The sequence below is a fragment of the Oncorhynchus clarkii genome, chromosome 26 (assembly GCF_045791955.1).
Source record: "Oncorhynchus clarkii lewisi isolate Uvic-CL-2024 chromosome 26, UVic_Ocla_1.0, whole genome shotgun sequence".
NCBI classification, from domain to species: Eukaryota; Metazoa; Chordata; class Actinopteri; order Salmoniformes; family Salmonidae; genus Oncorhynchus; species Oncorhynchus clarkii.
The window spans coordinates 31,693,116-31,837,294 of record NC_092172.1 but is presented as its reverse complement, the minus strand read 5'-3'; the positions used below and the strand labels follow the sequence as shown (position 1 = coordinate 31,837,294).

The window sequence follows — 144,179 nt, the reverse complement described above, 5'->3', positions numbered from 1 at the left end:
ACATCCATGTAAACTCCATCAGCCTGACAGTAGGTCCACCTACTACAGGTACATCCATGTAAACTCCATCAGCCTGACAGTAGGTCCACTTACTACAGGTACATCCATGTAAACTCCATCAGTCTGACAGTAGGTCCACTTACTACAGGTACATCTATGTAAACTCCATCAGCCTGACAGTAGGTCCACTTACTACAGGTACATCCATGTAAACTCCATCAGCCTGACAGTAGGTCCACTTACTACAGGTACATCCATGTAAACTCCATCAGCCTGACAGTAGGTCCACCTACTACAGGTACATCCATGTAAACTCCATCAGCCTGACAGTAGGTCCACTTACTACAGGTACATCCATGTAAACTCCATCAGTCTGACAGTAGGTCCACTTACTACAGGTACATCCATGTAAACTCCATCAGTCTGACAGTAGGTCCACTTACTACAGGTACATCCATGTAAACTACATCAGCCTGACAGTAGGTCCACTTACTACAGGTACATCCATGTAAACTCCATCGGCCTGACAGTAGGTCCACTTACTACAGGTACATCCATGTAAACTCCATCAGTCTGACAGTAGGTCCACCTACTACAGGTACATCCATGTAAACTCCATCAGTCTGACAGTAGGTCCACCTACTACAGGTACATCCATATAAACTCCATCAGTCTGACAGTAGGTCCACCTACTACAGGTACATCCATGTAAACTACAACAGCCTGACAGTAGGTCCACTTACTACAGGTACATCCATGTAAACTCCATCGGCCTGACAGTAGGTCCACTTACTACAGGTACATCCATGTAAACTCCATCAGTCTGACAGTAGGTCCACCTACTACAGGTACATCCATGTAAACTCCATCAGCCTGACAGTAGGTCCACTTACTACAGGTACATCCATGTAAACTCCATCAGTCTGACAGTAGGTCCACTTACTACAGGTACATCCATGTAAACTCCATCAGTCCGCGCTGTAGTTCTACCAATCTGTTTTACGGCCTCTGCATATGATCCATCACGACTGATCCTAGATCAAATCAAATTTTATTTGTCATATGCGCAGAATACAACAGGTGTAGGTAGACCTTACAGTGAAATGCTTACTTACAAGCCCTTAACCAACGACGCAGTTTTTTAGAAAATACCTAAAAATTAAAAATATTTTTTAAAAAGAGGTAAGAATAACAAGTAATTAAAGAGCAGCAGTAAATAACAATAGCGGGGCTATATACAGGGGTACAGGTACCGAGTCAATGTGTCAATGTGCGGGGGCACCGATGTCGAGGTAATTGAGATAATTATGTACATGCAGGTAGGGTTGTTAAAGTGGCTATGCATAGATAATAACAGAATAGTAGCAGCATGTGGGGGGGTGCAAATAGTCTGGGTAGCCATTTGATTAGCTGTTCAGGAGTTTTATAGCTTGGGGGTAGAAGCTGTTTAGAAGCCTCTGGCTGGAGTCTTTGACAATGTTTAGGGCCTTCCTCTGACATCGCCTGGTATAGAAGTCCTGGATGGCAGCAAGCTTGGCCCCAGTGATGTACTGGGCCGTACGCACTACCCTCTGTAGTGCCTTGCGGTCGGAGGCAGAGCAGTTGCCATACCAGGCAGTGATGCAACCCGTCAGGATGCTCTCGATGGTGCAGCTGTAAAATCTTTTTGAGGATCTGAGGATCCACGCCAAAGGGGGAATAGGTTTTGTCGTGCCCTCTTCACGACTGTCTTGATGTGCTTGGACCATGTTAGTTTGTTGTTGATGTGGACGCCAAGAAACTTGAAGCTCTCAACCTGCTCCACTACAGCCCCATCGATGAGAATGGGGGTGTGCTTGGTTCCCTTTTTCATGTAGTCCACAAGCATCTCCTTTGTCTTGATCACACTGAGGGAGAGGTTGTCCTTGCACCACATGGTGAGGTCTCTGACCTCCTCCCTATAATCTGTACCATCGTTGTCGGTGATCAGGCCTACCACTGTTGTGTCATCAGAAAACTTAATGATGGTGTCGTGCCTGGCCGTGCAGTCATGAGTGAACAGGGAGCACAGGAGGGGACTGAGCACGCACCCGTGAGGGGCCCCCGTGTTGATGATCAATGTGTCGGATTTGTTGTTACCTACCCTTACCACTACCCTTACCACTTGCAAATAAATGCATTCAAAATCCTACAATGTGATTTTCTGTATTTTTTTTTTTCATTTTGTCTGTCATAGTTGAAGTGTACCTATGATGAAAATTACAGGCCTCTCTCATCTTTTTTAAGTGGAGAACTTGCACAATTGGTGGCTGACTAAATACTTTTTTGCCCAAATTGTACATCAATGATGTCGCTCTTGCTGCTGGTTATTCTTTGATCCTCCTCTACGCAGACGACACCATTCTGTATACCTCTGGCCCTTCGTTGGACACTGTGTTAACTAACCTCCAGATGAGCTTCAATACCATACACCTCCTTCCGTGGCCACCAACTGCTTTTAAATGCAAGTAAAACTAAATGCATGCTCTTCAACCGATCGCTGCCCGCACCCGCCCGCCCGTCCAGCATCACTACTCTGGACAGTTCTGATTTAGAATATGTGGACAACTACAAATACCTAGGTGTCTGGTTAGACTGTAAACGTTCCTTCCAGACTCACATTAAACATCTCCAATCCAAAATTAAATCTAGAATCGGCTTCCTATTTCGCAACAAAGCATCCTTCACTCATGCTACCAAACATACCCTCGTAAAACTGACCGTCCTACCGATCCTCAATGATGTCATTTACAAAATAGCCTCCAACACTCTACTCAACAAACTTGATGCAGTCTATCACAGTGCCATCCGTTTCGTTACCAAAACCCCATATACTACCCACCACTGCGACCTGTATGCTCTCGTTGGCTGGCCCTCGCTTCATACTTGTCGCCAAACCCACTGGCTCCAGGTCATCTACAAGTCTCTGCTAGGTAAAGCCCCGCCTTATCTCAGCCCACTGGTCACCATAGCAGCACCCACCCATAGCACGCGCTCCAGCAGGTATATCTCACCGATCACCCCCAAAGCCAATTCTTCCTTTGACGGCCTCTCCTTCCAGTTCTCTGCTGCCAATGACTGGAACGAATTGCAAACATCTCTTAAGCTGGAGACTCTTACCTCCCTCACTAGCTTTAAGCACCAGCTGTCAGAGCAGCTCATAGATCACTGCACCATCCAATCTACCTCATCCCCATACTGTATTTATTTATTTATTTGTCTTGCTCCTTTGCACCCCAGTATCTCAACGTGCACATTCACACTCTGCACATCCTACCATTCCAGTGTTTAATTGCTATATTGTAATTACTTCGGCACAATGGCCTATTTTTTGCCTTACCTCTCTTATCCTACCTCATTTCCACATGCTGTATATAGATTTTTCTTCTGTATTATTGATTGTATGTATGTTTATTCCATGTGTAATTCTGTGTTGTTTTAGTTGTCGAACTGCTTTGCTTTATCTTGGCCAGGTCACAGTTGCAAATGAGAACTTGTTTTCAACTAGCCTACCTGGTTAAATAAAGGTGAAATAAAAAAAATGAAAAAATGCAATGTAATTCTCGACGATTCGGCGCTTCCAACTTTTTGAGGAAGGCACTTTACTGTTTCAGAATGATAATGCCCCCATGCACAAAGCGAGGTCCATACATAAATGGTTTGTCGAGATCGCTGTGGAAGAACATGACTGGCCTGCACAGCTCCCTGACCTCAACCCCATTGAGCACCTTTGGGATGAATTGGAACACCGACTGCAATCCAGGCCTAATCGCCCAACATCAGTGCCCGACTTCACTAATGCTCTTGTGGCTAAATGGAAACAAATCCCTGTAGCAATGTTCCAACATCTAGAGTAGAGGCTGTTATAGCAGCAAAGGGGGGACCAACTCCATATTAAAGCCCATGATTTTGGAATGAGATGTTCGATGAGCAGGTGTCCGCATACTTTTGGTCACGTAGTGTATACAAACAAAGTAAATGGCTCAGTAGAATAGAATAAACATGTTAGCATCAGTATAACACAGGAAGGCACAATTTTTGGGAAGGGGGTGGGGTGTTGGGGGTCAAGTGTTTAAATTGTGCAGCAGCCTAGGCTACTTAGCAATCATAATAAGAGTCTGGTAGCAGCAGCTGTGATGTGTGTGTAGCATTAAGCTAAGGACCCTGGGACTAAACACCTCCCTCTGCAACTGGACCCTGGACTTACTGACAGGCTGCCCCCAGGTGGTGAGAGTAGGTAGCAACACATCTGCCATGCTGATCCTCAACACCGGAGCCCCTCAGGGGTGCGTGCTCAGTCCCCTCCTGTACTCCCTGTTCACCCACGACTGGGTGGCCAGACGACAGGCCTGATCACGACAACGACGAGACAGCCTATAGGGAGGAGGTCAGAAACCTAGCCTGGTGGTGCCAGAATAACAACCTGTCCCTCACTGTAACCAAGACTAAGGAGTTGATTGTGGACTACAGGAAAAGGAGGACCGAGCACGCTCCCAATCTCATCGACGGGCTGTAGTGGTGCAGGTTGTGAGCTTCAAGTTCCTTGGTGTCCACATCACCAACAAACTAGAATGGTCCAAACACACCAAGACAGTCGTGAGGAGGGCACGACAAAGCATATTCCCCCTTAGGAAACTGAAAGATTTTCAATGGGTCTTCAGATCCTCAAAAGGTTCTACAGCTGCAACATTGAGAGCATTCTGCCTGGTTGCATCACTGCCTGGTACGACAACTGCTCAGCCTTCTATCGCAAGGCACTACAGAGGGTAGTGCGTATGGCCCAGTACATCACCGGGGCTAAGCTGCCTGCCATCCAGGACCTCTACAGGCGGTGTCAGTCAAAGGCCCTAAAAATGGTCAAAGGCTTCTCAACAGTTTTTACCCCCAAGCCATAAGACTCCTGAACAGGTAACTCTACTGTTATTTTTCACTGTTGTTGTTATTTCTTTCCTTATCTATTGTTCACCTAATACCTTTAAAAAAAAACTTAAATTGCACTGTTGGTTAGGGCCTGTAAGTTAGCATTTCACTGTAAGGTGAAACACCTGTTATATTCGGCGCACGTGACAAATAAACTTTCATTTGATTTAATGTGTGTGTTTGTGGATGTCTGTGTGGGTGTGTGTTAAGGTGTAGAGAATCAGAGCAGATCCAGTTCAAGTGTTCAGCAGTCTGACGGCTTGTAGACAGAAACGGTCTAAACCTGTTGGTATCGGATCCCTTGTTCCGATATAGTCTGCCAGACAGGAGTAGCCTAACACAGAACCCAAACTGGCTGCGCGCGTGCGCCATTGTGCATAAATGTATCGACCTGTCCCCAAAAGAGATGACTAGAAACGATTAGGTTGACCATTTAATGTGTGGATTAATTGTCGGAGTAGAGGACCTTGTGCATTTCAGGTAAAATAACAACTCAATGTTTAAATCCCAGGACAAACTAGCTAGCAACAGCAAGCTAGCTAAATAGGACAAATTAGTTAGCGAGTGCTAGCTAAATTGCCATACATGTTTAATGCTTTTTGACCTGTCCCCAAATTAATCTAATTGGTTCAGAGTTTGTTTTTATATTTTAACCTGCAAGTCGGGATCGCGTTTGGTTTTGGGGGACAAAATAAATGTATGCATGATGGCGCACTCGCAGCCTTTGGGTTCCGTGGTCTTGGCAACGCAGACGCTCGTTGACGCACGAGTAGTGTGGGTGCAATAATTGAATAACATAGATTTCTACATTTATTTTGCAACACTGACCACACTGCAAAATACATTTAGAAATCCATGTTATTCAACCCACACTGCTCACGAGCGCCAACGAGGAAGTCCTGCCTCTCCCATCTCTTCCTTGGTTTATAGAAGCAGGTATTCACATGCCATCTCCTCATTGGTTAACACCCACGTGGGTGACTGAAGACGAACTAGGTCAGTGGCGGTAATGCACCTAATTTATGGAAGTTGCCAATCGCAATATTAAGGATGGGGTGAGGAAAAAGGATGCACTGATTTATGAACCGGGGCACAAAATGAACGCTCCCTCTGACTCCGCCTACCACTAGCATGCTTTTGCGGCACAGTCGATAGCTGTTTCATTACAATATTCCAGCATACCTCTAGTGCTGTTCGAGTTAGGTTATAGATTTCCAGGACTAAAATTCGTTTTCAGCTGTAACTAATTAATCAAGATGAATTTCCGCAGGTGAGTCTTCTGCTTGTTCGGCGATGTATGTGGCATCAATTCTGATCGATATCTACTGTTTAGTCAAGGTTAAGTATACATTTTCTGAGAGTTTGCTCTCTCAGGCAAGCTAGCTAGCAAAGTCAACGCTAGCTACCTTCTCGGCCTGTAGCTAGTTAACTTGGCTACGTCGCGTTTTTTTTTTATTGACCGGCGTCTGTGGTAACCTACATTAACGTTAAAGCTGACTACAGGTCACTAGTTATAATATCTATGTAACGTCAGCTAATTTGACCATGATGAAGTAACGTTAACGTCAGATAAGTTCAATACGAAGCCAGAGACCAAATGAGCTTGAAACGATCAGAGCCATCTATTAACAGTTAACTTTAGTTATATGGCTCTGGTTATGAAGTTTCAAACAGGTCTGATGACCGTTTATATTAATAACATCTCTTAACAGTCTCTTGGTTATGAAAGTTTGTCGATAACAAGTTGTCAATTTCTTTTTAGTTGTCTGAGTGTTGCAGTCATCTGGTTCCTGTCTTCCAGCCAGTCGAACTCCGGTTGGTTTTTAATTAAATAAATCAAATTGTCACATGCGCCGAATACAACAGGTGTGCAGACCTTACAGTGAAATGCTTATTTACAATGCAGTTGTTAGAAACGTAAGTGTGAAGTAAAAAATGTATAAGAAATAAAAAAAACAAATCATTAAAGAGCAACAGTAAAATAACAGTGGTGAGGCTATATACAGGGGGTACCATAGGGACGGTACGAGGTTTCCTCCAGGTGTGACGCTTTGCTTTCAGACTAGAGATCAATCTTGGTTTCATCAGACCAGAGATTTTTGTTTCTCATGGTCAGAGTCCTTTAGGTGCCTTTTTGCCAAACCAAGTGGGCTGTCATGTGCCTTTTACTGAGGAGTAGCTTCCCTCTGGTCACTCTACCATAAAGGCCTGATTGGTGGAGTGCTGCAGAGATGGTTGTCCTTTTAGAAAGTTCTCCCATATCCACAGAGGAACTCTGGAGCTCGGTCAGGGTGACCATCAGGTGCTTGGTCACCTCCCTGACCAAGGCCCTTCTCCCTCGATTGCTAAGTTTGGCCAGGCAGCCAGCTCTAGGAAGAGTCTGGGTGGCCAGCTCAAACTTTGTCAAAGAATGGAGGCCACTGTGTTCTTCTGGGCCCCCGAGTGGCGCAGGTGTCACTACAGTCCCTGTTTCAAATCCAGGCTGAATCACATCCGGTTGTGATTGGGAGTCCCATAGGGCGGCACACAATTGGCCCAGTGTCATCCAAGTTTGGCCGGGGTAGGCCTTTATTGTAAATGATTCACGTTTATTTACAATGATGGCCAAACCCTTCTCTAACCCGGACGACGCTGGGCCAATTGTGCGCCGCCCTATGGGACTCCCGGTCACGGTTGGTTGTGATACAGCCTGGAATTGACTCCTCTAGCACTGCGATGCAGTGTCTTAAACACTGTGCCACTCGGTCTCGAATTAGCCTACACTATAATTCATTAAACTGGACTGGATTATTTTATCACACCTGCATTGCAATCCAATGCATGCACGATTTCTGCAATACACTGATATATATATTGCAGCGCTGTCATTTTTGGGGGGCTGTGCTAGAGAAGGCTATATCTGTCTGCTAATACAGGACTAGTGAGTCCAGTGAACTAATTTAGTGAAATTCTGATATTAATATTCAGATTTTTCAGGGGGTGCTGCAGCACCCTCAGCACTCCTACTTCCTGTGGCCATGGTCTTAGAGAAAAACAAGCCACATGTACATGTTTGTGAGTCTCACCTTTCCACAGAGGGGTATCCCAAACTGTTTGGACGCTACAGACAGAAGTTGGCAGAGTCCCCCAAGATGCTTGTCGGGGTCGTAGAGCAGAATAGAGAACACCACCGCTACAGACAATTTTGTGTGTCTAACTTTCTCATCATTATTCATGATTCATTCAAGACTATCCATAATCATGGTAGCATCCACATTCATTTAGAAGTGATTAGAAACATTCTATTTTTATTTACAATAAAAATTACACAATACATTATTTACTGTTCATTTCTGTTGGCCACAAAATAATTTGAAACACAAACCGCAAATGCATCCAAAAGGTTTGTAAAGTAACAAGTTTGATGTCATCATTACGTGCCAGGTTTATGACACCAAATACTACACGTTTGACTAATTGAATACACATTTCAGTGAATTTGTCCCAATACTTTTGGTCCCCTCAAATGGGGGGGCACTATGTACAAAAAGTGCTGTAATTCAGTTCACCCGATATGAGGGAAAAACGCTGAGTCTGTACCTTTAACCTCCCAATACTTTTGGAGATCACTGTACAATGCGGAGTAGGCACAGGCCTAGTGTTCTTTTTTTTTATTTTTATGTATTCATACACCGGTCCCCGACCGGTTCGGTATGAGTACTGTACCGTTACACTCCTATTGTAAGTTGGAGACATCGAAGCATGTTTGTTTTCTGCTGGTGGCTGGTAAAGTTTGCCTTTCTGACCAACTTCATTATAATTAGCTGAGTGGAATTGAAGGTGTGAAACGCTCTATCCTTAATTGCAATACTGGTTTGGAAACCAGTAATAAACATAATTATCATCCTAAATGACTTTACAAATAGAAGATATACACTTTTACTGTTGTGTTTTACCATATATTTCAGTATTTGTTTTTGGTGGGACATAGTTTGAGTGGACGTTTATTTTCTGTTCCTTCCCATGTTTCCATTTGCTCAGAAAGTGATGAAGTTTGGGGAAAATGTGCAGTGCAAAACATCTCTGTTGGAATCTGTGTTAAAATGGTGCACAGTACTACATATATCTTCTGTACAATTGATATAAGGGTATTTTGAGCTTTCCAAAACCATATTATATATGATTAACGGTTAGACAGTGTCGGGATTGTTGTACACAATCCCAGCATCTTTTATGAATTATAAAAAAATAATCCTGTCAGACACCTTTTAATACAATTCATAACAATACTGCTTTACATGACTTCTGTTTATGTAATTACTTGCCTTGTTGGCTGAGAGAAAGTGTATGTAAATAGCACTAGCATCTTGAAAGAGAGCCTCGGAAGCAACATTATAATGTTAAATAACTTTTGCTGTGGCGGTAAAAATGACAAGGGTGTTTTTCTCTCATTTTTACAGTGCTACACTCAGGTATACGTTATCTTAGTGTAACCAGAGGAGGGTCCGTAACTATACCAATAACTGATGGCCAATGTCCTGAGTCGGACTTCGGATTATGCACAGAGAGGAAAGGCCCAGTGGTCACTTATGAGAACAACGTGATCACCGAGGGGCCAAATTATCTGGGCAGGATCCAGCTGATGAACGACTCCAGTGGCTGTACTGTTGTAATTCACAATGTAACCAAAGAAGATACAGAGACAGTTTATTATACAGACGGAGGTCTTCCAGGTCAACTGAGAATTGTACTTGAAATGACAAGTAAGAAGCCTCCTCTTTTTTGCATTAAAAAGCTTCAGTGAAAAGTGTGACGGAGCGGTTTCTGAAGTTCCACTGTTGCTTAGCTGTACTGAAGGGATTAAACATCAGTTATAATTTGTTATTGCTATTGTAAACATTGCAGCACTATTTATCACAAATTCATGAAGCTTTTTCTTATGGTATATTTTCAGACATGACTGAGAGTTCAACCACTACAGCAGCCCCACAACCATCTACAACCACACGAGGAGGTATTATTGTCACCTGATCTTTAACCTGGAAGAAGATAATGCAGGGTTTCCCAAACTTCAACCGGGGGACCCCAGGGGATACACATGTTGGTGTTATTTTTTCCCGAGCACTACATAGTCAAAAACCAAAACGTACATTATTTTTTCCCGAGCACTACATAGTCAAAAACCAAAACGTACACCCCTTGGGGTCCCCATGACCAAGTTTGTGAAACGCTGAGATTAAGAACCATCTTCGTACTGCAGAAATAATTGTTATTCAAGCATGACAACAGTGTATTTTGCTTATGATATATTTTCAGGTAGCACTGAGAGTCTGACCACCACAGCAGCCCCACAACAATCTTCAACCACACCAGGTATAATCATCGTCTGATCTTTAAGTTTAAGTAGATTGTGAGTTGTGCAGTAATAGCAGAACTCTGTTCAAATAGTATAACAAATCTACCAAGCACTTAATGAGCTTGTGTGTTGCAGTAGAACCAACAGAACTGTACCAAAAGTGAAAACCCTACCGATCTGTCTTTTTGAAAAGCCAAATTTTCACCTCGCATAGACAGCTGTGTTGTAAAATGACACACAGCAACATTCTAAATGAGGGAAAGGGGATATCTAGTCAGTTGTACAACTGAATGCCTTCAACTGAAATGTGTCTTCCTCATTTAACCCAACCCCTCTGAATCAGAGAGATAACAGGATCCCTGTTTGTATTTGAAATCAAATGCATTCCAAGTTATTTTGGGATCTGTCATGTAGAACTAGAAAGTAAAGTTGTCTAACTCGATGTCATGATCACCTCTGATCAGGAGCTAGAAGTGAGTCAGATCTGGTTTATGTGCCAATATGTTTTGGAATGTGTATGGTTGTGTATTTACCCCCATCTGGCTCCTCTGGCCATATATATATTTAGTTTGACAGTCAAGATACTTTTCAACTTTTTTGGCTTCTCTGCCTTTTGGCTAAGATCAAGTGTAGTATCTCTTAAAAATCTGTTCCTGACAGTTTAATATCTGCTACGTCCCTTATCTGGGGACCATATATGAAATTGTATTTTGGAACGGGGAGATGGAATAGGGGCTTGCACGCATCAACCTAGTAATGCAGGCTCTCCAGGAAGGGTGCACCTCTCTGGCTGCAGGTAGCCTAGTGGTTAGAGAGGTGAGCCAACAACAAGAAGGTTGCCAGTTTGAATCCCGAGTCGTGAGGAAAGTGAACCCCCCCCCCCCCCCCACACACACACACACACACACAACTGCTCCAGGTTAGACAGGTTAGACCTGTCCAACCTGTATATGTATGCGTGTCTTTCGAAGGGGTTGGGTTAAAATGGTCAAATTTCAACTGCAGGGTAGGGTTGCATGTATATTGCTTTTCCCGTCGGTAATAGTGCGTAATATAATAATAATAATAATAATAATAATAATAATAATAATAAAATCCAATATGAAGATTTTCCTGTACTCGTTCGATCAAACGTCTCTCAACGCTTGACATTTTTTATACAAATCAGTGGGAAATATCCTTTCAGGAAGTTTTGTTTGTGTCTCTTTGGTGTAGGCCAACGTTTGTATCATGTGCGTTTCTGTTCAAATGCGTCTGACCGGAGCGGGAGAGTAAAGCGTAATCATAATCCAGACGCTGAGACGTCGTCCTGCGTCCCATTGTGACATACAGTGCCTTGCGAAAGTATTCGGCCCCCTTGAACTTTGCGACCTTTTGCCACATTTCATGCTTCAAACATAAAGATATAAAACTGTATTTTTTTGTGAAGAATCAACAACAAGTGGGACACAATCATGAAGTGGAACGACATTTATTGGATATTTCAAACTTTTTTAACAAATCAAAAACTGAAAAATTGGGCGTGCAAAATTATTCAGCCCCTTTACTTTCAGTGCAGCAAACACTCTCCAGAAGTTCAGTGAGGATCTCTGAATGATCCAATGTTGACCTAAATGACTAATGATGATAAATACAATCCACCTGTGTGTAATCAAGTCTCCGTATAAATGCACCTGCACTGTGATAGTCTCAGAGGTCCGTTAAAAGCGCAGAGAGCATCATGAAGAACAAGGAACACACCAGGCGGGTCCGAGATACTGTTGTGAAGAAGTTTAAAGCCGGATTTGGATACAAAAAGATTTCCCAAGCTTTAAACATCCCAAGGAGCACTGTGCAAGCGATAATATTGAAATGGAAGGAGTATCAGACCACTGCAAATCTACCAAGACCTGGCCGTCCCTCTAAACTTTCAGCTCATACAAGGAGAAGACTGATCAGAGATGCAGCCAAGAGGCCCATGATCACTCTGGATGAACTGCAGAGATCTACAGCTGAGGTGGGAGACTCTGTCCATAGGACAACAATCCTTATATTGCACAAATCTGGCCTTTATGGAAGAGTGGCAAGAAGAAAGCCATTTCTTAAAGATATCCATAAAAAGTGTCGTTTAAAGTTTGCCACAAGCCACCTGGGAGACACACCAAACATGTGGAAGAAGGTGCTCTGGTCAGATTAAACCAAAATTTAACTTTTTGGCAACAATGCAAAACGTTATGTTTGGCGTAAAAGCAACACAGCTGAACACACCATCCCCACTGTCAAACATGGTGGTGGCAGCATCATGGTTTGGGCCTGCTTTTCTTCAGCAGGGACAGGGAAGATGGTTAAAATTGATGGGAAGATGGATGGAGCCAAATACAGGACCATTCTGGAAGAGAACCTGATGGAGTCTGCAAAAGACCTGAGACTGGGACGGAGATTTGTCTTCCAACAAGACAATGATCCAAAACATAAAGCAACATCTACAATGGAATGGGAAAAATAAACATATCCAGGTGTTAGAATGGCCAAGTCAAAGTCCAGACCTGAATCCAATCGAGAATCTGTGGAAAGAACTGAAAACTGCTGTTCACAAATGCTCTCCATCCAACCTCACTGAGCTCGAGCTGTTTTGCAAGGAGAAATGGGAAAAAATGTCAGTCTCTCGATGTGCAAAACTGATAGAGACATACCCCAAGCGACTTACAGCTGTAATCGCAGCAAAAGGTGGCGCTACAAAGTATTAACTTAAGGGGGCTGAATAATTTTGCACGCCCAATTTTTCAGTTTTTGATTTGTTAAAAAAGTTTGAAATATCCAATAAATGTCCCACTTGTTGTTGATTCTTCACAAAAAATACAGTTTTATATCTTTATGTTTGAAGCCTGAAATGTGGCAAAAGGTCGCAAAGTTCAAGGGGGCCGAATACTTTCGCAAGGCACTGTAGCTACGCAATTCTGAGACTCATCTCCCAGTATGCGTCCTCTATTAATTTAAATGTTTAGACAGTTATAGAAATTGCTTGAATTCGATCCCAATGCTCCAATATTTTAGAACACTGCTGTGCGTACATGTTTGATACTCTGATAGACCCTTAAGTGCTGAAGCAGGGTCAGTGCAGCAGCATGGTATTAAATGTTGAGACTATACATTAGCGGTTGGATGTCAAATTGTAAACATTAGGCCTAGCTAGATAGATCAAAAGTTAGCTCGCTAGTTAACTATGTATTAATTAATAATAATTTATTACATTTCTTTAACACTTTCCATAGAATTTCAAAGTGCTTAAAGAGCAACAAAACAAACAAGCAAAGGTCAAGTCTTTCAAAGCTGCATCCTCCAAAGATGGAGGGTCAGTTCATGGCTTGAGCGACGGGAGCGAGACAGAGGATGGTAGATAACGATAAGGGAGTCTGCTGTCTGCTGAAGATCTTGTAGATGGCAAGTCTGGGAACCAGCCTGAGTCGTATAGCCACTGGACTTCTCCTCTTCCACTCTGTAGCACCCACTTGGGTGATGCCTCAGCAGCTCTGCGCGCCAGACATCTCACCACACTAAGTTCAGAATAGTAGCCAGTCGTCCACTCTACGAGCCCTCTGCCTTAGCTCTGCTGGATTCCACTGTCTCATTCCTCTCACACTTCAGCCACCAACTAAAATGATGTTCTCAAAAGAAACAAAAAAGATTGTACTGTGTCCAGATGCATTTTTCTAACAAAAACACTAGTCAGCTAGCTAGCCAGCCTAAGTGTTAACCTGTCAGTTAATTTGCAAATCCGTGGCTCAAACCCCCAGATATATGCAAAAAAAAACAATGTTATCAAAAATGAATAATTCAAAACAACTATGTACAAATTTACGGGAGCTCTGTTCTTAGGCCGCTACTGGGAGACGACATGGCAACTATAGAACATGTCCTAAACACCTTTCCAGCGCTGCAGGTGCACTACGTTTGTAGAAGTGTCATTTTGGTGTCATTTGTGCAAGTTTTGGACCACATGAAAGCTGCTGAGATTGCATTCTTTCCTACAATAATTCAGAGAACGTTAGCAATATAGAACGCCTGGAAATGTATAAATTAATGTCAATATATCTCCCCTGAAACCTGAATGCATACGCTACTCTAAGATATTAATCCCATTACCTTGCTTCAATTTTACCTTGCTTCAATTTTAACTGTGGGAATTAGGCCTTTTTAAAAATGTTTTTTGTAATTGTTTCAACATTTTATATTAATACTTTAGCACACCAGATTCTACTGCTCAATAGGACTTTGAAAAGCAGAATTGGGTGTTTGAGCAGGGCTGTAACAAAAGCCTGTACCCATTAGATGGAATGTTAGCCACATGTTTTCTACAGTACATTGACTTTTTTCACCATATTGCATATCTAATACTACAAGTATTATATCAAAGTCAATGTTAGTTTTGTAGTAGTGCTATCAAGTAATTTCCTGTCGTGAGAAATCATTACATAACATGGGTTTACTTGTATGGCAGTTTGCGTTCATTAATATGTTAGTACTAGAACCAGGAAATAATCTAGTACTAGAACGTTTTTTTTTTCCTGTCTCTCCAGGTCTACTTGTGGAACATCTTGCTGGGCTGGTACCTTTAGGGGGGCTGGTGGTGGTGGTGGTGGTATGCATCAGGATATGTAAAAACAAAAAGTTGAAGGAAGAACCTCCCTTGGCCGAGCTCCAAGTTCTAAATCAAAACACATCAATGGCCACAGCAGAACAATGAAAATGATATCTCGTTAGACAATCTGGACCCTCTCTTTCTAAAACTATCCTCCGCCATTGTTGCAACCCCTATTACCAGCCTGTTCAACCTCTCTTTTGTATCGTCCAAGATCCCTAAAGATTAGAAAGCTGCCGCGGTCATCCCCCTCTTCAAAGGGGGTGACACCCTAGACCCAAACTGTTACAGACCTATATCCATCCTGCCCTTCCTATCTAAAGTCTTCGAAAGCCAAGTTAATAAACAGATCACTGACCATTTCGAATCCCACTGAAACTTCTCCGCTGTGCAATCTGGCTTCCGAGCCAGTCAATGGTGCACTTCAGCCACGCTCAAGGTACTAAACAATATCATAACCGTCATCGTTTAAAGACCGTACTGTGCAGCCGTCTTCATCGACCTGGCCAAGGCTTTCGACTCTGTCAATCGCCGTATTCTTATCGGCAGACTCAATAGCCTTGGTTTTTCTAATGACTGCCTCGCCTGGTTCACCGACTACTTTGCAGACGGAGTTCAGTGTGTCAAATCGGGGGGCATGTTGTCCGGACCTCTGGCATTCTCTATGGGGGTACCACAGGGTTCAATTCTCTGGCCGACTCTTTTCCCTGTATATATCAATGATGTCGATCTTGCTGCAGGCGATTCCTTGATCCACCTCTACGCAGGCGACACCATTCTGTATACTTCTGGCCTTTCCTTGGACACTGTGCTAACTAACCTCCAAACGAGCTTCAATGCCATACAACACTCCTTCCTGCTCTTAAACACTAGTAAAACCAAATGCATGCTTTTCAATCGTTCGCTGCCCGCACCCGCCCGCACGACTAGCATCACCACCCTGGACGGTTCCGACCTAGAATATGTGGACAACTATAAATACCTAGGTGTCTGGCTAGACTGTAAACTCTCCTTCCAGACTCATATTAAACATCTCCAATCCAAAATCAAACCTAGAATCGGCTTTCTATTTCGCAACAAAGCCTCCTTCACTCACGCCGCCAAACTTACCCTAGTAAAACTGACTATCCTACCGATCCTCGACTTCGGCGATGTCATCTACAAATTTAGCTTCCAACACTACTCAGCAAACTGGATGCAGTCTATCACAGTGCCATCCGTTTTGTTACCAAATCACCTTATACCACCCACCACTGTGACCTGTATGCTCTAGTCGGCTGGCCCTCGCTACATATTCGTCGCCAGACCCACTGGCTCCAGGTCATCTATAAGTCTATGCTAGGTAAAGCTCCGCCTTATCTCAGTTCACTGGTCACGATAACAACACCCACCCGTCACGATAACAACACCCACCCGTAGCACACATTCCAGCAGGTATATCTCACTGATCATCCCCAAAGCCAACACCTCATTTGGCCGCCTTTCCTTCCAGGTCTCTGCTGACAGTGACTGGAACGAATTGCAAAAATCGCTGAAGTTGGAGACTTATTTCACTTTAAACATCAGCTATCTGAGCAGCTAACCGATCACTGCAGCTGTACTTAGTCCATCTGTAAATAGCCCACCCAATCTACCTACCTCATCCCATACTGTTTTTATTGTATTTACTTTTCTGCTCTTTTGCACACCAGTATCTCTACTTGCACATCATCATCTGCTCATTTATCACTTGTGTTAATCTACTAAATTGTAATTATTTGCTCCTATGGCCTATTTATTGCCTACCACCTCATGCCTTTTGCACACACTGTATATACTTTTTTCTACTGTGTCATTGACTTGTTTATTGTTTACTCCATGTGTAACTCTGTTGTCTGTGTCACACTGCTTTGCTTTATCTTGGCCAGGTCGCAGTTGCAAATGAGAACTTGTTCTCAACTAGCCTACCTGGTTAAATAAAGGTGAAATTAAAAATATTGCCCTGTCTGTGGGCTTGCCATGAACATGTCAGGGGCATGTTGATTGCTGCTTTGCGCCGGTGGAATCTTTTTGAAAGTGCCTTCTAAATGCAATGTCCCATTCACTTCTATTGGGCGTCAGCTAGTGGTGGCTTAAGTTATGTGACGTTTTGAAGTGGCTGTTTAAAGGGAACTGAACCATGCATTACTGTATACAACACTGACCTGTTTCAGGACAGTGTTTTAAGCTGTGTTTTGTATAACCTCCCAAATGAGTTTTTAAACAACTAGACAATCCTCACCTTTCTCAGTATCTCAAGGTCAGTAGCCTACTTTGTAGAAAGTGAGTTAAGAGGTGTTCAACTATGAAACTGTTTCAAATGTGTATGGATGTATGATAACTGATAGCAATAATATTTAGATGATTTAATATATTTGAGGGCGCCAAAGGAAATACTGTGCAATGTTTTACTATTACTGTCTCAACTCTGCACCACAATGTGTTTTTAAATCCTATTCTGTATTTTCAACCAGTTGTGGAGTGACTTTTATACATTTTACATCTAACCTTTGAATAAAATGTTGCTATTTTCTGATTTGGTTGAAGTGTGTTGTATACATAGCAGGTTGTTCAGCTTGCTGGTAAAGCCACGGCTGTTTTGAAAATTGGTCCTTGGATGGAATGGTAAATGTGACACATGGTTTTAAGATGTCTAAGAAATGTATTGAATAAAACAATATTATTTATCTCTTAACGCCCTGACATTTTGCTCATGCAATCAACACGAGTCAGACACACAAGGTGTGCAACAAATGTGTGAACATCTGTAGTCCCCATCGACCACCTACTTAGATGTAAGGCGTGACAGAAGTTTGGCCCAGTGGATCACGGGACACCAGAAATGTTATTTTTGTCATCTTTCAATTTTATTATGTTTGGTCCTCTACCCTAATTTATGTGCTTTTCTGGATATTGGTCCACTAGATGGCAGGCTTCAACCAAGTTGTTCCAGAATCCACATTTGTCAGGATCTATAACAGAAGACATGTATTTTTTTTATCCATCATAAATGTGAAAATAAAGAACAGCTGGATGACAGTGTGAGGTGCACCATGTAAATACTAAGACATTTCAGAAAGCTGATTATGTGAACGTTTTAGAATTATTGGGTGTAAATGATTTCTTACCAGGTCGTCAACAGGCAGACACCGAGAACGGACCCCAGCACAAAGAACATGGGGGCTATGATCAAGGTGATAAACCATGACAACTTCATTCCAACAACAGTAGTAGAGAGCTGATCTGAAATGACAGAATGTTCATAACAGTTCAACTGTTATTTACAGCTTTCTTTGTGTGTGAATATAAAGATTTAATCACATTTAACACAATCTTAAACGTACTGTATTAAAAACGTAGAAATATATCTAGTGCATATAGCAGCTTGTGACATAAATATATTACATTTGTTTCATCCAACTGTTATGGTATATATTTATAATTGAAATCCATATCCTGAATTGACTTGAGATTAAACTTTATTGAACCAGGTGTATATTTTTTAGAATGCTCCCAATGCAAAACCACAGTTATGCAGTCATAATGCAGTTTACTCACCACCACTGATAAGGGAGAGCTTGGTCCCACTTCCGATCTCAAATATGTTAGCCCTCTGCTCAACACAGTAGTACAGACCCACGTCACTCTCTGAGATGTTCAGTATGCTCAGATTGCTTCGGAACAGGCCTGTGTAATACACTGCCTCGAAAACCACATGATCTCGTCCTCCAGGGTAATGTCACAGCCGATGTGTCCCCTGGTTTCACTAGAATCTCATTTTGACCTGCTCCCAAAGCCTCAGAGCATGGACATTTAAAGGTTTTAACCCTTATTAATTAACAGAATACTGAAACTTAATCAAATATAAACAATGTATCTCCCAAGTGGATAAAATGCATTTCTACTCACAACATAGAATTGTTAGAGCTGTTCTCTTTTTCATTGTTTCCTGTCAGTTCCTGAAAGAACTGTGCATAGGATGTGAAGGCATCAACACATTTCTTTTTTTCTGTGGGTAACAAGTCCACCTACCACCGGTACAGGAAACAGGGCCACCAAGAGCCCATCAAGCCATGGTTTGAACTGTATCAGAATGTTTAAAAAAAAACTGCTCTCATGTTTTCAAGATTCCTCCATTTAACGTTTTGTATTTGCTCATAGAACAGCCAATAGCACAGTTCTATTGAATAGATACTGGAAATGAACAGCTCCATGCAGTGCAGAGGTCATGGAACAAATACATTTCTGTTAACAAACACTGTGGAATAAAACACAATGTTCTTCATCAAATTCATGAGATTTTTGCAAGTACACTGTGACAGTGAAAGTTGAACATTTACATTTTAGTCAAAACATGCGAAGGATCAGTAAATCTAGTCGCTGTTCTGAGAAATACATTCTTAATGTGCTTTTCTGACTGATATGTCTGGGGGTAAACATTTTAGGAAATGGTTATTGTGCTCCACCACACCCCCAACACTTTAATTTCATGTTTTCAGTTTTCTGTGAGGACTGGGAGGCTGTTCCTGTTACAATGCATGATGAGGACTGTGATGATTCTCATCATCAAAAGTGAGTATTGTCTATGAAAATCAAATAATGAATATATGAGACAAATAGTTTGACAATTTAGAATAAAAGCACTTTATGTATTTAGTTCCACCATTTTGAAAAATCTGTAACACTTTACATTACAGTGCCCTTATTACTGTGTAATTATACCTGTACGTGCAGATGAACAAGTATTGTAATTACTCATTGTTACATTGTACTTACACTAACTTACAGCAGTAACCTACCCTAGGTACAATGTAATGATTGTAATGAGTAATTGCAATACTTAAATTGTACTTACAGGACTAATTACACAGTAATAAGAGCACTGTAATGTAAAGTGTTATCAAAAAATCACACCGTAAATATTTGTTAACAAAGACCTACATACACTACAGAGAGGAAGCTAGCCTAACATGGGGGAATACGATGGAAAACTCTGCTCTCTCTCTCGCTCTCTATACAGTGCATTCGGAAAGTATTCAGACCCCTTTACCTTTTCAAAAGTTTGTTACGTTACAGGCTTATTCTAAAATGGATAACAAAATAAACAATCCTCAGCAATCTACACACAATGCCACATAATAACAAAGCGAAAAACAGGTTTTTAGAAATGTTTGCAAACGTATTACAAATCAATAACAGAAATACCTTATTTACATAAGTATTCAGACCCTTTGCTATGAGACTCGAAATTGAGCTCATGTGCATCCTGTTTCCATTGATCATCCTTGAGATGTTTCTACAACTTGATTGGAGTCCACCTGGGGTAAATTCAATTGATTGGACATGATTTGGAAAGGAACACACCTGTCTATATAAGGTCCCACGGTTGACAGTGTATGTCAGAGCAAAAACCAAGCCATGAGGTTGAAGGAATTGTCCGTAGAGCTCCGAGACGGGATTGTGTCGAGGCACAGCTCTGGGGAAGGGTACCAAAAACATCTGCAGCATTGAAGGTCCCCAAGAACACAGTGGCCTCCATCATTCAAAAATGGAAGAAGTTTGGAACCACCCAAGACTCTTCCTAGAGTTGTCCCCCCGGCCAAAAAGAGCAATCGGGGGAGATGGGCCTTGGTCAGGGAGGTGACCAAGAAAGGGAAAGATCTAGTCAATTGTACAACTGAATGCATTCCTCTGAAATGTGTCTTCTGCATTCAACCCAACCCCTCTGAATCAGAGAGGTACAGAGGTCTGCCTTAATCGACATCCATGTATTCAGTACCTGGGAACAGTGGGTTAACTGCCTTGCCCAGGGGCAGAACGACAGATTTTTTGCCTTGTGTCATGTGGCCTTTTCTGGGTATAGATTGTGGCATCCCCCTCTATCCCTCTCTCTCCTACACCCAGGTTCTGTTATCTCAGGTCGTAAATTCCTGGCGGAGACTCTCCCCTGTGGTCCGTGGACACTTAAGGGACGGGTATGATGAGTGTGTTTCATTTGGTGACCTCAGAGAGGACAGGAAACACATAACTATATCTCTGAATATGTACATTTCTCAATTATGGGGTTTGCATCTAATTATTGTATAAAATGAATGAGTAAAGATTAAACTATTTGTGAAATGATGTAATATGATGTTAAATCTGTAATGTGAAAGAATTGTATTCCCTAAAGTTTAACTAGCATTGGCTACACGGCAGGAAATAGTTAGACTCTGAGACTATCGATCCCGACAGAATAAGAGCAAATCTTAGATACTAATTACTAGTCTGCAGCTAGAAATGATGTCAACCTGGGATGCGAAGCCCGACAACTGCCGAAACATCTATCCTAGGAGAACAGTTCTGAATGGTACTCTGAAGTATCCATTCTAACCACAAAATACTTTTCCAGGGAAGCAGTGAGACGCTCGGATGAACTCTCCAACAGGCAGACGGACGACACACTGAGCGTAAATATACAGTATATCACAAAAGTGAGTACACCCCTCACATTTTTGTAAATATTTGAGTATATCTTTTCATGTGACAACACTGAAGAAATTACACTTTGCTACAATATAAAGTAGTGATTGTACAGCTTGTATAACAGTGTAAATTTGCTGTCCCTTCAAAATAACTCAACACACAGACATTAATGTCTAAACTGCTGGCAACAAAAGTGAGTGAGCAAATTTACACTGTTATACAAGCTGTACACTCACTACTTTACATTGTAGCAAAGTGTCATTTCTTCAGTGTTGTCACATGAAAAGATATACTCAAATATTTACAAAAATGTGAGGGGTGTACTCACTTTTGTGATACACTGTATATTGATTCCAGTTATTCCCGAATGAGTGAGCGTTCATGTGCAAAGGATTAGCATTTAAATTAATATAATGATCAACTGTGTAGTGAATCCTTTTTGTCTTTCCCTCCCTTTTTGTCTTTCCCTTCCTGTTCTCAGTCCACACCAACTTCCCTTTGTCCACCAAGCCGTCATATCGGCTTAGCCCACTAGGGAACCTTCCCTATCATTTCCTTGTAAGGTAACCATATCTACTGTGTTGTTTGTTTATGCATTTCTGTGATTATTTAGTTAGTAGATAAATGATTAAGCCAATTGGTGTATGGATGATTCATAGTAAAGGCTGGGTTCGTGCAGATAAACTCAAATGGTTGGCTATCTTTTTGTGGTTATGTTAACGTTATAAATTCCCCTTTTATCTGCAAAAACCTGCCAGGAGCCTGCACTGGGTTTTTAGCTGCATTGGCTAGAAAGGAGAGCAGATGTACAGTCGTGGCCAAAAGTTTTGAGAATGACACATATTAATTTTCACAAAGTTTGCTGCTTCAGTGTCTTTAGATATTTTTGTCAGATGTTACTATGGAATACTGAAGTATAATTACAAGCATTTCATAAGTGTCAAAGGCTTTTATTGACAATTACATGAAGTTGATGCAAAGAGGCAATATTTGCAGTGTTGATCTTTTTCAAGACCTCTACAATCCGCCCTGGCATGCTGTCAATTAACTTCTGGGCCACATCCTGACTGATGGCAGCCCATTCTTGCATAATCAATGCTTGGAGTTTGTCAGAATTTGTGGGTTTTTGTTTGTCCACCTGCCTCTTGAGGATTGACCACAAGTTCTCAATTGGATTAAGGTCTGGGGAGTTTCCTGGCCATGGACCCAAAATATCGATGTTTTGATCCCCAAGCCACTTTTGACCAATGGCAAGGTGCTCCATCATGCTGGAAAAGGCATTGTTCGTCACCAAACTGTTCCTGTATGGTTGGGAGAAGTTGCTCTTGGAGGATGTGTTGGTACCATTCTTTATTCATGGCTGAGTTCTTAGGCAAAATTGTGAGTGAGCCCACTCCCTTGGCTGAGAAGCAACATGTTTAATGCTTTTCGACCTGTCCCCAAATTAATGTCATTGGTTCAGAGTTTGTTTTGATATTTTAACCTGCGTGTCGTGATCGCGTTTGGTGTAGGGGGACAAAATACATTTATGCACGATAGCGCACGAGCACAGCTGTTTTGGGTTCCGTGTAAGACGTAGAGTCGCAAGCTAGCGCGAGGATGCGCTCTTTGAAAGGAGGGAGTAGTGTAACGACCCTGGGATATCGACCTTGCCGTTCGGAGCATGCTTTTGTGGCACAGTGGATAGCGTGCTGGACTTTGGGCTGGAAGGTCGAGGGTTTGAGACCTGCTCCATTACAGTATATATACAGTGTGTGCAAATGAGGTAAGATACCGGCTTGCAGACTCCAATCTCAAACTACCACTCTCCATCAGAAACATAATCACTAGCTTTCTCCACAACCGTACAATTAAAGTGAAGGTCTCCACAGCAATATCCTCACCTTTCACCCCTGAAGCAGGTGTCCCACAGGGGGCAGTTCTAAGCCTGCTACTTTTTCTACTCTACATATCAGATATTTACTACCCTCCACCCACCATAGGTCAAGTCTCACAGTTTGCCGATGACCTCTGCTACTGGTCCAGCTCCAAATGTCCTCAACTTGCTGCAAAAAAACTCCAGAAGTCTATTTAAATGATCGAGACATGGTCTAACATGTGGCGAGTAAAATTGAACCCACAAAAGACCCAATGTGTCCTCTTCACAAGAAGCACCAGCAAAAAAAAACAGGAAACCCATAGATCTCAAACTCTACGGTGAAACAATAAAAGTAGAAAAAGAAGCTAAATTCCTTGGAGTCACCTTCTAGAAGAAGGTGCACTGAAAATGCACATGCACTGAAAAATCCATATAGCGAACATAGAGAGAGAGGGACGAAAAAGACTAAACCACCTAAAAACGCTGTGCGGAAGAAAATATGGAGCCTCACCTCAGAGAGTGCTGAAAGTCTACATCAGCTACATCCGATCCCTCTTTGAATACGCCCTACCAGCCTGGATAACAGCTTCACCGCAGCAGATGAATCGGCTACAGATAGTCCAAAACATGGCAATAAAAATGGCTTACAGACTACCAAGATACATCAACAATCACTACGTTAACAGCATATCTGGACTGACATCAATCGACAATAGACAGTCAATCATTGGCCAGAAGTTCATCAACAGAGCCACTCACAACCCATCACTGAAGGAAGCCGTGGGACAGGCCAAATGGACCACAGATACACCCATGTCCATAATGCTGAAACTGACCTAGAAGAGAGGAAAGGGGAGAAAGGAGAAGAAGAAGAAAAAAAATACAATCAAGTGTGTGTGTAGATATATGTGAATGCACTCCTCTCCCCCTCCCCCTACACAGTTGTGAGCTATAATTGTAATTACGTTTTTTACTTTTATTTTTTAAAGTAAACACCACAAACTCATGAAAAGAGAAAGGTGAAACTAATCTACGCCCGTTCTGATAAAAACCTTAGGGCATCTAGCCTCAGGGGATGCCTTGCTTGATCACACCCTCCTTCCTTGCTCCTGGCCTGCCCTGCCTCTTCCACCAATCCATTTGTTTCTTATGGACAGAAAGGAGCAGAAGCTCTGAGCTGTCCGATCAGGTCCATTGTTTACTGAGGTAAGATAATCAAAAGCAATAATTAATTCTACTCGATGTATGTCAGAACGGGGCACCTGTCTCACTCCCGGGAGGCATATGTTATGAAACTCCCGCGAATGGAGAACGGGATTACTCCCGGGAGTGAGAGACAGGTGCCCCATTCTGGCATACACCGGGTAGAAATAATTATTGCTTTTGATGAGAACGGTTTATCTAGTTTGAAAATTCAAACATGTATTTGATGGAAAAGAGATGTTGTATATGTTTCTGGACGATGTACCTAGATTCCTTGTTGACAACGTGATCGAGCGGAGCAGATTACTGTTTGATTTGAGTAGGGCGCTCTTCCCTCCCCGCTTTCGATGACCGTTCGATTGAGACCGGGACAGCGTAATAGAACTCCCTCAATGGCCACTTTAGCGCGAGAATTAAAAACAAGAAAGTGATATTAGGCGACACGTGAATGGAATGGTCGTGACGTCATTCACTACAGAACAGTCCTTTACCTAGCTTGTTACACCTTCAAAGCTTGGTCTTATAACAACCCAGTGTAGCTAGCTAGTTAATCAAGATGGATTTTCGCTGGTGAGTCTTCTGCTAGTTCGTAGATGTGTTAGCTACAGTAGCTATCTCAGGCAAGCTAGCTAAGAAGACAAGTCAATGTTAACTAACGTTAGCTACCTTGGCCTTTCGAATTGTAAAGTTAGCTAAATTTAGCAGGCTTACGAAGTTGCATTTACATTTTTTTTCATTGACCGGTGTCTAGTTTAAAAGCTATAGCTAGCTAGCTGAAGACAAAAGTATCTGTGTAATGTATGGCTTGAAGTTAGGATAGAGGTTAACTAACGGTAACTGTAGCTAGCTTTCCATGACCTATCCTTCGTCGAAATGAACTCCGGGAGCAAGTGGGTTAGCGTTAGCTAATTTACCTATGTTTCAAACGTAAATTATTGCCTTGTACTTATATCTGAGTCATTCGTTAATTCACTTTACTGAGCAACGCTATATTGATTCGAACTACAATGGAACATGATCTGTTTGCTAAAATTGATGTCAACATCATTGGAGTTCAATTCTTAGCTAAGGATATCATTAACGTTAACTAATACATAAATAATGGTATATCCTAACAGTCACTTGGTTATAAAGTTACTATGAATGTGATTATTGAAAATGGGTTTGTCAATTTCTCTTTAGGTGTCTGAGTGTTGGCCCAGTTATAATCTTGTTCTTGTCCATCCTGCCTTCCAGCCAGTTGAAAACAGGTTTGTTTTAATTAATTATACCATTGGAATTTAGTATTTTTACAACATACTTGAAAATGTACACCAGAAAATTAGTCGAACAGACTGAGTGCAAAACAGTAGATCAATGTTACCTTCCCTAAAATTCTCATTCCTCAACTAAAATACCTTTAATCCAAGTTGTATCTCTTCTTGACTAGTAATGAACAATTAACCAACTTTTTTTGGGGGGGGGGGTTTATTAAACAACTAATTGACCGATGTCTGTTCAGATTACTTGAATTCTGTTTAGTCCGTTTTTGTGCACCTAACGCGCCGTTTATCTGGAGATAAATCGAATCATTTTGTAGGCAAATAAAATTCGTGAAATGATGCCTTATCTAATTTGAAGAGCTAGTAAAATAATTTTTGTCACAGGTCTGCAGCTAGCGTAGCTACACTGAAGAAAAATACTAACGCAACAATTTGTTACAAAGATGTTACAGTTCATATCAGGAAATAATTCATTAGGTCCTATTCTATGGATTTCACATGACTGGGAAAACGGATACCTTAAAAAAACAAACATTTAAGGTAGTGGCGTGGATCAGGAAACCAGTCAGTATCAGGTGTAATCTCCTTTGCATAGGTGATTGTGGCCTGTGGAATGTTGTCCCACTCCTCTTCAAAGGCTGTGCAAAGTTGCTGGATATGTGTGATCTGGAACACGCTGTCCTACACGTATATCCAGAGCATCCCAAACAGGCTCAATGGGTGCTGGCATGGAAGAACTTGGACATTTTCAGTTTCCAGGAATTGTGTACAGATCCTTACGACATGGGGCCATGTGTTATCATGCTGAAACATGAGGTTATGGTGGCGAATGAATGGCACAATGGGCCTCAGGATCTCGTCATGGTATCTCTGTCCATTCAAATTTCCATCCATAAAATGCAATAGTCTTCATTGTCCATAGCATATGCCTGCACATACCATAACCCCACCACCATGGGGCACTCTGTTCACAACGTTGACATCAGTAAACCATTCGTCCACAACGCCGTACACGCTACGCTGTCTGCCATCTGCCCTGTATATTTGAAACCGGGATTCATCCGTGAAGAGCACACTTCTCCAGAGTGACAGTGGCCATTGAAGGTGAGCATTGCCCACTGAAGTCGGTTAAGACGCCAAACTACAGTCAGGTCAAGATCCTGGCAAGGATGACGAGCACAAAGATGAGCTTCCCTGAGACAGTTTCTGACCGTTTGTGCAAAAATTATTTGGTTGTAATAACTGTTTCATCGGCTGTCCGGGTGACTGGTCTCAGACGATCCCACAGGCAAAGACGCCGGATGTGGAGGTCCTGGGCTGGTGTAGTTACACGTACGTGGTCTGCAGTTGTGAGCAAAATTAATATTAAATTCTCTGGCAACGGCTCTGGTGGACATTCCTGCAGTCAGCATGTCAATTGCACACTCCCTCAAAGCATGAGACATCTGTGGCATTTTGTTGTGGCAAAACTGCACATTTTATTGGCCTTTTTATTTTCCACAGCACAAGTTGCTGTGTAATGATCATGCTGTTTAATCAGCTTCTTGATATTACATGCCTGTCAGGTGGATGGATTGTCTTGGCAAAGAAGAAATGCTCACTAAAAGGGATGTAAACAAATGTGTGCACAATTTAAGATTTTTTTTTTTTGTCTGTATGGAACATTTCTGGGATCTTTTATTTCAGCTCATGAAACATGGGACCAACACTTTACATTTTGTGTTGAAATTCTTGTTCAGTATAAATAGGATAACTAAACACAGAACAGTATGGGGAGTACATAGTTAATGTTTGGCTGTAACTGCCTGAGCAGAGATGAGATGATGACTAAGGAATGGAAAAAATAGTCATCAAATGCAAACTAAGTATATTTTCAATGTTTTGGCAATTTAATGTTCACAATTTGGGCTTTTGAATTTCTATTTAAAAAGCAAAAACATTATTTGAATGTAATTTCTTATTGCATTTAATGAAAATCTAGGATTTTGCAAGTCTTAAACACTCAATTATTATCCAAAATAACTTTTTAGAGATACAAAATGTTTTTTTCCCACTGATTTTTATTGAACACTGACCAGAGTTTTAATTAGCTCAGGATTCCCCTCTGTAGGAATCTGTGTTTTTAAAATGGGGTGATATGAAAGTAGTGTGAGATTTCAAAGGCATATTGTATGTAATGATTATTAACGGTTAGACAGAGCGTCCAGGGTGTTGTACACATTTTCTGTTATCAATGGTTTGAATGAGAACCCAATGGCTGTATGGCCCCTTGGGTTCTTGAGAGCTAGTTAATAGTCTGAGTGGCTGGTGACTATTTTTTGCCCACCAGACACTGACACTGGTTCACCGAAAGATTGTCATGCCCAGGTTACAATGGTCAGCTATTGCATGGTCAGCTATTATATCAATAGCTCATTTACATGGCTGCACTACAGCAGAGGTTCCACCAGCATAAATTTGAGTCAGTCAACATGACTGACGGGATTGAAGAAAATCTGCCATTGTCCATTTATCGGTCGCTTAGGGTACATTTTTAATCATCGTTATAGCCTTTAAAAAATGTTTTTATTGAAAATAATCTTGACACCTTTATTAGTCAATATTTAAAAATACTGCTTAGATTTTTTTTCTGTAGCGTTGGCTGAGGGAAGGTGTATGTAGATAGCACCAGCATCTTGAAAATAAGCCTGGAGAGTAACATTATTTAATGTTAATGTTTAATTTTCGTTGTGGCTGTAAAAATTGTGCAGTGAATATGGTTTTTCTCATTTTTTTACAGTTTTCTTGGATATACTTTGTTGTCGTGTGGGGGAATCCCTATCCATAGAAATACCTGATGATGACCAGTGTCCTGTGTCAAACTTCAGTGTATGTACAGAGAAAATTGGCCAAGTGTTCGAGTATAGCAAGAAGCTGTCAGAGTTGACTGTGGATCCACGTTATCAGGACAGGATCCAGTTGAAGAATGACGCCAACGGCCTTGCTGTTGTAATTTGGAATGTAACCAAAGAAGATGTAAAGCAACACTATTATGTGGACTGCGCTTCTACAATTCTAAAGAGATTTGTAATTCAAATTTCAAGTAAGAAGCCTCCTGTCAATTTTTTAATGCAAAAAAAGTTTGAGTGGAAGTACATGTGACAGTAGAGCAGTTTCTGAAGTTCCACTGTTGCTTAGCTGTACTGAAGGGATTAAACATCAGTTATAATCTGTTATTGCTATTGTAAACATTGCAGCACTATTTAACACAAACTAATGAAGCTTATTTTGCTTATGAAGTATTTTTTCAGTACAACCTCCACACCAGGAGGTATTGTTGTCCCCTGACTAGGAAGTAGATGATGATGATAATAATAATAATAATAATTGTTTTTGTAGTACAGAGATATTTGTTATTCAAGCATGACAAGTGTATTTTGCTTATCTATTTTCAGGAAGTATTGAGAGTTCAACCACCACAGCATTCCCCCAACCATCTACAACCACACCAGGGGGTATTATTGTCACCTGATCTTTAACCTGGAAGTACATAGACCAGGGTTTACCAAACTCAAACCGGGGGACCCCAGGTGGTACACATTTGTGATTCCCCCCTCCCCCCTTAGCACTACACAGCTGATTAAATTAATGAGCTCATCAAGCTTTGATTATTTGAATCAGCTGCATAGTGATAAGGCAAAAAAAACAAAACGTGTACCCATTGGGGTCCCCAGGACCATTTTTGGGAAATGCTGAGATAACCGTTTTTGTAGTGCAGAAGTATTTGTTATTCAAGCATGACAATTGTATTTAGCTTACAATATATTTTCAGGTAGCACTGAGAGTTCAACCACCACAGCAGCCCCCCAACCATTTTCAACCACACCAGGTATAGTCATCATTTGATCTTTAAATTGAACTAGATTACTGAGCAGATTATGAGCTGTGTAGTGCTGTAATAGCAGAACTGGGTTCAAATAGTATAACAAAAATCTACCAAGCACTTAATGAGTTTGTGTTGCAGTAGAACCAACAGAATTGTATCAAGTGAAAACCCTGTCAATCTGTCATTGAAAGGCCACATTTTAACATCGCAGAGACAGCGATGGTGTGAACTAATGCACAGCAACATTCTAAATAATGGGAGATCTGTTTATATTTGAAATCAAATGCATTCCAAGTTATTGTTTGGGATCTGTCATGTAGAACTAGAAAGTAAAGTTGTCTAACTCGATGTCATGATCACCTCTGATTAGGAGTTAGAAGTTGGTCGGATCTGGTTTATGTGCCAATATGTTTTGGAATGTGTGTGATTGTATGTATGCACACATCTGGCTCCTCTGGCCATATTTAGTTTGACAGTTAAGATACTTGACTGCCTTTTGGCTAAGATAAAGTGTAGTATCTGTTCCTGTCAGTTTAATATCTGATGCGTCCACTATCTGGGGACCATTAATGAAACGCTGAGACGCGGTAGTCCTGTGTCCTGTTGTGACATAGCTACGTGGCTCTGAGTCCACCAACTGCGGGGAACGCACAGCCCGACCGCCGAACCTCCCCACAATTCCTAACAATGCATCTCCCAGTACGCGTCCTCTATTCATTTGAATGTGTAGACAGTTGGAGAAATGGCTTGAATTCAGAAAGTAAACAATCCCAACACTACTCTGCGTACACATTTGGTACTCTGCTAGACCACTGGACTTTTCCTCTTCCACTCTGTGTACCACCACTTTGGTGATGCCTCAGCAGCTCTGAGTCCCCGCTAGCTCACCACACTAAGTTCAGAGTAGTAGCCAGTCGTCCACTCTACAAGCTCTCAGCACTGCAGGATTCCACTATCTCCCATTCCTCTCACACTTCAGGCGACTCCTGAACAACTTTCCAGTGCTGCAGGTGCATTACCTTTGTAAAAGTATAATTTGTATAAGTCAATTTGTCATTCGCTCAAGTTTTGGACCACATGAAAGCTGCTGAGATTGCATTCTTCCCTACAATGATTCAGCGAACGTTAGCAATATAGAACACATGGAAATTGATAATTCAATTTTGTCTATATCTGCCCTGATACCTGAATGCATACGCTACTTTGTAAAATATTAATCACATTAGCTTGCTTCAAAGTTTGTCAACATTTTAACTGGGAGTTAGGCCTTTCTTTTTTTAATTTCAGGTTTTTCAAAAAGTATTGTAATTGTTTCAATGTTTTATTAATACTTTAGCACACCAGATTCTACTGCTCAATAGGACCTTGAAAAGCAGAATTGGGTGTTTGAGCAGGGCTGTAACTAAAGCCTACATACCCATTAGCTCTTCAGATGGAATGTTAACCACATGTTTTATACAGTACGTTGACTTTGTGGCATTTTTTTCACCATATTGCTTATCTAATACCACAAATATATCAAAGTCAATGTTAGTATTGTGGCAACAATGACTTCCCCGCAGTAGTGCTATCAAGTCATTTTCTGTCATGACAAATCATGACATGACATTGGTTCAATTGTATGGCAATTTGTGTTCATTTATGTTAATGCTAGAACCAGGAAGTAATCGAGTACTATAAGTAATTTTTTTTCTGCCTTTGAAGGTCTACCTGTCGAACATCTTGCTTGGCTGGTACTGGTACCAGTATGCCTAGGCGGCGTAGTACTACACATCAGGAATCGTAAAAAGTTGAATGAAGAACCTCTCTCGGCCGTGCTGTAGATCCCATCATCCACCTGTGTTCTAAATCAAAACACGTCAACGGGCCTCCTGGGTGGCGCAGTGGTTAAGGGCGCTGTACTGCAGCGCCAGCTGTGCCATCGGAGACTCTGGGTTCGCGCCCAGGCTCTTTCGTAACCGGCCGCGCCTGGGAGGTCCGTGGGGCGACGCACAATTGGCCTCTAGCGTCGTCCGGGTTAGGGAGGGCTTGGCCGGTAGGGGTGTCCTTGTCTCATCGCGCACCAGCGACTCCTGTGGCGGGCCGGGCACAGTGTGCGCTAACCAAGGTTGCCAGGTGCACGGTGTTTCCTCCGACACATTGGTGCGGCTGGCTTCCGGGTTGGATGCGCGCTGTGTTAAGAAGCAGTGCGGCTTGGTTGGATTGTGTATCGGAGGACGCATGACTTTCAACCTTCGTCTCTCCCGAGCCCGTACGGGAGTTGTAGCGATGAGACAAGATAGTAGCTACTAAAACAATTGGATACCACGAAAAAGGGGTGAAATTTATCTTAAAAAAAAAAAAAACATGTCAACGGACAGCAGAACAACGAAAATGATGGCTTTGTTATTACTAAGGTTGGCTAGGCACTATGATTTTGCCCTGTCTGTGGTCTTGCCATGAACATTTCTAATCAATCAAATCAAACTCGGGGGCATGTTGATTGCTGCTTTGCGCCGGTGGAATCTTTTTGAAAGTGCTTTCTAAATGCAATGTCCCATTCACTTCTATTGGGCGTCAGCTAGTGGTGGCTTAAGTTATGTGACGTTTTGAAGTGGCTGTTTTAAAGGGAACTGAACCATGCATTACGGTTTCTCCTGGCCCAAAGACTTGACAGAGTGAGGAGCCTAACAATAAGTTGTGTAAAATCCTAAACTATCACTTTAAACCCTCAGCCTTACTGTACAACTACTGTACTTATGATTTTCTTCAACCTTTATAACGCTTGATCATTGTCAGCATTACATTCTGTGTTCCCTATTCGGGGAGACGTTTATACAGATGTGCACAATTTACTGTACTGTCATTATACTGATATTAAAACCATTATGTTCTATTGTATGATTACACCTCTTATGATGATGGGATCGTTCAAATACGTATTTATGATCCAAGATTTTCTTTAAGGTCAACATAGTTGGATTTTATTTGTATTTTTTACTGAAAGTAATTTGAAAGTAACAAATTGTGCACACTGCTGTTTTTAAATGCACTTTTGTGACAGCCTGATGTATGTACAGTTATCTAATGAATATTTTTGCTAATGTAGATGTGAATTGGCCCCTCGCGATATTAAGACTGGTCGATACACAAACATTCCCTTCAGATAAACGTGACTGTTCTTTTTGTAATGATGGTTCCCAAGAAAAATTAGGGATCTTTTTTGACAACTGTCCAGCCATAATGAAATGCTACATTTGATCAGGTAACAATGTGAATGTCTTTTCAAAGCTTGCTGTCTCATCCTCTATCACAGACCTTTTAGAAGTTCCTGAATGTCCTCTTATTTACTGTACTTTGTTTATGTATAGATAGCAATAATGTTTAGATTTAATCTATTTTAGAGGACTCCAAGGAAAATTATGTGCAATGTTTGACTGACTGCTTTTAGTGTCTCAACTGTGTGGTCCACAATGTGTTTTAAAAATATATATTTTGTATTGTCAACCAGTTGTGGAGTGACACAAATGTTTCTAACCTTTTGAATAAAATCTTGCTCTTTTCTGATTTGTATCCAAGGTCTTTGTTATTCACTGCATTCCACTTTTTGTTACATTACAGCCTTATTCTAAAATGGAATATATTTGTTGTTTTCCTCAATCTACACACAATAGCCCATAATAACAAGGAGAACATGTTTTTAGAAATTTTATCTAATTAATAAAACATTTAAAACATACCTTATTTACATAAGTATTCAGACTCGAAATTAAGCTCCGATGCGTCCTGTTTCCATTGATCCTCCTTGATTGTTTCTAAATCTTGATTGGAGTCCACCTGTGGTAAATTCAATTGATTGGACATTATTTGGAAAGCTAAACAAGGTCCCACAGTTGACAGTGCATGTCAGAGGTAAAAAACCAAGCCATGAGATCGAAGGAATTGTCTGTAGAGCTCCGAGACAGGATTGTGTCGAGGCACAGATCTGGGGAAAGGTATTGAAATATTTCTGCAGCATTGAAGTTCCCCAAGAATACAGTGGCCTCCATCATGCTTAAATGGAAGAAGTTTGGAACGACCAAGACTCTTCCTAGAGCTGGCCATCCGGCCAAACTGAGCAATCGGGAGAATGACCTTGGTCAGGGAGATGACCAAGATCCTGTTGGTCACTGATGGATCTCTAGAGTTCCTCTGTGGAGATGAGAGAACCTTCTAGAAGGACAACAATCTATGCAGCACTCCACCAATCAGGTCTTTATGGTGGAGTGGCCAGACGGAAGCCACTCTTCAGTAAAAGGCACATGACAGCCCACTTGGAGTTTGCCAAAAGGCAGCTAAAGGACTGACCTTTTAAACTCTGGCCTGAATGCCAATTGTCACGTCTGGAGGAAAACTGGCACCATTCATATGGTGAAGCATGGTCTGAATAATTATGTAAATGTGATATTTACTACTTCTTTTTTTTATATATATATGTGTGCACACGTGCCAAAATGTAAAAAAATAAATAATTGCTTTGTAATTAAATAGTATTGTGTGTAAACTGATGAAGAAAAATATAATTTAATCAATTTTAGAATAAGCTGTAACGTAACAATGCGGGGAAAAGTCAAGCGGTCTGAATACATTCCGAATACACTATATACAGTATAACAGCAGATTAAAAAATATATTTATAGTTGCAGATTTATGGTTAAACCAGTACTGTTTTGTTAATTGGTCCTTGGATGGAATGGTAGATATGACGTAAATGATTTAAGATCAGATGCCTAAAATGATCTTGTTCAATACTTTTCTATCTCTAACACCCTGAACATACTGGTCATGCAATCAACACTGGAATAACACAATAAATAAAAAGATGTGAAACCAATCTGGACACATGTAGATCCCATCGTCCACCTACTTAGATGTATGGAGTGGCAGAAGTTTAACCCCGTGTGTCACAGGAGACTTCATAAAACATCAGAAATGTTACTTTTACTCTCAGCATCTTTACATTTTATTCCTGTTTGTCCTCCTATATTCACTCTTGGTCCTCTAGATGACAGGCTTCAACCAAATTGTTCCAGAATCCTCATTTTGTCAGGATCTACAGTGTAAGAGGACAGCTATTTTTTTTTATCTTCATGAAATGCGCAATAAACACCAATACCCGATTTACAGACAGTGAGTTGCACCACATAAGTATAAAAAAAATACATTTCAGAAAGCTGATTCCATGTGAAAATTAGAATTATTGGGTGCAAATCATTTCTTAGCAGGTCGTCAACAGCAGAAGACACAGAGAGCAGACCCCAGCACAGAGAACATGGGGGCTATGATCAAGGTGATAAACCATGACAACTTCATCCCAACAACAGTAGTAGAGAGCTGATCTGAAATGACAGAATGACAGAATGCCTTCTTGGTGTGGGAATATAAAGATTTAATCAGACTTCATTATATTTATCACAATTGAAAAACAATTCTAAACATACTGTATTGAAAACAATCAAGAAATGTATCAAGTGCATGTGAGTACATAACTATTATATTTGTTTCTTCCTACTATGTTATGGTATATATTTATAATTGAAATCCATATCCTGAATTGACTTGAGATTAAACTTTATTGAACCAGGTGTATATTTTTTAGAATGCTCCCAATGCAAAACCACAGTTATGCAGTTATAATGCAGTTTACTCACCACCACTGATAAGGGAGAGCTTGGTCCCACTTCCGATCTCAAATATGTTAGCCCTCTGCTCAACACAGTAGTACAGACCCACGTCACTCTCTGAGATGTTCAGTATGCTCAGATTGCTTCGGAACAGGCCTGTGTCATACACTGACTCGGAACGACCATCAAACCTTTTGAGTCTCAGGGGTGTATTTGTCTTTATAGTGATGGCTACTGAAAGAGTGGCATCAGGACGAAGAACAAACCACATGACCTCATACTCCAGGGTAATGTCACAGCCAAGGGTGACTGTGTCCCCTGGTTCCACTAGAATCTCATTTTGAACTGCTCCAAAAGCCTCACAGAACATGGAACCTTTCATAAAAACAAAGACCATATTATTGACTGAGGCTATTTAAATAAAATGTTCATAACACATTTACATGTTTTAAACCAAATTAACAGAGTACTTAAAACTAATGAAATATAAACAATGTATCTCCCAAGTGGATAAAATGCATTTCTACTTACAGCATAGAATTGTTAGAGCTGTTCTCTTGTTCATTGTTTCCTGTCAGTTACTGAAAGAAGGATGTGAATGCCTTTTAGGAAGTGGTTATTGTGCTCCACCACACCCCCAACACACTTTCATTTCATGTTTAAGTCAGAGTTTCTGTAAGTGAGGACTGGGAGGCTGTTCCTGTTACAACGCATGATGAGGACCATGATGATTCTCATCATCAAAAGTGAGTATTGTCTATGAAAATCAAATAATGAATATATGAGACAAATAGTTTGACCATTTAGAATAAAAGCACTTTATGTACAGTTGAAGACAGAAGTTTACATACACTTAGGTTGGAGTCATTAAAACTCATTTTTCAACCACTCCACAAATTTATTGTTAACAAACTATAGTTTTGGTAAGTCGGTTAGGACAGCTACTTTGTGCATGACAAAGGTACTTTTTCCAACAATTGCTTACAGACAGATTACGTCACTTATAATTGACTGTATCACAATTCCAGTGGGTCAGAAGTTTACATACACTAAGTTGACTGTGCCTTTAAACAGCTTGGAAATTCCAGAAAATGTCATGGCTTTAGAAGCTTGTGATAGGCTAATTTACATCATTTGAGTCAATTGGAGGTGTACCTGTGGATGTTTTTCAAGGCCTACCTTCAAACTCAGTGCCTCTTTGCCTGATATCATGGGAAAATCACAAGAAATCAGCCAAGACCTCAGAAAAAAATGATAGACCTTTACAAGTCTGGTTCATCCTTGGGAGCAATTTACAAACGCCTGAAGGTACCACGTTCGTCTGTACAAACAATAGTATGCAAGTATAAACACCATGGGAACACGCAGCCGTCATACCGCTCAGGAAGGAGATGCGCTCTGTCTTCTAGAGATGAACGCACTTTAGTGCGAAAAGTGCAAATCGATCCCAGAACAACAGCAAAGGGCCTTGTGAAGATGCTGGAGGAAACAGGTACAAAAGTATCTATATCCACAGTAAAACGAGTCCTATATCGACATAACCTGAAAGGCAGCTCAGCAAGGAAGAAGCCACTGCTCCAAAACTGCCATAAAAAAGCCAGACTACGGTTTGCAACTGCACATGGGGACAAAGATTGTACTTTTTAGAGAAATTACCTCTAGTTTGATGAAACAAAAATAGAACTGTTTGGCCATAATGTCCATCGTTATGTTTGGAGGAAAAAGGGGGAGGTTTGCAAGCCGAAGAACACCATCCCAACTGTGAAGCACGGGGGTGGCAGCATCATGTTGTGGGGGTGCATGCTGCAGGAGGGACTGGTGCTCTTCACAAAATAGGTGGCATCATGAGGAAGGGAAATTATGTGGATATATTGAAGCAACATCTCAAGACATCTGTCAGGAAGTTAAAGCTTGGTCGCAAATGGGTCTTCCAAATGGACAATGACCCCAAGCATACTTCCAAAGTTGTGGCAAAATGGCTTAAGGACAACAAAGTCATGGTATTGGAGTGGCCATCACAAAGCCCTGACATCAATCATACAGAAAAATTGTGGGCAGAACTGAAAAAGCGTGTGCGAGCAAGGAGGCCTACAAACCTGACTCAGTTACACCAGCTCTGTCAGGAGGAATGGGCCAAAATACACCCAACTTATTGTGGGAAGCTTGTGGAAGGCTACCTGAAGTTAAACATTTTAAAGGCAATGCTACCAAATACTAATTGAGTGTATATAAACTTCTGACCCACTGGGAATGTGATGAAAGAAATAAAAGCTGAAATAAATAATACTCTCTACTATTATTCTGACATTTCACATTCTTAAAATAAAGTGGTGATACTAACTGACCTAAAACAGGGTCTTTTTATTAGGATTAAATGTCAGGAATGGTGAAAAACTGAGTTTAAATCTATTTGGCTAAGGTGTATGTAAATTCCGACTTCAACTCTATTTAGTTCCACCATTTGGAAAAATCTGTAACACTTTACATTACAGTGCCCTTATTACTGTGTAATTATACCTGTACGTGCAGATGAACAAGCTCATTGTTACATTGTACTTACACTAACTTACAGCAGTAACCTACCCTAGGTACAATGTAATGATTGTAATGAGTGATTGCAATACTTAAATTGTACTTACAGGACTAATTACACAGTAATAAGAGCACTGTAATGTAAAGTGTTATCAAAAAATCACACCGTAAATATTTGTTAACAAAGACCTACATACACTACAGAGAGGAAGCTAGCCTAACATGGGGGAATACGATGGAAAACTCTGCTCTCTCTCTCGCTCTCTCTCTCTCTCTCTCTCTCTCTCTCTCTCTCTCTCTCTCTCTCTCTCTCTCTCTCTCTCTCTATATATATATATATATATATATATATATATATATATATATATATATATATATATGCAGGTCTGGAAAAAATTAAGAGACCACTGCAAAATTATCAGTTTCTCTGGTTTTTACTATTTATAGGTATGTGTTTGGGTAAAATTATTTTTTTTGTTTTATTCTATAAACTACTTACAACATTTCTCCCAAATTCCAAATCTAAATATTGTCATTTAGTGCATTTATTTGCAGACAATGACAACTTGTCAAAATAACAAAAGATATGCAGTGTTGTCAGACTTCGAATAATGCAAAGAAAATAAGTTCAAATTCATTTTTAAACAACACAACAACACGTCTTGGCAGGCCCTCCACCAGTCTTTCACATTGATGTTGGGGGACTTTATGCCAATCCTGGCGCAAATGTTCAAGCAGCTCGGCTTTGTTTGATGGCTTGTGACCATCCATCTCCCTCTTGATCACATTCCAGAGGTTTTCAATGGGGTTCAGGTTTGGAGATTGGGCTGGCCATGACAGGGTCTTGATCTGGTGGTCCTTCATCCACACCTTGATTGACCTGGCAGTGTGGCATGGAGCATTGTCCTGCTGGAAAAACCAATCCTCAGAGTTGGGGAACATTGTCAGAGCAGAAGGAGGCAAGTTTTCTTCCAGGACAACCTTGTACGTGGCTTGATGCATGTGTCCTTCACAAAGACAAATCTGTCTGATTCCAGCCTTGCTGAAGCACCCCCAGATCATCACCGATCCTCCACTAAATTTCACAGTGGGTGAGAGACCAAGAGAGGCCTACAAGTCATAGTGTATCGAGGGTTTTTTCTTTATTCTTTACTATTTTCTACATTGTAATATAATAGTGAAAAAAATGAAATAACACATTGAGAATAGTTTCGTAACCAAAAAAAGTGTTAAACAAATAAATAAATATTTTATATTTTATATTTTCTTCAAATAGCCACCCTTTGCCTTGATGACAGCTCCACTCTTGGCATTCTCTCAACCAGTTTGATGAGGTAGTCACCTGGAATGCATTTCATTTAACAGGTGTGCCTTGTTAAAAGTTCATTTGTGGAATTTCTTTCCTTCTTATAGTGCATTTGAGCCAATCACTTGTGTTGTGACAAGGTAGGGGTGGTATTTAGAAGATAACCCTATTTGGTAAAAGACAAGTCCATATTATGGCAAGAACAGCTAAAATAAGCAAAGTGAAACGACTATCCATCATTACTTTAAGACATGAAGGTCAGTCAATACAAGAACTTTGAAAGTGCAGTCGCAAAAACCATCAAGCGTTACGATGAAACTGGCTCTCATGAGAACTGCCACAGGAAAGGAAGACCCAGAGTTACCTCTGCTGCAGAGGATTAGTTCATTAGCGTTAACTGCACCTTAGATTGCAGCCCAAATAAATGATTCACAGAGTTCAACTAACAGACACATCTCAACATCAACTGTTCAGAGGAGACTGCGTGAATCAGGCCTTCATGGTCAAATTGCTACAAATAAACCACTACTAAAGGACACCAATAATAAGAAGATACTTTCTTGGGCCAAGAAACACAAGTAATGGACATTAGGCCAGTGGAAATCTGTTCTTTGGTCTGATGAGTCCAAATTTTAGGTTTTTGGTTCCAACCGCCGTGTCTTTGTGAAAAGCAGAGTAGGTGAACGGATGAGCTCAGCGTGTGTGGTTCCCACCATGAAGCATCGAGGAGGAGGTGTGATGGCGTGGGGGTGCTTTGCTGGTGACACTGTCTGTGATTTATTTAGAATTCATTGCAAGCTTAACCAGCATGGCTACTACAGCATTCTGCAGCGATATGCCATCCCATCTGGTTTGCGCTTAGTGGAACTATCATTTGTTCTTCAACAGGACAATGACCCAATACACACCTCCAGGCTGTGTAAGGACTATTTGTCCAAGAAGGAGAGCAATCGAGTGCTGCATCAGATGACATGGCCTCCACAATCCCCCAACCTCAACCCAATTGAGATGGTTTGGGATGAGTTGGACCGCAGAGTGAAGGAAAAGCAGCCAACAAGTGCTCAGCATATGTGGGAACTCCTTCAAGACTGTTGGAAAACTATTCCTCGTGAAGCTGTTTGAGAGAATGCCAAGAGTGTGAAAAGCTGTCATCAAGGCAAAGGGTCACTACTTTGAAGAATATATTTTGATTTGTTTAACACTTTTTTGGTTACTACATGATTCCATATTTGTTATTTCATAGTTGTGATGTCTTTACTGTTATTCTACAATGTAGAAAATAGTATAAAATAAAGAAAAAGTGAAGTAAAGAGCCACATAAAAACGTTTTCAGTGTTTGGTCAATTATGTAATAACATTCCCTATAAAGCAGACATGTCCCATGCTAACACATGCTCTTACTTTTCCAGGTGCTTTGATCTGGGTGCTGGCCACAGCTGATGTGACTGTCCAACAGGTGACACTTGGAGGCACCATCAATCTAGAATGTGATATCACGGTGAAATACGACATCATATGGTTTGTTCTGCGTCCCAATACCACACTGTCGCAGGCCACCTTTACCTTTGTAAAACAGGATAAGAATCTAAGATCCACGGCCCAATTTGGCAGACGATTTGTGCCTGTATATAACAAAGCTGTGCCAACTGTTGACCTGACCATATTGAACCTAACAGACAGTGACCTGGGCCTGTATTACTGTGGCATGTGGAGAGATAATGTATTTGAGATTGGGAATGGGACTCAGCTCACCTTTACAGGTGAGTAGTTTCCACATCACCATCTGGTTCTTTATCATGTAAAACGTATGAAATGTTAGAATAGTGTTTGTTTTAGTGTGATCTGATAAGAATACCCATAATTATGTGATGTATTTTGTCCAACGTTGTGATTCACAGTAGGGAGCTGGTAAGGACCTACAGTGCCTTCAGAAAGTATTCATACTCCTAGACTTATTCCACATTTTGTTGTGTTACAGCCTGAATTCAAAATGGATTAAATTGATTTTCTTTCTCACCCATCTACAAACAATAACCCATAATGACAAAGTGAAAACATGTTTTTAGATTTAAAAAAATGAAATACAGACATATCTATTTTACATAAGTATTCACACCCCTGAGTCAATACATGTTAGAATCACCTTTGGAAGCGATTACAGCTGTGTGTCTTTCTGGGTAAGTCTCTAAGAGCTTTCCACACCTGGATTGTGCAACATTTGCCCATTATTATTTTATTAGTAGACAAACATTTTCAGGTCTTGCCATAGATTTTCAAGTAGATTTAAGTCAAAACTGTAACTTTGCCACTCAAGAACATGCACTGTCTCCTTGGTAAGAAACTCCCGTGTAGATGTGGCCTTGTCTTTTAGGTTATTGTCCTACTGAAAGGTGATTTAATTTTCCTCTAGGATTTTTCCTGTGCTTAGCTCCATTCTGTTTCTTTTTTATCCTGAATAACTCTCCAATCCTTAACGATTACAAGCATACTCATAACATGATGCAGCCACCATTATGCTTGAACATATGAAGAGTGGTACTCAGTAATGTGTTGTACAGGATTTGCCCCAAACTTAACACTTTGTATTCAGGACAAAAAGTGAATTGCTTTGCCACATTTTTTGCAGTATTACTTTAGTACCTTGTTGAAAACAAGATGCGTATTTTGGAATATTTTTATTCTGTTCTTTTCTTTTCACTCGGTCAATCAGGTTAATATTGTGAAGTAACTACAATGTTGTTGATCCATCCTCAGTTTTCTCCTTTCACAGCCATGAAACTCTGTAACTGCTTTTAAAGTCACTATTGGCCTCATGGTGAAATCTCTGAGTGGTTTCCTTCCTCTCCAGCAACTGAGTTAGGAGGAATGCCTGTATCTTTATAGTGACTGGGTGTATCGATACATCAACTAAATAGTAATTAATAACTTGACCAGGCTCAAAGAGATATTCAATGTCTGCTTTTTTTATTTATTTTGACCCATCTACCAATAGATTTTCCAATGCCTCTTTGAGGCATTGGAAAACCTCCCTGGTCTTTAAGGTTGAATCTGTGTTTGAAATGTTCTGCTCGACTGAGGAACCTTACAAATAATTGTATGTGTGGGGTACAGAGATGAAGTCATTCAATAACCATGTTAAACAGTACATTTTTAGAAAAAAAACAAAAGGTGCTATCTAGAACTTAAAACGGTTCTTTGGATGTCCCCACTCTGTGGAAAGGGTTCTACCTAGAACCAAAAGGGTTCTCCAATTGGGACAGCCAAATAACCATTTTAGGTTCTAGATAGCACCTTTTGTTTTCTAAGAGTGTATTATTGCACACAGAGTGAGTCCCTGACACTTATTATGTTACTTATTTTGCAAATGTTTACACTTGAACTTATTTAGGCTTTCCATAACAAAGGGGTTGAATACTTATTGACTCAAGACATTTCAGCTTTTCATTTTTAGTTCATTGATAAATATTTTGAAAAACATAAATCCACTTTTACATTATGGGGTATTTGTGTGTAGCTGTAGCACAACAAAATGTGGGAAGAGTCAAGGTGTGTGAATACTTTCTGAAGGCATTGTAGATGTTGTGGTCCACTATCTGCTGATAAGAGTTCCCATGATTTAGTGATTTATTTTGTCCAACATGTTGTGATCCACAGTAGGGAGCTGGTAAGGACCTAGATGTTGTGGTCCACTATCTGCTGATAAGAGTTCCCATGATTTAGTGATTTGTTTTGTCCAACATGTTGTGATCCACAGTAGGGAGCTGGTAAGGACCTAGATGTTGTGGTCCACTAACTGACTCTGTCTCATACATGGTTTGTGTTTTCAGATCAGGGTTCTACTGTGGTTGGTGTAGATCTACCATGGCTCATCACTCTGATCTTCACCCCCATAATCTCAGTGTTTGGGTCCTTTCTCTGTATCCGATACATGCTTTAAAGGCAGCTGATAAACTGTCCGTCCATCTGTCTGTCTGTTTTTCCACCCAGCTACCTTCTGTATAATCTTTTTCTCCAGAATTTGTTCAGTTTACCACAGCCTGTGCTCTTTAAACTTCAGTGGGAAAAAAAACCCATTTGAATCTGATTCAAATCTGTGGTTGGCGGTATGTGTTACTCTCCTTTACTATATTATGTACTTTACCTGTCAACCAAATGCACGTCATTGGCCAGGCCCTTTTGACCAGAATCACTAGATACTGTATGCATCAGTTTGCTTACTTTTAGCTGATACACTCCTGCCATCTAGTGGACATAAATATAATGGTGATTTAAACAAATATTTTACCTTTATTTAACTAGGCAAGTCAGTTAAGAACAAACTCTTATTTTCAATGACTGCCTAGGAACAGTGGGTTAACTGCCTGTTCAGGGGCAGAACAACAGATTTGTACCTTGGGGATTTGAACTTGCAACCTTCCGGTTACTAGTCCAACGCCCTTACCACTAGGCTACCCTGCCGCCCCTGACTGAGGCCGGAGCTTCTTGTGACATTCTGCAGGCCTACCACATATTGTTTCTCATTGTAAGCGCATATCTCCTGTCATAAAAAACAGAACAATTGTAATTGTAATATATCTCTTACAAAAGAATGAGTAATAATGGGTTGACATCATCAATTGAACTGCTTTGTAAAGTTGCATGGTTGACCGGTAATGAAATTAGCTTTGTTTTTTAATCAATGATCACATTTAAAGTGGACATGAAAGCAACATTTAAAATGAGTAATTGTCTTCATTACAACAACTGAAGCAATGCACTTATTCAATGACACTTATTCAAGTATTCAATGATGGTTGTATTGCTCAATAAAAAACTGTTAATAGCAAAATATGGTTATATTATCTGACAGAAATAGACTAAATATGTAGAAATACTGCATGTATTTCTAATTAAGAATAAAAGGGATAGTTCACCCAAATTACAAAATGACTCATTTATTTCCTTACCCTGAAACAGTCTATGCACAAAGAGAGACTGTAATACACACTTTGGGTTTGTTTCTCTATCACCAACCGCTAACTTTAGCGTTTGAATTTCTAACCAAAACCAATGGAAGTCAATGTACCTGCCTCTATCATCAACTTCACCTTCACAAAGTAGTCGATTGGGGGTTGGAACAGTTTGGAAATAAACATGTTCAAAGTTCTCTCCTCCCTTTTCTACAAATGTGAGAAAGCTGGAAGTTGAGGATACAAGTTAGACAGCTAACACGGGTTAGCAGATCAAACATCTGCTTTGTTTTTTGGTTAATGGCACCAACTGAAAACGTAACTCATTTCAAATACTAATGGAAATCATTTCAAATACTTTATCAGTGCTTGATTGATCTTGCCTATTGCCATGGAACCAATAGAAAAGACCAAACAGTGCAAACCCCTCCCACCTGGCACTCCAGGCAGGCTTAATCAAATACTCAAATTATTTGAAAGAACCGTCTGTCTATGATCTGAACCCAGGTCTGACTGAAAACACTGAAAAGGTCTAATGGTTTTAGAGTTTATCTCTGTTCCAGGGAGAGATATGATTGGCTTACATAACATCACCAAATCAATGCTCTAATATTTACCTGGTAACACGGTCTACACATATACAGATACAGCATTTGGTTCAAACTTCAGCCCTGCCCCACACTGGTTCAGCATGTGTGATCTGTGAGACCTCCCTTGTTCAGGACAAGAGTGTCAGGACACTGAACTGACTGTGGCCTGCTCTGGCCTGCTCCTCATCTAAGGCCCAGTGGCTAGGCTGATGTCAGAGGTGGGACTCTGTCTCTGAGCCTTTCCTGTGGGACCAGACTTGTCTGGGTGTGTACGGCTATGCCAGTCCCTCAATGGCAAACTGGCCTGCTAGCTGCCCACACAGCCTGTTGCTAGTATGGGCTATGTGGGGTCACAGTGGACCTCTATGCTGCTTATGAAAAGGGCATTTTATAAACAGCAAGGTCAACAACTTACGCTAACAAGGTTCCTCTTTGACCGAGCCGAAGATGTAGAGAGAGAGAGAGCACACCCCCTTGCTCAAACACCAGTGGTACGCAATGAAAAACTCCACTCACTCTTTTCCGGACTCTTAACAAAGTCCGAAAAGGTTTTCGAATAAGCTACTACTATGCTAGATCTGGACAACAGTGACTTGATCAAAACATGACAAACACAAATATGTTTTGTAAGCTGGTGCTATAGATAGATGGACTCCATGACAGAAAGGAGAAGCAGAGGGTTATTTGTTGCCAGGCCCAGTGGGTCAGGCCAGGGATGTTACACTCTCTGACACAGTGGACCAGGTCACGGGTGTTACACTCTCTGACACAGTGGACCAGGTCACGGGTGTTACACTCTCTGACACAGTGGACCAGGTCACGGGTGTTACACTCTCTGACGCAGTGGACCAGGTCAGGAATGTTACACTCTCTGACACAGTGGACCAGGCCAGGGATGTTACACTCTCTGACACAGTAGGCCAGGCCAGGAATGTTACACTCTCTGACACAGTGGACCAGGCCAGGGATGTTACACTCTCTGACACAGTGGGTCAGGCCAGGGATGTTACACTCTCTGACACAGTGGGTCAGGCCAGGGATGTTACACTCTCTGACACAGTGGGTCAGGCCAGGGATGTTACACTCTCTGACACAGTGGACCAGGCCAGGGATGTTACACTCTCTGACACAGTGGGCCAGGCCAGGGATGTTACACTCTCTGACACAGTGAACCAGGCCAGGGATGTTACACTCTCTGACACAGTGGACCAGGCCAGGGATGTTACACTCTCTGACACAGTGGGTCAGGCCAGGGATGTTACACTCTCTGACACAGTGGGTCAGGCCAGGGATGTTACACTCTCTGACACAGTGGGTCAGGCCAGGGATGTTACACTCTCTGACACAGTGGACCAGGCCAGGGATGTTACACTCTCTGACACAGTGGACCAGGTCAGGGGTGTTACACTCTCTGACACAGTGGGTCAGGCCAGGGATGTTACACTCTCTGACACAGTGGGTCAGGCCAGGGATGTTACACTCTCTGACACAGTGGACCAGGCCAGGGGTGTTACACTCTCTGACACAGTGGGCCAGGCCAGGGATGTTACACTCTCTGACACAGTGGACCAGGCCAGGGATGTTACACTCTCTGACACAGTGGGCCAGGCCAGGGATGTTACACTCTCTGACACAGTGGACCAGGCCAGGGATGTTACACTCTCTGACACAGTAGGCCAGGCCAGGGATGTTACACTCTCTGACACAGTGGGCCAGGCCAGGGATGTTACACTCTCTGACACAGTGGACTAGGCCAGGGATGTTACACTCTCTGACACAGTGGGTCAGGCCAGGGATGTTACACTCTCTGACACAGTGGACCAGGCCAGGGATGTTACACTCTCTGACACAGTGGACCAGGCCAGTGATGTTACACTCTCTGACACAGTGGACCAGGCCAGGGATGTTACACTCTCTGACACAGTGGACTAGGCCAGGGATGTTACACTCTCTGACACAGTGGACCAGGCCAGGGGTGTTACACTCTCTGACACAGTGGACCAGGCCAGGGATGTTACACTCTCTGACACAGTGGACCAGGCCAGTGATGTTACACTCTCTGGCACAGTGGACCAGGCCAGGGGTGTTACACACTCTGACACAGTGGGCCAGGGGTGTTACACTCTCTGACACAGTGGGCCAGGCCAGGGATGTTACACTCTCTGATACAGTGGGCCAGGCCAGGGATGTTACACTCTCTGACACAGTGGGCCAGGCCAGGGATGTTACACTCTCTGACACAGTGGGTCAGGCCAGGGATGTTACACTCTCTGACACAGTGGGCCAGGCCAGGGATGTTACACTCTCTGACACAGTGGTTCAGGCCAGGACAAGGAAGCTCATTAAAGATGCAATTCCCTTCGCCACGCTCCCCTCCCTGTCTCTGATTGGTTGGTTGATTGCTCCAGCCTCTGCATAGTCCCTGGGTACCACTGGTGTGCTTACTGTGTTCTCTATGGAAAACTATCAGTGAGTTCTATTAATCAGTCAACTAACTGGCAGAGATGGTTTCCACCATTGGATTTCAAAGACTGGTACTGGCTGTATTTCTGCTATCTACTGTTCATATCTCACTGTGGTAGTTGGAGAATACAACAGCTCTTAAGAGTGTGTGTGTTCCCACCAGATGCCATCTGAGCTGTCCAGTTGATGAATGCAGACACTAGCCGTAGACCACACCCCCTTACCTTATCCAGTGGGTATCTCAGGGGTGGTGGAAGTGACGTTCAATGCTTGAGAAGCAGGAACAAACTTCATGAGTAACAGACAACCACCAACAGACAAGACAGCCAAACCTGCTTTATATTCTTCCCTCTCAACTTTCATGGGACCAGTCAAATGTTTGTTTCCGTCAAAAAAGTGAAGATTAGAAATAGATGAACCCGTATTGTCGTAGTCAGGGGTTAGATCGGAGGGAGTTGGGTTTTACATCCATAGAACTAGATTGAGTTCTATTTCATGAATATTTGTTCTATTGTTCCACCACCATAGGGTTAGGAAGGAAATGTGTTGTGGGGGTGATTTCTGTTAACATTGACATGACAAAGGCCAGAAACCTTTAAGGGATACATTCACCACTCACAATTCCCTAATTCAACCTCTTGTTTCAGTTTTTACGAGTTTTCTCGGCATGGTACCTATCCGATAAGGAACAAAGAGGCATTGGTAATCCTCACTCATCTTCTCTGGCTACACAGAGAGATGGTACATATCCGATAAGGAACAAAGAAGCAGTGGTAATCCTCACTAATCTTCTCTGGCTACACAGAGAGATGGGGCTGACAGGCTGTGTTTTGATTCTTTGGCCCTGGAGCCCAAAGGAAGGCTTCATCAGGGGTCCCATGCCATCGAGACCACTGCAGTTCCTGTGTGGAGGCAGTCTGAGCTTCTGAAGTTTCCAACACAGACCTCTTAAGATGGAGGAAAGGGCCTGCGATGGTTATGGGGTTCCATCCATCCTAGCCAATCATCCCCATTGGAAGCATAGCAGCAGGAAGTGTAATATACCATTACAGATCCCCAGGCCGTAGTCAAGTTTAGGGGGGCCGAACGGCCAATACCGGGGCTTGGTGTGACGAGTTCCTTTCTGTTTCAATGGATCCCTTTGTTGCTCATCAGGTACAGTCACATGGCAACCCTGCATAAGGAGAGGAAGATATGGAGTGGAAGGGAGGGGTTCTGGGGTTCATGAATTTATGAGTATTAATATGCACCTCCTTGAAGTGTCGTCAGGTGCAAAGGTATTTTAGGAGAGAACTCCGTTCTTAAGTTGTTTAACACTGAGTGAACATGCACCATTGGACCTTATTGAATGTGTTTTGGTGTTGGAGCACATATAAAATAAACTCACAAGGCTTCTTTCAGTCACAAGGCTTCTTTCAGTCACAAGGCTTCTTTCAGAGGAGGAGTGCACATGTGCATTGCAGCACCACCCATGCAAGTATGTAAGAAATGCTGTGGTTAACGACTCCAGGGGTCTTGTAAAGGTGGGCTGGAGGTGGTCTGGTCGGTAGGTGGACATGGGTCTTTATCAGCTGCTCTGAGAGAAGAAAGTCAGGTCTGTGCTCCGGCATAAGGAAACAGTGTTCCGTCAACGAACGCCTCTCTGAGCAACTTCGTAAAGAACACAGGTAGGCAAACACAAGTAATCCTGCACACATGTACTGACGTACTCATGTGCCATTTTATCTCAATGGCATGCACCATACACACACACACACACACACACACACACACACACACACACACACACACACACACACACACACACACACACACACACACACACACACACACTCAATCACACACAATCACACACACACACACAATCACACACACACATGGTTTTGTATTGCTATCCTTGTGGGGACAAAATAATTGATTCCTATCCAACATCCTATTTTCCCTAACCCCTAACCCTAAATCTAACCCTAACCTAACCATAACCTAACCATAACCTGACCTTAACTCCAAAGCTCTAACCCTAAAACTATACCTAACTCCTAACCCTAAAGCTAACCGTAGCCTCTATCCCTAATTCTAACCCTAACACTATACCTAACTCCTAACCCTAAAGCTAACCGTAACCTCTATCCCTAATTCTAACCCTAACACTATACCTAACTCCTAACCCTAAAGCTAACCGTAACCTCTATCCCTAATTCTAACCCTAACCCTAATTGTAACCCTAAACCTTAAGCCTAAAATAGCATTTTTCCTCATGGGGCCTGGCAAAATGTCCCCACTTGTCCAAATTTTCCTTGTTTTACTATCCTTGTGAGGACTTCTGGTACCTACAAGGATAGTTAAACAAAAATGCACACACACACACCAACCTGATTGGCACATCATGGTATATTGATTGACCCATGATGAACAATGATCATTACTTAAAGTTTGCATGGTGTTACTATAAAACATGCCCAACCTTCCGGCATGTTCCTCCTATAAATACAAGTGCAGTCCAAAATCAACTCCCTGAAAGTCGCACTTCATACAATTATTTGCTTTTCCTTTTTCTACTGATCTCATGAAAACTCTGTATCCCCTAACCCTGACGTCTCCAACCAGAGGTCTCTGCTCTCCAACATGAAACAGTATAGACTTAGGCATAGCCATGTCTGAGCCCCACAACACAAACGCCCCAGAGACTTAGGGAACATTACAACTCATTAGTTCTCACTGTTTATGGTTTTTGTTCTGTATCACTTGATTCAAGTATTATTTAAGTTGGATCATTTGGCGAAAACATTGAGTCTGCTTCGAGTCTCACGTTTCCATATACAACAGTGGAAGTGAGTTTTGTGTCCAATAAGGCCAAGCGTATTCTGGCAAATAATAAAGATCCTTCAACATCCTTAATTAGCTCTTTATCAATTTCATCATGCATTCAAAAATCTCCCGGGAAACTCGGCCAAACAGAGTGGGTTGGCAGCCCCATAGTCCATGACCAAGTGACCAGGAGCAGTATGTATCAAGTGTCTCAGAAATGGAGTGCTGATCTAGGATCAGGTCCCACCTGCCCATGTAAACTTTTCATTATGAAAATTACATCAAATCTTTTCACATCCAATATTTTTCAGAGCTGATCTGATTGGTCAAAATACCAATTATTGGAAAAAATATCAGAATTGGGCTGCCTGTGTAAACGCAGCCTTATACGCTTCTTAAATACGTCCCCAGAACTCCAGTCTGTCATAGTTCTGTCTGAGTCCTGGACCTGAGTCTTACAACAACACTACTAACAGCTAATGAGCTGAGTGAACAGTCCTGCTACAGTAAATGGGAACCATTGAGAGGCAGCTAACACCAGGAGCCCTCATTCTACCCTGGAACCTAGCGACACAGTGTTCACCATTCAACTGGAATCAAAATAAATACACAGGGCTTTCAACAAAAGAAGCACTGAAGGTTTTCTAACAGAGCTTTTCTTTGGGAGTCAGCTTCCCACTCCAGCACACTTCACAGTATTTAACCCCTAACAGATTAGATCTGCTTTGATTTCCCCTTGGACTACCTGGTCTGATGGCTAATGCAATACCCTACAATAGAGGGTATAATAACTTGTGGTCAATGGAAAATGAGGCCCAATTGTAAAAAAAACATGCAAGTGATCAACTGTACTGAGTGTATCTTCTCGACACCAGTTACACTGTAGATGAAAACATTCACTGTCAAAAGAAGGGGGAAAATCATCAAAACATCAATATACTACAATGCTAGTGACAGTGGTTCTACATCCAGCTTTGCAGCAGACATAGCTCAGAGGCCTTGGCTCCAGTCATAATAAGCCCATTCATTTCATTGCGAGTGTAAAACACCCTCTTCTCCCCTCTGAAGCTGCAGTAGAAGCCCTAGCTGTAAGAGACTGTCTCAGTGCACACGTGTGGAAGGGAAATGGGACACACTCAGCCAATAACAGGGGTTGTAACAGCTGTAATAGCCCCCTTTGACCTCCTCCTTTTGCCTCCGGGCCTCCGGTCACCAACTACTTCTCTGATAGAGTTCAGTGTGTCAAATCGGAGGGTCTGCTGTCCGGACCTCTGGCAGTCTCTATGGGGGTGCCACAGGGTTCAATTCTTGGACCGACTCTCTTCTCTATATACATCAATAATGTCGCTCTTGCTGCTGGTGAGTCTCTGATCCACCTCTACGCAGACAACACCATTCTGTATACTTCTGGCCCTTCTTTGGACACTGTGTTAACAACCATCCAGGCAAGCATCAATGCCATACAACTCTCCTTCCGTGGCCTCCAATTGCTCTTAAATACAAGTAAAACTAAATGCATGCTCTTCAACCGATTGCTGCCTGCACCTTCCCGCCTGTCCAACATCACTACTCTGGACGGCTCTGACTTAGAATACGTGGACAACTACAAATACCTAGGTGTCTGGTTAGACTGTAAACTCTCCTTCCAGACCCACATCAAACATCTCCAATCCAAAGTTAAATCTAGAATTGGCTTCCTATTTCGCAACAAAGCATTCTTCAATCATGCTGCCAAACATTCCCTTGTAAAACTGACCATCCTACCAATCCTCGACTTCGGCGATGTCATTTACAAAATAGCCTCCAATACCCTACTCAACAAATTGGATGCAGTCTATCACAGTGCCATCCGTTTTGTCACCAAAGCCCCATATACTACCCACCATTGCGACCTGTACGCTCTCGTTGGCTAGCCCTCGCTTCATACTCGTCGCCAAACCCACTGGCTCCATGTCATCTACAAGACCCTGCTAGGTAAAGTCCCCCCTTATCTCAGCTCGCTGGTCACCATAGCATCACCCACCTGTAGCACGCGCACCAGCAGGTATATCTCTCTGGTCACCCCTAAAACCAATTCTTTCTTTGGCCGCCTCTCCTTCCAGTTCTCTGCTGCCAATGACTGGAACGAACTACAAAAATCTCTGAAACTGGAAACACTTATCTCCCTCACTAGCTTTAAGCACCAGCTGTCAGAGCAGCTCACATATTACTGCACCTGTACATAGCCCACCTATAATTTAGCCCAAACAACTACCTCTTTCCCTACTGTATTTATTTTATTTTATTTATTTATTTTGCTCCTTTGCACCCCATTATTTTTATTTATACTTTGCACATTCTTCCACTGCAAATCTACCATTCCAGTGTTTTACTTGCTATATTGTATTTACTTTGCCACCATGGCCTTTTTTTTGCCTTTACCTCCCTTATCTCACCTCATTTGCTCACATCTGTATATAGACTTGTTTCTACTGTATTATTGACTGTATGTTTGTTTTATTCCATGTGTAACTCTGTGTCGTTGTATGTGTCAAACTGCTTTGCTTTATCTTGGCCAGGTCGCAATTGTAAATGAGAACTTGTTCTCAACTAGCCTACCTGGCTAAATAAAGGTGAAAAAAAAAAAAAATTACCAATGTGACTGACTGGGTTTTAGCCTGTGTCTCCTGTACGCCACATGAGGCAAGTTTACGAATCACACCAGTGTGGGTCACCAGCCCTGAACTGGGATTGGACTAGTCTAATGTACTACATACAAATCATGGATGGACCACTGGAGACCCAGGGAAGGAACATCTGTCCTATTCAAATGATATTAGTGGTAGAAGACTACATATACTCAATGACAGCAGATAGATCTACTTGTTCATAAACCGTGCAGTATTGACAACAAGCGACTGTACCAACTGTGGTTTGAATCACTGTCAATATGTTCTGTCTACCACTAAAACGTATAGCTTCTCCCAAGAAGGTGTCACTTAACAAAGCCAAAGTCCACACGAGGAGTGCCTGCTGAGCCTTAATTCAACTGAAAGGTCTGACTGTTGTGGTTTAAACCATTAACATAATTCCATAATATTTCAGTTGAATTCGTTTCCTCTCCAACCTTGCTTTCCAGACAGTAAAGCAAACAGCACAGGAGAGAGGGGCAGTAGGTATGAGAGAGAAATTAGAGAGAAGGTGAGAGCGAGTAAGGGGGAAAGAGAGAGACAGAGAGAGAGAGAGAGAGAGGAGGGGAGGGTAGGGAATGACAAACTGGTCTGATTTACTGTACTCACTGTACCAGAGGGGCTTGTGAGGGAGCTTTGTGTGCTCTTCTCTCCTGCTCAGCAAGGCTGCCTGGTGGCTCTGAAGAACGTGGTATTTTGCAGTGAAAAGAGCTTCTGAATGAGGGGAAATGTCCACTGGTCCCAAAGGGTTTCATCTGAAGCTGCCTCGTCAATCAACCCTGTGTCAACTCTGTTACAACAAACTCCTCTATCTGTCTATCTGATCAGTGACTGACTCAATGGCTGATAGTAACAGATAGGAGACCTGTTCTGTCAGGGCCTGGGGTAAATATCATCTTTAGGATTTTCTTCCACTACTATAGTATCGGGTATACAGTTAGACAAAGGGTTCCATAGGGTTCTTCGGCTGTCCCCATAAAAGCACCATTTGATTCCAGGTAGAACCCTTTTTAGTTCCAAGTTCCCTTTCCATTCCTGACAAAAAGCTTCTACATGGAACCAAAACGGGTTCCTCAAAGGGTTATCCTATGGGGACAGCCGAAGAACCCTATTAGGTTCTAGATAGCACCTTTTGTTCTAAGAGTGCAGGACATTGACCTGATTTGCCTCTATGCAATGTGTTTCTCTCAACAGTTCCTAAAACAGGGTTACATGTGGAACACATGATGTAAAAACAGTGTGTTACGTGGCTATGCCTCTCCACTCTGGACTAATTATGTTAGAAGGTTTTCCTAGCCACCGTGTTTCTACACCTGCATTGCTTGCTGTTTGGGGTTTTAGGCTGGGTTTCTGTACAGCACTTTGAGATATCAGCTGATGTACGAAGGGCTATATAAATAAATTTGATTTGATTTATTAAAACATAGTTAATCCCAGTGCAGTATATGTCCGTAATTGAAAGGAAAGTAATGGCGGTTACTGTGACTTCATCTACAGTCTAGAGGAAGGGGTCTCGTTGTAGCCTTTTAAGTTCATGGTCATCACAAACCTTTGGGATGACCTCACAGTTTATATTATACCCATTGACAACAGGCAGTGGAGGGTTTTCAGTTATAAAACAGTTTGTGAGGACTTGTGTTTCCAGGTGTAGCACTGCTTTTAAGAGGTGAGCATATTATTTATCCGTCTGAGTCAGCTGGTTCTAACCATCACCTGTCCTCAACTGTGTATTTCCACCTCACTTTTCCTAAAGTGTCGGTTTGCCCACAACTCTGACTAATATTCCAATTACAACATGATATAAATGTACATATGACTAGTCCATTTACAGCACATGGAAAATGTGAATAATGCAACTGTAGCTAAGGTCAGTTAGTCGTACCTAGCTTAAGGTCGAGCACTGACGGCCCAGTTCCTGAGACCTGAAGTAATTGAGCCCCCAGCCCGAACAATAACAGCTGATGGGCAACATTTTTATAGTGGAAAAGCATTTTGCAAAAGCAAAATGACCATAGACCTAAACCACATTCACATCTGGCAGCATGATTTCATTGAGAAACGTTACTTCAACAATGTGCCATATAAATAGACGTTTATTTATGTATTGCTCAGTTTACTAAACTCCAGTTAAATAATCGCCTCCTTACAACCTTATAGCATACATTGTTGAAGAAAACGTTCAAATGTAATACGAGTGTGAGATTATAATGAGGTTTACGGTACTGTTTGGACAGAAAGGTTGCCTGGTTTGTTCTAAGGGTAAAACACAAACATTGCACAGAAGTGAGTGATTGAAGTCAGAGCATTTCGCACAAACTGTTAAGAAGAGTAAAATGTCACCGTAGAGGGTGTATTTAAGAAATAAGGCCCAAGGGGGTGTGGTATATGGCCAATATACCATGGCTAAGGGCTGTTCTTAAGTACAATGCAACGTGGAGTGCCTGGATACAGGCCTTTGCTATGGTATATTGGCCATATATCACAAACCCCCGAGGTACCTTATTGCTTTTATAAACTGGTTACCAATGTAATTAGAGCAATAAAAATAAATGTTTTGGCATACCCGTGGTATTCGGTCGGATATACCACGGCTGTCAGCCAATCAGCATTCAGGGATCGAACCACCCGGTTTATCATTTCAAAATATGCCTACTTTCAGTATGACCGGTTACGGTTAGAGCTAGTCCCTTGGCGTTTTGCTTTTGTAAAGGATGTCACGCTGCATGCTTAGCAAGTAGTACCTCCCCTAATCGGCTCATAGCGAGACTCGAACTCAGACTTGCAAACACACGTAACCGCCCTCCTGAAGCATTCCGACTATAAAAGGTCTTCTTCAATGGCACAAGCAGCAACACTGAGTTTCACACATCCCCATCTGCTACACTGTTCATTAGTGAATTACACACGGTACTCACACAGGAAAATACCTGTAGTAGTAAGGGGTCACATTAAGCATTTGAATCACAGTGAACTGTGTTGCTAACCCATAATCAGAGCAGATGACACAGAAACCTAAATCTCATGGAATTATTGTAAATGCAGGTGTTGTCTTTTTCCTGTTATTCCTTTTATTTGTGCATTCAGCTCTTCCTTTTATGTTCTGATGTGAACATTGTATTGGAGAAAATCTAAGTCTGTCCCTTGGATTGGTGACACAGTGTGGACATACAGGCCCGCTGTGGGATACCAGAACCGCCCCTTACGAAGTTGTCTCCAGGCACTTCAGTTACACTGTTCAGCTTAAACAATGTGAGACAGATCGGCCGAACACACCGCTCCCCAAACCTTAAGTCACATTCAACATCCCCCCCATTCCTGCATCCCTTGACTCCCTTCACCTCCTCTTCTGTGATGCTTTCTTACAGAAAGGGCAGCAGGAGGAAAGAGCAGGTAAGCGGGTGGGGCAGGAAACGCTGTTCCCTTACACGGCCTCAGTCATACATGAACATGACACACCCTGTGGGTTGTTGGGAGGGCTGGCAATGTAGAGGCTGCTTCCTTTGGAGTCAGAAACCTAATTGGACAGGGTCCTCTGTGTTAGACTTGCCAGCAACTATGAAGGTTAAGAGACTTAATGAGAGCAAAAGACAGTAACAGAATAACCGTGGATGGAGGACAAAGGATGAAGCTGCCACATAATAAAATTGATTCATTTTGCACACAAGAAATAAGAATGTAAATGTACTCCTTTCACAGGCCATTTTCTCCAATACAATACAATGGTCAATAAGTCAAGTCCATTATTGAATGCAATCTATTATCAGCATAACAATTAAGACCAGACAGAATGCTTCCTATCTCTTTGATTTGTTCCTGCCGTACATACCTACATGTACGCTACGGTCACAAGACGCAGGCCTCCTAATTGTCCCTAGAATTTCTAAGCAAACAGCTGGAGGCAGGGCTTTCTCCTATAGAGCTCCATTTTTATGGAACGGTCTGCCTACCCATGTCAGAGACGCAAACTCGGTCTCAACCTTTAAGTCTTTACTGAAGACTCATCTCTTCAGTGGGTCATATGATTGAGTGTAGTCTGGCCCAGGAGTGGGAAGGTGAACGGAAAGGCTCTTGAGCAACGAACCGCCCTTGCTGTCTCTGCCTGGCCGGTTCCCCTCTTTCCACTGGGATTCTCTGCCTCTAACCCTATTACAGGGGCTGAGTCACTGGCTTACTGGGGCTCTCTCATGCCGTCCCTGGAAGGGGTGCGTCACCTGAGGCACCTTGGGTTGTGCCGTGGCGGAGATCTTTGTGGGCTATACTCAGCCTTGTCTCAGGATGGTAAGTTGGTGGTTGAAGATATCCCTCTAGTGGTGTGGGGGCTGTGCTTTGGCAAAGTGGGTGGGGTTATATCCTTCCTGTTTGGCCCTGTCCGGGGGTGTCCTCGGATGGGGCCACAGTGTCTCCTGACCCCTCCTGTCTCAGCCTCCAGTATTTATGCTGCAGTAGTTTATGTGTCGGGGGGCTAGGGTCAGTTTGTTATAGCTGGAGTACTTCTCCTGTCCTATTCAGTGTCCTGCGTGAATCTAAGTGTGCGTTCTCTAATTCTCTCCTTCTCTCTTTCTTTCTCTCTCTCGGAGGACCTGAGCCCTAGGACCATGCCCCAGGACTACCTGACATGATGACTCCTTGCTGTCCCCAGTCCACCTGGCCATGATGCTGCTCCAGTTTCAACTGTTCTGCCTTATTATTATTCGACCATGCTGGTCATTTATGAACATTTGAACATCTTGGCCATGTTCTGTTATAATCTCCACCCGGCACATCCAGAAGAGGACTTGCCACCCCACATAGCCTGGTTCCTCTCTAGGTTTCTTCCTAGGTTTTAGCCTTTCTAGGGAGTTTTTCCTAGCCACCGTGCTTCTACACCTGCATTGCTTGCTGTTTGGGGTTTTAGGCTGGGTTTCTGTACAGCACTTTGAGATATCAGCTGATGTACGAAGGGCTATATAAATACATTTTGATTTGATTTGATTCGGTGGATAAATCTTCACTTAAACAAAATTCCATAACGTGTCATTTTTTGTAATTGCATGTGTTGCTATTTCCTGCCCCAGTGAGCATTCAGTGGTGCCACAGGAGGGAGTCTGGACCTGAAAGGGACTCTGTTTGACCCCCGTTTAGGGTTTTTCTACTCTTTTATCAGCACGTTGGGATCCATTTTGATACCCCTGTGAAACAAGATATGAGTAATGAGAAACAGCGAGAAAAAGGGAAGTGGGTGATTTAGTCACATTAGGCCGGAGTTTGACCTTTCACCTCATTTATGCTGAGAGGAATGACATAATAGAGAGAAGGGGACACAAGATACATGTTTCTGCTATACATAAGAGGCAACAGAGCTATAACTGTAGCACTATGTACAGTACACCACATACATAATCCATCATTGACTTCTGTAGCTGCCAAAATGAATTGGGTTCCCAGAAACATCATCCAACCATTCCAAGCAGTGCCCTTTTCCATGCACCCAAGAGATGACATAGTTTTTTTCTCCATTTTACAAACCCAGATGGTTTACTGAGAACAAATATGAATAGGCCTACTATGGTGACAATTCCTCATCATAAGGAGTCAGTTGACCAAAATATAATCAGTGGGTTGGTGCCCTCTAAACTAGGTTAATTCAGGTGGTTGCCTCTGAAGTTGATACCTTCAAGTCTTTGAAATGCTATGGCCAAAACAAATGGTATGGAAATATGACTAGGCCTATATGAATAAATCACAGAAATGTAACTTATGTCATTTGACCTATCTGGATCATTTGACTTGTGTCTGCCGTTACCTAATTTCACTGGGAACAAGAGTTTGGTGTCATGAGGTAGCAAGTTTGAATATGTTTTCTACATCCTCCCCTTCACTCACTACATCACCCCCCCCCCCCCCCCCCCCCCCCAGCTTCCAGGTTTGTTACAGCTAAACCTGCTCCGGGTGTGAAAGTGGATTCTTTTCGCTCTCCACACTCGCGCGGCCCATCGTCCTCTACCGCTCGTGGGCTGTCACTGGGATTTTAAACTGGTACACGCGACCATCAACGGGACAAGAAACATTTACGACAGAAAACTCACTGAGAATAAACGTTCCTCGAAGAAATAATAATTCCAGAATAATTTACCTTTTCTGCAGGTGCAGTTTTTATCTTTGAGCTGACGGATCGCGGAGAGAGTCTGCATTTCTACAGGTGAACAAAACGTAATTATTTGGTTCGGGGTTATCAAATTGCAAACTTAGCTTTGTGCTGTAGTGTATTGTCCACGAGCGCACATAATTAATCATCTTCACACTACCTAAAATGACGCGCAAGCCGTGCGTGCCGATAATGCAACCTCCTAACCAAGACTAATCTACACATTAGCTATCTGTAAAGATGCCGCCCTACTCCCTCCTCTATGTTAAATATAACACACATACATTCATTATTCATTTCGGTTGCCTATGAAGTTTGTTCTATAGAAAGTATTTGAATCTGATGTGTGCCACAGAATCTATTTGACTCTAGCCACAAAATTAAGGAAATTAGAAGGGGGGAGATTTTCGGTGTGCCAAAAGTACTATTATAACATAATAGTATTTTGGGGGGGTGCTTATATTTGTCCTGTTACACACAAATGTGTAATGGGAATGTGATTTTTTGCATATCCCAACCCCCCCTGAGACACCCTGAGCGAGTGGGGTCACAGCCAGGGATGCCATTGTACAGTACCCCTGGAGCAATTAAGGTTAAGTGCCTTGCTCAAGGGCACAGCAACAGATTTATATATTTTTCTCCTTGTCAGCTCTGTTATTTGAATCAGCAACCTTTCGGTTAGTGGCCCAACACGCTAACCTTGAGGCTACTGCCAACCCTAAATGTGATAGATAAATTAATCTAGTCCACTTCCCTCACCTCAGCCCCACCTAACAGTTAGCCTAGCTAGCGACCTCGTCAAGAGGTTTGGACCTCTTAGTGTAACTTTTAAGGTGTTGGGACTGACAGTCAGATTGACCTGTAGATGAGTCCCAGTCAGGGCTATTCACCACATTGGTGTCAGAAGTGGGATGGCACCTCGGTGCAGCCATCCAAAGCATGTCCCATCAGTATGGACACAAGGGACTTACAAGAGTGAAGCGTTGGTACACGCTTTCTGAAAGAAGGGGTATTCTGTATTGACCTAGTACATCACCTATCCTTTTTACATCAGCAGTTGTCAAAATTACAAAGTGCTTTACAGATACCCAGCCTAAAACCCCAATGAGCAAGCAATGCAGAGGCAGAAGCACAGTGGCTAGGAAAAAACTCCCTCGAAGGCAGTAACCTAGGAAGAAACCTAGAGAGGAACCAGGCTTTGAGGGGTGTCCACTGTCCAGTCCTCTTCTGGATGCCTAATGAGTGACTTTGTTCCAGGCATTCAGACCTCTTGGCATAATGATGAAGGTGTAGGACATAATACCATGCTGATAGTGTCTATGCCTTGTTCCTGTTCCACACTACTGAGCTGAACCGTGCTGAGCCAAGCCAGACTGTGCTATCCTGGTTAAACATCCATCATAGTTGCTGGGACCGTGCTTGGCAGAACAATGTGAAAACGTGCCATCACAGTACGGTTCAAGTCTCCATGATGGTGTGAAACAGATAACAGTGCAAAAGAGCCTATAATGGGATGAGTATAAGCTAACCTTGCCTGGTACCTGCAGATTTGCCTCCATGATGCCAAAGCTTGAACACTGTCATGAGTTTCACCAATGATGGACACTGCTGTGCCAATGCTCGTCAATGTCCAAGCAGTCATCATCGACACAAACGCCAAATGAATTGACAAAATGCTCTCTAATGTGGTTTCTGTTCGATTCTAATTTACAAAAGATGTGTCCCTCTCGCTTTCAAAATCCTATATTCACGATGAGAACTCTGATCCAATCAGTGTGTTAGTCAGCAGTAGCCATCACTTCCATTAGCTATGGACCCTAACTGCTGCCATCATGTCTTACACTGCTAGCTAACCTCTCTACCTGAATGTGAGCAGTGTTACCCTGCCACTGGTCTCTCAGTGGAATGGAAAAGTGTTTACATTGGGCCTAATGTTGTCAGAGCTCCTATAATACCAGCTTCAGGGGGAACAGACCGGGTCTTATGGGCCCCAGCCTCACCGGGAATAGACCGTACCACACCAGCTCAATGGAAACACTGTGGGGGTTAGCTGTTAGCACGGCGCTCAAATAACCTGGCGGCTAATGAACTGTCACTTTTTTTCTCCAAACAAAACGTTTTTAGTCCCTGTTCGCCTGAAAAGCCCTGGCCCTGCCAGGTTTGAACCTTGGTTCCAGGGTTGGCTATGTCTTTCCATGCACGTACCAGTTATTAACTCTTTGCTAGTGGTTGGTTTTTAGATGTCTGATTCTGTTAAAGTTTATGGGGTTTGACAGTATTGAAAACAGCCATTCTCTTCATATTGACCCTACTACACTGATTCAAGGAAGCCAGCAATATGTTAAACAATGATTTCATTGTTATGCAGCTCAAGTTTTTCTAGAATGATGGAGCTTATATGATGACCCTGCCTCTTTTTGCACGTACTGTATTAGATCATAGAGGCAGAATAGAGACAGTAGTTACCTAACTTAATGGGGGATGTTAGACAGGGTTTGAGACAGGGAGATAGTTGAGAAGGCTGAAAGGTTGAGGTGGACTAATGCATTGAACCCTCATCTCTAGGGTATGTGGTTTGGAGGTGTCAGTGATACCGCTAGATCAGCCTCTTGCACTACTGTCCCATAGTGTCTCTTAGAACTCCTCCGCACCACATGTATCATCATGTCACAGTAGAATTTGCAGGGACGTGCAGAATCCATGGGCTCTGCCAGAGTGGGATCCCTCTCTACCTCTCTACTGGACAAATCTTGGCTGTCCTCCTGGGAGGTTATCCCAGGACAGTGGTCTAATACTGGGATTTTTCCTGTCCTGCTGAGAGGTTATCCCAGGACACTGGTCCTGTACTGGGATTATTCCTGTCCTGCTGAGAGGTTATCTCAGGACACTGGTCCAATACTGGGATTCTTCCTGTCCTGCTGAGAGGTTATCCCAGGACACTGGTCCAGTACTGGGATTCTTCCTGTCCTGCTGAGAGGTTATCCCAGGACACTGGTCCAATACTGGGATTCTTCCTGTCCTGCTGAGAGGTTACTCCAGGACACTGGTCCAGTACTGGGATTCTTCCTGTCCTGCTGAGAGGTTATCCCAGGACACTGGTCCAGTACTGGGATTCTTCCTGTCCTGTTGAGAGGTTATCCCAGGACACTGGTCCAATATTGGGATTCTTCCTGTCCTGCTGAGAGGTTATCCCAGGACACTGGTCCAGTACTGGGATTCTTCCTGTCCTGCTGAGAGGTTATCCCAGGACACTGGTCCAGTACTGGGATTCTTCCTGTCCTGCTGAGAGGTTATCCCAGGACACTGGTCCAGTACTGGGATTCTTCCTGTCCTGCTGAGAGGTTACTCCAGGACACTGGTCCAGTACTGGGATTCTTCCTGTCCTGCTGAGAGGTTATCCCAGGACACTGGTCCAGTACTGGGATTCTTCCTGTCCTGCTGAGAGGTTATCCCAGGACACTGGTCCAATACTGGGATTCTTCCTGTCCTGCTGAGAGGTTACTCCAGGACACTGGTCCAGTACTGGGATTCTTCCTGTCCTGCTGAGAGGTTATCCCAGGACACTGGTCCAGTACTGGGATTCTTCCTGTCCTGCTGAGAGGTTACTCCAGGACACTGGTCCAGTACTGGGATTCTTCCTGTCCTGCTGAGAGGTTATCCCAGGACACTGGTCCAGTACTGGGATTCTTCCTGTCCTGCTGAGAGGTTATCCCAGGACACTGGTCCAGTACTGGGATTCTTCCTGTCCTGCTGAGAGGTTATCCCAGGACACTGGTCCAGTACTGGGATTCTTCCTGTCCTGCTGAGAGGTTATCCCAGGACACTGGTCCAGTACTGGGATTCTTCCTGTCCTGCTGAGAGGTTATCCCAGGACACTGGTCCAGTACTGGGATTCTTCCTGTCCTGCTGAGACGTTATCCCAGGACACTGGTCCAATACTGGGATTCTTCCTGTCCTGCTGAGAGGTTATCCCAAGACACTGGTCCAGTACTGGGATTCTTCCTGTCCTGCTGAGAGGTTATCCCAGGACACTGGTCCAGTACTGGGATTCTTCCTGTCCTGCTGAGAGGTTACTCCAGGACACTGGTCCAGTACTGGGATTCTTCCTGTCCTGCTGAGAGGTTATCCCAGGACACTGGTCCAATACTGGGATTCTTCCTGTCCTGCTGAGAGGTTATCCCAGGACACTGGTCCAATACTGGGATTCTTCCTGTCCTGCTGAGAGGTTATCCCAGGACACTGGTCCAGTACTGGGATTCTTCCTGTCCTGCTGAGAGGTTATCCCAGGACACTGGTCCAATACTGGGATTCTTCCTGTCCTGCTGAGAGGTTATCCCAGGACACTGGTCCAGTACTGGGATTCTTCCTGTCCTGCTGAGAGGTTATCCCAGGACACTGGTCCAGTACTGGGATTCTTCCTGTCCTGCTGAGAGGTTATCCCAGGACACTGGTCCAATACTGGGATTCTTCCTGTCCTGCTGAGAGGTTATCCCAGGACACTGGTCCAGTACTGGGATTCTTCCTGTCCTGCTGAGAGGTTATCCCAGGACACTGGTCCAGTACTGGGATTCTTCCTGTCCTGCTGAGAGGTTATCCCAGGACACTGGTCCAGTACTGGGATTCTTCCTGTCCTGCTGAGAGGTTATCCCAGGACACTGGTCCAGTACTGGGATTCTTCCTGTCCTGCTGAGAGGTTATCCCAGGACACTGGTCCAGTACTGGGATTCTTCCTGTCCTGCTGAGAGGTTATCCCAGGACACTGGTCCAATACTGGGATTCTTCCTGTCCTGTTGAGAGGTTATCCCAGGACACTGGTCCAGTACTGGGATTCTTCCTGTCCTGCTGAGAGGTTATCCCAGGACACTGGTCCAGTACTGGGATTCTTCCTGTCCTGCTGAGAGGTTATCCCAGGACACTGGTCCAGTACTGGGATTCTTCCTGTCCTGCTGAGAGGTTATCCCAGGACACTGGTCCAGTACTGGGATTCTTCCTGTCCTGCTGAGAGGTTATCCCAGGACACTGGTCCAGTACTGGGATTCTTCCTGTCCTGCTGAGAGGTTACTCCTGGACACTGGTCCAGTACTGGGATTCTTCCTGTCCTGCTGAGAGGTTATCCCAGGACACTGGTCCAGTACTGGGATTCTTCCTGTCCTGCTGAGAGGTTACCCCAGGACACTGGTCCAGTACTGGGATTCTTCCTGTCCTGCTGAGAGGTTATCCCAGGACACTGGTCCAGTACTGGGATTCTTCCTGTCCTGCTGAGAGGTTATCCCAGGACACTGGTCCAGTACTGGGATTCTTCCTGTCCTGCTGAGAGGTTATCCCAGGACACTGGTCCAGTACTGGGATTCTTCCTGTCCTGCTAAGAGGTTATCCCAGGACACTGGTCCAGTACTGGGATTCTTCCTGTCCTGCTGAGAGGTTATCCCAGGACACTGGTCCAGTACTGGGATTCTTCCTGTCCTGCTGAGAGGTTATCCCAGGACACTGGTCCAGTACTGGGATTCTTCCTGTCCTGCTGAGAGGTTATCCCAGGACACTGGTCCAGTACTGGGATTCTTCCTGTCCTGCTGAGAGGTTATCCCAGGACACTGGTCCAGTACTGGGATTCTTCCTGTCCTGCTGAGAGGTTATCCCAGGACACTGGTCCAGTACTGGGATTCTTCCTGTCCTGCTGAGAGGTTATCCCAGGACACTGGTCCAGTACTGGGATTCTTCCTGTCCTGCTGAGAGGTTATCCCAGGACACTGGTCCAGTACTGGGATTCTTCCTGTCCTGCTGAGAGGCTATCCCAGGACACTGGTCCAATACTGGGATTCTTCCTGTCCTGTTGAGAGGTTATCCCAGGACACTGGTCCAGTACTGGGATTCTTCCTGTCCTGCTGAGAGGTTATCCCAGGACACTGGTCCAGTACTGGGATTCTTCCTGTCCTGCTGAGAGGTTATCCCAGGACACTGGTCCAGTACTGGGATTCTTCCTGTCCTGCTGAGAGGTTATCCCAGGACACTGGTCCAGTACTGGGATTCTTCCTGTCCTGCTGAGAGGTTATCCCAGGACACTGGTCCAGTACTGGGATTCTTCCTGTCCTGCTGAGAGGTTATCCCAGGACACTGGTCCAGTACTGGGATTCTTCCTGTCCTGCTGAGAGGTTATCCCAGGACACTGGTCCAGTACTGGGATTCTTCCTGTCCTGCTGAGAGGTTATCCCAGGACACTGGTCCAGTACTGGGATTCTTCCTGTCCTGCTGAGAGGTTATCCCAGGACACTGGTCCAGTACTGGGATTCTTCCTGTCCTGCTGAGAGGTTATCCCAGGACACTGGTCCAGTACTGGGATTCTTCCTGTCCTGCTGAGAGGTTATCCCAGGACACTGGTCCAGTACTGGGATTCTTCCTGTCCTGCTGAGAGGTTATCCCAGGACACTGGTCCAATACTGGGATTCTTCCTGTCCTGCTGAGAGGTTATCCCAGGACACTGGTCCAGTACTGGGATTCTTCCTGTCCTGCTGAGAGGTTATCCCAGGACACTGGTCCAGTACTGGGATTCTTCCTGTCCTGCTGAGAGGTTATCCCAGGACACTGGTCCAGTACTGGGATTCTTCCTGTCCTGCTGAGAGGTTATCCCAGGACACTGGTCCAGTACTGGGATTCTTCCTGTCCTGCTGAGAGGTTATCCCAGGACACTGGTCCAGTACTGGGATTCTTCCTGTCCTGCTGAGAGGTTATCCCAGGACACTGGTCCAATACTGGGATTCTTCCTGTCCTGTTGAGAGGTTATCCCAGGACACTGGTCCAGTACTGGGATTCTTCCTGTCCTGCTGAGAGGTTATCCCAGGACACTGGTCCAGTACTGGGATTCTTCCTGTCCTGCTGAGAGGTTATCCCAGGACACTGGTCCAGTACTGGGATTCTTCCTGTCCTGCTGAGAGGTTATCCCAGGACACTGGTCCAGTACTGGGATTCTTCCTGTCCTGCTGAGAGGTTATCCCAGGACACTGGTCCAGTACTGGGATTCTTCCTGTCCTGCTGAGAGGTTACTCCTGGACACTGGTCCAGTACTGGGATTCTTCCTGTCCTGCTGAGAGGTTATCCCAGGACACTGGTCCAGTACTGGGATTCTTCCTGTCCTGCTGAGAGGTTACCCCAGGACACTGGTCCAGTACTGGGATTCTTCCTGTCCTGCTGAGAGGTTATCCCAGGACACTGGTCCAGTACTGGGATTCTTCCTGTCCTGCTGAGAGGTTATCCCAGGACACTGGTCCAGTACTGGGATTCTTCCTGTCCTGCTGAGAGGTTATCCCAGGACACTGGTCCAGTACTGGGATTCTTCCTGTCCTGCTAAGAGGTTATCCCAGGACACTGGTCCAGTACTGGGATTCTTCCTGTCCTGCTGAGAGGTTATCCCAGGACACTGGTCCAGTACTGGGATTCTTCCTGTCCTGCTGAGAGGTTATCCCAGGACACTGGTCCAGTACTGGGATTCTTCCTGTCCTGCTGAGAGGTTATCCCAGGACACTGGTCCAGTACTGGGATTCTTCCTGTCCTGCTGAGAGGTTATCCCAGGACACTGGTCCAGTACTGGGATTCTTCCTGTCCTGCTGAGAGGTTATCCCAGGACACTGGTCCAGTACTGGGATTCTTCCTGTCCTGCTGAGAGGTTATCCCAGGACACTGGTCCAGTACTGGGATTCTTCCTGTCCTGCTGAGAGGTTATCCCAGGACACTGGTCCAGTACTGGGATTCTTCCTGTCCTGCTGAGAGGCTATCCCAGGACACTGGTCCAATACTGGGATTCTTCCTGTCCTGTTGAGAGGTTATCCCAGGACACTGGTCCAGTACTGGGATTCTTCCTGTCCTGCTGAGAGGTTATCCCAGGACACTGGTCCAGTACTGGGATTCTTCCTGTCCTGCTGAGAGGTTATCCCAGGACACTGGTCCAGTACTGGGATTCTTCCTGTCCTGCTGAGAGGTTATCCCAGGACACTGGTCCAGTACTGGGATTCTTCCTGTCCTGCTGAGAGGTTATCCCAGGACACTGGTCCAGTACTGGGATTCTTCCTGTCCTGCTGAGAGGTTATCCCAGGACACTGGTCCAGTACTGGGATTCTTCCTGTCCTGCTGAGAGGTTATCCCAGGACACTGGTCCAGTACTGGGATTCTTCCTGTCCTGCTGAGAGGTTATCCCAGGACACTGGTCCAGTACTGGGATTCTTCCTGTCCTGCTGAGAGGTTATCCCAGGACACTGGTCCAGTACTGGGATTCTTCCTGTCCTGCTGAGAGGTTATCCCAGGACACTGGTCCAGTACTGGGATTCTTCCTGTCCTGCTGAGAGGTTATCCCAGGACACTGGTCCAGTACTGGGATTCTTCCTGTCCTGCTGAGAGGTTATCCCAGGACACTGGTCCAGTACTGGGATTCTTCCTGTCCTGCTCAGGTCTAATGTATTATTACTTAATCAGGCTTGGGTGTTGAAGGGAGAGTTATTGATCTGATGTTTGTTGTTTAAGGCAGTGTGACAGTTGACTTGACGCTTTACGTTGATTTATACCTATGTAACTATACGGGAATAACTGAATAATTGTATTCTGTGTCTACGCTTTCCATTCAGAGTCTATGCTGACTCACAACAATCAACCCAGATATTTTTGTACACAGTATTAACTATGTATATGCACAATCTTGTAACTGGAGATCAAGGATGAAAAATATGAATGTAAGCTCACACAAGATCTGAAATGGCTTCATGCTGTTATGTTATGGCTATCTTCACACAAGATCTGAAATGGCTTCATGCTGTTATGTTATGGCTATCTTCACACAAGATCTGAGATGGTTTCATGCTGTTATGTTATGGCTATCTTCACACAAGATCTGAAATGGCTTCATGCTGTTATGTTATGGCTATCTTCACACAAGATCTGAAATGGTTTCATGCTGTTATGTTATGACTATCTTCACACAAGATCTGAAATGGCTTCATGCTGTTAGGAGTATCTTCACACAAGATCTGAAATGGCTTCATGCTGTTAGGAGTATCTTCACACAAGATCTGAAATGGCTTCATGCTGTTATGTTATGGCTATCTTCTCACAATATCTGAAATGGTTTCATGCTGTTATGTTATGGCTATCTTCACACAAGATCTGAAATGGCTTCATGCTGTTAGGAGTATCTTCACACAAGATCTGAAATGGCTTCATGCTGTTAGGAGTATCTTCACACAAGATCTGAAATGGCTTCATGCTGTTATGTTATGGCTATCTTCTCACAATATCTGAAATGGTTTCATGCTGTTATGTTATGGCTATCTTCACACAAGATCTGAAATGGTTTCATGCTGTTAGGAGTATCTTCACACAATATCTGAAATGGTTTCATGCTGTTAGGAGTATCTTCACACAATATCTGAAATGGTTTCATGCTGTTATGTTATGGCTATCTTCACACAAGATCTGAAATGGTTTCATGCTGTTAGGAGTATCTTCTCACAATATCTGAAATGGTTTCATGCTGTTATGTTATGGCTATCTTCACACAAGATCTGAAATGGCTTCATGCTGTTAGGAGTATCTTCACACAAGATCTGAAATGGTTTCATGCTGTTATGTTATGGCTATCTTCACACAAGGGGGTAAACACAGTTAGGTACTCAGAAAAGATGGAACAGTAAGGAAATTGCATTTGCTTTTTGCTCAGAAAAGGACTTTATTCTGGCGTGACAATATAGCCTAGAGCTGGGCGATATGGACAGCAATCCATATGGTGATAAATTGATGCGATAACAATAAATAGAAATATAAGTTTATAACATTAATGTACACCATCGTTTTTTACTACTAGTTTGATGGTTTTATCCATCAATTGTCCCATTAACAATCACACATATTATCAAACTTATTTCATTTAAAACTTCACATTTCTCTAGTATAGGCTACTTATGGTAATGAAGAATATCAGCAAAATGCCTGTGATTAGAGTGTTCTGTCTGGTCGGTTATGGATCATTTTCAGTTTATTGTCCCAGATCTAATATAGCCCCCCACCTGTAACCCGCTATAGATAGAATCAGTACCCTGTCTTCTTCTTATGTTAGGATAAGTGTGGGAAACATGCTGTGTTAGTGGGTGTAACCATCCGGCATGGTCTGGGAATAGCATGTTGCTCACAGTGACCCCAGTGTTAGGTTAGAGTCTTAGGGTGCATCCCACATGGCACCCTATTCCCTATATAGTGCATTTATTTTGACAAGAGCCCTATGGGACCTGGTCAAAAGTAGTGCACTATAAAGGGGATAGGGTATCATTTGGGATGAAGACTTACTGTCATGGCTCATTTACTGGTCACATCCCATCAAGAGAACAACTGTGATTATTTCATTACCATTAGTCTCGGCAGCCAGAACCAAATAAACTACTGTTGAAGATGTCATGAGAGATTAGATCACCATAGCTTGCCACTAGATTTGGTTTATATTGAGTTATTTAACCTTTATATTCAGGTTTCTATTGTTGAGATAAAATCTATTTAGCAAAAGTGACCTGGTCCAAATGGCCCTAAACCAGGAACCATATTCTGAATAAAAAATATAAATAGAAAATACATCATTATATACTTAGATCAGTGAGGGACTGAACCTCAGTGAGACATGCATGCACACACATATGCACTCACACAGACAAGCATGCACGCACACACACGCAAACACATGTACACACACACACAACCACGCACACACACAGACCCACACACACTGCTATTCTAGTCAGACTTATGTACTGACCAAATCATGAAAGACAAAACTAAAACTGCTCTGGGTTTACCAAACTCATATTTTATTGGTCCATGTGTTTGTTACCGTTGCATTCATTACTTTCCAGCCATTATGATGAGCCTCTCCTCCCCACTCCCCATTTCTCCCTCCTTCCAACAGCCTCCATTGATCCTACTCTGGGAAATTCACCCTGGTCGGGTATTGGAAGTTTTGAGCAAGAAGCCACCTCCCCTCTCTCTCTTCAGAAAAGTTGTAGTCTTTACGTAAAGAGAAGGGAGGGGCTGTTACTCAGAAGTAACAGAATCGAGCTCCAACGCAATAACACCAAACCTGAACATTTACTTTTGAAATAACTGAGTAGCTCTTTGTTCATGGTGGGAGAACAGGGAGGTTGTGTATGAGTGTGAGTACATGTCTATATATCTGAGGATGTTACTAAGCATTTCTGTTGACTGCTTTCGTCCCTGGCCACCCCCTCCCTCCTGTTTAGAGGTTTGTGTTTTACGCCTCCACCACACTGACAGCGTTATTGCGTTTTGGTACACCAGAAATACATTCATTTCCAATGGAACTCTGTGTTTGCCTCGCAGCGTTGTGTTGCAGAGGCAGGTGCAGTGCGTGCTGTGTGCTGCATATGTTGGATCTATTGAACATATGCATTAAACTGTATGTTGAATGTTGAACTTATGTTTCACACATATCAGATGATGCTGCGTACTATTTTGTACAAAGAGGCTTTCGGTGTGATCGAGGCGTTAACAACAGAACGGACTGCTGTGTGAGATGAGGAGTGACATTTGTAATGCTTTATTTCATGAGCTTGGAGTTGCAACACTAACACATATAACACTTACCACATATCAAACTCTTTGAATTACATGCAGAATTACAGGATGTTGATATTATCATGGTATTATTAGCCCTTACTTGTAGCAGTATCAATACTGATGTTACAATGCCTTTGCCTAAACAGTTCACCTTCTAACTTTAAACTGTCACAAATACTATTTGCTTTTTGCTTTTTTACAGTATATTAATTTGGTTGAATTTCATACAATGATGACTTATATGCTTATTTTATTTCTATGAAAACTGGGGAGAGTTCATCGGGGGGTAACTGAGCTGCAGGCAGGGAGGGGAGGGGGGGCTTCATCCATCCAGCCCTTGTTTAAAGTTGGCTGCAACGAATAGGCCACTGTAACTTTATGTACACAGTTGTTAAACTATAGCCATTCATTCACTCTAACAATATAGCCCTTTGTGCTTCCAATTCAATCATAATTCATTGTGTAGTTTTGATACAACCTACGTAATGAAAGTGTTTCTCAGTGAAGCTAGTAGTAGAGGACGGCGTTTCAGTGCTTCATTCATTCTGATGTCATTAATGCCCAGATGGAACTGGTCTAAAAATGGATTTTAAAAAACAGGACTGGATTTACTGCAGGTATAATGGTGTACTGTACATGCCTTCCACACAGGCACCTCTGAGGTAATGGGTTTGTTTGGGAGGAGTTGGGAAACTAGTTCACAAATGTGTGGGCCTCTGTAGCTCAGTTGGTAGAGCATGGCACTTACAACGCTAGGATAGTGGATTCGATACCATCCGTAAATAAAGGTTATGCACGCATGACTGTAAGTCACTTTCCATAAGTGTCTGCTAAATGGCATATACAGTGCATTTTGAAAGTGTTCAGACACCTTGACCTTTTTACACATTTTGTTACGTTACAGCCTTATTCTAAAATGGATTAATAAAAACAAATGCTCATCAATCTACACACAATACCTCATAATGACAAAGCAAAAACAGGTTTGTAGAAATTTTATTTAAAAAAATTGTAAATTGTATTAAAAATAAATAGATAAGTATTCAGACCCTTTGACCTGAAATTGAGCTCAGGTGCATCCTGTTTCCATTAATCATCCTTGAGATGTTTCTACAACTTGATAGGAGTCCAACTGTGGTAAATGTAATTGATTGAACATGATTTGGAAAGGCACACACCTGTCTATATTAGCCCACAGTTGACAGTGTGTGTCAGAGCAAAAACCAAGACTTGAGTTTGGACGAATTGTCCGTAGAGCTTCGAGACAGGATTGTGTCGAGGCACAGATCTGGAGAAGGGTACCAAAAAATGTCAGCAGCATCAAAGGTCCCCAACAACACAGTGGCCTCCATCATTCCTAAATGGAAGAAGTTTGGAAGCACCAAGACTCTTCCTAGAGCTGTCTGCCCGGCCAAACTGAGCAATCCGGGGAGAAGTGCATTGGTCAGGGATGTGACCAAGAACCCGATGGAGCTCCAAAAGTTATTCTGCAGAGATGGGAGAACCTTCCAGAAGGACAACCATCTCTGCAGCACTCCACCAATCAGGACTTTATGGTAGAGTGGCCAGACGGAAGCCACTCCTCATTAAAAGGCACATGACAGCCCACTTCGAGTTTTACAAAAGGCACCTAAAGACTCTCCGACCATGAGAAACAAGATTCTCTGGTCTGATGAAACCAACATGCTGTTGGGATGTTTTTCACTGGCAGGGACTGGGAAACTAGTCAGGATCGAGGGAAAGATGAACGGAGCAAAGTACAGAGAGTCTATGAATGTCCTTGAGTGGCCCAGCCAGAACCTGCACTTCAACCCGATCGAACATCTCTGGAGTGACCTTAAAATAGCTGTGCAGCGACACTCCCCATCCAACCTGACAGAGAGTATGAGAGGATCTGCAGAGAAGAATGGGAGAAACTCCCCAAATACAGGTGGGTCAAGCTTGTAGCGTCATACCCAAGAAGACTCGAGGCTGTAATTGCTGCCAAAGGTGCTTCAACAAAGTACTGAGTAAAGGGTCTGAATACTTATGTTTTAAAAAATTATACATTTGCAAAAATGTCTAAAAACCTGCTTTTGCTTTGTCATTATGGGGTATTGTGTGGAGATTGATGAGGTTCAAAAAACGATTTAATCCACTTTAGAATAAGGCTGTAACGTAACAAAATGTGGAAAACGTCAAGGGATCTGAATACGTTCCGAATGCAATGTATTACTATTGTATTATGATGATCTATTCTAGATGTAGTCAGTGGACTGGGGCCAGAAGCTGAGGCAGCATGAGTGACTCTAGTTACATTAACAAGGCATTCTAGTAGAAGTCAGAGGCCAGGAGAGGTACAGAGGGTTTGTGTGGAAGTGATCCTTAATGGTCGACATTCTTAGACAGAACTGGTCTGTCTTTGATTTTAAGGTCTTTTAATGAATTTGCATGAATTTAGGCCAATCAATGCCTTTGAATAACATTAACCTAAAACTACAATGTATCAGAACACTTCCTAGGGTGCATAGTCAGCGTTTCTTCTTTTGATTTCAGGTAAACTATGACCAGGTGGATTGTATTACTTTGTGTTTGTCTGTCCGTCACCTCGGCAACATTCAACAATTATCAGCAAATCAGCAGCTATGAGCAGCACTCCTTTCTGGGTATGTGGACATATTACTCCTCACTATACAGTGCATATGAAATGACATATTTATCTGTGTCTGGTTACATGGCTTTTTGTGTGTTCGTGTGACTGTGTCTTTACCTGTGTCTGGTTGCTAATCATTGTGTGTTTATATGTGTGTGTGTGTGTGTGTGTGTGTGTGTGTGTGTGTCCATCTCTCTGCCCTCTTCCCCTCCAGACCCTGAGGACACACTGAGTGTGAGCGTCCCCCTGGAGCTGCCTCAGCGCCCTCTACTGGGCAGCACCTTGGTACTACCCTGTTACTTCCAGGTGGGTCGGCCTGGCACCAATATCAATACTACACAGTTATGAGAAATAAGGATGTTGGATTTAGCAATACATATCATATAATTTTTTATTTTTTCATTTAAAATGAACAAGATTACTATCTCCTGTTTCAGGGACCCTCCCTCCACTGTTTTAACTCCCTCCACTGTTTTAACTCTCTCCACTGTTTTAGCTCCCTCCACTGTTTTAACTCCCTTCACTGTTCTAACTCCCTCCACTGTTTTAACTCCCTTCACTGTTTTAACTCCCTCCACTGTTTTAACTCCCTTCACTGTTTTAACTCCCTCCACTGTTTTAACTCCCTTCACTGTTTTAACTCCCTCCACTGTTTTAACTCCCTTCACTGTTTTAACTCCCTCCACTGTTTTAACTCCCTTCACTGTTTTAACTCCCTCCACTGTTTTAACTCCCTTCACTGTTTTAACTCCCTCCACTGTTTTAACTCCCTTCACTGTTTTAACTCCCTTCACTGTTTTAACTCCCTCCACTGTTTTAACTCCCTCCACTGTTTTAACTCCCTTCACTGTTTTAACTCCCTTCACTGTTTTAACTCCCTTCACTGTTTTAACTCCCTTCACTGTTTTAACTCCCTCCACTGTTTTAACTCCCTTCACTGTTTTAACTCCCTCCACTGTTTTAACTCCCTTCACTGTTTTAACTCCCTCCACTGTTTTAACTCCCTTCACAGTTTTAACTCCCTCCACTGTTTTAACTCTCTCCACTGTTTTAACTCCCTTTACTGTTTTAACTCCCTCCACTGTTTTAACTCCCTTCACTGTTTTAACTCCCTTCACTGTTTTAACTCCCTCCACTGTTTTAACTCCCTCCACTTTGTTTTGACTTGTTTTCATGTTTCTCATGATACTGTTTTATGTATCAATTCTTTTCACATATTTGAGTCCTGGTGAGGAGAAAAAACTCAGTTAGACAGGACTGCAGTTCAATTGACCAATGATAAGTTACAGTGATACAAAGTTCCATGATAAGAAACCCCATTGTAGTTCCACCATTATGTGACTTGATGTGTTTTATTTCAGAGTGGTCATCAACATAAAAATAGTATTTAATATTGTATTGTAATGTAATTATGTTTTTCTAATAAACTTGAACTTTAACCCTACTTTCAGGACCACACCGTCCACGACCCCGGCGCCCCCACCATTGCCCCCCTGTCTCACCGTATCAAATGGAGCCGCATCACCAAGGAGCGTGTCTCTGTCATCCTGGTGGCCATGGACGGAGAGGTCAAGGTGGAGGAGGACTATCTGGACCGGGTCCACATGGTGGGCTACCCCCAGACCCCCACTGACGCCAGCATCAAGATCACAGAGTTGAGGTCCAACGACACCGGCACCTACCGATGTGAGGTCCAGCACGGCATCGAGGACAACCATGACACTGTGGACGTCCTGGTTCAAGGTAGGGACAGAGGGTAGTGGGAGTGTGACGACTGCTTGTTGCCAAGGAATTCATCTTTGGATATTGCTCTCTTTGTAAACAAAGTTGGTGTTTAAAGCTACCCCTGTACACACGTGAGTTTCTTTTGATCTTTTGATTTTAGGACATTAAAAATGTTATTTGCCTAAAACTAAGGATTTGTATGGTTTCATGAGTATTTTTGTTGTTGTTGATATTCTATAATTTGCTCTATGTACTGTATATGAACCCTACAGACAACTTTGAAGCAAAATAAATAATGTATCTTTAAGCCACACAGATAGGCAGTGATCTAATTATTTTATGGAGGCATTAGTGGCTGCTCTGTCGCTGTTACACTGTTGTCTCTCTCCAGGTATCGTGTTTCACTACCGGGCCATCACGACACGCTACACTCTGACCTTTGAGAAGGCCAAGGCAGCCTGTATCCAGAACAGTGCTGTGATCGCGACCCCAGAGCAGCTCCAGGCCGCGTACGATGACGGCTTCCACCAGTGTGATGCCGGCTGGCTCTCTGACCAGACTGTCAGGTCAGCCTATATCCCTCTCCTTCATCTGCACTGATCTGAAATCAGTTGCTGTTTTCAGATCAGTGCCAAAAGCAGTGAAGTGAATGAAGTGACTGGAAATAACTGAACTGATTTCAGAACAAAGTGAAGGAGGGAGTCTATAAGGCTTGTCTTCAAATACTGTTTGTTTTCTTTAAAATATTAAGTGAGCTTGAGTGAGCTTGCCTGACACAATGGAGCCAATGGAATAATCCCAAAAGTGCAAGCTTTACCTATCTGGCACTCCAACTAGGCTCAATCAAATGCTTTGAAAGACAACAATGGTCTAATTTTGAACCCAGATCTGCAATCTATCCAATGTTTGAAAATAAGTTAAAATATTTTATTTAACAGTTTATAATGACTGTGCATACAGTTCTCCAAGCATCATGAGGTCATTTACTTCATACAGGAATTATAAATAGAGTTATACTTGACGGTTTGTATTTCAACATTGTCCATTTATGTAATGTTTACATTTTCACGTCAGTATTTGGTTTGATCCTCCGTCTAAACACAGATGTCTGCCATGCAGAACTTCCTGTAGAATGTTTGACAGCTGAGCCTCTGAACATGTCACTTCCTCTCGACACACAGCCTCTCTTGTCCTCCATGCATCCCTCCTTCCATCCCTGGCAAAAACCTAGAGGATTGTGTTTACCTTTCTCTGATGTCACCTGTACGTTTTTTTCAACACCTCAGAACGAAAGCCCTCATTCCATAAATCTCCTCTAGTTGATTTCTCAGAAGTACTGGAAGGTTTAGAGGAAAATTATGGACCAGTTTCCCGGACACAGATTAAGCCTAGCCTGGGACTAAGAAGCTTTTTAAAGCTTTTTAACCTTAAAAATATGTTTGAAATAATGTTACCCAGGAAGGAAGACAAAGGCTCCGATTGAATCAATAAACTAACACGGCTCTGCCTGGAGGTGTTTAAACCAACACACTGAATTGAATAGAATGTATTTGGATCAAAACATATACAACGAGATATACATCAGATCCCCACATGATAGCACTTTAAAGTATCTCTCTGCAAGGTAGGCCAATCACTCTGCACTGGTATGGATTTTGCACTCATTTCTGTTTTCTGTGAAAGGTACCCAATCCATGATCCACGTGAGAATTGCTATGGCGACAAAGACGAGTTCCCCGGGGTGCGAACCTACGGAGTGAGAGATGTCAACGAGACTTACGACGTGTACTGTTTTGCCGAGAAGATGACAGGTAACCAAGGAGACATCCCTGATCTTTTTTTCATAAGTGAGTGACAGGATGAGATCAGGACATGTTCACTTTGGAGAATACAGTCGTTTTCACAGACTCCTTTTTCTGACTGATGTGAAAATTGTGAACATTTTAATAATGATTAATGTGGATTGCCTTAATCAATGAAATTAGTTATATTGACTCAAATATTCTTAACTACACAACTATCAACCTCAAGTAACACTGAACATGTCACACTATCTTACGTCCATCCTCCCCTGTACTCTCCTCTCCCAGGCAGTGTGTTCTACTCTGGCTCTGTGGCTAAGTTCACCTACTCTGAGGCTGAGGAACAGTGTAGTAAGCAGGGGGCCCTGTTGGCCACCACAGGACAGCTGTACCTGGCCTGGCAGGCTGGTCTGGATGTGTGCAATGCAGGCTGGCTAGGAGACAGGAGCGTCCGCTACCCCATCAATGTCCGGAGGCCGCAGTGCGGAGGGGGTCTGCTGGGGGTACGGACCGTGTACCTCCACGTCAACCAGACGGGGTACCCCCTCCCCGAATCCCGCTATGATGCCTACTGCTACACAGGTAGGTTGCATTTAGCCTGGTCCCAGATCTGTTTGTGTCGTCTTGGCATCTCCTATAGGAGTTGGCTATATAGCACAAACAGATCTAGAACCAGGATATGTTACACTGTGAATCAACCATAGACTGGAATGTGTTATCATTGGAATGAACCTACCGACACAAGATTATTTAATGTTTCATATTGGTAAGTGTTTTATTGTCATATTTGTTAGTGTGTGTGTGTGTGTGTGTGTTTTAGTGTCATATTTGTAAGCGTGTGTGTGCGTTTTAGTGTCATATTTGTTAGCGTGTGTGTGCGTTTTAGTGTCATATTTGTTAGCGTGTGTGTGCGTTTTAGTGTCATATTTGTTAGCGTGTGTGCGTGTTTTAGTGTCATATTTGTAAGCGTGTGTGTGCGTTTTAGTGTCATATTTGTTAGCGTGTGTGTGTGTTTTAGTGTCATATTTGTTAGCGTGTGTGTGTGCCCGTTTTAGTGTCATATTTGTAAGCGTGTGTGTGTGCGTTTTAGTGTCATATTTGTAAGTGTGTGTGTGTGTGCGTGCGTTTTAGTGTCATATTTGTAAGTGTGTGTGTGTGTGCGTGCGTTTTAGTGTCATATTTGTAAGTGTGTGTGTGTGTGTGTGTGTGCGTGCGTTTTAGTGTCAAATTTGTTAGCGTGTGTGTTTTAGTGTCATATTTGTTAGCGTGTGTGTGTGCCCGTTTTAGTGTCATATTTGTAAGCGTGTGTGTGTGCGTTTTAGTGTCATATTTGTGTGTGTGGGTGTGTGTGTGTGTGTGTGTGTGTGTGTGTATGTGTGTGTGTGTGTGCGTGCGTTTTAGTGTCATATTTGTAAGTGTGTGTGTGTGTGTGTGCATGCGTTTTAGTGTCATATTTGTAAGTGTGTGTGTGTGTGCGTGCGTTTTAGTGTCATATTTGTAAGTGTGTGTGTGTGTGTGTGTGTGTGTGTGTGTGTGCGTGCGTTTTAGTGTCATATTTGTAAGTGTGTGTGTGTGTGTGCGTGCGTTTTAGTGTCATATTTATGTCATATTTTTAAGCGTTTAATTGTTTCATATTTGTCAAATGGCTGAATTTGTTCAGGATCACAACAGTGTTAAGTGAAACAGTAAACAACCATTCTCACCACATGTTTCCTTTTGGAAACCGTTCCCAACAATCACGTGCCTGAACCCTTTCTTCTGTCTCCTCTAGAAACGGACGAGGAGGGCTCAGGCATGGTGGTGCCCACCGAGGCGGGCAGCGGCGTGCTGAGCGTTGCCACGGTGACCCAGGGTCCTCCCGAGGTGTTCTTCAGGAACATGACCACAGAGAGCGAGGCGCTGGGCGAGGACCTGGCCACCCAGAAACCCACTAGTGTGGACTTCACCTTCGGCACTGAGTTGCCCCTGCCACAGCCGCCCAGTGTCACCGAGCTGCCACAGCCGCCCAGTGTCACCGAGCTGGCACAGCCGCCCAGTGTCACCGAGCTGCCCCTACCACAGCCGCCCAGTGTCACCGAGCTGCCCCTGCCACAGCCGCCCAGTGTCACCGAGCTGCCACAGCCGCCCAGTGTCACCGAGCTGCCACAGCCGCCCAGTGTCACCGAGCTGCCCCTACCACAGCCGCCCAGTGTCACCGAGCTGCCACAGCCGCCCAGTGTCACCGAGCTGCCCCTACCACAGCCGCCCAGTGTCACCGAGCTGCCCCTGCCACAGCCGCCCAGTGTGACAGAGTTGGTTGTGGATGTGGTGGGGAGAGTAACGGCCAGGCCGGATGTGGGACGTGAGATGGGCGAAGTGAGCAGATCAGGATATTTATTTTCTGCTACAGGTCAGTGACTGGATATCTGCTGGGTTTGACTGTAAATAGCAAACTTAGTCACTTTTCATGGGACCCTGTGTTGGGAAAGTTGTTTCTGGAACAACTGAGTGTACAAGCCCTACTTTCAATACTACTGAGTGTTTCATGTTGAAATGGAAAGAGAAGAATTGCAGTCATTGCTGAGGAGACTAGCAAGCTTTATTGGTTGACTGTGAGAGGATATTTGCAACGTCGTTTTTACGGCACACTCTGAAGAACACAACAAATAATTGATCAAAAAATCTGAATGATTACAAACTGTGAATAAAAACACACTGTGGTGATTAATGTGTTTGGTGCATGAGATCAACCACATTATATCAGCGTAATTACCTCTCCATCTGTAGGCGTGGTGTTTCACTACCGTGCTGGATCAAGTCGCTATGCCTTCACCTACGTGGAGGCCCAGCTGGCCTGTCAGAGTGTTGGAGCCTCCATCGCCACCCCAGAGCAGCTCCAGGCTGCCTATGAGGCCGGCCTCAACCAGTGTGATGCAGGCTGGCTTCTGGATCAGACCGTCAGGTAGGCAGGAAGACACACACACACTTGTCTGTATACATGGGCACACAAACATATTTAAAGACAGAACTACAGACAGATTAATACATGCATACACACACACACACACACACACACACACACACACACACACACACACACACACACACACACACACACACACACACACACACACACACACACACACACACACACACACACACACACACACACATACTAACTACAGGAGGCTGATGAGGGGAGGATGGCTCGTAATAATGGCTGGAATGGAGTCAATGGAGTGGTATCAAAAATGTGTTTGATTTGTACCATTCCATTCCATTTATTCCATTCCAGCCATTACTATGAGCCATCCTCCCCAATGAAGGTGCTGCCAGCCGGCGGCCACCTGTACCACATACAGATACTGTACTTGTTTCTAGTCCTTGGTACTGTTCCTTACCATCAGTACAACCATCTTCTTCTTCATTATACTCCCATTCATGGCTGTGAATAAAGGTTGTTTTCATGCACAGGTATCCCATCGTGTCTCCTCTGGAGAAGTGCTCTGGGGATCTGGAGACCTTACCAGGAGTGAGGACCTATGGACTGAGGCCCGCTGACGAACACTACGATGTGTACTGCTACGTGGACAGACTCAGGGGTGAGAAAACACACTAGGTTTTGTTCACTCAAATTGCTCTTGAATCACTTTGTAACCCAGAGATGTCATACCTTGTGTCTATTTCTTGTCTGTCTATTGCAGTAGTAGTCTTTAAAGATAAGTCAAGAGGTTGGGCTAGTTTATTATATTTACACTGTCTTAACTATGTGGGAAATGAATGGCAATTGAAAAAGAGGTTTGACTTATCACAAACCACATCGCTGTGGGAGTTGTTTTGAGCACTGACTCGCTTGTCCACGTCCTCTCTTCTCTTCTCTTCTCACCATCCTCTCATCCCTTAACCTGACTGTCCTCTTCTCACCATCATCTCATCCCTTAACCTGACTGTCCTCTTCTCTTCTCTTCATCCTCTCATCCCTTAACCTGACTGTCCTCTTCACCATCCTTTCATCCCTTAACCCGACTGTCCTCTTCTCACCATCCTCTCATCCCTTCAACCTGACTGTCTTCTCTTCTCACCATCCTCTCATCCCTTAACCTGACTGTCTTCTCTTCTCTTGTCACCATCCTCTCATCCCTTAACCTGACTGTCTTCTCTTCTCTTCATCCTCTCATCCCTTAACCTGACTGTCTTCTCTTCTCTTCATCCTCTCATCCCTTAACCTGACTGTCTTCTCTTCTCTTGTCACCATCCTCTCATCCCTTAACCTGACTGTCTTCTCTTCTCTTTTCTTCATCCTCTCATCCCTTAACCTGACTGTCCTCTTCTCACCATCCTCTCATCCCTTAACCTGACTGTCCTCTTCTCACCATCCTCTCATCCCTTAACCTGACTGTCCTCTTCTCTTCATCCTCTCATCCCTTAACCTGACTGTCCTCTTCATCATCCTCTCATCCCTTAACCCGACTGTCCTCTTCTCACCATCCTCTCATCCCTTAACCTGACTGTCTTCTCTTCTCACCATCCTCTCATCCCTTAACCTGACTGTCTTCTCTTATCTTCTCACCATCCTCTCATCCCTTAACCTGACTGTCCTCTTCTCACCATCCTCTCATCCGTTAACCTGACTGTCCTCTTCTCACCATCCTCTCATCCCTTAACCTGACTGTCCTCTCTTCTCTAGGTGATGTGTTCCATGCTGGCTCCAGTGATGGCTTCACCTATGACGGTGCTCTGTCTCACTGTCAGGAGCTGAACGCTACCCTGGCCTCTACTGGCCAGCTCTACGCCGCCTGGAGACAAGGCTTGGATAATTGCCGCGCAGGCTGGCTAATCGACCGGAGTGTCCGGTACCCCATCACCAACCCCCGGGCGGCGTGTGGTGCAGGGAAGGCAGGGGTGTACACAGTATACACCCACAACAACCAGACGGGATACCCAGACCTGTATTCCAGATATGACGCCTACTGCTTCAAAGGTTTGGACTGAAATGTGTTGAATCATACAGTGGGGAGAACAAGTATTTGATACACTGCCGATTTTGCAGGTTTTCCTACTTGCAAAGCATGTAGAGGTCTGTCATTTTTATCATAGGTACACTTCAACTGTGAAAGACGGAATCAAAAACAAAAATCCAGAAAATCACATTGTATGATTTTTAAGTAATTAATTTGCATTTTATTGCATGACATAAGTATTTGATCACCTACCAACCTGTAAGAATTCCATCTCTCACAGACCTGTTAGTTTTCTTTAAGAAGCCCACCTGTTCTCCACTCATTACCTGTATTAACTGCACCTGTTTGAACTCATTACCTGTATAAAAGACACCTGTCCACACACTCAATCAAACAGACTCCAACCTCTCCACAATGGCCAAGACCAGAGGGCTGTGTAAGGGCATCAGATATAAAATTGTAGACCTGCACAAGGCTGGGATGGGCTACAGGACAATAGGCAAGCAGCTTGGTGAGAAGGCAACAACTGTTGGCGCAATTATTAGAAAATGGAAGAAGTTCAAGATGACGGTCAATCACCCTCGGTCTGGGGCTCCATGCAAGATCTCACCTCGTGGGGTATCAATGATCATGAGGAAGGTGAGGGATCAGCCCAGAACTACACGGCAGGACCTGGTCAATGACCTGAAGAGAGCTGGGACCACCGTCTCAAAGAAAACCATTAGTAACACACTACGCCGTCATGGATTAAAATCCTGCAGCGCACGCAAGGTCCCCCTGCTCAAGCCAGCGCATGTCCAGGCCCATCTGAAGTTTGCCAATGACCATCTGGATGATCCAGAGGAGGAATGGGAGAAGGTCATGTGGTCTGATGAGACAAAAATAGAGCTTTTTGGTCTAAACTCCACTCGCTGTGTTTGGAGGAAGAAGCAGGATGAGTACAACCCCAAGAACACCATCCCAACCGTGAAGCATGGAGGTGGAAACATCATTCTTTGGGGATGCTTTTCTGCAAAGGGGACAGGACGACTGCACCGTATTGAGGGGAGGATGGATGGGGCCATGTATCGCGAGATCTTGGCCAACAAGGAGCATTGAGGATGGGTCGTGGCTGGGTCTTCCAGCATGACAACAACCCGAAACACACAGCCAGGGCAACTAAGGAGTGGCTCCGTAAGAAGCATCTCAAGGTCCTGGAGTGGCCTAGCCAGTCTCCAGACCTGAACCCAATAGAAAATCTTTGGAGGGAGCTGAAAGTCCGTATTGCCCAGCGACAGCCCCAAAACCTGAAGGATCTGGAGAAGGTCTGTATGGAGGAGTGGGCCAAAATCCCTGCTGCAGTTTGTGCAAACCTGGTCAAGAACTACAGGAAACGTATGATCTCTGTAATTGCAAACAAAGGTTTCTGTACCAAATATTAAGTTGTGCTTTTCTGATATATCAAATACTTATGTCATGCAATAAAATGCAAATTAATTACTTAAAAATCATACAATGTGTTTTTCTGGATTTTTTATTCCGTCTTTCACAGTTGAAGTGTACCTATGATAAAGAATTACAGACCTCTACATGCTTTGTAAGTAGGAAAACCTGCAAAATCGGCAGTGTATCAAATACTTGGTCTCCCCACTGTACAGTGCCTTGCGAAAGTATTCGGCCCCCTTGAACTTTGCGACCTTTTGCCACATTTCAGGCTTCAAACATAAAGATATAAAACTGTATTTTTTTGTGAAGAATCAACAACAAGTGGGACACAATCATGAAGTGGAACGACATTTATTTGATATTTCAAACTTTTTTAACAAATCAAAAACTGAAAAATTGGGCGTGCAAAATTATTCAGCCCCTTTACTTTCAGTGCAGCAAACTCTCTCCAGAAGTTCAGTGAGGATCTCTGAATGATCCAATGTTGACCTAAATGACTAATGATGATAAATACAATCCACCTGTGTGTAATCAAGTCTCTGTATAAATGCACCTGCACGGTGATAGTCTCAGAGGTCCGTTAAAAGCGCAGAGAGCATCATGAAGAACAAGGAACACACCAGGCAGGTCCGAGATACTGTTGTGAAGAAGTTTAAAGCCGGATTTGGATACAAAAAGATTTCCCAAGCTTTAAACATCCCAAGGAGCACTGTGTAAGCGATAATATTGAAATGGAAGGAGTATCAGACCACTGCAAATCTACCAAGACCTGGCCGTCCCTCTAAACTTTCAGCTCATACAAGGAGAAGACTGATCAGAGATGCAGCCAAGAGGCCCATGATCACTCTGGATGAACTGCAGAGATCTACAGCTGAGGTGGGAGACTCTGTCCATAGGACAACAATCAGTCGTATATTGCACAAATCTGGCCTTTATGGAAGAGTGGCAAGAAGAAAGCCATTTCTTAAAGATATCCATAAAAAGTGTTGTTTAAAGTTTGCCACAAGCCACCTGGGAGACACACCAAACATGTGGAAGAAGGTGCTCTGGTCAGATGAAACCAAAATTGAACTTTTTGGCAACAATGCAAAACGTTATGTTTGGCGTAAAAGCAACACAGCTGAACACACCATCCCCACTGTCAAACATGGTGGTGGCAGCATCATAATTTGGGCCTGCTTTTCTTCAGCAGGGACAGGGAAGATGGTTAAAATTGATGGGAAGATGGATGGAGCCAAATATAGGACCATTCTGGAAGAAAACCTGATGGAGTCTGCAAAAGACCTGAGACTGGGACGGAGATTTGTCTTCCAACAAGACAATGATCCAAAACATAAAGCAAAATCTACAATGGAATGGTTAAAAAATAAACATATCCAGGTGTTAGAATGGCCAAGTCAAAGTCCAGACCTGAATCCAATCGAGAATCTGTGGAAAGAACTGAAAACTGCTGTTCACAAATGCTCTCCATCCAACCTCACTGAGCTCGAGCTGTTTTGCAAGGAGGAATGGGAAACAATGTCAGTCTCTCGATGTGCAAAACTGATAGAGACATACCCCAAGCGACTTACAGCTGTAATCACAGCAAAAGGTGGTGCTACAAAGTATTAACTTAAGGGGGCTGAATAATTTTGCACGCCCAATTTTTCAGTTTTTGATATGTTAAAAAAGTTTGAAATATCCAATAAATGTCGTTCCACTTCATGATTGTGTCCCACTTGTTGTTGATTCTTCACAAAAAAATACAGTTTTATATCTTTATGTTTGAAGCCTGAAATGTGGCAAAAGGTTGCAAAGTTCAAGGGGGCTGAATACTTTCGCAAGGCACTGTAAGTCATGTTGTTTCCACTTTATTTCAACATCAAAAAAATATTCAGGCTAAAACGCAATCAAAACTGTACGTTGGTCTTGGATAGACACAGGAATGTAATAGAATAATGTGTCATCTCTCAATCACCCACCCACCCACTCACTCACTCAATCACCCACCCACCCACCCACCTACTCACCCAGTCACCCACTCACCCACCTACTCACCCACCCACCAACTCACCCACTCTCTCACTCACTCACTCACTCACCCACCAACCCACTCACCCACTCTCTCACTCAGTCCTTCACTCATTATATCACTCACTCACCCTCTCACTCAGTTTTCACTCGCTCACATTATCCTTCACTCTCACTCACTTGTTCGCTTGCATGGTCACTCACTCACTCACTCACTCACCCACCCACTCTCTCACTCACTCACTCACCCACTCACCCACTCTCTCACTCAGTCCTTCACTCATTATATCACTCACTCACCCTCTCACTCCGTCTTCACTCGCTCGCATTATCATTCACTCTCACTCAGTTGTTCGCTTGCATGGTCACTCACTCACCTTCTCTCACCCACCCACCCACTTACTCAGTCACTCACTCAGTCACTCACTCACTCACTCACTAAGATCTTTTTGTTTCCTGTAGTGGACATCTTGTTTGTCGCCAATGAAACTGGATTGAACATCACAGAGATAGAAGAGGCTTTGGTTAACCTCACATCCATCACTGATTTGCTGAGGCCTGGTAAGAGCCATAGTCACTTCACTTGCCTTTAATAAGCATTTTATGGAATTCTACACTATAAATATACACTGTATATACATTACTGAAATATGTAAATCACTTTTCTTTCTTTCTCTCTCGCTCTCTGTGTCTCTCTCTGACTCTCACTCTCTCTCCACAGTCCTGCCTTCCATCACTCCTCCCATCTCTGTGGAGTCCTCAGGTTCTGGTTCCGGGGCCTCTGGGGCGAGTGGATCCTCCGGAGATCTCTCTGGTGATCACTCCGGTGAACTGCCTCATTCCGGGGATCTGTCCGGGTCAGGTGATCTTTCAGGCAGCGGAAGCGCAGAGATTCCCAGCGGATCATCTGGTCTGAGTAGTGGAGATGCGTTCGGCTCGGGGCTGAGTGGAGACGGATCGGGAATAACGGTCACTTCAGGGAGGGGCAGTGTTTTATCCGATTTGGGCTCTGGGGGTCCTCAGGAGGCTGGAGAGGGAATAACGGTCACCTTCTCTTCAGGGAGTGGCAGCGTTTTATCCGGTTTGGGCTCTGGGGGTCCTCAGGAGGCTGGAGAGGGAATAACGGTCACCTTCTCTTCAGGGAGTGGCAGCGTTTTATCCGGTTTGGGCTCTGGGGGTCCTCAGGAGGCTGGAGAGGGAATCACTGGGATCCTCACCTTCCCCACGGAAATGGGATTGGGAATGTTCAGTGGCAGTGGGTTCCTGTCGGGATCGGGAAGTGGCTCCGGTGTCAGTTCTGAGGAGAGCGGCTCTTCGTCTGACAGCTCCAGCAGCTCTGGGGAAAGTGGGGAGTTGTCTGGAATGTCGTCCGGCTCCAGCTCTAGTTCCAGTGAGGAGTATTCCGGATTTCCCTCAGGATTCTTTCCCTCAGGAGGCTCCGGTAGTCATTCGGGAGAGGAGTCAGGAAGCGGAGACACTCAGGTCCTGCTGATCGATGGTAAACTGGTGGAGGGTTCCACCTCTCACACACACAAAGAGAAGGAGCTGGGTGGAGGGGGCCTGGAATTCAGCGGCTCCGGATCTGGCAGCAGTGGCTCAGGGTTCTTCCCGAGTGTGACCTTCTTGGGGTCAGGGTTTACCGACCTCACAGGGTCAGCCTCAGGGGAACAGGAGGCCTCGGGGTCTCTCCACTTCGGCTCCGGAAGTGGTGATATCAGCGGTTCGGACTCGGGCAGCAGCGGCTCAGGGTTCTTCCCGGGTGTGACCTTCTTGGGGTCAGGGTTTACTGACCTTACGGGGTCAGCCTCAGGGGAACAGGAGGCCTCGGGGTCTCTCCACTACGGCTCCAGAAGTGGTGATAACAGCGGTTCGGACTCGGGCAGCAGTGGCTCAGGGTCCTTCCCGGGTGTGACCTTCTTGGGGTCAGGGTTTACCGACCTCACGGGGTCAGCCTCAGGAGAACAGGAGGCCTCGGGGTCTCTCCACTACAGCTCCGGAAGTGGTGATATCAGCGGTTCGGCCTCGGGCAGCAGCGGCTCAGGGTTCTTCCCGGGTGTGACCTTCTTGGGGTCAGGGTTTACTGACCTTACGGGGTCAGCCTCAGGGGAACAGGAGGCCTCGGGGTCTCTCAACTACGGCTCCAGAAGTGGTGATAACAGCGGTTCGGACTCGGGCAGCAGTGGCTCAGGGTCCTTCCCGGGTGTGACCTTCTTGGGGTCAGGGTTTACTGACCTCACAGGGTCAGCCTCAGGGGAACAGGAGGCCTCGGGGTCTCTCCACTACGGATACGGAGCGGGAAGAGGTGGATACGCATCAGGGTTCGGAACGTCGGGCTTCCCATCCGGGGACATGTCTGGAATCTCCAGATCCTCCACCAGCGATGAGGAGGACAGCGCTGTCACCTTCCTGACTAATGACTTCATGACAGAGGTTTCCAAGGCGACCACGGTTTCCATGGAGCTGGGGGCTGGGCCAGTGCAGTTCAGCGGGCAGGGAAGTGGGTCCCACACATGGAGCGGTGCTGACCACCCAACCAGCGGTGTCTCATCTGGGGCACACTCTGGAGATCTGCTCCCTGTGGTGCTGTCCTCTCCGCCCAGCAACAGGGAGCTTATGGAGGGCACAGAAGGGCCAGAGGAGGCCATGGCTGGCAGGGCTGAGCTGGGGGAGACCACCAGCGAGTTTTACGTGACCTTTGCCCCCGACCTTGCTCCTGCCGGATTGGCTGCCCCAGCCATCTCCCTGCAGACCCCTGCCGTCATGGAGGAGCCATCCTCAGAGGAGGGTGAGTCAGCACACTTTCAGTCGACTCCATGTTCATTGCTATGGACAGTTAAAATAATGTTTGTTTGGCTGTTACGTTGTAGAGCCAACAGACTTATTTAAATGATTTAAAGTGGCATGGTGTTTTTATTGAACAGGCCAATCAGAAAGGTCACCCTATTCCCTATATAGTGCACTAAATAGGGAGTATGGTGCCATTTTGGTGCTAAGGTACACACTGTATTATATTCATCCTAATTGTATTCATGCTTAGGTATCCCTAACCCATGTGACCCTAACCCGTGTGGTGCTGGGTCATGCTCAGTTGAGGATGGTGTTGGGTTGTGCAAGTGTCCGCCCGGGAAAGTGGGAGAAGGGTGCCAGTATGGTGAGTCCTGATGCAGGGGTATCATTATCTCTCATAAGACGTCGTCGTTCCTTCGTTCCTAGCAAGGTCTTCGTTCCTAACTCTCTGCACATCTCTCTTTCTGATCCATTCTGACGCCCTCAGAAGTGTTGTAAATGTTTTACTGGAAAGTAACACACCTTAGTAAAGAAAGTTTCTAACAATGCTTTTCTCATCTCTCTACTGTATGCCTGGACATCGGTCCCTCTGGTTTGATTAGGGTTGCGAAATTCCAGGAATGGTTTTTCTGAAATCCTGTTTGGAGGATTCCCAGAATCAGAAGGGAATAAGCAGGAAAACCAGAATCCTCCGACCAGGATTTCTGGGAAACCAGGGAATTTATTGAAAGTTCCTGGAATTTTGCAACCCTCTGTCCCGATGCTACTATCTGATACTGTACATATTCAGACATTTAGCAATATTCTGTAGGCTGTATTTGTTATATTTTTAGATGTGATTCACTAACACTAACAATGCATTTTGTTCCCACTTTTTCCTGTCTTGATGCACTGTATATTTTGTGTTGTAGTGTGATGTTTTCTCCTGTTTTGCCTGCACCTGGTTTTGGGTCTCTCATTCGTGTTTGTCAGACAGTCGCGGGGTCTTTGGCGTGTATGTGTGTATCGTGTCCTTGTCTCGAGGTCTCAGGATCTCTCCACCATACTTCTTGATCATGATTCACTCCATCCTGTGTTGTTTTTGTTCTGCTGTTGCCTAGGCTACAGTAAGCCTACACAACTGGCAAAACCGGTTGAAAGGACGTCATAATGATGCCATTTCAGACAGATTTGTCTGCTGGTTCTATTCTCTTTCCTACTGCATGCCTGCTAACCCCTGGTACACCTACCAACATCCTGGTGCATACTGGGTACATGCTGGGTACATACTTGGAACTTCTGCCTATATGAATCTGAACACAAAGCTGCCCAAAGAATTAGAATTACTCTCATCTAGTCATTCTATTTCTATGAGTCTGCCACCCAACAAGTAGCTGATCCAGACTTAACCTTACTTCAGATCTTAATACATTTATATGATCAAGTATCTTTCTTCTAAAGTGTATGAATCAGAAGTTCAACATTTATGAAAAAAGTAGTCAAATATTGTGGTCTAAAGAAAGGTTAACATGTACAGGAGTGAACATCATTGAGATGATTATTCATCTTCCTTTCAATGATGACCTGACACAGTAAGGCTGGAGTCTGAATCACCATGTTGCAGCATCTCAGACTGTTCCGATTCCATGACTTCCAAGATGTTGTTACCCAGCATCCCCCTGCCAAAGCAACTGCCCCTTCACCCCCTGAGGCACCAGTCTCACCCCGCCCCCCCCCCTTTTTTGCAGAGGTTGATGTGTGCCATTCCAACCCTTGTGCCAATGGAGCCACCTGTGTGGAAAATGCAGACTCTTACAAATGCTTATGCCTGCCCAGCTACGGAGGGGACCGCTGCGAGATTGGTACGAGGTCGGCTTCAGCTAATGTTTACTAACCAACAACAACCTCTCAAAAACAACAGGAGTGATAAGGATGCAAAGGAAACTGTTATCGTTGGCAGCTTGCATCATAGCAGGGCTGCGTTCAGGAGGACAAATGGCCGAAAACGTTTTTAAATGGAAAACCCCAAGTAGGGTTATCATCAGCCAAGTTTGGGTATACTTCCTATATTTCAAAAACGTTTTCTCCTGTTTTGTGCATGCTGAACGTGACCCAGGTGTGGCAATGAATTCTTCTGTCTGCTCCAGAATAAGTTGATTGTAGGCACAGATCTAGGATCAGCTTTCCTTTTGCCAAAACCTTACCATTAGGGGTAAAAACGCAAAACTGACATTAGATCCTTGTGAGCAAACATTTTAGCGGCCCCCTTCTTGACAGAGGAGATCATTAAAAAAAAATCTGCAATTAATTTCCTGCAATTCTACACATTTTGCTATGGGGTGTAAAGAAAATGTTGTAGTTTTAAAGCAAGTTTGCTGAAATTCTGCGCCTTTTGCCATGGGGCGGAGAGACTAATTAGCAGTTTTACAGCAACTTTCCTGCAATTGTACACATTTTGCCATAGGGTAGAGAGAAATGTTTGCAGTTTTTAATATGATATTTCAGTGAGAGTGACTAACAAAATCAATGGGGGAGCCTCGGTCTGTTATTCAACTATGATTACTACAAGTTTAGATAGCTGGCTGGATTAATTGACCAATAAAATGGTTTGTCTGACACGGGCTAATTTAGTAACTGTCAGTGAATGACATAACAAGAGAAACAGCCACATGCAGAAATACACCTTGTGTATTCTTTTATTTTTTATTTTATTATTTTATTTCTCCCCAATTTCGTGGTATCCAATTGGTAATTACAGTCTTGTCTCATCGCTGCAACTCACGTACGGACTCGGGAGAGGCGAAGGTCGAGAGCCATGCGTCCTCCGAAACACAACCCAACCAAGCCGCACTGCTTCTCTGCACATCCAACCCGGAAGCCAGCCGCACCAATGTGTCGGAGGAAACATCATACACCTGGCGACCCAGTCAGCGTGCACTGCGCCCAGCCCACCACAGGAGTCGCTAGTGCGCCTGCCAGCCAAGCCCTCCCTAGCCTCGACGACACTGGGCCAATTGTGCAATGCCCCATGGGCCTCCCGGTCACGACAGAGCCTGGGGTCGAACCCAGAATCTCTGGTGGCACAGCTAGCACTGCAATGCAGTGCCTTAGACCAGTGCACCTTGTGTATTCTAAGTGTCAACAGTAAGTTAAGATCCGCGGGTGTAAAGGGGTATAGGGGCTTCCGTAGTCTAGGGGCAATGTCATCATACTTCTCCCTGTCAGGACTGTGCTTATATATGGTGGGTGCATTTTCTCAGCCAGGTCTACACACAAAACAAGAGGTCCTGAATAATGCCAAATAAGGGTTATTTGGCTTGCAACCATAGTGGATCCCTTTTTGGTGCTATATATAACCTTTTTTTGAAGGTTCTATAAAAAACCATGCTCATAAGGTTCTAAATGGAACCTTTATGGTGCTATAAAAAACCTTTTCCCAAGGTTCTATAAAGGATCTATATTGCACCAATAAAGGGTTCCGCTATGGTTAAACCGCCTTTTTGGGGCCAGATAGAACCCCATTTTTATGGTTCTTTATAGGACCTTGATGGAGAATAGTTCTCTAAAGAACCTTTGTTAGTCTAAAAGGTTCTTTGTAGATCCTTTTGAAGAACCATACATGTTATTTTATTATATTGTTGAAATTCCTTCTGCGTTATTATTGTTCTAGCTGACACGTTGAGGTAGGTGTGCTAGCTCTGGGAGTCACTAAGGAGAGAATTGACAACCACTGATTTAGTACGTAGTTAAATGTTCTCAATTGACACAAGGTCATTGTCTTTTACAAGACACTGTCACTGGCCATAGTCATATTTAACATGTAATAGCATAACACAACAGATTAGATCAACTGGAATGACACTCACTCACATTTGTACAAAAAGCTATGCGCAAGCCACGCCCCAAAATATTCTAATGAATACATTTTAATTTTCACAAAACTGCAAAGAACCAGTGAAGGGCTCAAATGGTTCTTTGAGTCATTATGGTTCCACATAGAACCATCATCCTTCCCAAAGAACCCTTGAGGAACCTTCTTTTCTTAGTGTGTAGTTCTGTTGCTGCTCCTAGCAAGCAGGTGTACGGAAGTAGCTGAAGTAGCCATTTTGTGAAATTGTTTTAGTCATGTAGGTGTGGTGAAGGAATGAATGAAGCCTTGAACGTTACAGTGAAGGGGAAAAGGGTATTCACCATGTTCTGTAAACAAGTATACCGAGTACATTTCCCTACAGCAACTCTCATTAACTGTTGGGAGAGACTCACTACAGAAACTCTCATTAACTGTTGGGAGAGACTCACTACAGAAACTCTCATTAACTGTTGGGAGAGACTCACTACAGAAACTCTCATTAACTGTTGGGAGAGACTCACTACAGAAACTCTCATTAACTGTTGGGAGAGACTCACTACAGAAACTCTCATTAACTGTTGGGAGAGACTCACTACAGAAACTCTCATTAAACTGTTGGGAGAGACTCACTACAGAAACTCTCATTAACTGTTGGGAGTGACTCACTACAGAAACTCTCATTAACTGTTGGGAGTGACTCACTACAGAAACTCTCATTAACTGTTGGGAGAGACTCACTACAGAAACTCTCATTAACTGTTGGGAGAGACTCACTACAGAAACTCTCATTAACTGTTGGGAGAGACTCACTACAGAAACTCTCATTAACTGTTGGGAGTGACTCACTACAGAAACTCTCATTAACTGTTGGGAGTGACTCACTACAGAAACTCTCATTAAACTGTTGGGAGATACTCACTAGGCTGACTTGTTAAATGATTTGTTGTATATTTAAAGTATCACAACCAATTATTATTTAGTTAAAGACTACCCAAGAGACCCCGTGTGCTAATTTTCCAGGTGTTTTTTGTTTGTGCTTTAATTTTTAAAACAAAAATGCATTATAGAAAGAACCATTTTCTGCACGTCACCAAACCCTGTAGTTGTGGGTTAAATGGATGCTTGATGGTTGTTTCACCCATTCCAAAAAATGTCATATCCCTCAAATAGTGTTGCCAATCTTCTCAAGCAGTGAATCAAGTTGATAGTTAACAGGTCCTGGTAAATGCAGTATTTTCACCAATGTGCAGTAATATTTATCACACCATAGGTTGGACTGAAGGAAATCAATGATTATAGTTGGACTAATAATGGAGCATAGAAAAATAAACCGGGCTTCTCCGGGGTCTGGTAGCCTCTGTCTCATTATCGCCCCCTGCTGTTGACGACACAGACGAGCAGGATTGTGAGGAGGGGTGGACTAAGTTTCAGGGCAACTGTTACCTGCACTTCCCCGAGAGAGAGACCTGGCTGGAAGCCGAGCAGCGCTGCCGAGACCTCAGCGCTCACCTGGTCAGCATCATCACCCCAGAGGAACAGCACTTTGTCAACTGTGAGTAAAGGCCTGTGTGTGTGTGTGTGTGTGTGTGTGTGTGTGTGTGTGTGTGTGTGTGTGTGTGTGTGTGTGTGTGTGTGTGTGTGTGTGTGTGTGTGTGTGTGTGTGTGTGTGTGTGTGTGTGTGAGAGAGAGACAGAGGGAGAGAGAGAGAGAGAGAGAGAGAGAGAGAGAATATCCCTTCACTCTTTCCCCCCCTCCAGCCAACGGCCAGGACTACCAGTGGATTGGGCTCAATGACAAGACAGTGGAGAATGACTTCCGCTGGATAGACGGCACACCACTGGTGAGTCAGGCAGACAGACACAGTACAGAGAAAGTGGGTTAGCACAGAACTTAGTCCCCACTCAGAGTGCTCTCCCCCAGTGGTTCCCAACATTTCCTTTCCCGGGACCACCAGATTGTTGGTGGTTCACTGTTCATACTGTACCTGTAGATTCATACACTGTTCATACTGTACCTGTACATTCATACACTGTTCATACTGTACCTGTACATTCATACACTGTTCATACTGTACCTGTACATTCATACACTGTTCATACTGTACCTGTAGATTCATACACTGTTCATACTGTACCTGTAGATTCATACACTGTTCATACTGTACCTGTAGATTCATACACTGTTCATACTGTACCTGTACATTCATACACTGTTCATACTGTACCTGTAGATTCATACACTGTTCATACTGTACCTGTACATTCATACACTGTTCATACTGTACCTGTACATTCATACACTGTTCATACTGTACCTGTAGATTCATACACTGTTCATACTGTACCTGTACATTCATACACTGTTCATACTGTACCTGTACATTAATACACTCTTCATACTGTAGTCTACTGCATTCATACACTGTTCATACTGTACCTGTACATTCAAACACTGTTCATACTGTACCTGTACATTAATACTCTGTTCATACTGTACCTGTACATTAATACACTGTTCATACTGTACCTGTAGATTCTGATCTGCATGCTATAGACTACTTACTTACTCTCCTGATTTCTGGGTTTTCTACATTGAAAACAAGAAACCAACAGAAACATAAATGATCTTTGTAACTTCCTACCAATGTTGCTCTCCACTCCCCTCAGCAATTTGAGAACTGGCGGCCGAACCAGCCGGATAACTACTTTAACTCTGGAGAAGACTGTGTGGTGATGATCTGGCACGAGAACGGCCAATGGAACGACGTTCCCTGCAACTACCACCTGCCCTTCACCTGCAAGACTGGCCCAGGTACGTATGGGTCAGGGGTTAGGGTTCAATAATTGTGTTCTAGAGTCTGGATGGGCACTGGTAAATGTTTTCTTAAAAACTCTAATTTTACTGTACCTTCGCCATCATTATGTGTGGTTATCTTATACCTGTGTTTGTGTTACAACTCATTCATGTTTTATAAACTCGTTAGGCAGGTACCCTTCAAAATAAATTGCTACCAATAAATATCATCAGTTGTAATTTGTTGATTGATTGATTTACTGATCATTGTTCCCCAGTCTACTGTGGGGCACCGCCAGAGGTGGAGAATGCCAAGATGTTTGGCAGCAGGCGGGAGCAGTATACTGTGGGGTCCATCATCCGCTACCAGTGTAACCCAGGCCTCCTACAGCGCCACCTGCCTGTGGTGCGCTGCATGGCAGACGGACAGTGGGAGAAGCCACAGGTGGAATGCCTGGGCGGTGAGTAGTGCACACTCTTTTACTCTTTCAACACTCTATAAACATGCCTGTAGGTTAGTCCCACATTGACACACTTCCAATTCTCGCTAAGAACTCTGCTATTGAAATGATCGTTAGAAAGGTGGTAATCGAGGTTCCTTGTAGGTTGACGAAAATGTCACTGTATTTTTCAGTGAAGCTTTGCATTATTGTAATTTTGTCTGATGCTATGAAATTACTTTTGAATCATTGAAGGTAATGTATGAATCATTGAAGGTAATGTATGAATCATTGAAGGTAATGTATGAATCATTGAAGGTAATGTATGAATCATTGAAGGTAATGTATGAATCATTGAAGGTAATGTATGAATCATTGAAGGTAATGTATGAATCATTGAAGGTAATGTTTGTTTCTCTTGCCAACAGCAGTGCCCTCCCCCAGTAACAGAATACAGCGCAGATCGATCAGAAGGCGAGGAGAATCAACCAGCAGCAAACGTCACTAAGCAGGGAAGATTAAGGGAGATCTCTTGAAGATAATTATTTTATAAGAACATTTACAGAACACAGAAGCCATTTTCTAACTTACTAAAGAGGTTTGAATGTTTGAAGTACCCACCTTGTACATAAGACCAAATCAACTTAGAGCAGTAACATTGTCTTTTCAGTTTGTCACTCTCTGACTATTTTTAAAAAAGTATAAATTATATATAAAGTATGTTTTTGTCATTCTTGTCCCAAAATAATGACATGTGTTCATTATATATAAGAGTTGTTTATTGTTTGGAGTTTTATTATTATTATTAATATAATTTTTGGTTTTGGTGGATTGTGATGCCGTTGATAAGATGTGAGTTGTTGCTAAAATACTTTGTCCATGTCGCCAACTAGACTGGATTATGGAGACACGGTGTAGGGTGAAGTTTCCGCTAGACACTGATCTTCGGTCAGTTTTACTTTTCCTCCACTAATGGTTAAGATTAGGGTTGGTGGAGGGGAAGCTGATCCTAACTCTGTACCTAGGGAAAACTTCACCCCGGAGCATGTACTCATAGACGGTGCATCAATCAGACTCTCTAGTCTGTTCTAGATCTTTGCCAAACCAGACAGTGTGTGTTAGACTGTACCACCCAGAGGTAAACACCCAATCTGGCCAGCCGGTATTTAGTGCAGGTTTGGCACGTTGTTATGAGCCAAGCAGAGGCTTGGTGAAATTCACCCATGAGAAGATACTAGACAGTCAGAAGTATGTTTGTATTCTGGAGGTGCCTACGTAATATACACTCACTATGGGAGATGCATATAGGTCTAATAATCCATGAAGGACTGTGAATTTGATAGAAAAAGTATATTGAGTTACTTTTGAGCGCTGTTAGCCTAGCAATGTTAGCCTAGCAATGTTAGCATAGCAATGTTAGCCTAGCAATGTTAGCCTAGCAATGTTAGCCTAGCAATGTTAGCATAGCAATGTTAGCCTAGCAATGTTAGCCTACCAATGTTAGCCTAGCAATGTCTGGTTGTAGCAATGATAAGCAAGATGAAGTAAAGGGGATGAGATCTTGTGCATGTATCCACCAAACAAGCATTTATGAGTCACCAAATTCTCACCTATCTTTAAAATAGTAGATGCTAAAGGGGAAAACAATATTTATAATTGTCAGATGTCTTCATACATCAAAAGTGGTGTTGTGTCAAACCGAATCAATTGCAAATATCAACACTTTTGAGGAATAAAAATGTCTGACGAGTTTTGATTTTGGGGTGAACGATCGCTTTCACCTTTTACTGCAGTGGGCTAAATCAGGGTCACATAAATCTACTTTGAAACAAAAGTATACACCTCACACACATGGTTATGGGCTTAAAAGAAATAAGACACCTGTACCATGTCACATATAGAGTTGAAATGTATTACATTTTGAGTTTGAATCCCAATATTACACTTTATATACAATACAGAAAACTGAAATATAACAAAACCGTTTGACATAGAAAAAACACATTTGTTCAAAATAATGCTTATTAATTATGAAATTATGAAAAATATGAATAACATTCCACCCATGAGGCCACTAGGTCATTTGACTGCAGGAAAGGGCTATGGGAGGGGATAATAAGGGAGATATTATTTATTTAATCTCTAAGTCATAAAGAGAAAGCTAGCGAAGCCGACACAGCAGGCTACTGTGTCCGTCTGTATTTCAAACCTACATCAGTTGTTTAGAGCAGAAGGGAGACAGAGTGCCTGATGTGAATAATACACAGCAATGCTAGAATCTCTGCCTGCCACACTGGAGAGGCAACATCATGCAATCTACTGAGGCTGCCCTAAAATAAGAGTGAAAGAGGACTCAACTTCTCAAATAAGAGAGAGAGGACTCAACTTCTCTCTCAGGTTCAGTAGTGACACGGAAGAATAAAAAAACAACAGGCTTGGGGTCAATTCCATTTAAATTTCAGTCAGTTAATTCATTGAATTCATTGAAATTCACTGTATTTATTTCCTGAGGGGATTGGAATTGAATCGGAATCGACCCCTTGGTTTGTCAACAATGTTGTTGGCCTAAACAGGACCAAACGGATGAATGTCATTGGTCAGTTTGACACTTTCGTCGTCTCACACAAGGCTGTGCAGTGCATAGCAACTCCATGGGACCAGTTTTATTAACAACTGCAGTAGCTATCAGATCAAATGTTTCTCTTCATTGTCTGTTTTGTTTCACAGAAAAACCTCAGCGGACACATTTATTTAAACTCCAGATCCATCGCCATTTTAATCGCTTGTAGTCCTTCAGTTTTGTATTGTATGCATAACCTGCTGTTATATCTGATGAAGATATAGATGCTTCATTCCTTGTTTATGTTTACAGGAGGCTGTGCCTCCTCCTTCAACACACCGTCATATGTCTTGCTGGCCAAAAGCTTCACCTGCAATCATAAACCATATACCAATCAAAGAGATGACGGAGAGGTTCCACAAAGAACAGGCTTAAAGCAATTCTATACCTGGAACTTCCGATGACAGAAGTGTCATTTAAAGTTACACACACCATTATGTTTTACTGTACCCCTACAGGGCTGAAAGTATTAAGAGCTTTTAGAAGATAATAACACAATGCCAGGTCTAGTGTATAGAATCAAAAGGACATAAATGCCTCCTGGCATTGCTGAGGGATGATTGTCTCCAAAGCAGCTGAAGCAACTTGACAAAGGGGTGTAGAGCAGTGTTTAGCAACCTTTTACTACCAGTGATTGGCTAACTATGACCCCCTTGACAACTAACCACCTGAGGCACCTGTCAGCAACATCCCTGGGAAAGGTGCCGGTCCACGGACCAGAGGTTGAGAAACACTGGTGTAGAGCACTCCTGCAACTCCCCCGACCCTGCCATCTGTTTAGGGTTGTGTACTGTAGGCACAAAACAGGAGCAAAATGTTCTGAAATGGAGCACGGGATCAGTTACCTGAACACTTATCCTGTTTTCTTCTGTTTCCCACTAGGCACTAACTGGTTGAATCAACATTGTTTCCATGTCATTTTAACAGCAAAGATCTATGTGATGACATTGAATCAATGTGGAGAACTGATTGGATTTGCAAAAAGTGATCAATGTAAAGGATTTCGGGTATAATTGTCTTTTTTTCACCTAACTTTTATCCTAAATCCAATGAGAAGGTTTGCATGTTTGTTGATTTTACTTTGAGTTCACGTTAGTTGACAGTCAAAACTAGATGTTGAACTGACGTCTGTGTCCAGTGGGTTGCGTGAGAGCGACTGACCCTGTGCATGAACAGGCCCAATAAACCACACACTGAGAACATCATGAGTAGAGGTGTAGAGGTTCTAGTCTTATGGAGCTCGACAGAATGTACCCAAATGTGCCTGAAATGAACTGTTTGTCTTCCAATGTCTGTATTCAACATTTGTTCCAAAACATGCCAAATAAAGATACTTTACTTGTTACTTTCTCTTGATTTCATTCACTTTCTGTGTGCGGAGTATGTTCAACAGTGAAAAATTAATGCTCAAATGGATAGTTTATTGTTATGGTCTTTTAGGTCAGAGTGTTTAACAGGATTGGCACACAACAATGATCAATCTGGGAGTGTCTCCCAAACATTCTAGGTTGAGGCAACAAAAGCCTTCTTTCACCTCCCATCAGTCTCAGTCGACTCACTGTTTCTGAGGCAGCTGGTTCAGTATAAACAGGTATGACTTAGAGTCATGAGGAATAATCAAATTATGGTACATTTCTATTTGCCAACAGGGTGGGTTGCCGTCAGTTTAGCCCTGTGAGTGTGACTGAATAGAGGCCTGTTTGTGGTCCCCTCTCTGCCTTGCCTACTCCCTCCTTCTCTCTTTCCCTCCTTCCCTCCCTCCCTCCCCCAGACTGACTGTCTCTCTGTCTGGCCATACCGGTTCACCTCCCTCGCCCAGAACTCCTGGCTGTGTGCTCTTTCTCTCTCCCATCTCTCTCTCTTTCTGTTTGTCTCTCTCACCCACTCACAGTCACTCTGTCTTCCATACTTTCTCTCCCATACTCTCTCCAACACACTCTCTCTCTTCTCGTCCTCTCTGTCACTATCTTACAATCTCTCTCTTGCCTGTTGCACCCTCTGTTGGTTGTTCCATGAAGCTGATCGGTTGGAAATATTGAGATAGAAAGAGAGCCCATTAGCGCTTTGACAGCATAGGCAACACCAACCTTACACACTTATGTGAGAATGCTATTCATTGACTACAGCTCAGCGTTCAACAACATAGTGCCCTCAAAGCTCATCACTAAGCTAAGGACCCTGGGACTAAACACCTCCCTCTGCAACTGGATCCTGGACTTCCTGACGGGCCGTCCCCAGGTGGTAAGGGTAGGTAACAACACATCCGCCACACTGATCCTCAACACTGGGCATGCATGCATGCATGCTCAGTCCCCTCCTGTACTCCCTGTTCACTCATGACTGCACGGCCAGGCACGACTCCAACACCATCATTAAGTGTTCTTATGACACAACAGTGGTCGGCCTGATCACCGACAACAATGAGACAGATTATAGGGAGGAGGTCAGCGACCTGACCTTGTGGTGCAAGGACAACAACTTCTCCCTCAATGTGATCAAGACAAAGGAGATGATTGTGGACTACAGGAAAAGGAGGACCAAGCATTGAAAAAGGTTGAAAATGTCAGTGAAGACACTTACCAGTTGGTCAGCACATGCTCGGAGTACACGTCCTGGTTATCCGCCTGGCCCAGCGGCCTTGTGAATGTTGACCTGTTTAAAGGTCTTACTCACATCGGCTGTGGAGAGCGTGATCACACAGTCGTCCGGAACAGCTGATGCTCTCATGCATGTTTCAGTATTCCTTGCCTCGAAGCGAGCATAGAAGTTATTTAGCTCGTCTGGTAAGCTTGTGTCACTGGGCAGCTCTCGTCTGTGCTTCCCTTTGTAGCCTGTAATAGTTTGCAAGCCCATTCACATCCGACGAGTGTCGGAGCCGGTGTAGTACGATTCAAGCTTTGCCGGTTTGATGGTTCGCCGGAAGGCATAGCGAGATTTTTTGTAAGCTTCCGGGTTAGAGTCCCGCTCCTTGAAAGCGGAAGCTCTACCCTTTAGCTCAGTGCGAATGTTGCCTGTAATCCAAGCCTTCTGGTTGGGGTATGTACGTACAGTCACTGTGGGGACGATGTCCTCGATGCACTTATTGATAAAGCCAGTGACTGATGTGGTGTACTCCTCAATGCCATCGGAAGAATCCCAGAACATATTCCAGTCTGTGCTAGCAAAACAGTCCTGTAGTTTAGAATCTGCTTAATCTGATCACTGGTGCTTCCTACTTTCCTTTTTGCTTGTAAGCAGGAATCAGGAGGATATAGTTATGGTCAGATTTGCCAAATGGTGGTAAGGGAGAGCTTTGTACGCGTCTCTGTGTGTGGAGTAAAGGTGGTCTGGAATTTTTTTCCCCCTCTGGTTGCACATTTAACATGCTGATAGAAATTAGGTAAAACTGATTTAAGTTTCCCTGCATTAAAGTAAGTTTCCCTGCATTAAAGTTTCCCTGCATTAAAGTCCCCGGCCACTAGTAGCAACGCCTCTGGGTGAGCATTTTCCTGTTTGCTTATGGAGGAATACAGCTCATTGAGTCCAGTTTTAGGGCCAGTCTCGGTCTGGTGGTATGTAGACAGCTACAAAAAAATACAGATTGAAACTCTCTAGGTAGATAGTGTGGTATATAGCTTATCATGAGATACTCTACCTCAGGTGAGTAAAACCTTGAGGAAGACAAGGGCAGATTAGCCATTCGTCGCCTGATCCTCACAAGGCAACCTGATCTCTTTCCGCATAACCTATGTTTCCTTTTCCAGCTAATCACAGGGATCTGGGCCTGGTCGGGTGTCTGTAGTATATCCCTCGCGTCCGACTCATTGAAGAAGAACTCCTCATCCAATTTGAGGTAAGTAATCCAAGTTCTGATGTCCAGAAGCTCTTTTCGGTCATAAGACGGTAGCAGCAACATTATGTACAAAACAAGTTACAAACAGCGCAAAAAATATATAAAAAATAGCATGGTTGGATAAGATGGCAGCCCTCTCCGGCGCCGGAGAAAATATTTCAATTTTAAAGTATTTCTTCTCCTTTATTGTATGAGTTTATTGGTGGTTAATAAATCAACTGAAAAGGTGCCATCAGCTACTGTGCTGGAGTGTGTGAACAGGCATAAAGCCAATGTTGGTAATTCACTTCCATCTGCAGTGATGAAATGTTTGCTCAGGACTATAGTTCATTGGCTTTTCCCTCCTGCGTACCTAAATGGAATGATGTGATCCCTCACTAACCTATGGGAAGTCCCACGCAGTTTACTTCTATAAAATAGTGAAAACCTTATAGGGGCAATCTGCAGTTTGAACAGTACAAAGCGTTTACCCCACCACTGATTTAGTAAACAGCTGAGGGATGGAGCTGGAGAAATGTAGCCACTCGCAAACTAATGGACGGAGCTGAGGATTACAAAGACTGACCATCCATTATATCAAAATGATAGTTTTAACTATGTTTTGAGACTACAAAGTGTTTGTTTACTTGTACATTGTTTACAAACAATGGAGTAAAACAATCGTCCATTTGGGGTTCTGATGGGGTGCGACAGTTAAACTAAGCTGATCTATTGTATAAGTTATATTTTTCATGAATCAATGGGTAATAATAATTCATTAAAAAGTCTCAAAATGAATGTAGCAACTGCAGATTGCCTCTTTAATCCCTGGCGCTGCCCATTCAAAAACACGCTTTGCAAAAACTGGCAAGTGTGCCCTCTATCCATCTCTATGGTTGGAAAACAAGGCAGTGTGCCCTCTATCCATCTCTATGGTTGGAAAACAAGGCAGTGTGCCCTCTATCCATCTCTATGGTTGGAAAACAAGGCAGTGTGCCCTCTATCCATCTCTATGGTTGGAAAACAAGGCAGTGTGCCCACTATCCATCTCTATGGTTGGAAAACAAGGCAGTGTGTCCTCTATCCATCTCTATGGTTGGAAAACAAGGCAGTGTGCCCTCTATCCATCTCTATGGTTGGAAAACAAGGCAGTGTGCCCTCTATCCATCTCTATGGTTGGAAAACAAGGCAGTGTGCCCTCTATCCATCTCTATGGTTGGAAAACAAGGCAGTGTGCCCTCTATCCATCTCTATGGTTGGAAAACAAGGCAGTGTGCCCTCTATCCATCTCTATGGTTGGAAAACAAGGCAGTGTGCCCTCTATCCATCTCTATGGTTGGAAAACAAGGCAGTGTGCCCTCTATCCATCTCTATGGTTGGAAAACAAGGCAGTGTGCCCTCTATCCATCTCTATGGTTGGAAAACAAGGCAGTGTGCCCACTATCCATCTCTATGGTTGGAAAACAAGGCAGTGTGTCCTCTATCCATCTCTATGGTTGGAAAACAAGGCAGTGTGCCCTCTATCCATCTCTATGGTTGGAAAACAAGGCAGTGTGCCCTCTATCCATCTCTATGGTTGGAAAACAAGGCAGTGTGCCCTCTATCCATCTCTATGGTTGGAAAACAAGGCAGTGTGCCCTCTATCCATCTCTATGGTTGGAAAACAAGGCAGTGTGCCCTCTATCCATCTCTATGGTTGGAAAACAAGGCAGTGTGCCCTCTATCCATCTCTATGGTTGGAAAACAAGGCAGTGTGCCCTCTATCCATCTCTATGGTTGGAAAACAAGGCAGGGATAGACAGAAATAAGTTGTTCATAGTTGTTTTCTATACTACAGTAATAGATATTTCGTAATAGACATTTCGCTACACTCGCATTAACATCTGCTAACCATGTGTATGTGACAAATAAAATTTGATTTGATTTGATTTGATATTGTTTCTCAAACACAGATGTTACTAGTCTTTCCTGTCTTCGGCTTTGCGGATAGTGTGTGAAGGATTACATTTTTGGATTGAATTGAATGGTTTTAAAAACACAAACAAACCAAGCATACCTCGCACAATCATTAACACATTCATCAAAAGCCTCTTAAAAGGTAGACAATTTATTTAACAAAAATATCAGCTGAGATCAGCTCCTATGTCGTACAGGAAAATGTTTACAAAGAGAGAACAGTAAATGCATACAATACAGGAAGTTGAACTAACAATACGCATAATATTACAGTTGAAGCTGAGGTCCGGGTTTAACTACAGGCTCATTCACACATAGTGAGGGATCACATTATAGGCTACAACAAAATGTAGGTGGGTCCATAATGTACTACAGTTGTGTAGGTATAGTAATCATACATTATATTACAATATAACACATCTATCAACAGTCATAGATATGCATACTGTAAAGATCTGGCTCATGACCACAGAACAACTGTGTAGATGTTTTAATACTATCTAGTGTACTTCAATGATAATCTGAGGACAACCACTGGAAATTAGCTCAGGTATGATGGTGCATCTGACTGTTGTTCATTCAATCTCTAGATTATATCTGTCCCTATCAAATACCGCCAAAAAAACAGAGCAAGGAAATCTCAAGTCCTTGAATGGTGGACTACGACAAATGTTCCTGATCTCGTGGACCACAGGCTAGATGCAGTGAGTATTTGATCCTGTGTGAGCAATGCATGTTCACCATGGTGCTGCTAACCTGCTGGTGTAAATAACAAGGGTGGCTGCTCACAAGGAGGACCATAGTAAACATGTACAGCCACTAAGTACAGACAGATAATTCTCCCAGTTGTTAATAGCAGGCCCCAGCTACATTAGAAATTCTCACAAATTCACGCCATAACGCAACCTTCGCATCCTAATATAGTAATTCTAGAATTTCTATTCATGAGATACACCTATTCATTTCTGCATTGTGATCTGTTACCATACTAGAAGAGATGTGAGATTGGTGATATGTAGATGTATCACATCTATCAGATTTACTGCATACCTGCACTGTAGCAGTACACCCCATGCTTCTGGTATGGAGGGGGGAACCCAAAGCTGCGCACCCCTGGTTCCAGGGGGCCACAGTTGCGGCTGGGTTTGGTGATGGGGTAGCGCAGGCTCCCATCGGCGAGCCATCCGGCATCACAGTGGTTCAGGCCCATGAACCTCCAGGCGACATAGAGCTGGCCCACCTTGGCTATCTGGGCCCCGTCGTTGAAGCACGCCTGCTGGGCCTCAGTGAGGTTGACCTTCTGGGGGAGCTGGAGGTAGTAGACCTTACCTGGAGAAGAGAAAGGGAAACTGTATTGTCTACCCATCCAAATCCAAGCTTAGCATACAGTGTATCTAAACACTCTTAGAAAAAATGATCTAGAACCTAAAATTGTTCTTTGGCTGTCCCCCTTGGAGAACCCTTAAAAAAATAATTTTGGGTTCCATGTAGAACCCTTTCCACAGAGGATTCTACATGAAACCAAAAATGGTTCTACCTGGAACCAAAAATGGTTCTACCTGGAACCTAAAAGGGTTTTCCTATTTGGACAGCCAAAGAACCCTTATGGAACCTTTTTTCCTAAGAGTGTACACATCCAGTTACACAGTGTTGATCTTTCTCTATGGGATGTACACATCCAGTTACACAGTGTTGATCTTTCTCTATGGGATGTAAACATCCAGTTACACAGTGTTGATCTTTCTCTATGGGATGTAAACATCCAGTTACACAGTGTTGATCTTTCTCTATGGGATGTACACATCCAGTTACACAGTGTTGATCTTTCTCTATGGGATGTAAACATCCAGTTACACAGTGTTGATCTTTCTCTATGGGATGTACACATCCAGTTACACAGTGTTGATCTTTCTCTATGGGATGTAAACATCCAGTTACACAGTGTTGATCTTTCTCTATGGGATGTAAACATCCAGTTACACAGTGTTGATCTTTCTCTATGGGATGTACACATCCAGTTACACAGTGTTGATCTTTCTCTATGGGATGTAAACATCCAGTTACACAGTGTTGATCTTTCTCTATGGGATGTAAACATCCAGTTACACAGTGTTGATCTTTCTCTATGGGATGTAAACATCCAGTTACACAGTGTTGATCTTTCTCTATGGGATGTACACATCCAGTTACACAGTGTTGATCTTTCTCTATGGGATGTACACATCCAGTTACACAGTGTTGATCTTTCTCTATGGGATGTAAACATCCAGTTACACAGTGTTGATCTTTCTCTATGGGATGTACACATCCAGTTACACAGTGTTGATCTTTCTCTATGGGATGTAAACATCCAGTTACACAGTGTTGATCTTTCTCTATGGGATGTAAACATCCAGTTACACAGTGTTGATCTTTCTCTATGGGATGTACACATCCAGTTACACAGTGTTGATCTTTCTCTATGGGATGTAAACATCCAGTTACACAGTGTTGATCTTTCTCTATGGGATGTAAACATCCAGTTACACAGTGTTGATCTTTCTCTATGGGATGTAAACATCCAGTTACACAGTGTTGATCTTTCTCTATGGGATGTACACATCCAGTTACACAGTGTTGATCTTTCTCTATGGGATGTACACATCCAGTTACACAGTGTTGATCTTTCTCTATGGGATGTACAGAAGTCTAAACATCTCTCACCTCGGAGGGGGGAGGAGGAGCAAAACACATCGTAGCGGTGGAGGTGGAGGTGGCGACTACCGTAACTCCTAACCCCGGGGGAGAGGCCGAGTCCCCCACAGGGCCTTCGGGGCTTGGTGATGGGGTACTGCACTGTCCCGTCAGCCAGCCAGCCTGCGTTGCACCAGTTCAGACCCTCCTCCCAGGCCTGGAACAACTGCTCGAAGGTGGCCAGAGTGGAGTCCTGCTCCTGGCAGACTTGCTGAGCATCATGGTAGGTCAGATTGTAGCGCCCGTGTGGAGGCTGGTAGGGAAACACCACAACTGGAGGGGAGCAAGAGATATGTAATGACTGTAATGTAATTCTATTTTTCAGCTAAACAACAGCCCTGCCACTGGAATTGCAATAAGGCTGAGGGATAGGACTGGAGCAATGTAACCACAGGTGCCAAGGCAGACAGTCCATGAGATCTAACTGATAGTTTTAACCACATTTTGAAGCGATACATTGTTTGTTTACAAAGACAAGGTTTACAAACAATGGAGTAAAACAACATATTCTGGGTTTGTGATGGGGTAAAGCAGTTGTACATGGCTCATTAGGAATTGCTTGTGTACGAGTGGCTGTTTTATGAAGTCGTTGGGCACCACCTTTCCAAGTATGTTGCATTATGGGGATAAAAATTGTCAGACTTGCGCTTCTATGTTGACCAACTTTGACGTAATTAATGTACACAGTGGATATATAGAAATTAAGGGGTTATTTGAGGCTCTCCCTCACTAATTGGCCAAGGCTTTCGACTAATTGGCCAAGGCTTTCGATTCTTATCGGCAGACTCAACAGCCTTGGTTCCTCAAATGACTGCCTCGCCTGGTTCACCAACTACTTCTCAGACAAAGTTCAGTGTGTCAAATCGGAGGGCCTGTTGTCCGGACCTGTGGCAGTCTCTATGGGGGTACCACAGGGTTCAATTCTCGGGCTGACTCTTTTCTATGTATATATCAACGATTTCACTCTTGCTGCGGGTGATTCCCTGATCCACCTCTATGCAGATGACACCATTCTGTATACATCTGGCCCTTCTTTGGACACTGTGTTAACAAACCTCCAAACGAGCTTCAATGCCATACAACACTCCTTCTGTGGCCTCCAACTGCTCTTAAATGCTAGTAAAACCAAATGCATGTTTTTCAACCGTTCCCTGACCACACCCGCCCACCTGACTAGCAATGCTACTCTGGACGGTTCTGACTTAGAATATGTGGACAACTACAAATACCTAGGTGTCTGGCTAGACTGTAAACTCTCCTTCCAGACCCACATCAAACATCTCCAATCCAAAATTAAATCTAGAATTGGCTTCCTATTTCACAACAAAGCATCTTTCACTCATGCTGCCAAACATACCCTCGTAAAACTGACCATCCTACCGATCCTCGACTTCGGCGATGTCATTTACAAAATAGCCTCCAATACCCTACTCAATAAATTGGATGCAGTCTATCACAGTGCCATCCGTTTTGTCACCAATGCCCCTTATACCACCCACCACTGCGACCTGTATGCTCTATTCGGCTGGCCCTCGCTACATTTTCGTCGCCAGACCCACTGGCTCCAGGTCATCTATAAATCTATGCTAGGTAAAGCTCCGCCTTATGTCAGCTCACTGGTCATGATAACAACACCCACCCGTAGCACGCGCTCCAGCAGGTATATCTCACTGGTCATCCCCAAAGCCAACACCTGTTTTGGCCGCCTTTCCTTACAGTTCTCTGCTACCAATGACTGGAACGAATTGCAAAAATCGCTGAAGCTGGAGACTTATATTTCCCTCACTAACTTTAAACATCAGCTATCTGAGCAGCTAACAGATCGCTGCAGCTGTACATAGCCCATCTGTAAATAGCCCACCCAATCTACCTACCTCATCCCCATATTGTTTTTATTGACTTTCCTGCTCTTTTGCACACCAGTATTTCTACTTGCACATCACCATCTGTTCATCTATCACTCCAGTGTTCATTTGCTAAATTGTAATTACTTCGCTACTATGGCCTATTTATTGCCTTACCTCCTCACGCCATTTGCACACACTGTAAATAGACGTTCTTTTTTTCTATTGTGTTATTGACTGTACGCTTGTTTATTCCATGTGTAACTCTGTGTTGTTGTTTGTGTCGCACTGCTTTGCTTTATCTTGGCCAGGTCGCAGTTGTAAATGAGAACTTGTTCTCAACTAGCTTACCTGGTTAAATAAATAAATAAAATAATGTATTAAAGTTGTTAATAGCAGTGTAATCATGTATTAAAGTTGTTAATAGCAGTGTAATCATGTATTAAAGTTGTTAATAGCAGTGTAATAATGTATTAAAGTTGTTAATAGCAGTGTAATCATGTATTAAAGTTGTTAATAGCAGTGTAATCATGTATTAAAGTTGTTAATAGCAGTGCAATCATGTATTAAAGTTGTTAATAGCAGTGTAATCATGTATTAAAGTTGTTAATAGCAGTGTAATCATGTATTAAAGTTGTTAATAGCAGTGTTGCAATGCTTGAACAGATGGATGCTGAGGTAGAGCAGGACACAAAGTGTTAGACCAGGATCCAATCCCATCCTGGGTTATAGGCATAGGCATAGCGCTTTTTAAAGGCAATTTACGATTGAGCCGACATTTACAGTGTTTATCGTGAATGGGATCTTCGAAAACACGGGAACATTGCCTTTAATAGCCTCAACTATAACCCGCAATTGCATTGAATCCCAACCTTAACGTTTTTCTGAACATGTTAAAAACTTCATGACAAAACATGCTAATTATAATCTGGTGATGTGCTCATTAATGAAACATTGCCAAAACTCACAAAGAACTGGACACTTTCACGTAAGGAGAACAGTAAAACATAACATTCCACAAAGGTTTCAGACATAGGAATTGTTAGCTGGGTTGTGTGTGAGTCAGAGGAGGCGGATGGGAGGAGCTATAGGAGGATGGGCTCATTGTAATTGGCTGAATGGAATAAATGGAACTGTATCAAACACATCAAACATATGGAAACCACGTTTGACTCTGTTCCATTCATTCCATTCCAGTCATTACAATGATCCCGTCCTCCTATAGCTCCTGCCACCAGCTTCCTCTGGTGTGAGTGTTTAATGGAGATAAGATCGTGCTGTTAGCTCACTCCGCAGCTTGGAATGTCACCAATAGTGCCATTGAATTGGATATTTTTTTTTTGTGGAGCAGCTGGTTAGTAGGTTGTCAAGCAGGGTGGTCACCTGTGTTGGTGAGGCAGAGGGCGCAAGATCAAGTACTGGTAACGATGTTGTGAGCGAGGAAGCAACACTGCTAAGCCTGGTACATGTGCAAGGATTTAATGTTTGAATTGAACGTTATAAAAACACAAACAAACCAAGCATGCGTCCAAAGTACGCAAAATCATGAACACATGAAGCAAAATGTTGACTATTTATTTGACAAAAATAAGTTAGTATAGGTGTCCGTTATCGTCTAAAACCATGTTAACACCCACCACCTACATAATCAAACCAGCCAACCAAGTGAGGTACAGGCCATACAGTATAAAAGATAAGTACTTGTTTTTGAGATAAACATAATAACAGCTTATAAATCATCACAGAACTGGTTATTCTTGCTAATTAATTAATTACCTATTAATTCGGAGTTCAGCTCCTATGTCTTACACAAATATGTTTACAAAGAGAGTACAGCAGATAAATACAATTACATGAAGTATAAATACAAATATGCATAATATTGCAGTTGAAGCTGAGGTCAGAGTTTAAATACAGATTCATTCATACTTAGTGATGGATCACATTATAGCCTACAGCAAGATTTAGGTGGGTCCAGAATTATTGGTAAAACATATCAATATTATAATAATATTATTATTAAGTATAATATTCATACATGACATTAGAGGATCAGTCATAGATGAATTCAAGGACCACGTCACAGTTTAACTTCATATTTGTTACATCCAGCACCATACCAGTGTCTGTATATGTGAAATGGTTTTGTAGTCAACAAGGGGTGCGCTCGTAAATTCACTCTGGAGTGCTAGAGAGCGCTCAGAGTGTGCTCTGGGCGTTAGTAAGTGCTCTGGCCGTTTGTCAGATTGCCCATTCGTAAATTCAGTGTTTCGCTCTCGGAGCGTTCAGAGCGAACACTGGATGCTCTGGCCAAGGAGTAGGGTTGTTCTGAGCGTTCTGGCCTCACAACAGCAGTCAAGCACCCAAGCTAACTGGCTAAAGTTAGCTAGCTAGCTACTTCCAGACATAAATGAGAGAATACTTCCCTCTGACCATGTTATCCAGAGTTTTGGTGACTAACTGTGCTGCTGGCAACAATTTAATTATGCTTTTTTTACCGATGTTTACTGACACCGGCCATATTCAACAGATGTTGAGAGTTCGCAAATTCACCAGTTATTCTGCGCTCTGTCACACTCAGACGATAGTGCTCTGAAATCGGAGTAGATAGCCAGAGTGAATTTACGAACGCACCCAAGGTAGAAAAAAATGACACCCGGTGATGTCAAGAAGACTGGAAAGTCATTGTATGAAAGTCTTTGTTTTTATTTGAAAATTACAGATGATATCACTGGGAGTAATTTGGTTACAACCCTTTCTTCCATCTTTTTGACTACAAAACATTGAAACGCTCCATTTCCATATGTAGACTGGTATTGTCCTAGATATAATGAATATGAGGTAAAACTTCTATAAAAAAGATACCCTTTACCATAAAGAGAAAGGACATCCCAATCCAGGGAGAAGTCATTGAACAAAATGTTCCTTTTGTTACAGTGAGTGGCTAACCCTGTGTGGAACATGCACGTTGTTCACCATGGTGTTGCTAACCTGCTTGTCTAAATCACAAGGGAGGCTGACAGACTAGCGAGGACTATAACCCTGAAACACAACCATCAGGCCATCGTATCCCAGTATTATTATTTTTTGTCAAGCCTTCACCACAGTAGAGGCCCTCACACACCATACCGCAACTTTCCATCATAACACAGCCCTCTCACCATAGCATCTTGAATTTCTATGCATGTCAACATTCATTCATGTGGATTTCGGTTTGTTCCCCTACCTACTATGAGAGATGTAAATGGTATGACCTAAGGGTGGTATGTACTTTTACCACGTATATCAGATTTACCGCGTACCTGCACTGTAGCAGTACACTCCGTGCTTGTGGTGCGGTGGGGCAAACCCAAAGCTGCGCACCCCTGGTTCCATGGGGCCACAGTTGCGGCGGGGGTTGTTGATGGGGTAGCGCAGGCTCCCGTCAGCAAGCCATCCGGCATCACAGCGGTCCAGGCCCATGAACTTCCAGGCAGCGTAGAGCTGGCCCACCTTGGCAATCTGGGCCCCGTCGTTGAAGCACGCCTGCTGGGCCTCAGTGAGGTTGACCTTCTTGGGGAGCTGGAGGTAGTAGACCTTACCTGGAGAAGAGGACATGGCAGAGACCGGAGGTGTATAAGGTGATCAATTCAAAGTTATGCATCTAAGGGAGCTCACTGAAAGTTCACCACAAAAATGAAAGTTACTGTAAGAGTCAATTGCAGATTTCTTCAAATACATATAACAGAATGTTACACAATAGATGGACTGTGCTTGACACTAGTTGTAGGGTGAATTATCTCTATATCTGCACCTGTATAGTGTGTACCTGTATAGTGTGTAAACTTGTATAGTGTGTGTGTGTGTGTGTGTGTGTGTGTGTGTGTGTGTGTGTGTGTGTGTGTGTGTGTGTGTGTGTCTCACCTCGGAGGGAGGAGGAGAAACAGAAGGCGTCGTAGCGGTGGAGGTGGCGGTGGCGTCTACCGTAGCTCCTAACCCCGGGGGCGAGGCCCAGCCCCCCACAGGGGCTCCGGGACTTGGTGATTGGGTACTGCACTGTCCCGTCAGCCAGCCAACCTGCGTTGCACCAGTCCAACCCCTCCTCCCAGGCCTGGAACAACTGCTCGAAGGTGGCCAGAGTGGAGTCCTGCTCCTGGCAGACTTGCTGAGCATCATGGTAGGTCAGATTGTAGCGCCCGTGAGGAGGCTGGTAGGGAAACACCACACCTGGAGGGGAGCAAGAGATATGTAATGACTTTTAAGGCACAATCCTTCATTAGTTTCTCAGCCAAACAGCAGCCTTACTTGGTTAGCCTAACTTAGTTGAAGCTGAGGGATGGGGCTGGACCAATGTAACACTTCAACCCATAGAGGGAACCTCAGATGTAGTGCATGACAGTACATGACATCAATAACATTGGGTAAGGCAGATGAACAGTACTAAACACATACATTCTATTTTTCAAGAATAAATTGATAGGCTTTATAATATATAATTCATTTAAATGACCACATAATAGCTGTAAATATTGCAGATTGCACCTTAATTGTGTGTGAGTACAGTAGTGATGGGAGGGGCTGGATGACACTCACAAATGAGGTTGTTATACGGCACTATAATATATTCTACCTCGTAGCTCGAGGTTAACAGTGGCGCTCTTGTCCTCCAGCCCGTCGATGACCTCACAGCGGTAACGACCCGTGTCATTGAGCTGGAGTTCAGTCATGACCAGCGAAGCATCTCCTGGTGAGTCCTGTCTGAGATGCACCCGGTCCCTGAGAGATAAATAGAGGACTTTGTTATCATCAATGTGTTCAACAGATGTATAAATATTTTTGTGCAGGCAAACTCAAAATGATCCACTGTATCACAACAGTTGTGTGAAATGCATTTTTCCTCATCTATACAGCCCAGACTGACAGTGGTGTAAAGTAACAAAATAAAAATACTTTGAAGTATTACCTATGTAGTTTTTGGTGTATCTGCACTTTAGTTGAATATTCATATGTTTGTCAACTTTAACTCCACTTCATTCCTAAAGAAAATACACTTTTTATTCCCATACATTTTTCCTGACACCCCAAAGTGCTTGTTACATTGAAACGCTCAGGCAGGACAGCAAAAAGTGTCCAATTCACACACTTATCAATATAACACCCCACCACCCCCATGTCTGCTCTGGTGGACTAAACTCATGTTGCGTTGGCCAATTGTGTCTGAGTTTGAGTGTGTCCCTGGCTGTCTTTAAATCAAGAATCTGACAGTCTGGTTTGAGTAATATAAGAAATGTAATTTAAAGCATTCACATTGACTTTTGATACTTATGTATATTTAAGACCAGATACTTTTGGATTTTAACTCCAGTAGTATTTTACTGGGTGGCTTTAAAAAAATGATTGAGTCATTTACAACCTCATGCTAATCACATTAACCTACGTTAGCTCAACCGTCCCGCAGGGAACCCACCAATCCTGAAGAAGTTTTAAGATAGCTTTACTTTTATTCAAGTATGACAATTGGGTACTTTTTCCACCTCTGCCGAGTGTTTTTTAAAATTTGACCTTTATTTATACAGTGAAGTCCCATTTCGACAGATGTCTCTTTGCGAGGAAGCCCTGAATTCACAAAAATGCAGGAAAAGAAATGCAAGGTACATAATAAGGAATTTGTGACACAATTCTAACAATGACAGTTTAGAAATTAAAGGAATACGAGAAAAAAAATGAAACTATAAAAATCAAAGGAGGGAGCTTAAGAACTACAGTATATAAATAAAAACACTCACTATACACAAATTATCATGATGGTTTTAGAATGAACCACCTGCATTAAGAAGAGCTAGAGTACCTGAAATCCCCAAAGCTGTGAATGCGGGGCCCGATGGCCACTAGAACGTCTGTCTCATGGCCCCCCACAATGGGCAGCCAGGACCACTTCACCCGCACCCTCCTGGGGGAGCTCAATTCTGGCTCGTACCAGTATCGGCAGGATAGGGTTGCGTTACTCCCCCGCAAAGCGAACACAGAGGGCTGGGAGGAGTCCACATGGAGCTTTACACCGTTAAAGTGGACTAGAAAGGAAAATACACACGAAACAGCAGTTAGTCAGACTTCATTTGGGTCTGTGCATCCCCCTCTGAGAGTTTGAATTGATAAGCCATTTATGGGTCGTGTTCATTAGGCACCAAGGGACTGAAAGAGGGAGGAACTACCTGGACTTGCTCAATAAGAAAGGCTCACTATCATTTTCAATTGCAAAACATTTGTGTGTATGTTACATGGAAGGTGGATGCTTTGCCCCTACCTAAGGCATGTACTCATGTTCAACTCTTCATTCATAAAACATAAGTGTATGCTCCTACTCTCTCCATTGCCGTTTCCGTTGAGAATGTCTTGGTAGAAGAATCTGTTGGAGGAGTATCCGAGGGCGGGCAAGCAGGAGAGGAGCAGCTGCAGCAATATCACCAACAGGGGGCGAGGGTGAGCCACCATCATCCTTGTCACTGAACCATAGAGGATACAAGCAAATATTAGGCTCTGGGGTACGAGTATAGTGTCTTTAGCCTCATAATACTCTCCCTTCTCCCCGAAGTGTGCACTTGTTCACTCCCTCATGGCTATAAAAGGACTGGACTGATATCTGTTCAGCCAATTCAACCACCGTTTCAATTATTTTATATCCTTGAGTGGGAGCGAACCAGTGCACAATGCAGGGAGAAGGTACAAAAATGAAGTTGGGATGGTGTCTTGACTGGATCCCCTTCCCAGTGGTTCCCATATGGTGGAACGGGACCCAGAGGAGGGTCACAGATAATTATCTCTGGGTAGTGGCTAAACACTGGGGCCTGTTCAGAAACATTGATTTAGATTATGTGGTGGGTCTAAGAGCTGTAAAGGGTGTGGGAACCACTGACTTTGACTGACCCCAATCTCAGTTAGCACTAGCTTCTCCCTCCCCTGCTGCTGGCCTATCTCCCTAACCCTCATACTGTTACGTTCCACTTGCATATTAACAGTAGTCGTAGCTATAAACTGCCAATAGGTGGCAGTATCATATCATGTTTCGTATGGCAAATCTGCAACTCACAAAATACTTTTAAAAAATGTGAAGTTTATGTCACTGTTTGAGCATTGCAATGGTTGTAGATTAACATTTTTGTTTTGTTTTATTTAGTACTTAGTAAACTTTGGCTCCTAGTCAAAAACTGATGTGAAAACAACATCTTAATTTAGCAATAATTTGGCTGTGCTCTTGCTCCAGATGTCGGTGCTTCTGACCCAAATACAGTCTAGTTAACCAGGGTAAATACGGGAACAAAATGCATAATACAATTAAATCCATCTAAAACATTTTACTGCAGTTCTTTGCCCTGAATACTAGATCTGGAAGACAATTTAATTGAATGTCTATAGTCTATTTTTTTCCTGTTATTTTCTCAGAGGTTTGCCATGGAGTGGAGGGTAGGGGTTGTTGTGTTTGTAGGTTATTACATTTCAATGTGTTTTACAGATTATTAAAAAACAAAAATTTTGGTCACAAAAAAAACAGTGTTTTGATTCAACATCTCAATTAGACTTCTTGATCATCATAGTCTTTGATTATAATATAGAAACCTATAGAGGCGATATGCACCGTAACAGTCAATTTCCCAGAAAGTTGGTAAGGAATATGATACTGCCTCCTGTTCTGCACACCTGACATTTACTTACACATAGCGACGATTCCAGTAAAACAATTTATCAAACTACGTAGCGGCGATACGAGTAATACAATTTATCAATCTGAATCAGAATAATCTTTTTCAACCTGATACCGTTAATTTGTCATCTGTTTTATGATATTCTTCATGTCGTGATTATTATTTACTTACAGTTTAACAACTAGCTGGTATAATGCCGCGTGACTTTTCTTCGAGTTTTTATTAAACCCCAAAATATTATGTTAAAGAAAAGGGAGAGATGCAGCTTCTTCTGAAGGAGGTTCAGCAGAAAAAAATGTGTAAGTATGCGGAGTTCTTGGACGGTCCTCAGAAAATGTACCCGCCTGTGGTTATAGTGGCACTATGGATTCTGACCCCAATGATGACACAAAAACCATATCCAAGTACTTGGCTTCGAAAGAATACATGAAAATAATCCACAAGTTGTCCCAAAAACCTTGAGTAATTTACGGTTGTGTGAATTTATTAGAAACAAAGCAAAACCGATCCATCTGACCATTTGTTTTCATTATAAACGGATCCAATGCATAATTGCCAGGTCAGCAGAAATAATGACGGACATGCTCTAATACACTGCATGAATTGAGTCACTTTCCCCAGAGTCTCTAAAACTTTAAAGGGGCAATCTGCGATTGCTACATACATTTGTTGACATTTAAATAATGAAATATAGAGTGAGCTCCAAGTATTAGGACAGTGACACCCTTTTGTTGCTTTGGCTCTGTACTGCAGAACTTTGGATTTTCAACGATAACAGCACGTTTTCGACATAGTCCCCCATTTTAGGAGACCAAAAGTATTTTGACAAATTAACTTACAGTATGTGTATTAAATTTGTCGAAAGTGTAGTGTTTGGTCCCATATTCCTAGCATGTAATGACTACATCAAGCTTGTTACTTTAGACATTTGTTAGATGCATTTGCTGTTTGTTTTGGTTGTGTTTACGATTATTTTGTGTCCAATAGAAAGTAATGCTAAATAACTTATTGCGTCATTTTGGAGTCACTTTTATTGTAAATAAGAATAGAATATGTTTCTAAACACTTCTACATTAATGTGGATGCTACCATTATTACAGATAATCCTGAATGAATCGTGCATTTGTATTATTTTATTTTTTATTTCACCTTTATTTAACCAGGTAGGCCAGTTGAGAACAAGTTCTCATTTACAACTGCAACTTGGCTAATATAAAGCAAAGCAGTGCGACACAAACAGCAACACAAAGTTACACATAGAATAAACAAACATTCAGTCAATAACACAATAGAAAAAATCTATATACAGTGTGTGCAAATGAGGTAAGATTAGGGAGGTAAGGCAATACAAAGGCCATAGTGGCGAAGTAATTACACTTTAGCAATTAAACACTGGAGTGATAGATGTGCAGAAGATGAATGTGCAAGTAGAGATACTGGGGTGCGATCTTCTAACCCACAATAAGTAAATGTACTGCTGTCTGTATCGGTGGCTGATGGTTTATGTTTAGACCGACATTGCTTAGCAATATAATCTTGCGATGCTGTATCTTGTTTATTTCAGGGATTGACCCAGGATGACACTTAATTGCGCAATATGTTTAAATGGCAATTTATTCTGTTTTGGTTTATTAGATGCTAAATGAACACTTTATTTGCGGGAGCTTCCTCAGTTCATATGTTAATAGAAGTTAGTGAGAGGTGAACGTATAGTTGGGATTTTATTTTTACCTCTCGTTAGAGGTCGCGCCTTGCATTTTTGGCATCAGCCAGACAATGTGTTTATTATTTGTATTTTTTCCCTCCTATTTGTGTATGCCTATTAAACGTGGGTTGAGGGGTGGTAAATGCTGGGGAAAGTTGGGGGACAGGGTGGAGCGTAAGGGTGCTTGCCGGGGGGAGGGGTCGGTTGGATACTGCTCTGGTGTAGGTGCTACATATGCTGATCGTAATGGTTTGGTGGGCTTTCTTACCTTTTTATTGAGTTACATGTTATGCATGCCACCATATGAACTACAAACGAGAGGAGGGCGGGGCTTACATTTACTTCCTGGAATGTCAAGGGTTTAAACGAACCAATTAAGAGAGGCAAGGTCCTAGCCCACTTGAAAGCACTCTCGTCTGATATTATATTTTTGCAAGAAACCCACCTGAAAAACAATTCTCATAGCAGACTTAAATGTAGGTGGGTGGAGCAAGTGTATCACTCTAACTGCTCTGCCAAAACGAGAGGCACAGCGATTCTGGTACGGAAAGGAATTCCCTTTCTACATAAAACCACCATTGCGGATAAAGAGGGTCGTTATGTGATTGTAATAGGAGAACTCCACTCTACTTCTGTAACTCTACTAAATATCTATGGGCCAAACATTGATAACCCCTCTTTTTCAAAAGAGTCCTTGCCCTGATTCCAGATATCTCTCACACTAATCTGGTCATTGGAGGGGACCTTAACTGTGTGCTAGACCATTATTTGGATAGATCCTCTACCCGGTGAACCCATACCTCCTATTCAAGTGAATTCTTGAAAACCTCCATAAAAAAAATCGAATTTATTAGATATATGGAGGATCGCTAACCCTACGGGTAGGGAATACTCCTTTTACTCTCATGTTCACAAAGTTTACACTCGAATTGACTACTTTTTGGTTGATGCGAAATTACTCCCCTATACCTGTAATGTGAGGTATCAGGATATTTTAATCTCTGACCACAGTCCACTCACCTTCTCCCTGAGATTGGGTGACATTGTATCAAACGAGAGGGTCTGGAGGTTTGAATCCTCAGCTTCTCACAGAACCAACATTCTGTGAACCTCTTAAAGACCAAATTACATTTTTCTTTGATACCAACAACAACACAGAGACTTCCCCAGCATTATTGTGGGAAACACTGAAGGCTACCAGGAGTAGGCAAAACAGGGGAAAAGATTGTAGAATTGAAGGGACAAATTCACTTACTGGATAGGGAGAATGCTAGCCATCCATCCATGGAGAACCATCAAATAATTACTTGAACATAATCAGATTCTCTCAGCTAAAATTGCTAAATCTTTTCTCTATGCCAACCAAAAATATTTTGAGTTTGGTGACAAACCACACAAATTACTCGGCAGACAACTTCGAAAAAATGTGAGTTACTGAATGATTCACAAAGTTAAATCTGCATCTGGGGAATTACTCTCTTCCCCCAAAGACATCAATGACAGATTCCGTCAGTTTTACGAGACTCTATATACATCTAAAGCAGATCCTAACCCCTTAATTATGCAAAACTTTTTGGAGGACTGTAATCTCCCTGCCCTGAACCAGGGAGATCATCACCTGTTTATTTCCTCCCCTATATTTGTCAGTTCCTCATCACCTGTTTATTACCTCCTCTATATTTGTCAGTTCCTCATCACCTGTTTATTTCCTCCCCTATATTTGTCAGTTCCTCATCACCTGTTTATTTCCTAGCCTATATTTGTCAGTTCCTCATCACCTGTTTATTTCCTCCCCTATATTTGTCAGTTCCTCATCACCTGTTTATTTCCTCCACTATATTTGTCAGTTCCTCATCACCTGTTTATTTCCTCAACTATATTTGTCAGTTCCTCATCACCTGTTTATTTCCTCCCCTATATTTGTCAGTTCCTCATCACCTGTTTATTTCCTTCTCTATATTTGTCTGTTCCTCATCACCTGTTTATTTCATCCCCTATATTTGTCAGTTCCTCATCACCTGTTTATTTCCTCCCCTATATTTGTCAGTTCCTCATCACCTGTTTATTTCCTCTCCTATATTTGTCAGTTCCTCATCACCTGTTTATTTCCTAGCCTATATTTGTCAGTTCCTCATCACCTGTTTATTTCCTCCCCTATATTTGTCAGTTCCTCATCACCTGTTTATTTCCTCCACTATATTTGTCAGTTCCTCATCACCTGTTTATTTCCTCCCCTATATTTGTCAGTTCCTCATCACCTGTTTATTTCCTCCTCTATATTTGTCAGTTCCTCATCACCTGTTTATTTCCTCCCCTATATTTGTCAGTTCCTCATCACCTGTTTATTTCCTCCTCTATATTTGTCAGTTCCTCATCACCTGTTTATTTCCTCCCCTATATTTGTCAGTTCCTCATCACCTGTTTATTTCCTCCACTATATTTGTCAGTTCGCTGCTCTGTTCCCCACTGCTGCATTGATTGTTGTTGTCTTTAGTATTAGTTTGCTGAAGCTCTTCCCGTTTCGTTCCATGTCCGTTATTTATGAAATGTTTTCCTCCCCGTACCTGCTAAGCCTCTCCTCTTTCTCTCTACTTGTCCTTGTTCTGTATGTCTTATTTTGTATTATTTACTTTGTACCCAGAACTCTGGGTCTTGTTGTTTCTGTCTGTTCTTTTATGTTTAGATAAGAATTGCATACTTGTCTTTTATTCCTATACACCATTCTTGTGTGTGTTCAATAAAAAATATTTGAACGAGATACTGGGGTGCAAAGGAGCAAAACAATAAAAATACAAAATGGGGATGAGGTAGTTGGATGGGCTATTTACAGGTGCAATGATCTGTGAGCTGCTCTGACAGCTGATGCTTAAAGAAATTAATAAATATTAGTGAGATGCACAAATATATCCCCCCCACCTCTCCCCAAATGCTAACCTCCCCTGTTATTGTAATGATGAGAGGTTAGCAAGTCTTGGGGGTATCATATTTGTGCATCTGTAACTTTCTCACTCATCATTATTCACCATTCAGGATTATCCGTAATCATGGTAACATCCACATTAATGTAGAAGTGTTTAGAAACATATTCTATTCTTATTTACAATACACGTGACTACAAAATGACACAATACATTATGTACCATTACATTTCTATTGGGCACAAAATAATAATAAACACAACTAAAAAAAACAGGAAATGCATCCAACAAATTTGTAGAGTCACAATCTTAATGTAGTCATTGTGTGCTATGAATATGAGACCAAATACTTAACTTTTTACTACTTTAATACACATAAGTTAATTTTGGTCTCCTAAAATGGGGGGGACTATGTACAATTTTTTTTTTTATGGTTCACCCGAAATGGATGGAAATACCCTTAAAGTTGACAGTCTGCATTTTAACCTCATAGTCCAGAGCCAAAACAACAGAAAATGTGTCACAGTCCCAATACTGTACCTATTGAATACTGAAGAATATAACTTATAAATGCCTCCTGAGTTTAGTTCAACTGTTGCAGCCCCATCAGAACCCACAATTAAAATGTAAGCTTGTTTTACTTACTCTCTTTCTGTTCACTTCTGCCTGCTGTGTAGTTATGGGGCCCCTCTCATTACAGAATCCCTATCTTCTATCACAACCCCAACCATAACAAATGAGCTCATCTTGGCCAGCTGTTGGGGGTGTAAAGGGTTGGTTTGCAGCCTGCAGAGAGAGAACAGAGAGGGTTAGACTCTCTTCTGATCCATCTATCCTAAACACACACTGTAAAGCAGATGTTATTCATCCGAGATGCATGGAGCACTCCAGCTGGCAACGGTTGTTTCTGGGTGCAACCTGTGCAACCTTTTACAGTGCACTTGCACTGTGTCCACATACACGTGTTCGTGCACATACACAGACATGCACACGCATACACACGCAGGCGCACACACACTCTCTGTCTCTCCTCTTGCCAAACACACACACACATTTGTTTTAATATCCTTGTGTGGACCAAACAGTTGATTCCCATTCAAAATCCAATTTTCCCTAACCCTTTAGGCATCCGCTTGCTCCCCATCTGAAACAGTTGGAAACTCTTTGTGCATATAGTGCCTTCAGAAAGTATTCATGACTTATTCCACATTTTGTTGTGTTACAGCCTGAATTTTTATCACCCATCTACACACAATACCCCATTATGACAGTGAAAACATGTTTATATAAATTTTAGCAAATGTATTGAAAATGAAATACAGAAATATCTCATTTACATAAGTATTCACACCCCTTTGCTCTGACGCTCCAAAGGTCCCGCAGTTGACAGTCAGAGCAGAAACTACACCATGAAGTCCAAGGAACTGTCTGTCGATCTCCGAGATAGAATTGTGATGAGGCATATATCTGGGGAAGGGTAGAAAACGATTTCTGGAATGTTGAAAGTTTCCAAGAGCACAGTGGTCTCTATCATGGGGAAATGGAATAAAAGTATGGAACTACCCAGACTCTGCCTAGAGCTGGGCGTCCAACCAAACTGAGCAACCGGGCAAGAAGGACTTTGGTCAGTGAGGTGATCAAGAACCAAATGACCACTCTGACAGAACTACAGAGTTCCTTAGCTGAGATGGGAGAACCTGCCAGAAGGACAACAGTCTCTACAGCCCTTTGCAAATCTGGGTTTTATGGGGGGGTGGCCAGACAAAAGCCACTCCTGAGAAAAAGGTACATGACAGCACGCCTGGAGTTTGCAAAAAGGCACATGTAAGACTCAGAGCATAAGCAAAATATTCTGTGGTCTGATGAGACAAAAATGTAACCTTTTGCCCTGAATGGAAAGTGTTATGTCTGGAGAAAACCAGGCACAGCTCATCACCCATCTAACATCATCCCTACCATGAAGCATGATGGTGGAAGCGTTTCAGCGGCAGGGACTGGGAGACTGGTAAGGATAAAGGGAACAATGAAGGGAGCAAAATTCAGGCAAATCCTTGATGAGAACCTGCTTTAGAGTGCAAAAGACCTTAGACCGGGGGTGAAGATTTACGTTCCAATAGGAAAATGACCCCAAGCATACAGCCAAAGCAATGCTGTAATTTCTTCAGAAGAAGAATGTCAAAGTCCTTGAGTGGCCCAGGCAAAGCCCAGACTTGAGCCACATTGAAAATCTGTGGAAAGACTTGAAGATTGCTGTTCATAGCCACTCCACATCTAATTTAACAGAGCTTGAGAAAATCTGGGAGAAATGGGAGAAAATCCAGATGTGCAAAGCTGATACTGACATACCCAAGATGTGCAAAGCTGATACTGACATACCCAAGATGTGCAAAGCTGATACTGACATACCCAAGATGTGCAAAGCTGTAATCAGACCAAAGGTGCTTTTACAAAATATTGACTCAGGGTGATACAGACATTACTATATTGATTAATACTTTCTGAAGGCACTGTATATTATTACATGTTGTGATGTTTTTGTTTGTTTTGTTCTTCAGCAAGGGTTTTTTCGGTTCTTTTCAAGGAAAGACAATGTTCAGAGCCTACAACCCTTCGTCGGTCATTGGTCAACAGTAGGGATTCTTCAATGAAGTGTTTGTTGTCATTCAATTATAGATGACTCGTTTTCATGCACATTTTTACACTTGAGAAATACTGCACCAAACATCTTTTTTAGATGTGACATTTTGTGACTAAGATTTTGTGACAAGGATAGTAAAACCACACACACACACACAGTGCTAATATATAGTCAGAGTGTAGTTGAAAGCCTTGGCCAGGGGCAAGTGTGAATAGTAGAGAAATGAGGAGCTAAGAGGGTCTGATTACTACTATAAACACCAGTCTATTGCCCAGCCAGGAGAGTCCTTTATTGGGTCATAGGTGCCCCGTCCCAAATGGCACCCTATTCCCTATATAGTGCACTACTTTTAACCAGAGCCCTATGTGCCCTGGTCAAAAGGTACCATATTTAGATGGGTGCCATTTGGGACACAGCCAGGGAATGTTTGGATGGGAAAGACACAGACAGGACTATGGTCTGACCCACAATGGAAATCCCTCAGGGGTCTCGGACAGTGTTACAACAGAGCGGTCATCAATGGCTTGTATCCCAAAAAGCACCCTATTCCCTATTTAGTGCACTACTTTTGAGCAGGGACCCATAGGGCTTGGGTCAAAAGGCATTAGGGTGCCATTTAGGACTAACCCATGGGTTGTCTTCTGTGGTTCACACTGGACTGGCCAGACTACTTCCTAGTCCCAACATGTATGGGACACCAAAATGGACTAGACATCGAATTTTCCTTCAAAAAGGTTGAGATGATTTAGTCTAGCCTTAATGACAGTGTTTTATGAATTATTCTGCCATTGTGCAGTCGGGAAGTCGGGAACAGAGCATTATTTCTAGACAGTCATCACGCCCAAAGAGTCAACTAAATTACTGTAGTTTATACTGACGCTGGCTGTAAACACGTTTATTGCAACTATGAAGTTTAAGAGTGTCTGTTTATTTTATAAAAGCAATTCAGATTATATGCACTAACATACACAGCCCCATTAACAAGCCCCCATGATGTCACTTAATAATCAGGTCCCACTTCTGCTGGAACCAACTTTTTTCTGTCCTGCTATCCACGACACGCCCGTCCTGACAGTATGATCAGACAGGTCAGGCAGGAGAATGGGGCGCCACTGCAGAACTAGGGGGAACACAAAGTTCTGCTCTGTAACGTCCTGGCAGTGGCATGGTCACAAATTGAAGAGGAAGAAACAGTGGGAGGGAGAGAGAGGGAGGGAAAAGGAGAAGGGGAAGTAGTAGAGGGGACAAAGAGAAATGAGAGAGAGAGCAAGAGCGAGAGATAAAGAGAGAGAGAATATGCCTGTCACTGAGAGTTAGGCAGAAGGGCGAAATTACAAAGGGACACTTTTTGTGCTTCTAACTAAGTTGATGCTATTACTGTAAGACTGATATCAATGTTTACCCATGCAATGTCTTATGTAATGGACATTCTTTTCAATCAAAATGTTTAACACAATGTTTTTCAACGTGTTTTAATTAGTGATGTCTGTTGAAGACCAACATATTGGATTTCTTAAAAAGAAAAAATTCAAACCACAACAGAGTCTAATCATTTCTACTCACTCAATCATTTCTACTTGTCTCTTGTCTGTACGATTTCATTTCTGCTAAATGGGGAAAAAGCAGTTTTAGGCCGACTTGGAATGCAAGATTATTATTAGAACATAAGCAAATCTGCTAAATTGGAAAAAAAACTTAAGTCATGGATCAAGTGTGAAAGGTACACCATCATACTGAACAATCCTTTGCAGCTTTTAGTTTCACTTTAAAAAACAATGTCCTTCCTTAATATACAGTATAGGTAATGTACAGTACAATAATTCCATTGTCAGTTAACAAATGTGTTAATTTATTATGTCCAGCTATTTCCCAAAAAGTATATTGCACACAGGCCCTATTTCAATATACTACTAAGTGCTCATATCGACCAGCTGACGTGTCTACTCTCCCTTCGATACAATCACATCTATATTATGGTAGACCAGGGGTCTTTAACTCCAGGTCTGGGGGCCACATCAGGACTGCAAGCTGCTTTTTTGTGGTCCTCGACAGAGCCTTTTGTTTACTGTAAATCACAGTGGAGGCTGCTGAGGGGAAGACAGCTCATAATAATGGCTGGAATGGAGCGAATGGAATGGCATCAAACACATAGAAACCATGTGTTTGATACAATTCCATTAATTCTGCGACAGCCATTACTACGAGCCCGTCCTCCCCAATTAAGGTGCCACCAACCTCCTGTGTTAAATCAGTGGTATTCAAACTTTTTCAGCAGGGAACCTATTTTTTTTTCAGCAGAATTTCTGGTGACCCCAACCCAAATCTAAAAACACAACCTACATCAACAAATAACTTTCAATTCATTGTCTTGTCATCTCTCTTATAAAAATTAAGAGAACCAATCTTTCTCAAAAACGTATATTGTCCCATACAATAATCTGTTGGCTACTCTTCATTTTTTATGTCTTTAAGTCCACGTCGACTGGGACAGGATGTTATTTTTATTTGGCGACCCTGACTCTGAATACCACTGCTGTAAATAGAAGGCTCTCACCCTGGATACATAATGTCAAAGAGCATGGTGGGACAAGCAGCTGCTAGGTCGGCTGGCAAAGTGACATCACACAGAACTGTGAGTGTTTGGAACGTGTTGGAACTGGCAGAGCTGGGGGAAGGGTTTGTCCGACCACAGCACATGTACTGCCAATAGGTCAAAAATTATGCACTACATTGGGAATAGGCTGTCATTTCAGACATACCCTAATTCTTCAAATACAATGTGAGAGCCCATATATTTAGAATTGACACTGTGCCACAGTCACTGTGGAAAGGATCAAAAACCAATTGGAATTGATCAGTTTTAGCTGGAGAATAAAAAATCTGAAAAATATTTGTAGAAATACAAGCTGTAGAGCAGACTTAATCTGGAGCATATTCTATTGATGCAAAGTTCTGGAACGTTAGAACCTGACACATTTTCCCAATGTACATTCTATACATTAGATTTCTATGTCCTGGTACAGAGGAAGGTGTGACTGATTCCAGTGTGGACAGGTACAGTATGGAGACTGGGTGGAGGGCTGAGTGGAGCACTGGTGGATTATGGGCAATGTAGTTCTAGTAGTCACAGCCCAGCAGCTCCATGCGCAGGGTGATGCGCTCTTGCCACTCCCAGGGCACAACGCGCAGGTAGCGGGCGTAGAACGGAGGCTCAAACAGGTTCTTCTTATGCATGTTGTTGTCAATGTTGCCTTGGAAAATCTGTCAGGGAACACACATACACCAATGGTCAATTGTTAACTACCAAATCTGTCAGGAAACACACACACACACACATCAATGGTCAATGGTTAACTACCATATATGTCAGGGAACACACACACATCAATGGTCAACTACCATATATGTCAGGGAACACACACACATCAATGGTCAACTACCATATATGTCAGGGAACACACACACACACACACATCAATGGTCAATGGTCAACTACCATATCTGTCAGGGAACACACACACATCAATGGTCAACTACCGTATCTGTCAGGGAACACACACACATCAATGGTCAACTACCATATATGTCAGGGAACACACACATCAATGGTCAACTACCGTATCTGTCAGGGAACACACACACATCAATGGTCAACTACCGTATATGTCAGGGAACACACACACATCAATGGTCAACTACCGTATCTGTCAGGGAACACACACACACATCAATGGTCAACTACCATATCTGTCAGGGAACACACACACATCAATGGTCAACTACCATATCTGTCAGGGAACACACACACACATCAATGGTCAACTACCATATCTGTCAGGGAACACACACACATCAATGGTCAACTACCGTATCTGTCAGGGAACACACACACACATCAATGGTCAACTACCATATCTGTCAGGGAACACACACACATCAATGGTCAACTACCGTATCTGTCAGGGAACACACACACACATCAATGGTCAACTACCGTATCTGTCAGGGAACACACACACATCAATGGTCAACTACCATATCTGTCAGGGAACACACACACATCAATGGTCAACTACCATATCTGTCAGGGAACACACACACATCAATGGTCAACAGTTAACTACCATATCTGTTGTATGGTGTGAATAATTCTACACCTGAACAAATATGTCTATATTTAAATATGCATGTTGAAAGGGACTCATGAAATGTCTTTTTTTGCATTATACACAGTGTGCGGGAGTCCTTCTCAAGGTTCACTTCAGTTGTTCAATCTCCTACCCAGCTGTGTTAAGACATTACTTCATGTGTGTAACAGTTATTGTTCAGATAAACTTGAATACTCACCCTATTCATTGAAACAGTCAGTTTTAATGGTTCTACTGAATGGGAGGAGAGATCTAATATGAACCAATATGTAAAGGTCAAAGGTCAATGTCTGAGGCCTCCCATCAAGGATTGTAAATTGGTCTGAACTATGACCTCATTCATGATGACAGCCTTACGACCCAAACACAACTCCCCTCCCAGTCCCTCTGAGGAAGCCCCTGGCTACGTCACATAATGTCAAGGATCTACACTCAATGAAAAGATTGGTTGTTTATTCGTCCCTGAAGGTCATTGAATTATTCAGCGTAGGCCCCCAATGCAAATTTAAACAGGCCCTTGCTTGCAGCACTCCCATGGGGGTGAAGATTGGCCTCTCCTATTTCACACAGAGAGGGGGGCTACAGGGGTGAGTGTCACTAGCACTGTTCCAGCCAGGGACAAAACAGGAAGCAGAGATCATTCACAAAGAGGACCAGGGGATACACTCCACACACAGGGTGGGGGTCCGGAGAGGGGGTCCGTAAATTGACACGGGAAACACAGTCAGGTCCCAACTCATGTCAACAAACTGTGCAGAGGTTTGCAAAACCCCTTATCCCTACTATCAAAATCAAATAGGGTAAAAATGATTATAGTATGTCTGTGTCTCTTTACTTTTAAATGGCGTCCTCTCCTTTCCTTTCTGAACATTGAAATGGCTGGGTAGACATATCATCTAACGGATAAGATCAGTGGCGATGAAGGAGAGGAGACAAGGAAAGGAAACCAATTAAGCGTATCAGAACTATGAGGCTGAAAAATACTTATTTTGTTGGGGAGCCCCAATATGTGAGACTGTCATAATGAGAATACGTTGTGAGCAGTGGTTCACAGACCTTCTCTGTGTTGGTGTTCTCATCCTTCACCAGGTTCCAGGTCTGTCCGTCGTCGCTATAGGCCACTTTGAAGGCGGACACAAACTGCACCACCCCAAAGTCCTTGGCCCCCTGGGTGATGATGCCTGTCAGATGCTTGGTCTTTTCCAGGTCAACCTGGGACAGGATCATGGAGGACAAGACAGTAACATATAGACCAGATGAATGATAATACCTTCAATTCAATGAACCCTGTATTTTGGTATTTAAGAAGTAGCTCTTTTCCCAAGGTCAAATAAAATCACAAAACGTGTCTTGGCTACAGTAGAAAAACCACAGTAGAAAAGAGAAGGATGGTTCACATTCATTGATTTCAGGTGAAAAAAGGAAAAGGTTTATTCCATTTCAAACGTTTCGTCCATCTGACCTTCATCAGTGTCATAAAAACCTACAACTACTACAAGGTAGACTCCCCTCACAGGAATGTCTTCACTTTTCAGAATAAGAAGTGTGTGAGCGGGGTGAAGTTTATAAACAAAGATACTACGTCGACATATGTCAGACTCCTATCCCTGATGTCTGTTTTCCCACACAATTTGTGCCCAATATTGAATAGCTGTTTCATCATATAAAATAGTATGAAGCAAGAACAGATGTCAGAATCCCACAAGGATGATAAAAATGATCCATGACTTTTTGTGTTACAAATCATATTAGGAAGAGAAAGTGATCCTTCCTCTAAGGAATGTTTCCATTGATATTTAGATGGTATTCACTAAGAAATGATGCGGTAACAATCTATACACTCTGGTAAGTACTACAACTAATTCAACACAACTGGGAACTACCTGGTAGCTAAAAGTTCCCATCCTAAAGACACAAACAAGTAACTCATAGGTTATTACTGCATGAATACCATATTACCAACTTCCAAGTAATTACCATGTCATTTCTAAACCGTAAAATAAAGTGCTCCCCGAAATCCTTTGTTAAAGTAGACAGTTTAAAATGGCAATGTGGGATTGGTACATACATGTACTTACACTACCATTCAAAAGTTTGGGGTCACTTAGAAATGTCCTTGTTTTCCATGAAAACATACATGAAATGAGTTGCAAAATGAATAGGAAATATAGTCAAGATGTTGACAAGGTTATAAATAATGATTTTTCATTGAAATAATAATTGTGGTCTTCAAACTTTGCTTTTGTCAAAGAATCCTCCATTTTGCAGACCTTTGGCATTGTAGTTGTCAATTTGTTGAGGTAATCTGAAGAGATTGCGGGTACTATTTAATGAGTACTATTTAATGAAGCTGCCAGTTGAGGACTTGTGAGGCGTCTGTTTCTCAAACTAGACTTGTGCTCTTGCTCAGTTGTGCACCGGGGCCTCCCACTCTCTTTCTATTCTGGTTAAAGCCAGTCTGCGCTGTTCTGTGAAGGGAGTAGAACACAGCGTTGTACCAGATCTATTCCATGCCGATTTCTCGCATGGAATAGCCTTCAAAAACAAGGCCATTTCTAAGTGACCCCAGACTTTTGAATGGTAGTGTATATAGCTAGCTATTGGTTCTTAAAGAATAGATGTTTAGATGCTTCACTCCATCAGAATCCGAAATACTGTTTTACTCCATTGTTTAATACAATATCATTTTAAACAAACACTAACTTCAAAACATGGTTAAAAATATGCTTTTGAGCTCATGGATGTTCAGTCTTTGCATCCATAGCTCTGTCTATGAATTTGAGTGTGGTTAAATTTCTCCAGGCCCCATCCCTCAGCTGTTTACCAAAACAAGTGGTTTGTTTTTGGAATCCATATTGCCCCTTTAAAAGAGGAGAGTCAGTCTCACCTGTAGCCACTCTGAGCGGTTGTTAGTGGCGGGGGACCAGGCGTTGGTCTTGCCCTGTTTGTCTAGCCGGGCGAACTGTGGGTGCCAGGTGAAGGCATCAATGCCCCAGGTGCGGAAGGCACTGGACGCCGAGAGCTGTCCATCAGAGACAAGGCGGGACTTCATGCCCATTGGCTCAGAGCAACCTGTCGTGTTGGAATATACTGTAAACGAAACAGCAGAGAGACAATGATAGACAGGAAAGGAGTGGAGGTGAAAGACAGAGAACCAATAGAGAGAAACCAATGATCACACCCAAGTGAAGAACCACCCACTCAGTGGAGTACATTACAAGGAGCCCATCCTCCTAATTTATCCCTCCACCAACCAACACTGCAGCTCAAGGCATGTAGATTAGCCACTTACTGATTGATCGATTGATTTGACAACATGACATAAACAGTGACGGACAGATAGCATGACATAAACAGTGTAGGACAGACAGCATGACATAAACAGTGTAGGACCGATATCATGACATAAACAGTGTAGGACAGACAACATGACATAAACAGTGTAGGACCGATATCATGACATAAACAGTGTAGAACAGATAGCATGACATAAACAGTGTAGGACAGACAGCATGACATAAACAGTGTAGGACAGACAGCATGACATAAACAGTGTAGGACAGACAACGACATAAACAGTGTAGGACAGACAGCATGACATAAACAGTGTAGGACAGACAACGACATAAACAGTGTAGGACAGACAACGACATAAACAGTGTAGGACCGATATCATGACATAAACAGTGTAGGACCGATATCATGACATAAACAGTGTAGGACCGATATCATGACATAAACAGTGTAGGACAGATAGCGTGACATAAACAGTGTAGGACAGACAGCATGACATAAACAGTGTAGGACAGATAGCATGACATAAACAGTGTAGGACAGACAGCATGACATAAACAGCGAAGGACAGACAACATGACATAAACAGTGTAGGACAGACAGCATGACATAAACAGTGTAGGACAGACAACATGACATAAACAGCGAAGGACAGACAACATGACATAAACATTGAAGAACAGATAGCATGATATAAACAGTGTAGGACAGATAGCATGACATAAACAGTGTAGGACAGATAGCATGACAAACAGTGTAGGACAGATAGCATGACATAAACAGTGTAGGACAGATAGCATGACATAAACAGTGTAGGACAGATAGCATGACATAAACAGTGTAGGACAGATAGCATGACATAAACAGTGTAGGACAGATAGCATGACATAAACAGTGTAGGACAGATAGCATGACATAAACAGTGTAGGACAGATAGCGTGACATAAACAGTGTAGGACAGATAGCGTGACATAAACAGTGTAGGACAGATAGCATGACATAAACAGTGTAGGACAGATAGCATGACATAAACAGTGTAGGACAGATAGCATGACATAAACAGTGTAGGACAGATAGCATGACAAACAGTGTAGGACAGACAGGTATGCCATATTATTTCCTGTGTAAAGGCACACTACAGAAAGTCAATAATAAGACCAAGTAATGAAAGCAGGGAATGAAAAGTACCAGACAGATATTTATAATAAACAAATAACATTTGTATAAAGGAGGCATTGAAATGAATAGGAAAGGAGGCAGGGAATAGGAAAATAATGGTGAATAGGAAAATAATGGGGAATAGGAAAATAATGGGGAATAGGAAAATAATGGTGAATAGGAAAATAATGGGGAATAGGAAAATAATGGGGAATAGGAAAATAATGGGGAATAGGAAAAGTGAGTGAAGCCCAATAGCCTTACTAGCAGCAAGTCAATTTGAACTGTAGCTCTATACACACTGAGTAATAGGGTGGGGCTGGAAACACATATGGACATGGTGTGTGAGTGTGTGTGTGTGAGTGTATGGGTGGTGCTTTTGTCAGGAACTCCGTCCCCATTGTTGCACTGCATGGGTCTCCCTCTGAATGCTGTCCAAACCATTCCCTACAGTATGTGGTCTAAACATAACTAAATCTAGACTCATGTTAGGACATCTAAACAACCCCTCTTACTGTCAGCAAGCTGGACAGAAGTACCACAGTGTCAACACAAGGAGACTGCATGTACCGCAACTTAATGCCTTTTACTTGGTGGGCTTGTAACTTTTCTCAAGGTCTATTTGTGGTTCAGGCAGAGGACTCTGAATGTCCCTGGGGTTTTGAATGGGGTTTTATTTACAGCTGCATGTCAATAGTCTGGAGTGGCTTCCTCTCTTTATTTCCCGATTACCATCTGATGTAAAAAAACAAGACACCAAATGGCCAGACCATATTTCTATCACCTGTCCTGAGTTTCCAGATCGATGCAGACGGAGACGAGGAGGAAAGGAAGCCAATTAAAACTATTGAGATGCAGTCTAGTCGTCTTTCCACTCTATTTTCCCATGTAGAGGTGTCTGTTTACCATTGAGCTCACAGCCCACCAGCTCCATACGCAGGGTGCAGGCCTTGCGACACACCACAGGAATGATGCGGATGAACTGGGCCACGATGGGAGGGTCAAACAGGTTGGTCTTGGTGCTGTCATTATCAATGTTCCCCACAAACACCTGTGGCACAGGGCACAGAAGTGATGTCACCAAGTTGTTACAGGCATTCATGTGAGAGCAACTGTACATGTCCAAGTAAAACATGCCAGTAGGAACAGATCTAGGAACAGCTTAAACCTCCCACAATTCTGACCTTAACCATTAAGAGGATGAAACATATCTGACCCTTTATAAGACTGTAGGAAATGGGACAACTGTTTAAATGAACTTACACTGAGTCACTAACTAGAAATGAATATTACTATGGTAAACTCATATTGTAAAGTCACCTTGTCCTTCCTCTGTCCCGCTGGTCTGTAGGGGGTGTAGGTCTTACCATCAAAGCTGGAAGACACTTTAAAGACCTTAATGTACTCAGCTATGCCCATTCGACTGGCACCCTGGGTGATGATGCCAGTTAGGCGCATCTTCTTTTGCATGTTGATCTAGAGTCAGAGGTCAGAGAGAGGTCAGACAGGGGTCAAACCACTAATCATCCTCCCCACTGGGATTTAGATGATACACTGTTAGAAAAAAGGGTTCCAAAAGGTTTCTAGTTGTCCCCATAGGAACAATGTTTCTGTTCCAGCTAGAAAGGATTCTACATAGAACCCAGAAGGGTTATTTCTGGAACCAAAAAGGGTTCTTCAAAGGGTTCTCCTATGGGGACAGCCAAAGAACACTTTTATGTTCTAGATGGCACCTTTTTTTCTGAGAGTACAGTGTATGGCTGTTTATATGTGTACTACATGCTTAGACTTTATTAGAGCTGTGTAGCATCATTCAGACAAATTGAAAAAGTGTTTCATTTCTTTTCCATGACAATGTCCATAGAGAGGCCAGATCGAGTGACTTCATCAAGTAGAAAAGCATGTTTCAAGCCAAAGTTTAGTCTGGACCCATGAGGAGCTGGCCACGGTCCACCAGTGGGTTATGACCTCCCATTTGAGAACACCATTACCACAACAAGTGGTTATTTACTAAACTGACTTGGTTCTCTAACCTCCATCCAGGGGTTCCTGTCATGGTTGGCGGCGGTCCAGGCGTTGACCATGCCCTGGTTGTTGAGCCGGGCCAGTTCTGGACCCCAGCGCTGAAGACCCATAATGCCATAGTGTACAGAGGAGGACGAGATCTGAGACTCAACGATTTCTCCTCCCTCCATCCCCATCAGAGATATACAACCTGGAACAAACACATACAGAGACATACATATGTTATATTGTCTTATATAGGAGACATAAACAGGTTATAATCTCTAATATGGACATACTGGTTGTGACTTAAAGTACAAAGAGAGACAGTTCATAATGTGTAACACACAGAGTAGTAGACATGTTTCAGTCTCTCCTATGCAGCGGTTCCCCTGCCCTATACTTACGGAGCTGGCATTGCTTTCCGACGTAGGGTGAAGGGCACAGGCAGGTGTAGTCACCATCCAGATCTCGACACATCCCACCGTTCTTACATGGCTGCTTCTCACAGTCATTCACATCTAGACAGGACAAGCACAAGAGATAGACACAGTTACATAGAAGTTGGGTATGTAATCATAATAAACCCTGTCCTAACATAGGAATCTGACATGGGACTTCATAATGTCACATAATAAACCTTGTCCTAACATAGGAATCTGACATGGGACTTCATAATGTCACATACTAAACCTTGTCCTAACATAGGAATCTGACATGGGACTTCATAATGTCACATAATAAACCTTGTCCTAACATAGGAATCTGACATGGGACTTCATAATGTCACATAATAAACCTTGTCCTAACATAGGAATCTGACATGGGACTTCATAATGACACATAATAAACCTTGTCCTAACATAGGAATCTGACATGGGACTTCATAATGTCACATAATAAACCTTGTCCTAACATAGGAATCTGACATGGGACTTCATAATGTCACATACTAAACCCTGTCCTAACATAGGAATCTGACATGGGACTTCATAATGACACATAATAAACCTTGTCCTAACATAGGAATCTGACATGGGACTTCATAATGTCACATAATAAACCTTGTCCTAACATAGGAATCTGACATGGGACTTCATAATGACACATAATAAACCTTGTCCTAACATAGGAATCTGACATGGGACTTCATAATGTCACATACTAAACCTTGTCCTAACATAGGAATCTGACATGGGACTTCATAATGTCACATACTAAACCTTGTCCTAACATAGGAATCTGACATGGGACTTCATAATGTCACATACTAAACCTTGTCCTAACATAGGAATCTGACATGGGACTTCATAATGTCACATAATAAACCTTGTCCTAACATAGGAATCTGACATGGGACTTCATAATGTCACATACTAAACCTTGTCCTAACATAGGAATCTGACATGGGACTTCATAATGTCACATAATAAACCTTGTCCTAACATAGGAATCTGACATGGGACTTCATAATGTCACATAATAAACCTTGTCCTAACATAGGAATCTGACATGGGACTTCATAATGTCACATAATAAACCTTGTCCTAACATAGGAATCTGACATGGGACTTCATAATGTCACATACTAAACCTTGTCCTAACATAGGAATCTGACATGGGACTTCATAATGTCACATAATAAACCTTGTCCTAACATAGGAATCTGACATGGGACTTCATAATGACACATAATACTTTTCTGGATGGATTCTTTTCAGGAAGACATCAAGAAAGGCTAAACATTGTTGCCCTTATCTGGTCATATAACTAGATTTGCTCTATACAACCGGACCATAACGATTGAAAATACATCAGAATGAACCAGTTCTGCCCGCTGGGTCTGACATCTAAAACCCTCCCTGGACCTGAGCAGGAGAGAACACAGTCCCTGATGGCTAAATGCAGTACACTTGTACCCCAAAGGTAAGTCAGATATAGCACAGTGGTAAGACTACCTGGCATGCAGGCTAATCAGCCAGGTGGGTGAACCTTGAAGCACCACAATACCACCAGTGGGCCTCCATAATGCCTCTCTGCAGGTGTGTTCTCTAAGACACAGGGGTGATGACAGGGGCACAGCTGGGGGCAACTTTGGGGCCAGGCATCATAAATTACCACAGGTGAAGGACAGGGTTGTGGTTTTGGGTGTGTTCTATATTGTGCCTGCAGGGTTAGGTGACCTGGGAGTAGTCTATGGTAGTCTGTCCACTGCTGCAGCTCTTTCTCGTCCCCACCAGGGGGCTCAGTTGTATTATAAGTAGCATGGACTAAAACTGGGCTGTATTCATTAGTCCACACCATAGCAAACCATAGCAAAATGGCGTGCAACAGAAAACACTGGTAGATCCCCTGTTTGCTTCTTATTGAACAACAACAAAATTATTCAACAAAGTCATTGCACTTTAACACTACATCTTCTGTTTAGCTACTGTTCCCGTTAACTCTAAGAGGATTGGTCCCAACTCTAAAACCCATTTCGCTCAACGGCGTGACAACACACACACCCACACTGAGAAATACAAGCACACACCCACGGGCATGCACATACACAGAAAACACACACACGCACCGCACCCTCCAGTCATTCTGAGAATCTACTCGGTAAATAACATCTCTGACCTTGATTAGGTAGATTAAATGCCGTAGGTGTATCTTTAGACTGTGTGTGTGTGTGTGTGTGTGCCTGCATGTGTGTATGTGTCCATGTCTGTGCCAATGACAGACAGGGACACTGACAGAAGGTCAAGAGTGGTTTGATCCATTCTTAGAAGGAAGGGCAGAAGATTCTAGAATAATGGGGTCCATAACAAACAGTAGTATATCCAACCACTACCCAAGCAGGAGAATTTCAGCCATGTTGGACTAACAAGACAGTACTGGGATCCACCCTAACTACAGGCCTATACAATCTATGACGTCTGGTAGAACAAGAACAAATGTGGGTGGTGACAACCAAACAGCAATAACACTGGTGGTCAGACTAGCAGTTAGAGGTTATAAATATGTTATGAATCATCTACAGTTTTGTAGTCGCATCAGCGCGCCTGGTTTTTCAATCAGATTATGGACTTTCAATGGAAAACTTGGACAAACCAAGGAAATTAATGGAAAGGACAAAGTTTATAGTGGCATTAGCCTCCTAGATCCTAATCTGGAATGTGAAAAGTCTTGTACCAGTCCATGCATGAATATGAGTTTGTTTTAATGAGATGGCAACTACTGACCCAACTAGCACTGAGGCTCTCAATAGCTAGGCCTACTGTGTAGAGAGCAGGACTGGCAGAGCTCTCCTCGCTCTGCTAAAGCCTTCTGAGATTAGAGTGGACAATGGCTAATTGCTGTAAAGGTGCCCCAGAGGGAGAGTTCCTGGCTGTCTAGGGGGGGTATTAGAGAAAACCTGGTAGAAGCTTGTACACACAAAACATGCAACTTAGAAAAAGTCAATTGAACATAAATATCCAAGATGGCTGAATTTAAAATTGGGAAATTGTTGAGCTGACATTGTATACCCCATTAATCCAATGATTTATGCTCAACGTGAGTCCAATTTTTTGCCTTTGCAAGTTCCATTTGACTTTATTACATTTTTTTTGTCAGGCCCAGTTTATCATTATTACATACAGTACCATGCAAAAGTTTGGACACACCTACTCATTCAAGGGTTTTTCTTTATTTTTACTACTTTCTACATTGTAGAATAATATTGAAGACATCAAAACTATGAAATAACACATATGGAATCATGTCATAAACAAACAAAAAATGTTAAACAAATCAAAATATATTCTATATTTTAGATTCTTCGAAGTAGCCACCCTTTGCCTTGATGACAGCTTTGCATACTCTTGGCATTCTCTCAACCAGCTTCACCTGGAATGATTTTTCAACAGTCTTGAAGGAGTTTCAACACAGTACGCTGAGCAGTTGTTGGCTGCTTTTCCTTCACTCTGCGGTCCAACTCATCCCAAACCATCTCAATTGGGTTGAGGTCGGGTGATTGTGGAGAACCGGTTACTCCATCCCTCTCCTTCTTGGTCAAATAGCCATTACACAGCCTGGAGGTGTGTTTTGGGTCATTGTCCTGTTGAAAAACAAATGATAGTCCCACCAAGCGCAACCCAGATGGGATGGGGTATCACTGTGGAAGCCATGCTGGTTAAGTGTGCCTTGAATTCTAAATAAATCACAGACAGTGTCACCAGCAAAGCACCACCACACCGTTACACCTCCATGCTTCACGGTGGGAACCACGCACGCGGATATCATCAGTTCACCTACTCTGCGTCTCACAAAGACACGGTGGTTGGAACCAAAAATCTGAAATTTGGACTCATCAGACCAAAGGACAGATTTACACAGATCTAATGTCCATTGCTCGTGTTTCTTGGCCCAAGCAAGTATTTTATTCTTATTGGTGTCCTTTAGCAGTGGTTTCTTTGCAGCAATATGACCATGAAGACCTGATTCCCGCAGTCTCCATTGAACAGTTGTTGAGATGTGTCTGTTAGTTGAACTCTGTGAAGCATCTGTGAAGTTAGGATTGGGGTAGTGGACCCTACCCAAGCCAAGAAGCTCTGGTTCTCCTCACCTAAAACAATTTGGCGTTAATTGTTTCTGATTTAAAAATGTACCTTAAGACAACAATCTAGGGGAAACGCTGAGTAGCACAGACATGTTGGCCATGTTTGGCTACTTCCCTATTACTTTCACCAATCCAACCAACCAATTCAGATCTGGGATTACTTGAAGGAAGAAAAGCCCGGGTCGGCAGGGCGAATTAGGACAGGTACAGTCACAAGTAAGGAACTTACTGATCTGGCAGTGCACGCCCTCGAAGCCAGGCTGGCATTTACACACGTACTCGCTGAACACGTCTCCTCGTCTGGTCGGAGTGATGACCTCACACGACCCATCATTCCTGCAGGGGTTGGGAATGCAGGGACCTAAGGTAGGATTGACCAATTATAAAGACCGGACACACTCAAGGAAAAAAATCAAGAATATGCTTTAATTTAATGAAAAACAGTCAGGTTTAACGAACAGAAATGGAAGCCAGCGCCTGGGTGCCAGTCCAAGAAATTAGCTTTGCTTCTAAAAATGAAGTGACAAGACCAAAATCTCAGTATACAGAGTATATTGAATTGTCCCATTTGAAACTCAAAGCTTTTTAAATACGTCCACCTGCCTTGACCATATTTGGCTAGCTCTACTCCTCCTTACCAGTCTCATTGACCTGTCTTGACCATATTTGGCAAGCTCTACTCCTCCTTACCAGTCTCATTGACCTGCCTTGACCATATTTGGCTAGCTCTACTCCTCCTTACCTGTCTCATTGACCTGCCTTGACCATATTTGGCTAGCGCTACTCCTCCTTACCAGTCTCATTGAGGTGGCAGGTGTCTCCAGTAAAAGCATCAGCACAGATACAGATGAATGGGTCCTCCCCCACCCCGGTCACACACGTCCCTCCGTTATGGCAGAGATTCACTTCACAGTAATCTCCTGGAAGAGGGAGAGCGAGAGACATGGAGAGGGGGGAAGAGACAGTGGTAAAGAGAGGGAGAGAGGGGGGGAAGAGACAGTGGTAAAGAGACGTGGAGAGGGGGGGGGAAGAGAATAAAATGAGGTGAGAGAGAGGAGTGTCACAGGGTGGCCACATAAAGGCACGATATGGAGCCTCCATGCACCTGCCATGTTTTAGACAGTTTGACAATCTCTGTGTCAAAAGGCAGTTATACCTCACCTCAATGGCCTCTCCATTACATGTGATCAAGCACATCACAGCATGAAAAGTTGGAGGGTTGATAAGGGACGTCCCTGGACTCCTGGCCCTGTATTCACAAAGCATCTCACAGTAGGAGTGCTGCTCTAGGGTCAGTATATGCTTTCAGATCATAATGAATAAGATGACACAGGCAGGGAAGACCTGATATTAGGTCAGCACTCCTACTCTGAGACACTCTGTGAATACAGGCACTGGCACTCTAACGAGAGTCATTTCCCTCCATGAACACAAAGGAGATGTGGTGATGCCAAGGGCCCATGTTAGCTGGGAGGTCATAGAGGGCCTAAGTGCTGACTCACAGAGCACAGGAAGGAGAGGACAGAAACATCCAGAAGGAGACAGGTGGTTTTATGGTTCCACTAAGCCAAGAGTGACCTTACAGTCCTCCATGACATACCAGCATACTATTCCAGTTCATAAAACAGAATCATAGTTGCTTTACAATGGGTAGGTTCCAGAGTTGGAGTGTGACTGTTTGAGGTTGTGGACAGATGTCTTTTATACTGATAACAAGTTCAAACAGGTGCCATTAATACAGGTAACGAGTGGAGGACAGAGGAGCCTCTTAAAGAAGAAGTTACAGGTCTGTGAGAGCAAGAAATCTTGCTTGTTTGTTGGTGACCAAATACTTATTTTCCACCATAATTTGCAAATAAATCCATTAAAAATCCTACAATGTGATTTTCTGGATTTTTTTTTCTCATTTTGTCTGTCATAGTTGAAGTGTACCTATGATGAAAATCATATTTTTAAGTGGGAGAACTTGCACAATTGGTGGCTGACTAAATAATTTTTTGCCCCACTGTATATACATTGACTCTAAAAATAGCAGACAGGACTGAAATAATACCCATCACACTTTTGAAGCACCAACTTTGATGATCTTTTAGGTTTATGGGGGTTGTCATCACTAGAACCATGGTCTGAACAACTGCACTCACCTAGACCATTTGAGAAAGGTACATCCCTCTGGATTGGATCGAGGAATTGTCTGAGGCAAAGAGTAGCAATCTTCACTATCTAAGCTCTAGTGATATATTTTCAGTGGTGATACGTGATAAATATTTAAAATATGATTTACACAATTAAATGAAAGCAGAGCTTGAAGTGTGTTTGAGTAGGTGAGAAAGAAAATCACTTGACTGAAAGCACACTTCAAATGTAAGTCTTAGCTGAGCAATGCAAATTTTATTCATGAGTTAAATGATAAACTAATCATGGATCATAGAAACTGACATCCCTTCATTTTACAGACCTAACTACACAAAAAAAGTAATGACAAGAAAATGACTCTTTTTAGTCAGGAAACAGTGTGCCAATAACTTTTTTTCCTCGCATTACGTTTATTCCTTGCTGTCTCTGCCTAGCCGGTTCCTCTCTCTCCACTGGGATTATCTGCCTCTAACCCTATTACAGTAGGCCAGTCACTGGCTTACTGGTACTCTTCCATGCCGTCCCTAGGAGGGGTGCGTCACTTGAGTGGGTTGAGTCACTGACGTGGTGTTCCTGTCTGGGTTGGCGCCCCCCCTTGGGTTGTGCCGTGGCAGAGATCTTTGTGGGCTATACTCGGCCTTGTCTCAGGATGGTAAGTTGGTGATTGAAGACATCCCTCTAGTGGTGTGGGGGCTGTGCTTTGGCAGTGGGTGGGGTTATATCCTGCCTGTTTGGCCCTGTCCGGGGGTATCATCGGATGGGGCCACAGTGTCTCCTGACCCCTCCTGTCTCAGCCTCCAGTATTTATGCTGCAGTAGTTTGTGTCGGGGGGCTAGGGTCAGTCTGTTATATCTGGAGTATTTATCCTGTCTTACCCGGTGTCCAGTGTGAATTTAAGTATGCTTTCTCTAATTCTTTCTTTCTTTCTCTCTCTCAGAGGACCTGAGCCCTAGGACCATGGGTCAGGACTACCTGGCGTGATGACTCCTTGCTGTCCCCAGTCCACCTGGCCGTGCTCCTGCTCCAGTTAACTGTTCTGCCTGCGGCTATGGAACCCTGACCTGTTCACCGGACGTAATACCTGTCCCAGACCTGGTGTTTTCAACTCTCTAGAGACAGCAGAAGCGGTAGAGATACTCTCAATGATCAGCTATGAAAAGCCAACTGACATTTACTCCTGAGGTGCTGACCTGTTGCACCCTCAACAACTACTGTGATTATTATTGTTTGACCATGCTGGTAATTTATGAACATTTGAACATCTTGGCCATGTTCTGTAATAATCTCCACCCGGCACAGCCAGAAAAGGACTGGCCACCCCTCATAGCCTGGTTCCTCTCTAGGTTTCTTCCTAGGTTTTGGCCTTTCTATGGAGTTTTTCCTAGCCACCGTGCTTCTACACCTGCATTGCTTGCTGTTTGGGGTTTTAGGCTGGGTTTCTGTACAGCACTTTGAGATATCAGCTGATGTAAGAAGAGCTTTATAAATACATTTGATTTGATCATCCAGCCCACATTTGGATGTCCAGCTCCTGTGACATTTAACCTTTTCACTAAGACCTACAGGTGAAAAGTTGGGACATTGTGTTGTAAATGTCTGATGCAAGAGGTATGGGCCAGAGCAGTCAACACAAGAGAGTTGGACATGAGAGTGACAGGCAAAATCAGCAGTTATATCTGCCATTAATGAAGTGTTGGCCTACAGAGAGTTACTTTGCTTAGTTCTTTTACAGTGAAAAATAGTCATCTGAATAAAATCAATACAGGTAAATGATACAAATATAAACACCTGTGAGTAACCAGTAGGTATGTAATGGAAGAAGGGTGACAGAAACTTGTTGTAACTCAAGAATACTGTTGGTTGAAACAGTGTACTGTACAGTAAGTGTATACTTTATGTTTGTAAAATAATTTGTATCTAATACGAGAGTAGAGGGCTTTATGTTTCTAGAACCTTAGCTGGAGTCTTTGGCTGTTTTGGCTGCCAGAGCCAGACTACCTCTGAATGTAACATATAAAGTCCTTGCACGTTAAAGGGACAATCTGGAGTTAATACATCCATTTTTTGATCTGTTAAATTAATGACATATAGCCATTGATTATTGAAGAATATAATTTATAAATGCTTCATGAACTTCATCAGAACCCAAAATATAAGCTTGTTTTACTCCAATGTTTGTAAACAAAGTCAATGTAAATATACACTGTAGGTCTATAGCGTCAAAACATGGTTAAAACTATCATTCTGATCTCATGGATGGTCAGTCCTCATGGATGGTTAGTCTATCTGTGAATTTGAGAGTGGTTATATTTCTCAAGCCACATCTTTCAGCTGTTTACCAAAACAAGTAGCGGGTCAGTCGCTTTGTTATTGTTTGAATTCCGGATTGTCCCTTTGAAGGATTAGATTTTAACAGTAGATTCTTGCGATAGGGTTGGATGAGTTAACCAACTAAATAAACGGGACTCACCTTTCACTGAGCAGACGGCAGCGATAAGGACACAAGCGCAAATAAATGTCAAAGGGCACAAAAACCCGTGACGTTTCATGTTGATTTCTCGAGAATTCCCCACTCTTTCCGAGAGTAGACCAGATGGATAATATAATACAGTGATACCGCTAGTTTCCCGGCTGAGATTGACAGGGAAGGTAGGCGGGTTCTAAATTAGCGGGTTCCATGGATTAATGCGCGGGTGGGCGCGTCGGAGGCTGGGGTAGATCCCTAAACCTTGTACTGTAAAATTTGTGTTAACATTTGTGTTTCACTTTATATATATTTTTTACAAACACTTTGGAATAGACATATGTACTCAGAGAACTTACTATGTTGTTGAAGTCTGGCTATAGTATATGAACAATGGTAGGTTAACATTTTTCGCTATATGTAACTAATTTACCCTTTATAGTGGGTACCTTTACCCTTCCCTCTGCAGATCTGGACCTGGGGGGTTTGATGTCCACATTTGGAGTTTTATCGCTTCCTAGTGAACGTTTTTCCCAATTAAATAGAACATATTGTGGCTATGGTCAAACCATAGAGATAGATAGAGGACTCTATAGTGCCCAAAAGCACGTTTTAGCATGGGCAGCGCCATTGAGCGCCATTTTGAAGTAGTGTACTGGGTAGGGACTTCCTATGGGTTAATAAGGAAGGATCACATAATTCCATCCAGGTCATCACAATTAATTATACTTGTGAGCAAACATTCCATAACTACAGGTGGCAGTAAAACGCCAACCTTGGCTTATATACCTGTTCAAACAACACACTCCAGGTGGCAGTATGCACCCTTTCAGTTTGCTTGCCAACTCATAGACGTAATAGAAGAAGGAAATGGACTACTTCAAAATGTGTCCTCTAACTCGGGGGTTTATAAACTTTTTCACTCAGGACCCTCTTCCAGAATTGGAGAACCCCCCCCCCCCCCCCTGTGTGTGCACCACGCCTATTTATATGAGAACAAGCCCTGTTCATGTGACAAATTGCTCACACCCTCTTGTTGGTGTTGAGGAACATGTGCAGGTTTAAAGATTATTTCCCGCAATTACACACATTTTGTCACTGGGTGCATCAGTTTTTTCAGTTTTAAAGCTAATTTCCTTGCAATTCTATAGATTTTCCCATGTCTAGTGTGTATTTATGTGATATTTGAGTGACTGAACATTACAACAAAATCTATGGGCTAAAAAACCTAGCTGAAAAACATTAGCTGACATGGGCTTGTTGATCTGGACATTTCTGGAAAGTTATAAATAACTCTAAGGTATGTAATAACATGACAAGAGAAAAACTGATGATGCACTACACAATTTAAAAATGTTACATCCCGGGGGCGCGCCCCACAGTGTGGGAATCACTACTGTAACTATCTCTATGGGTCAAACTTACATCAAGTAATTACAGTAATTACAGATCAAAAGCCTACAAGTACATTTGACTCTTGAAAATGAATTTGTTATATTGTTGTGAATGTGTGTGATTCATTGGGAAAGTTGTGTGTTTGCACAAAAGTTATTGCTTGAAGGAATAAGAAAGGATTTGTAAAACAAGTCTTTACATATTCAGCTGAAATGTGTAGGTTATCTGAACGAAGTGCTCCGATTTTTTTCTAAAAGGGAATGTATTAATGTAACATAACTGTTGTTTGGAGGCATCCTCATGCTTCTTGCACATTCTAAGAAAGACTGTATGCTATTGATCATTTGATCAATGAAATGGATTATATGAGACCCAATTATATTGGTTTATACATTGACGCACGACGCTCCACACGTTTCAGCAATAGGTTGTGATCATTGAGCTAGCTATATATTAAATTACGGA

At 42.9% G+C, this 144,179-nt stretch overlaps 4 protein-coding genes, 2 long non-coding RNA genes, 1 other non-coding gene and 1 pseudogene across 14 annotated transcripts; 4 read left to right on the top strand and 4 right to left on the bottom strand.

Moving 5' to 3' along the window:
• Window positions 1-5,917: 5,917 nt before the first annotated feature.
• On the top strand, window positions 5,918-17,902 carry LOC139385278 (uncharacterized). 2 transcript variants are annotated; one of them, XM_071130448.1, is made up of 6 exons: window positions 6,092-6,208; window positions 6,701-6,753; window positions 9,378-9,680; window positions 9,872-9,931; window positions 10,234-10,290; window positions 14,830-17,902. In XM_071130448.1, exons 1-6 carry the CDS (start codon window positions 6,195-6,197, stop codon window positions 14,994-14,996), a joined length of 654 nt encoding a protein of 217 aa, XP_070986549.1. In that variant the 5' UTR covers window positions 6,092-6,194; the 3' UTR covers window positions 14,997-17,902. The 2 variants fall into 2 exon arrangements, 1 of the variants encoding a protein (XP_070986549.1); XR_011628926.1 differs by lacking the exon at window positions 6,701-6,753 and having other exon boundaries at window positions 5,918-6,208.
• On the top strand, window positions 10,871-11,060 carry LOC139385324 (U2 spliceosomal RNA). The gene has a single exon (XR_011628945.1). It is a non-coding gene; the product is annotated as a U2 spliceosomal RNA (small nuclear RNA).
• Window positions 17,763-18,526, bottom strand: LOC139385283 (uncharacterized). The gene is made up of 3 exons (XR_011628929.1): window positions 18,468-18,526; window positions 18,038-18,152; window positions 17,763-17,881 (listed from the first exon to the last, which is right to left on the bottom strand). It is a non-coding gene; the product is annotated as an uncharacterized lncRNA (long non-coding RNA).
• An 11,517-nt stretch (window positions 18,527-30,043) lies between these two features.
• On the top strand, window positions 30,044-30,158 carry LOC139385306 (U2 spliceosomal RNA; annotated as a pseudogene).
• A 3,930-nt stretch (window positions 30,159-34,088) lies between these two features.
• LOC139385282 (uncharacterized) lies at window positions 34,089-35,784 on the bottom strand. Its single transcript, XR_011628928.1, has 3 exons — window positions 35,736-35,784; window positions 35,232-35,579; window positions 34,089-34,919 (listed from the first exon to the last, which is right to left on the bottom strand). It is a non-coding gene; the product is annotated as an uncharacterized lncRNA (long non-coding RNA).
• A 22,699-nt stretch (window positions 35,785-58,483) lies between these two features.
• On the top strand, window positions 58,484-95,284 carry LOC139385270 (aggrecan core protein-like). Of its 4 annotated transcripts, none has more exons than XM_071130434.1 (20): window positions 58,484-58,699; window positions 72,779-72,888; window positions 73,090-73,181; window positions 74,327-74,618; window positions 74,992-75,166; window positions 76,284-76,411; window positions 76,691-76,984; window positions 78,174-78,791; window positions 79,169-79,343; window positions 79,856-79,983; window positions 81,069-81,362; window positions 85,240-85,338; window positions 85,499-87,562; window positions 87,815-87,928; window positions 89,292-89,405; window positions 92,787-92,945; window positions 93,151-93,233; window positions 94,060-94,204; window positions 94,465-94,647; window positions 95,058-95,284. In XM_071130434.1, exons 2-20 carry the CDS (start codon window positions 72,786-72,788, stop codon window positions 95,132-95,134), a joined length of 5,337 nt encoding a protein of 1,778 aa, XP_070986535.1. In that variant the 5' UTR covers window positions 58,484-58,699; window positions 72,779-72,785; the 3' UTR covers window positions 95,135-95,284. The 4 variants fall into 4 exon arrangements, with proteins under 4 accessions (XP_070986535.1, XP_070986534.1, XP_070986536.1 ...); XM_071130433.1 differs by having other exon boundaries at window positions 95,055-95,284; XM_071130435.1 differs by lacking the exon at window positions 89,292-89,405 and having other exon boundaries at window positions 95,055-95,284.
• Window positions 95,285-103,148: 7,864 nt separating this feature from the next.
• Window positions 103,149-120,735, bottom strand: LOC139385250 (hyaluronan and proteoglycan link protein 3-like). 3 transcript variants are annotated; one of them, XM_071130407.1, is made up of 9 exons: window positions 120,538-120,735; window positions 113,932-114,072; window positions 113,418-113,640; window positions 112,200-112,345; window positions 111,494-111,796; window positions 110,893-111,171; window positions 105,717-106,019; window positions 104,064-104,342; window positions 103,149-103,772 (listed from the first exon to the last, which is right to left on the bottom strand). In XM_071130407.1, coding segments are annotated over exons 1-9 (1,683 nt in total). In that variant the 5' UTR covers window positions 120,539-120,735; the 3' UTR covers window positions 103,149-103,764. The 3 variants fall into 3 exon arrangements, with proteins under 3 accessions (XP_070986508.1, XP_070986507.1, XP_070986509.1); XM_071130406.1 differs by having other exon boundaries at window positions 103,149-104,342; XM_071130408.1 differs by lacking the exon at window positions 120,538-120,735 and adding an exon at window positions 115,441-115,878 and having other exon boundaries at window positions 103,149-104,342.
• Window positions 120,736-123,986: 3,251 nt separating this feature from the next.
• LOC139384676 (lactadherin-like) lies at window positions 123,987-142,491 on the bottom strand. Of its 2 annotated transcripts, none has more exons than XM_071129498.1 (10): window positions 142,326-142,491; window positions 138,514-138,639; window positions 137,949-138,080; window positions 133,542-133,655; window positions 133,164-133,345; window positions 132,451-132,606; window positions 132,037-132,181; window positions 129,566-129,768; window positions 127,735-127,890; window positions 123,987-125,791 (listed from the first exon to the last, which is right to left on the bottom strand). In XM_071129498.1, the coding sequence occupies exons 1-10, from the start codon at window positions 142,402-142,404 to the stop codon at window positions 125,648-125,650; spliced, it is 1,437 nt and encodes a 478-aa protein (XP_070985599.1). In that variant the 5' UTR covers window positions 142,405-142,491; the 3' UTR covers window positions 123,987-125,647. The 2 variants fall into 2 exon arrangements, with proteins under 2 accessions (XP_070985599.1, XP_070985600.1); XM_071129499.1 differs by having other exon boundaries at window positions 129,566-129,750.
• Between the last annotated feature and the right edge of the window lie 1,688 nt (window positions 142,492-144,179).

What these genes read in the sequence shown, in the direction of transcription:
- LOC139385250 (XM_071130406.1), bottom strand. An exon ending in CACAGCTTTGGGGATTTCAG is followed by an intron (nt 112,346 to 113,417) that starts GTACTCTAGCTC and finishes TTTATCTCTCAG; the next exon opens with GGACCGGGTGCATCTCAGAC. An exon ending in AGTGTACTGCTACAGTGCAG is followed by an intron (nt 106,020 to 110,892) that starts GTACGCGGTAAA and finishes GCTCCCCTCCAG; the next exon opens with TTGTGGTGTTTCCCTACCAG.
- LOC139384676 (XM_071129498.1), bottom strand. Translation starts at nt 142,404, where the DNA reads ATGAAACGTCACGGGTTTTTGTGCCCTTTGACATTTATTTGCGCTTGT. An exon ending in CGGAAAGCAATGCCAGCTCC is followed by an intron (nt 133,346 to 133,541) that starts GTAAGTATAGGG and finishes TGTTTGTTCCAG; the next exon opens with GTTGTATATCTCTGATGGGG. An exon ending in ACAGGAACCCCTGGATGGAG is followed by an intron (nt 132,607 to 133,163) that starts GTTAGAGAACCA and finishes CTCTGACTCTAG; the next exon opens with ATCAACATGCAAAAGAAGAT.
- LOC139385278 (XM_071130448.1), top strand. An exon ending in AATTGTACTTGAAATGACAA is followed by an intron (nt 9,681 to 9,871) that starts GTAAGAAGCCTC and finishes GTATATTTTCAG; the next exon opens with ACATGACTGAGAGTTCAACC. An exon ending in ATCTACAACCACACGAGGAG is followed by an intron (nt 9,932 to 10,233) that starts GTATTATTGTCA and finishes ATATATTTTCAG; the next exon opens with GTAGCACTGAGAGTCTGACC.
- LOC139385270 (XM_071130433.1), top strand. Translation starts at nt 72,786, where the DNA reads ATGACCAGGTGGATTGTATTACTTTGTGTTTGTCTGTCCGTCACCTCG. An exon ending in TGACGCCTACTGCTTCAAAG is followed by an intron (nt 81,363 to 85,239) that starts GTTTGGACTGAA and finishes TGTTTCCTGTAG; the next exon opens with TGGACATCTTGTTTGTCGCC. An exon ending in GGGAGAAGGGTGCCAGTATG is followed by an intron (nt 87,929 to 89,291) that starts GTGAGTCCTGAT and finishes CCTTTTTTGCAG; the next exon opens with AGGTTGATGTGTGCCATTCC.